The sequence below is a fragment of the Fringilla coelebs genome (assembly GCF_963513975.1).
Source record: "Fringilla coelebs genome assembly, chromosome: 5".
Classification (NCBI taxonomy): Eukaryota; Metazoa; Chordata; class Aves; order Passeriformes; family Fringillidae; genus Fringilla; species Fringilla coelebs.
The window spans coordinates 18,335,270-18,479,448 of record NC_140033.1 but is presented as its reverse complement, the minus strand read 5'-3'; the positions used below and the strand labels follow the sequence as shown (position 1 = coordinate 18,479,448).

General features: G+C 39.6%; 3 protein-coding genes and 1 long non-coding RNA gene across 7 annotated transcripts; 1 reads left to right on the top strand and 3 right to left on the bottom strand.

Moving 5' to 3' along the window:
* Nucleotides 1–77,805: 77,805 nt before the first annotated feature.
* Nucleotides 77,806–90,475, bottom strand: CRELD2 (cysteine rich with EGF like domains 2). Its single transcript, XM_084205648.1, has 10 exons — nt 90,237–90,475; nt 89,142–89,224; nt 88,153–88,263; nt 85,832–85,923; nt 84,637–84,813; nt 83,353–83,451; nt 81,697–81,774; nt 80,836–80,931; nt 79,870–80,010; nt 77,806–78,335 (listed from the first exon to the last, which is right to left on the bottom strand). Exons 1-10 carry the CDS (start codon nt 90,405–90,407, stop codon nt 78,277–78,279), a joined length of 1,107 nt encoding a protein of 368 aa, XP_084061774.1. The 5' UTR covers nt 90,408–90,475; the 3' UTR covers nt 77,806–78,276.
* Nucleotides 90,476–90,883: 408 nt separating this feature from the next.
* On the top strand, nt 90,884–106,241 carry ALG12 (ALG12 alpha-1,6-mannosyltransferase). Of its 4 annotated transcripts, none has more exons than XM_084206633.1 (10): nt 90,884–90,912; nt 94,680–94,869; nt 95,014–95,146; nt 95,657–95,830; nt 97,167–97,361; nt 98,708–98,811; nt 99,268–99,491; nt 100,210–100,379; nt 100,566–100,641; nt 104,693–106,241. In XM_084206633.1, the coding sequence occupies exons 2-10, from the start codon at nt 94,705–94,707 to the stop codon at nt 104,922–104,924; spliced, it is 1,473 nt and encodes a 490-aa protein (XP_084062759.1). In that variant the 5' UTR covers nt 90,884–90,912; nt 94,680–94,704; the 3' UTR covers nt 104,925–106,241. The 4 variants fall into 4 exon arrangements, with proteins under 4 accessions (XP_084062759.1, XP_084062758.1, XP_084062761.1 ...); XM_084206634.1 differs by lacking the exon at nt 90,884–90,912 and adding an exon at nt 94,222–94,261; XM_084206632.1 differs by lacking the exon at nt 90,884–90,912 and having other exon boundaries at nt 93,841–94,869.
* Nucleotides 106,242–112,366: 6,125 nt separating this feature from the next.
* Nucleotides 112,367–115,885, bottom strand: ZBED4 (zinc finger BED-type containing 4; the record flags this gene model as incomplete). The annotated part of the gene is made up of 1 exon (XM_084205428.1): nt 112,367–115,885. One exon carries the CDS (start codon nt 115,883–115,885, stop codon nt 112,367–112,369), a length of 3,519 nt encoding a protein of 1,172 aa, XP_084061554.1.
* Nucleotides 115,886–116,197: 312 nt separating this feature from the next.
* On the bottom strand, nt 116,198–136,795 carry LOC311154348. Its single transcript, XR_014616200.1, has 3 exons — nt 136,662–136,795; nt 130,021–130,097; nt 116,198–116,288 (listed from the first exon to the last, which is right to left on the bottom strand). It is a non-coding gene; the product is annotated as an uncharacterized lncRNA (long non-coding RNA).
* Between the last annotated feature and the right edge of the window lie 7,384 nt (nt 136,796–144,179).

Below are 144,179 nucleotides of genomic sequence, written 5' to 3'. Positions count from 1 at the left end.
TTCAATTGCTTCATCACCTTCCAACAAAGTTATTTTCTAGCAGGGAAGACAAGGCACTGACAGTATTGAACTGTTGCTCCCCAAATTTGTACTGCATACACGAAGTGACCTTGAATTAGCGTCTAAAGCAGCGCTGCTGCTTCCTCAGAAGTACAGAACTGGGGAAGTTGGGCTGCCATGAGGATAAAGAGGATTCTACAGGGCAAGTCTGGTGCAGGAATAACACTATTTATTATTTTAGTATCAAGATGTCTGTCTCTTGATTTCCCATTTCTCTCACGAGGTTGATTTGGTATTTGCTGATGATTCATTATTATTTTTGTCTTGCTCAAAGCAAGGAAAGCTGTCTCACTCCATGACAAAACAGAATTCAAGCAAAACACTTCTCCAGCACTTCTGAGTCTCAGTTGCTCTTTTTGCTGCAGTGCATCTCTGGCACTATGCTCACAGTCATGCCTCTGCTCTATTACTAATTTTAGCCTTTGGATACTTCAGCTGTGAGCCATAGCCTCTTTTTAACCACAAATTACTTTCTGGGTTCCTATGGGCCTGTTCATGTTCATGTTTTTCTCTTCTGACTCTCCTTTCTCCCAAAGGGGAGTGAACCTCCACTATCCTTTCATGCAATGGCCTTTCTTACTTGGTAATTGTTTTCTTCTTTTCCCACCTCCATTTCAGCCTATTTTCTCTCCTCAGTAATGTAAGTACTGACTTTTTTCCTTAAGAACATTTTTTCTAAAAATACCCTCCAGTGGATAGAATTGACTAGAGCTTTGACTGAAAATTTTCCCTATTAAAATTGAATTGGTAAACTGAGTAAAAAATTAGAGAGACAGAGAGAGAAAAGAGAGAGGACATAGAAAGCAAAATATGAGACATGTTATTTAACATTTTCAGGGGAAAATTTCTATGCTTACCTTAGAAATGTCTTTTGGAAAAGATTTATGCATGATATGAATTCAAAGAGTGAAGAGTTATTTCACATACTGTAATGATCAGCTCTAATATTGATATTAAATGCCAATATTGATGATCAACTGGCCATCTCATACAGAAGCCTAACCCATAAGCCCTTTTTTACCATTTCTATTTTCTTTTTTCTATTTTATATTGCTTGGTTTTTTTCATTAAAATATCTGGCGCATCTCTGATTAGTGCTATAATAATACCTGTTATTGTGATTATATGAAAACAAGGTTTATAAATAAATTATTCTAAAGCCCTAACTCCAGCAATTGTAGATATCATGTTTTGAAAAATGGAAGCAAGTCAAATATTTGACAAGAAGTTAATCAGCTGGAATCTCTATGGGAAGATTTACTGTTCTATTACATGGAAGTACAGCCCCACAAGCACCCATACATACATGTGTGAGTAGGTGTCTATACACCATCTGAATATCTAGAATATTTAAATTCCAAACAAAACACAGAAACCTCTTGATCTGTTGTCTCAGTAAGCTCAGAGTGAGCTCATTCACTTTAATGAGTGAAGCATGAGATGCAATGCAGAAAGTAATTACTCAGAAGAGGAAATCAAGTATCATTTTCCTTCCTGATGTAACCAAAGATAAACTGGCAAATGTCACAAAACTTTACTAATGTATAAGGATAATTTGCTACTCTTGAAGCATCATTATACCAGTGAGTCAAGGGGCACTATAACAATAAAATACATAATTTAATGTAAAAGCTAAACTTTGCAGAGACTTAGCTTCCAACCAATTCTGGCAGTGTTAGCTTTGTGGTTGGACTCGGTGGTCTTAAGGGTGTTTTCCAATCAAAATGATTTAGTGATTCTACTAGAGCTAAATAACTAAAATGGCATATCTGACATATTTGGAGAAGACTTGAGTGGTGAGCTGGCTGGCAATTTTTGATTAAGGTTATTTTCATTAAAACAGAAAATATCTGTTCCATGAAATTGAGATTTTCTAGTGGCTGTCTTCATTTTTCTTTTCTGTTACTGATGAGAGCTACAGCTACCCATGCCATAGCCCCCTGCATTTCATTTTGGGGAAAGCTGTAAAGCTAACAGAACTCCCTGAATGGGCATCACTAGAGAGGAGCAGAAGGGCAAAGTGTTTCACATTTAGCTGCTGGAACCCCAGCTGAAGACTAATATTTTCACTTACGGAAAGGAAGAGGAAAGTGAGCAGTACTTTCTTGGAGGCAGACAGCTACCAGGCCAAAACTCTCTGCAAACACTTTAAATTTTTTAAATTAAAAAAAATCTCTTTCTGTGGAAGTAAATTTAAAAAAAAAATCATTTGTGATGTTGGAAGCTGGAGGAGGGAGGGAGTGAGGGAGGTCTGTTCATCATAGTTTTTACTCCAGTTCTGGAGGCCAATATATTCCAAACTTTTTTATTAAGGCAAATGGATTTCTATTTTCCAAATATCTAGTTTTTTCCCACCACATGCCAAATATACCTCATGTATTTACATGGGGTTTCACTGGAGAAAGATTTGCATGGTTCACAAAAGCCATCCCCTTCCTGCTCCCACCAGGCCTCCCAGAAATCACGTCTCATGCAGTCAGGGCGCTGCTCTCCTTCCTCCCTGCTCAGCCCACTCTGCTCATTCCTGCCTCCAGAAGGACCTGACCCTTCTCTTCTCACTCTCCCCATGCTCATGTAGCCCAGACCCCACATTCCTTCGTCCTGCTGATCTTTCATAAGCATTTACTTGTGTTTCTCAGACATCACTAACTGATAGGGAAAGGGTTACTCACTTTTTCTCTTTTGATTTTTAAGGGAATATCAGTGGTCAGATGGAAGCCAGAAATGAGTATGTGGTTTATATGACTTTTATAACTGACTTTTCTTTATATATCAGTACCATTTCAGTAGAATTTTTTATTCTACTGAAAATTGTGATGCATTTTTTAAATATTCATTTTATTTTATCTTATCAATATGTATATGAACTTAATTTTTTGTCAGATCATTACCTGTCAGAATTTTTGTTTGATAACTATACTTTATTTTTTGAATCACATTTTTTAAAAGAATTAATGAGGGGAACACTGAGGGGCACTTATACAGCTGTTTGGGCAAAATAAATAAGGGGGCTTGCTATGATTTTCCACAAATAGCATTTTGTGTAGTACCCACTGGAACATGAGCTGAAAAGATGCCTTCCCTCAAAGATGCCTGCTGCGCTTTCTTCTCGGTGAAGGAAGAAAAGATCACCAGCTGCCAGAGTCAAGCTACTACACAGTAGCAAGTAAATGTTTCAGCACAAAGATGCTATTTATTTAGTTTATCACCAGGCATGTAGAAGAAAAGATTGTCAGGAGTAGTTGCATGGATTCACCAAGGAGGAGGAAGCATGCTTGGCCAGTCTGAGAGGTTCCATGATGACTTGGCAGGATGGGTCAGTGAGGGGAGAGCAGTGGATGTCGTCTGCCTTGACTTCAGCAAGGCTTTTGATGCTGTCTCACACAACATCTTTGCAGGCAAGCTTAGGAAGAGTGGGTTAGATGAACAGACAGTGAAGTAGATCAAGAATTGCCTGAAGGACGCAGCTCAGAGGATTGAGATCAGTGGAATGGAATCCAGATGGAGACCTGCAGTCTGTGCATTCCCTGGGGATCAATGCTGGGTCTACTTTTACTCACCCTGTTTGGCAATGACCTGGATGAAGGGATAGAAAGCACCCTCAGCAGGTTGGAGGATGATGTGAGACTGGGGAGAGTGTCTGACACACCTGAATGCTGTGCTGCCATCCAGTGGGACCTTGGTAGGCTGGAGAATTGGGCAGAGACAAAAAGGGTTCAACAAGGGCAAGAGCAGGGTCCTGCCCCTGGGGAGGGATAGCCCCAAGTACCAGCTGGGGGCTGACCTGCTGGAGAGCAGCTCTGCTGAGAAGGACCTGGCAGTCTGGGTGGATGACCAACTCTTTGTGAGGCAGCAGTGTGCCACTGCCACAGAGGGCCAGTGATGTCCTGGGGTGCCTTGGGAAGAGTGCAGCCAGCAGGAGAAGATCCTACCCCAGTACTCAGCCCTGGTGAGGCCACACCTGGAGTGCTGTGTCCCATTCTGGGCTCCTGAGTACAAGACAAGGAGCTACTAGACACATCCAGCAAAGGCCACAAAGATCAAGGAGTCTGGAGTATCTCTCTTATGGGGAGAGGTTGAAGGAGCTGGGCTTGCTCAGTCTATAGAAAACTGAGAGGGAATCACTTTAATGCATCTAATATCTCAAAGGCAGGCCCCAAGACTATGGTTACAGACTCTTGTCAGTGCTGCCCAGTCGCAGGACAAGGAGCAATGGTAATAAACTAAAAAATAAGAAGGTTTGCATCAACACAAGGAAGAACTTCTTTACATTGAGGGTGGCAGAGCACTGGAAAAGGCTGACCAGGGATGTCATGAAGTCTCCCTCCCTGGAGACATTCCAAACCCACCTGGATGTGTTCCTGTGAAACCTGCTCCAGGTGACCCTGCCTTGGCAGGGGGTTGGTCTGGGTGATCTGCAGAGATCCTCTCTAATCCTAACAATTTTGTGATTCTCTATAGTTATTAGCACAGACTTACTGTGATGACCGAGAAAGAACTATTAGAATTTCAGAGTGAAGTAGTATTTCTGCAATTGGTGGACAAGATATCAGTCAAAGAGCATGCCATTAAATGATTTTCCCCAAAGCTGAAACAAACACAAGGTCAGTTATGTTGATTCAATAGATGGGTGACAACATAGTAGTTTACCACAACTCAACTGTGTTTGGCTGTGAACCCTGGTCTTCCACTTATAGACACTGTGTTTCCACCTGTACTACTCATTGTAGTACTATGCTATTTATGCTATTAACAATTGTTATTAATATATGCTATTAATATTTTCACTATGTAAACCTGCCACCCAGGTAGTATTCACTATACTGGGACAAACTATTGCAGTGTACTGGTGGAGAACATCAGTAGCTGTCACATTTTATAAGCTTCAATTTCATTATAAAGTGGGGGATTATTAGTTTATTCTATATGTATAAAATCACTAATTCAGAAAAACTAGTTATGTGAATTAGTAATGCACATAATGTACATTAGAAAATCCAGTAACGTGCATTACTGTGTATTTACCACCATGGGCCCCAACACGTACAGATAGCTGCATCAATGTGCAAAAATAAACATTATGTCTTGAATTTTTTATGGAAATACAAAATTTTTATTCCATGTGTTTTATGTCATAATACCATCCTCAGAGAATCTGTTTCTTACAGATTCTAGTCATTCATTTGAAGCTTAGAAAGCCTCATCAAAGGCTGTAAACTAATGAGTACACTCTTAAATAAGGCAAAACCAAACAAACATTGGCTTTTGCAGGGGGTGTGAATATATTCAGAAAATAATTATTCTTGACACTATCAGAGTTTGACCTCCTGAAGCCCCCAAAGCAATCATGTACATGACAGAACAAGGGAATTCTGACATAATCTCATGAATATAACAGTTTAATAAATTATAACTTGTACTGTGAGCCATAGCACATGGGATTTAGCTGCCCTTGGTTATATATTTAGAGCAACTCAGGTTAAAAAATGCAGCTCAGCTATGAAAGGACTCTTTATGTCTTATTCCTGTGAATCCAAAAAAAAAGTCCAATTTTCTCAGAACTAAAGGAAGAGCGCACTAACAGGTATGTTCACCTATCCTGCGCAAAGTACTTCCTAATCCATCTCATTTGATACTACTCTTATCTTATTAACTGCCACAGTCACACTCCAAGAAAAAGACAACTTCAAGCATGGATCTGTATTTAAAGCATCTTGTCCATTAGCCCAGCAAGTAAAAAAGAGATGACAAAACAACTTTTGCAAAGTTTTTATATCCTGTATTTGCAATGTCAAGGCAGTCGATAATTAGAGCACACAGGGACCAGTGACTAATGCACATGAAGCTACTGTGAATTAGCTGAAGTGTTGTCATTATTTTTGCTCATAGATGTGAATGCCAGGCATTTTGGTGCTGTTCCTCAGAGTGCAAATATTGGCACACCCTGCTCAAATACAACCACAGAAAGAAAACACAAAAGAAAGGAAAAAACTCCGAGTGCAGATGACGTATCTTCTCTTAAAGTATTTACAATGAATATGTTCACACCCAGCATGACCATAGTTGCAACACACACAAAAATTCCATGCCTCCTCTGCAGCAACACATTTATGTGTACGACCACTAACAAAAAGGCACCCATTTTTTACTTGCTTTTATGTTGACTTTACTGCCCTCTCCCTTGACTTTCACACTTTCCCCATCTACAAGATCTTTTTGGTATTTTGGAGCAATGGCTGAACATGGTAGGAAACATTGGATAGTTATTATTATTATTCACTACGACCTGAAAGAATGTCTTTAACTCTTGTTTTCCTCTTCAAACCAAAGAGTACCTGCAATACTAAACACTCAGTCACTGGACTGCCAGTTTCTTCTTGGTATACAAAAAGCTGGAGGAAATATTATGTATTTGCAAAGAATATGGATGTTTTAACTGATTAAGTGGAAGGACAGGACAGCTGGCTTGAAAATATAGTCCAAAATATGTGACCACAAGACAAAAGAAATACACATCGCCTAACAAAATCAAGATAGCTCCTGTGGGTTGCTAAGTATGTCTGTATCTGAACACACTCTATTATTTTTTGCACAGATATATAAAATCTATCAGTTCTCATACGCTTTAGAGTTTGGTGAAATCCAGCTCAGTGCCAGGAGCCAGTTATAGGATCAATGCACCTTTGAAGTAGTGCCTAGGTTTGTGTTGACCTTTGATAAGAGGATAAATTTCACCCTGTGTCATTAGCGCTGCCCACAAACATAAAAGGGGTATGTTTGCCTTGCCTTAACATCTTTGATATTTACCCACTGCTTTGCTTGAGATATCAGGTATAAAGATGACCCTATCTTTCCTGACTATGCTGAAAAGGAGAGATATTTGTATTTAAAATAAGGTTCAAACCTAGGCCGGAAAGATAGTGCCGGCTCTTGCTGAACTTTTCCCTAGCATAGCGCAAGAAGCCAGCAGAGGTGAGCTGATGCAACTTTGCTGTAACAAAAGACTTCAAAACCAGACATGATTTGTCAACCCAGAGGCCAAAACGTAGCCCAAGAGAGAAGGTGATGATACCACAGAGATCAGACATTACCCAGTGACCGTGACACCCCACCAAGAGGAGAGGAAAGGCTCAGAGCCAGCAGTTTTCCAAACATTTGAGGGCATGAGGCACAGTGGGTGAAGGCTAGCCCTGTCCATGGGTGCAAACCTCGCTGTCCTGCCCTGGCCAGCCCACTGAAGCAGGTGGCTGAATTTGGCTGTGACCACTTTGGGCTAGCACTGCTTCCCCTGACACTCACAGCAAGTCCCTGACACGGGGAGCAGGGGGGCTGAGCTTAGGGGGTGGGCTACAAAAACAAACACACTTTAGTTACAAGCTCTTCTCCTATCCAAAGCACACCTGGAAGTACCACCAGGCAGCTGCCCTGCTGTCCAAAACAGGTAGGTCCCATCCCTGGATCCCAGCCCTGCCACTTCTCCTCCCTGCTCCTGCTCACGAGCCGAAGGACCTGGGAAGGCTGCCCGGCTGGAGGATGCGCTGCCAGCAGAAAAGGAGCGCCTGAGGCCAGCTCTGCTTGTCAATAAAACAGACCTTGACCCATCCTCTCAGCCTGGTGTGCCTGGGGCTTTCACATGTGACTGAGGGACACACAGACAGAGGGAGGGAACAATCAGGCTGATTTGGGCAAGCTGGTTCAAATTACGTTTGTGATCATTAAGAAGGTGGGCAGAGGCTAAGGTTCAAATTCCCAGTGTCCCACACACAAACACAGACCGTGACCTTCTTAAATGTGGAGTCTTTTTTGACAGAAAATTAAATTCAGGAATATGAAAGTGCAACGATACATATTTCATAATGTGGTTCCTTAAAAATAGTTGCTGGTAAAACAAAATTTCTGCTACAAACAAAGTGTCATATTTGTAGACAGTTCTCTTTTAATTTATCAGTCCTCAATTAAAAAAAAAGGGGCTATGTAGGGCCTATGTCCCCAGGAGTTCCTCTGGCAAAGGGGTCCCTCACAATCTGGAAGACTGCCCAATTACAATTTAAAGAAATTTACAGCAAGGATGACTGACTACAGACAGAAGTCTCTAACAGCACCAGGAAAATAGAAAGGAAGGCTGTAAGAGGGTGATTGTGTGTGTCAGAGCACTATGTTTTCTCATATGAGTGAAGTGAGGACAATTTTTCTTGTTAAGTTTTGCAGTGAGTGGAACCAAGGTCCTATTTGCTTTTTTTTTTTGTTTCTTCTTTTCTTCTCTCTCACTTTTACTGTGTGCAGGCTCTCTACTAACATGAAAAACTTACATTGTTTATTATGGACTCTTTTTAGACCTACATGTGGTGACAAAAAGGGGCCCTTAACTTAAAATTCTGCTTTGAGCAGAATGAGGAGAAAATACAACATTGCTTTTAGCTCTGGGCTTGGACAGGGAACTGTAGATGTCTTCTTCCCCTGGGAACTAAAAGGAGCTGCCAGAGAGCTGTTGCACTGGAAATTCCACCCAGAGCAGAATTATCAGACAAACTGAGTCCCAGCCATTGACCCAGCACCAAGTCCACCACTAAACACTGTCCCTAAGTGCCACATCTACATGTCTTTTAAATATCCCCAGGGATGCGATTCCAACACTTCCCTGTTCCAACATCGGATCGCTATTTCAGTAGAGAAATTCTTGCTAATATTTGATCTAAACCTCCACTGCTGCAACTTGAGGTCAATTTCTCTCATCCCATCATGGATTACATGCGAGCAGAATTCAGCCTCCACCTGGCTACAGCCTCCTTTCAGGTAGTTGTTGAGATACAGGTAGGTGCTGCAATAAGGTCACCCCTGAGCCTCCTTCCCTCCAGGCTGAACACCCCCAGCTCCCTCAGCTGCTCCTCATCAGACGTGTGCTCCAGACCCTGCCCCAGCTCCACTGCCCTTCTCTGGACACACTCCAGCACCCCAGGGCCTTTCTTGTAGAGAGGAGACAGAACTGAACACAGGGTTTGAGGTGTGCCCTCACCAGTGCTGGTACAAAGGGACAATAATTGCCCTGGCCCTGCTGGCCACACCATTTTTCACCAAAGAAACCGTGAGCCTCTCCAAGTCGTGATCAGTGAGTTTCTCCAGGAGAATGTTTTGGGAGACAGCTTCAGAGGCTCTAATAAAGTGCAGGAAGATCCTCTTCCAAGGGTCAATTTGTCATAGAACTACCTCCTTCCATACCTAAAGGGGCTTACTAGGAAATTGGGGAGGGACTTGTGGGGTCTAGGAGGGTCATGTAGTGATAGGAAAAGGAGAAATGGCCTTAAACTGAAGGAAGGTAGGTTTAGATTCAATACTAGGAAGAAATTCTTTACTATAAGAGTGGTGAGACACTGGACTGGTTTGTCCTGAGAGGCTGTGGACTCCACATCCCCGGAGGTGTTCGGGGCTAGGCTGGATAGGGCTCTGAGCACCTGGTCTAAAGGAAAGTGTTATTGCTCATGGAAGGGGAGTTGGAACTAGATGATTTTTAACCAAGCCACTCAGTGATTTTATAATATCAGAGATCAGGATCAGAAGATCAGACCAAGAGTTAAAAGCATTTTCAGGAGCCAAGGACTTTTCTTAGCTCTCTTTCTAGTTTCTGGGAGTTGTCCATAGCAAGAGGTTGTACCATTGTGCCTGGAACAAGGATTGTTTGCTCATGCAGTCCCATCCCACAGATATCATAAATATTCCAATCCAGTATTGAGCTGGTGCAGGAAAGTGGACAAATGATTCACTAACAACTAAGATAGATTAAAATCAAGCCCATTTACTCTTTTTTATTGCAGATATCTCCTGCCTGACTCACCTTCAAGTGTGGTTGAACCTTGCTGTTTTACCCTTACAGCTTCCAACCTGACCTCGTGCCTCAGCAGCGTGGCTGTGAGTCAGTGCACTGCCCAGACATGCACTGGGAGCTTCTGGTTAGCAGGCTGAGAGAAAACAGGCAGTCCAGGCTGTGGTGTACAGCCAGGAGCCCTTACCACCCTAAACTGCCTGGCCTCACCCGTGGAGGGAATGGTCTTTGGCCTGTGCTATCCTATGAAAGGCTTCTGGGCATTATCCTAGGCAGTGTAAGTATGCCAAAACTCTGACATGGGGCTTATTTCAGTGGTTACGGAAAAAGTTCATTTTCACCTAGATGGATCCCATAAATCCTCACAAAAGCACATGAAAAATCGCTTAGTGAAAAATTCATTTGATTTAGGACAGCTCCCATGAATTCTCAAACAGTAAGGGAGAAATTATGTAGAGCAGTTAATAAGCTGACCAAGTAGATAAATAGATATGCTCACACATTTCTCGAGTAATAATAATGTTACAAAGCACAATACTCATTAGAAATATCTGAGCTATCTACAGGTCAAAGAAAAACAGGTCTTCTCTTCAGATTTAGTAATAACATTATTAGAACTTATCAACATCTTAAATATTAATCATAGAAATATGACACTGACATTATTTCTGGAAAAGGATGCTACATTTTATGTAAAGAGTTCTGTAACATTATCTCTTTTCTCTTGCATTTTCAATTAATTGCTCCCTAATTCTATGCTGCACCAAGTTCAAGAACCCGACAGGATTCTACATGTGATTAAAGCAATGATAACTTGAATTGCTCTGCGTATCTTCATTAGAATCAGATCAAAATAATTTCAGATCAGTGTCAATTCCCAGGCAAAATCGTCATGATGATCTCACTGCCTTGCAGGAGAATCTGAAGTGGTTGCAGCCAGGTCCAGCCCTCAGTGGAATGGTGTCATTTGTTTCCTCTGGCTTACCTGCCCACCTTTCACCCTGAATTACCCAGGCTTCTTCCTCTCTTTTAGGACAATAAGCCCCCTGAGTCATGTATGACAGAAATAGGCCATGGGTTATTCTTATGTTGGGAAATGGGTTATTCTTATAAAAGTGAATCCAAATATTTCTGACACACTTTGGATACATATTAGCTAAGGCACCAAACATACTGTTTTTATGATATTGGCAAAATACATAGTTACAATTGTGCATGTCCATGTTTAATTGACTGATACTAATTTCCTTTATGAAAACAACATTAAGAAAATTATTTTGTGGAGGAATTGGATGAAGCGTGTCATAATATTTAATGATCTTACTTGTTCCAGTGCCTGAATTAATGACATGTCACCTTCCTGAAAGATGGATTTTTGAGTGATTTAGCTTCAGCTCAGTTCCTCTGTTTGTCATCTTTTACCACAATGGGAAATATACCATTCAAACAATTCCAAAATAAGAAAAATAAATAAAATTGATGATGACAGTTTCCCAATATAATTGTCCTGAATGTTTAATATTTTGACATCTGCATTATTAAACCAAATTGCTTCATTTTCATTCAGTGACTGTGAGTGGAGTTGCAAATCTTGCAAATGTCAGTGAACGGCAGGCACATGAAACCCCCACTTCTTTGTGATGTACAGGCACCTCCTTGGGCAGATTAACTGTACCATGGACATTGGCTGATTCAGCACCATGAAAACAGCTGTGTTGCTTCCTCAGCTGTCCTGGGTCTGCTATTAGTGTTGTGGTTTTTACATCTGTCTGAACTAATAATCTGTCCAGAACTTTACTTGGCTTCATGAAGGATGGGCAGATTTCATGTCCCTTCCCAGAATAAGGAGTCCATAAGAAAACAAGGTGCAGTGAACCAATGACCTCCAGGCTTAGCTACTACAGGTGAGCTTTGGTTTATTAATTTATTAACAGGAGTTGAACTTTTGATCCTTGTGGGTCCCTTCAGGATTCTATGACTCCATGGTTGTGCTTTGTATTAGACTTCAAGGAGTTAGAGTGAGAGATGCTGCTGGAAGCAAAGGAAGGTGACAGTGTTGGTGCCATGTCCTTCAGGGTGCATTCACTCAGGTGGAGAGCAAGTCTAGTGCAGAGCCTGACCTGGGAACTGATGCTGCACTTACCTCTGGAATTGGAAGCGCCGGGAAACACGGGCATGTGGAATGCCACAGACAAGGCTCTGTATAGTTATAGCTTTACAATGAGCAGGAACACAAAATCAACAAACAAACAATTCAGTTTAGAAGGAACACTTTTTGATCCCAAGATCTCAAAGCAGGACCTGTTTTGAAGACAGTTCAGGTTGCTGAAAGGCAGACATTGCATGGCACCAGCAAACACTGGTGGGGTCCAGGATTTTCCAATTTCTAGATGTCCAAGATTCTTTATATTAAATAAACCAGGAAAACCACAGAAAAATTTCACTCTGTCATTCAGTATTATCACTGACAGACTATTTCATGCTAAAATATAATCAACTCAGCTCTAACTTTCCTTATTCCTACAGAAGTTGATAACAGATTTAATAAGCCGATAGTATTTCTATAATGTGGAATAGGTATAAGTAAAAAGAAAATCAAAGCCAGATATTTTTTACAGCAGCGATTTTATGGGAAAAAGACTTCTGATCCATGGCTTTTCCTCAGTCTTCTTCCCTAAGGCAGAATCCAGTTTCCACTCCATAGATCTCCAAGCCAAGACTGGTGGAAAGGAGTCCACAGCAGTGTGTATTGATCCTTCCTGAATGAAGAAACTTTACGATAACTTCATTCCTCTTGCTTCATTTTACTTCATCTGTCACCTTGTCAGACCTGGGGAACACTTCATGAACATCCTGGCTTTCAATGTATTCAGGGAGAAAGTGGGCTGGTTCTTTTAGAATGCAGCTTTCTGTATTATAGAGGTCTCAAAACTCATAAGTGTGTTCTGTCATATAGAATAAACTACCTTTGCATAAACACCTACACAAAGGCATAACTGAATTCTAGGTTTGTGCAAAGTAGATCCAAGGGAAAGATTAAATCTCTAGTTTAAAAAAACAACTTAGCTTGGTACAGTTAATTAGAGAAGAAATAAAACATTTACTAAATGATAGTTACGTGTAAGTATATGTAGGTATAGCACACTTAGATAACTCTTAGTAAAAGAGCTGGGAGCTGGAGGTGGTCTTACCACAGCAGCATGGGGTACCACATAATGGAGCTTACTCCTTGCAGCAGCACAGCAAACCTGGCTGTCCCTGTCCTCCTTACAAAACAGAATGCAGACAAAACATCCATTTGTATTCTTAAGTTTTTAAATCAAGAGAGATTCATGAGGTGTGTAAATTCCTTGCAAAGTGAAAGGTATCATGACAACGCAATCCAGCCCTCATAAAATGAAAGCTGTACATAAAAGTAGTCCAGAACCTCCTCATAGTTAATTAAGGAGAGAGCTTTAAAAAAAAAAAAAAAAAAAAAAAAAAAGAGTGGGAAAATACCAAGACCTTCAGTGGTGCAGACAATGTAACTCCAGTTTGAAGAACTACTAGTAACTCTATCGCAGGCAGCAAAATTGAGATGAGGAAATCTGTTACATCTGAGTCTGAATGCATTTATTATTATATTTCCAAAGGAGTTTTGAGATCCTTCAGAGTCTGGTTTTGGCTCTCTTTTTTGTTGCCTCACAGGTTGCAGCAACCAGGAAAAACTCTGGCTTTCTTCTGGACAAGGGGTTTTCCAGATATTTGTTGAGGTTAAGAATCAGTTTTGCATGGATTTGGCCTAGAGAAAAGTGTTCAAGAGAACCGAATTTAAATACGCTAGAATCCCCAAAGCAAAGATAATCAGAAGCTAAGAAAGTGCTGCAGTTTAAATACAGAGTTTGAAAAATCTAGTGAGAGATGTCAGGCACATCACAAAGTCTCTCTGTCTCCATTCTCCAGCTGTAAAATAGAGATAATATTTCTCCTCTAATTCTCCAGGAGGTTATAGCATAAATTCATTAACATTTTCAAGGCATTCAGATGTTGTGCGAATATCTGAGAGCAAAAGAGGAAACTGTTGTTAATGAATGAAAGCCTTATAACTTATTATCTATATAAGTCTTGATCCCTTTTATATTTCCCATGGAAATTTGAACTTGATTCTGGAAAAGAATGCAAGGATAGAAAATGGGCTCTTTGAGGACTAAAGCCAGGGATCATTAATATCTCTAAGGGCAAAAAGGACTAATAACCTCTTAATATTTCCAGTCTCAGCTCCTATCCCTGTTCACATTCATATTACTTCTGCCTTTTCTGTTGTTCTTCTATTCAAATTATTTATTATGAGTGGTAAAAGAACCCTTCTATGTAATATGATATCAGGTTATTTTAATGAGACTGTCTGAAATTTACTCTTGTTATTAATAAGGAAAGATAAGCAATGAAATATTGGCCTCATTGAGACCAATAGGGTTTTTTTGATGATCTCAGTAGAACCAGAACTTCATACAGGAATCGGTACTGACACCTTAGACACCCTGACAGCTTTGACATATCTTTGAGTGAAACTGCATTGACTTGGTTGCAGATCCTAACAGGAAAGCATGATTTCAATATAATCTTTTGAGGGTTTATTTTCTACCCAAGAAAAATAATCAGTACCCAGGATAAGAGTTCATTCAGCAGGAGAGTGGTCTCATACACACTTGTGTTCTGATTCCCTCAGTACTTGAGTCATAGATGAAGGCAAATTTGAGGTGACCTTTTGGTCTCTTTCCTTCTGTGGTTGAATGACTGTTAATAGGCAAATAGTAGAACATATTAAGAACAAGGAGTATTGTCTGACTGGAGGAAAACATCTCAATGTAGCTATGGAGGGTCTGATTCTTTAAAAAGCTCAGGGATTTCTGTATTTTGTCTGAAGTGCTGGCTTATAAAAGCATGTGACAGTCCATAAGATATAAATAGAATCTACCATGAAGAATAAGTATTTATATCAGATATTTACAAGGTCGACAACCAAAGGAGAAGAGGTATAACATCAAGACAGTGAAACTGGAAAACAGTGAATAAAAGGTATTAACAGCTTTCCTTTCATATTCTTCTTTCTTTTTTGCTTCTGTATCCAATAATATACTTCAAGCAATGACTTATAAACAAGTAAATCATTGTTTACTGTGATGGCCTTCTTTCAAATACAAGGAGCTAAATGGATGGTCCACATCACAAAGGGCGAGCAGATTATTATAGACATCCTTTAAACTTGTCAGAATTAAAATGTCTCCAATCTTCAGGAACCTGTTGGATCAATTTGATGATAAGAACTTTCAGAGTTGTGACTGACATAAATCAAAAATGAAAAGTATTCATTTTGTGAATATGCATTATTTACAAGATAAGAATCATATCAGGAGTTTTCATAACTACCAATTACATTCACAGAAAAGAGATAGTGCTATAGTACACTTAATGCTCAATTTGATGTTTTCAGCACTGTAGATACCTATGGCCCAAGGTATTTGCTGTCATTCCTTAGAAATGTTTCCAGTTGAAGGACACACTTGTCACCTTAGTGAACTCTTCTCTGTGTCTTGCAGGTTTTCTTCCTGATTTCAATGTAAAACTGTTTCCCTAATACAATTACATAACAACCTGGGTCCTTTTTATTACATCTAACTTTGTAAGCATGTGAAAGAGTATGATCAGCTTTGTACAAATAAATATGTCACTTTTATCTTTATTTGTTGACCACCAGAGATCTAGTAAAAATATTGTATATTTTTTTTAATGGTAAGATGTTCCTTTGGTTTCTTATTACTCAGATTAATTCAGTAGAATAGAATTTCCCACCTTTTTTCCTTTTAACATAAGTGCATCTTTAAGTTCCTAGTGGTTTTGGGGAACAGATTTGCCAGCATTGATGATTATGAAATGAATTAAATCCTGCCAATAGAAACACAAGAGGAAAATATAAGGGATACCAAAGAAGATTTTTCATTTACTAATTAGAAAGGGATTGGTGTAAGATTTGTCCCTGCTGGTGAAAGCCTGAGATCCCAATTCTATTTAACAGATTTCCAGTGACTAAGTTCTGTAAGGCTTACTCACAAGTACCAGATGACCCCAGAAAAACCTAAAATCAGTTATGACATTCAAATCAGAACACAAAGTTCCCATGGATCTGTGCCCAGAAGCTGCTCCCATGGATGCCCAGGAGTGTTTTGGTCTGGGGACCAAACAGTTGCCCAAGCTCTGTAATAACACAATAATGCCTTGTTACACTGTAAAACACAGTCACTGTGTTTTTATGTACCAAAAATCTTGTTGCTACCTCACTCACCATTTTGTAGTTTTGCCATAAATAATTTAGTGTTTCTTAATCACTCTGCTCTGCTAACTGCTGCCCCTATCCCACTCTTCTGTCCTTCACCTTTCATTTATTTAATTTGCCTTCCTAAGAAAAGCACTGATGATGACTGGGATGAAAATATAACAATTCATAAAGAAGCAAAAAGAACACATGCACTAAAAGATGTACGTAGAGTGTTCAATATTTTGTGAATTGATGAGCAATTCACAAAAGATGCATGTAAAGTGTTCAATATTTTGTGAATTGATGAGCAATTCTAGAATGGTGGCCTACTCTAAGAAAGACTGGAAGAACAGCCTGGGCACCACAAGACTCAGTCCCAGCTTGCAAAGTGAGGTACCAACCAAAACCTCACAGCAGATGTAGATCATATCCTAAGCTGAGTTCTAAAAGTCAAATGAGCATTTTTAATTAGCATCTCAGCTGCTGAGAAGTCAGCTTCTCTCCCAGCTGATGGATCTTGCTTCTGCCTCCCTGTGCTCCCCACAGCACTCCCTGCCCCATCCCTTTAGCCTGTGTACCTTTCATGACTCACTAAGGGTGACACCTCTCAGCAGTGGGCTTGTAGTGCCAGCAAGTACACTTGAGAGACCAAAACTGCTCCATGTCCTTCTCGCTAAAGCGTGGTTACCTGTCCTCTGAGAGAGACTGGGCAGGAAAATACATTCTCTATGCTTCATGAGAACTCCTCCAGCACCATTTTATAGGTGAAAGTCACTGGGAAAAATACATTGGCAGGAGTTAAAGCAGGAATGAGCTTCTGTCTGTCCCTTTATTCCTCCTACCCCTACACAGGGTTGACTTTTCTTTGATGGGCACACAAGCCAACAAGGAGCTCTGGTATGCTCCAGCCAGGGCTATGATCTAGGTGAGACAGAGAATAAACCTGGAGGGTATAAGAAAGGTTGGTACAGCCCTAACTCCCATAAACCATCTGTAGAAACTCTTCACATCTACAGCATGTGCTGGGCAGGAGGGGAGAGCAGAGAGAAGCATAGAAAGGCATTGGCAGCAGCCTTATCATTTTTATTTTTGTTGGAGAACAGTTTGGCCAATCCCAAACAGTAGGAACAACAGAAGGAAGGGATTAGCAAGTCTATAAAGTCTGTCAACACAAAATAAAATTATACCTGGCAAGGAAGAGTGAATTTCCACATCCATACTTAAATTCAGCGTCATTTCAGCTTGCTCTGGTGGACATTGTCTGGGAAAAAAATAGGACACCTTAACATCCTTTGCAGCAGATAGCTTAAAGCCAGTGAAGGATTCATTTGCTTCAACTGGTATTTGCAAAGAACTATGAACAGGCAAGTGAGATACTTATCAGGGAGGCAGCACTTGGAGTGATGGTGAGGTGGGGGTAGTCCCTTGTGATTTTTAAGAACCATTTAAACAGCTAAGAGCATCAGGTGTTCAGTGCTAGTGAACAGACATGTTAGATTGCACTACAAGAAAGTAAAACACACATCTGTGAGGCAAGGTCAAAGCAGACTGACAGCACACAGATGCCCAGAGCTGGTCCCAGCTCTTCCATCAGCTAAGCCAGGATTCATCCCTAGAGAATTCAGCAATTGTATCTTGTGACATTGGGGCACTACACTTGACCTATTTAACATTACAAAATAGATGTAAATTGTATCTTTAGGAAATCCTCCCATTTGCTATTGACAAAGATCAAAACATGACTTCTGGGTCACATGTAAAAACCTCTAAACAGAACCTTAGACCAGTTAACACCAACATGAGCCAGCTGCTATTGCACTGTTTGCAACAAGTAAACAAAAGCCACTTCTTGTTAGTTTTTCATAAGGGTTTAAATAAGCAACCATTTGAAACACAATATTTTACACTGAAAAAGCAAGACAGCCATGTTTCATTTAGAGCATTACTTTTTGTAGTCAGAAACAGCACCAAATAGATCAAAGATATGGCTCTTTATTGATTAGTCCTCAGTGTGTGTTTAATCAGTGGCTGGCCTCTTCCAGGTAGGCTGACAGTAAATTAACAGAGACGCTCATCTGTTCTTGGAAATACCACTTTGGTGGACATCACAAGGTTCTCTAACTAAGGCCAGTGTTTTTAGTGAATTCACGTGACCACAGTCTAAATTATCAGCACACAGAGGATTAAAGATGTGTTAGTTAACCACCAATGAACAAGCAAACAAAAGCTATTTGCATTATATTATGATACTCTTAGCTTTGATAGTCACATCAGTCTTTTTTTGGTTTCATCAGCTATTTTCCATAGCTGATGAAACCAAAGCATACCTTCAATTGAATTTATTAGGCTCTGCATTTTATTTTGTTTCAGCTATTTTTGGTGCATAGGAAGACCAAGAAGGGATTGTAAATGCTCAATCAGAAAAAAAAAAAATAAAAAGAGCCAGTCTGAGTCCCTTTTAAAAAGCTTTGCTCCTAACAAGGTGTTCTCCAACTCCACAAGTTTTGAAGGTAGGTCCAGCCTCTATTTTCAAAGGCAATGCAGCTGATCCACAGAAAATGCTAACCCAAGTTTCATCAACCTGTGTTACTATTCTGATACCAGAAATAAACTTTGACTACACTGGCCATCAGCAACCAGACTACAGATAAACACTTTTCACAAAGAGCAGAAAAGCCCTCTCTCCACGTGACAGTGTACCCAGGACTGGTGTTCCAGGAATCAGGCTTTCATTGCTGCGTGGCACCAGCACAAAGGCAGCTGGGCAGTGCAGCCAAGGCTGGAGGGACACAGCAGCCTGACCTGTGTACCCCCAGCTCTGGGGGTGCCTGGCTCTCCCTTCACTGTTGGCTCAGCTTGTGCTCATCATCCCACCTGAGATAAGTCTGGACTTGATGAGGTTCATGCTTACCATTAGTCAAGCTGCCACAGGTGCTCTTAGAGTGGTGAGGGAGATTATGGATGGCACAGTCTCTTGTTCTCTCATAGATGTAGAAAATACAATTTTCCATGAGCTGAAGGACAGGCCACAAGCCCATTTTACCTGCTCTTAGCCATCCTGCACGCTCTCAGCTGATGCAGCCTCACAAACTAACTGGAATTATATCATGGGTTTGCCATCAGCTGTGTTCTGCTTGTATTTCAACTGCGTATATTTGCAACTGAGGTATTTTTTCCCCAAACTTTACAGAGTTCTTTTGTAAACTTTCTTCCCACTTTTTAAATGGGAAGTGCCTCAAACTAGAAGGAAGTTTAAAGGCTCCATCCAGTAAGGCCTTAGACTTTCACATTCCAGTGAATACGGCAGGGTCTTTGTCCTTGAGGGTGAGAAACAGGAGGGAGGGGAGGCTGCACATAAATGAGGCAAAAATACAATCTTTTTCTGAAAATTTATTTGGTACTTTTGAGACGAGAGTATTTTTTAATGTCCCTAGGGGTTCCAATCTTCAGGACACATTGCTGCTACTGCTACAGCAGTCTGCTCACCAGCTAGCCCCTGGAGGATACGGCAACTGCTGAAACAACAAACACAACCCAAGCTATCCAACACCTCCTGGATTTGCACACAGCTTAATCAAGACAGAGTGCGCTAATTTTTCTGCCTGTGATAGGGAAATCTACACAAGCTCCCAGCAGAGGAGCTGATATCACTCCTGCCATTGCCACAGTTGCACAAGGGAAGGGTGTTTGAGCATTTCCTAGCCTGGCAAGGGTCTGCCAAGGAGGGGGGGATTACTCCCTGCTTTGCAGCTCAAGACCTAGGACAGAGACCTTGTGGAATGACCAGCATTGCAGAAAATCTGAATCTGAGCAGGGATTCAACCTTTCATACCAGACTTGCCTTGTGTTGTGGAGGGGTTTTTTTTGCATGGTTGGATAGTAATATGGAATACCATACTTCAGACTTCCAAAAAAACAGGAAGAGGTAATTAAAACACATCCCAGAATGGGATCATTATATTTTAATTGACAAAATCCTTTTTTGGGGAAAGAGTACTACCTGGCTGTTAGAGAAGAAAATCAAAGGCACAGTCATACTGACCCCACCACAGGAGCAGTTTTCAGGAAATACTAAATGTAATATAATCATTTCTAGGGCACTGTTTTGGTTCAGGGCATAGGAAGATGAGAAAATCTGAAATTGAAAACCCTTCAAATGACATAAAACAGCCAGTTGAATTTGCATCAGTCAAGGTGACAGTGCAATTAATAATATAGGCAGCACTTCATTTGAAAATCAAAGGAACCGTGGATGTATGATTAGCAAAATACCTGTAAATCCTGTTTGAATAGAGGAGGGAGCTATGTTTTGTCTTATAAATCAGGATTTTAGTTGCTGTGGTAATGTTCCCTGTATAACTTGCATACATAAATGAAACTCAAGCCCTGTTGTCTCAAGCCACAGAGGATTATAGAATAATGAAAAACAAAACTAAACCGAAGGAACCTAGTCACTTGAAGACTTACAGCTAAAATTTTAGGTAAAAGTCAAACAAAAAGTTACACCAACAGATTGACTCTTTTTGATGTTTTCATTTCACTAAGGAAAACAAACTTTGGAAACACTTTACAACTGAAAAACACAGCACTGATGGTAAAACAATCCTGTGCAGCTGTGTCTGTCTCCTGCACCTGCCTCTGGCACCTTGGGTAGATGTCTTTCAGAAAAAACATAGAGGTGCTGACTAACAGCTGGGGGAGAAGACAGCTGGGGATGCTCATGAACAAAGGCTGATGTGGAGTATCATGAGATAATTGGGCAGATTTGAGGCCAGATAACAGAACAATCTAACAGTAATCAATGAACACATAGTAATTTTATTTCTTATAAAACTTCAAGGCAGTTGAAATTCATTTATGCTCAGTATTCTGGGAAGAGCAAAACAGACTTCCATAGTTTACTAAACAGAGCTACGCCGTGGCCAATGTTTTACTGGTTTTATCACTACACACAAAGTGTTGTCCAAACAGATTGAGCCAGTGCATAATAAAGCAACAAGTTTGGACTGAGCATAACTGCACCCTACAGTAAACAACCCTGGTCTCATCATCAAATATTATGAAGCCCTGGGAACAGCTTTGGAAGACACAACATTGCACTTTTTCCAAGTGGCTGAAGCTGTTGGCTGTGGCAGGGCACTAGTTCAGGGTCCTCAGGGAAATCCATTTGCTTCCCAGTGCTCACGTCTTTCTAGCTAAAGAGGGGCCAAAAAAAGCAGCAGCAAGTGGACAAATGTCAGGATTGCATAAACTACCATGATATTTTTTCCCTCTTCAGGAAGAAACTAGAGAAATTAACATAATGTATGAAGCCATGAGATGATGTCTTATTTCTCTTGGTAGAGGGCATGGATTTAACTGTCTCTTACTGCAGTAGGATTTCACAGGCAGTGTCTAACCACAGAGCTATTCTGACATGTAACTGAATCTTTAAAAAAAAAAGGAAAATGCCTCCACTGCACCCCTTTGTAAAATGCAAAATTTCCTGTCCTCATAGTGCTTACCCAGAATGCTTGGGGTACACTGATCTGATTTTGCTATTAATCATTGAGTTATCTCTCCACCTAATTACCTACCTCTGTGACTAATTGCCTCTGGGAGGCCAGTAACTGCAAGACAGAGAAGTTTGTCTCTTTATCTCATATTTGCACCTGACAAGCAGTTTAAACATGGGCTCCTCCCACGGCTGACCTAACACAGCATAATATGCCTTGCCACAAGAATGGCATCAAGAAGGTGGTTCCCTTCAGACTGGGTTATCAACGCTGTACAGGCTTTTTCCTCCTTTGAATTCAAAATTCTCTAGGTGTCCCTTGATGCTGGGATCACCTGGTGGCTCTGTCCAATGGTTCATGCAGATTTCCCAAGAGGAGCTGTACGCACAGGCAATGCTTGAACCCATATTTGAGCAGTTTTCAGCTATTTCCAGGTGGAGTTCAGACTGTTGATTTTTGGTCTGCAACTTAGAGGCAACTTCAGCTGCCACACAGAGAGCAGAGAAGTGGAGGCAGAAAAGCACAGGCAATCCTCCTCTCCTCCCCCATCATTTAAATTGGATACATGGTATGGAAGGGACCCCTGGAGCTGAGTATAACCCAAATTCTGACTGAATGGAAGAAATTAGTGTGCTGCAATATCTCACTGAAAGCTGGAGATACTGGCAGTGGAGCCAAAAAGAACAAGAACATCTAGTAGAATTGCCCCCATCTTTGGAGACAATAAAACCTTTACTATACACCCAGGTCCAACAGAGACTGGTCTGGCTGCTTGTGGAGGGGGAGGTGGGTGGCATTTCAGAGCTTGCTGTATGGAGACTTTTTTCATCTATTTTTGAGGCTGCTGAGGGAAGTATGAGCTCAAGGCAAAAGACTGTGGGGGAAAATATTTGTAGAAAATATTTTGTAGGAGCTTACAGGATTTTTAAAAAATTTATGTGGCAAGCAAGCAGAGACTTATATAAGTACCAAAGCTGCATTATCAAAATGCTAGTAGGTAAAACATACTAATAAAAATGCTGTGAAATGAAGAATCATCTGAATTTCTTTTAACACATAAGAGATGTTAATAATGGTCCCTCAACCCCCTGCCAATATGCTTCAGGGCTCAAAGCTGCACATAACTCTGAGCTCCATAACTCATCCCATTTGTCCTTGCTTCCAGACTGCCAGAGTGCAGGTCGGTTCATGGTCAACAGTACTGGAGGCAGCTGACACATCCAAAAGAATCAGAAATGACACCTGATCTTCATCCATCATTGGCAAAGGATTATCAGCCAACACAAATATGTGCTGTGACTTCTCTTATCAAGTGGTTTGTAAACAGCCATGTATTACAGACAGGATTTCAAAAGAGATCAGTGAGTGTTGCCCTGTCCAGAAAGAAAAACAGAACAAAAGTGTGCTGACATGAACTGATGCAAATTCAGCGCTCATAACGTACTGAGAGTAGGATTATCTGACCATCTACTGAAGGATCTGGGATCTGACTGAAGGATTTGGGATCAGTTTCCTACAGAGAAGAAATATTTAAGGAAATAACGAAGATCAGATTGAAGCACATCATTGTGTGGAAGAGTGTCTGGTTTAAAACTGGGATTTATTTGGAGCACTTTCTGTGTGAAACAAGTTTAGAAGCACTGTGTTTCAATCTCTGAAACTGGCTGTCATGTCGAGAATTTTCATATGGCACCATTATTGCACAGATCAGTCAGAATTAATGTCATTCTGACTTTAAAGGTAATCTCTGGATTATTCTGTCCAAAATAGGGCTATTTTAATTTATACAAACAGAGAAAAAGGGAAGGGCTGTTCCTTGGACAAGGAGGTAGCTCTCTCTGTGTGTGCCTCTTCTCTGACATCAGAGCCCAGAAAATAATATTCCCCCAGACTGGTAACCCTAACTTCTCCCTCACACCATACTGGTCCTCAGTCCCTTCTGTCCCAAGCCTTAAATTTCCCAGTCCTTCCTGCCTAAAAGCTCTTTCAAATGCCTTCTGTGTTGAGGCTCCCCTTCCACATTGTCCCTTTTCAAGGCCTCTACTGTTTAAAATCACCTTTCTCCCATACAAAAGCCACTCATGTTCCTCCCCATCTCTCCTTGCTTTGATTTACTTCATCTCTGACAATTATTTTCCCATAACTTTCGCTAACCCTGTTCCTCCAGAGGCAATCCTTGCAATCCTCAAACCTCTAAAACAGAGAAATAAGACCTTCCCAATGCTTTTTGAAACCCAACCTTTCTTTCCCATCTGTCACCTTTCTTCTCCAAACCCTCTATCGAACATTTCCTCAGACCTTTAGTTCCCCTTCAGTTCCCAATTCCCTTTACCTCTCCTGCAGCCCCTGTGCTCCACATCCTTAGTTCTCTAGGCTCGTGGGGAGGAGTGGTGCCAGTCATTTATAACCCATGTATTACCCCCAGTTGAGTGCCAAGGGACTGTACATCCTTCTCTTCCACCCTTGCCTCCAGCAGAGCCCTCCCCTTCCTCGTGTTGTCCTCAGAGGAACTCTTTGGAGAGGCTGGGCACACACTTGGAGCCAGCTGCATTGGTTCCATCAGACATGAAGGAAACTTCTAGCAGCTTCTCACAGAAGCCAGCCCTGTAGCCACCCAGCCACTAAAAACTTGCCATGCAAAGCCAAGATAAAAGTAATTATTCGAGTATGTGCTTCAAGTTTCATTTCCCTCCTCAGCCAGCCTCAGGGAATTAAAACTCGTTTTTCCTCCTGCTTTGTGCTCTCCTTTTCATTTTGTCAGTTTTCTTCTTCCTGTGACTATTCCAGCTTCAGCTCAAGAAGATGCAACAAAATATACAGAGCAACCTGTATCTGAAGAGGTCTGATGCTCAATCAAGAAATGAAAGACTTGACATTGAAATTTCTCAGTCTAGCCAAGAAGGGCCTAGAGACAAAAATTCACAATTTTTCCAAGTATTAGAAAAAGCTATTGTATCATATTATGAATGAATTTTAAAACCCCATTTCCCCTAAAAAATATTTGTAACTGTGTTTTTCAAGCAGCACGCTGTTCTGCATGTTTGCTATGAATGTTCTGAGAATATATCCCAACTTAAAGAGAGACTTAGGGGAAAATTCCTATTTCTGAAACCTGATCTAGTGTTGAACCAGCTGCTGAACTTCTCATACTAGGGCAATTAGAGATGGGCTGCAGAGAACTAAATTCTCACAATAGTAATGTTAAACATCAAACAGGGGGGCCCCTGGTGAGTTTAGGTATCTATACTGGGTTAGCTGCAGCTGAGCAGGGGATTTCAGCATAATGATTACACTCAGCTACACCCAAGTTTATCCAGAACTTTCTCAACCTTGAGTCTTTTTGCAGATATGACCTTGTTTTGACTTTTTTCCTTTTAGTGCTCCAAAATCTCTTCCAGATAATTCTCAGAAACACAGGAGTTTGAAGTGGTTTTCTGCTTTTTTCCTCCGTACTTGGACAGGGGACAATGGTTAAATGACCTCAGAAAGCTTTATGGAAGGGATCATGAGATGTTGTCATAGCAAATAACCAGCTCCCCATCAACATTGGTGTTGGCTCCTCACAAAAGCAAGAAACTCACGAGACAAGAAAAGCCTCTCCAGCTGAAGGGAGGAAGGAGACTCCCTGCCAGAAGACTTTTCCATAGAGCAGAGAGGATCACCAGTAGCTGGCCTGGCTGTCTCTTGTCCTCTGTTAGGGTAGCAGATGAGGACAGTGCAGCTTCCTCTCCAAGTGCCCAGGGGGCTGGGATCCCCTCCTGCCTCAGGCTGGGACCTATAGCCTCTCTCTACAGAGCTATTTCAGAAGGGATGTGGTTTTGACAGCTGGACTGACAACTGTCCTTTGGGAAGTGACTCAAATGAAGCATGTCAAAGTTGTCATGCAAAGGGTGACAACTATCAGATAACCATTGTCATTGATTTCTGTAGTTATGTCTTTTACAGTTTACACAATATTTTGACTGTGAAATATCATCTAATTGCATACTTCCTTGTGGGACAAATTGTTATTTTTTCTCATTTTTATTCCATGTGCTAGAATGTCTTTCCCATAGTCTTTTCTTACACCTCCAAGCCTTGCTGTAGTAACTTAATAATTGAGTAACTAGCACTGAAAACAGTAGAACAATTTATTCCACTGTCACATCCGCATTAGGGGGCTTACTCTGGGGCAGATTTGGCTCTCCCATTTAAAGTTTTAAACTCAGTTTTTCAGTTGCAGAATAGAGCTTTTAGAGCAGCCCCATACTGTCTAGCAAACTTCTGAAATAAACCTTCAAGCCTTTTAAAAATCTGTTTTGCCTAAATGACACTTTTTATTGAGGTAATTTTTTTTTTTGAGACTAAAAACAAATGTGAGTAAAGAAACATTACACCGGGCTGTATCACTGGAGTCCCTATTTCTCTAATCTGCTTAAAGCCTAAAGAAAACTATTAAATTGAACCTCTCTGAAATACAAACAAAATAATCTCAGCAACAATTATCACTCACTTCTGTATTACTTTCAAAAATAAATTAGGAAATATATACCAGAACCATGATGTGCTGTAAAGAAGTTTTTCATTTGTTACTTCTCCAAAAAAGATTCTGTTGCTTTTCTAGTAAAGTTAAATTAAATTTTCTATAAATCCCTGCAAATGGTTTGCTTTCATTTCAGTACAAGATATCTATAGCACTAGTCATGAGAGTAGGCCCTCTGTACAGTGACCACTTCAGAGAGCACTCAAATCTCTCACCTTTTGCTTCTGATTCAGGAAATGATGACATGAGCTCCTTACTGCCTATCTGATTCCCATGCATGTGATAGTCTGACTAAAGTGCTTGGTGCAAAGATGTGCCAAGGCTCATCAGTAGTTTCTACACAAATTGCAGTCCTATCCAGAAATACCTGTCCTAACCTCTGCCATTCATCCAGCAGAGCTTTGGGTTGGAGGAACTGGGCCATCCACAGAAACCGTTTAGCAGGTGAGTAAATTTGGTCATTTCAAACTAGCCTGTGTTTTGCCACACAGAAGATTCAAAGACTACCCACAGAACTGGAGAATTAAAGCTGGTTTATCAATCATCCCCCTATTTTGCTACATGGCAGCCAAAGGTGTGCCCTGATGTATTGATTATTTGCACTGATCAGTGCACTGTGAAACTTCTGTGGTGCCAATAGCTCTGCTGGTAATTAAAATTTTCCTCATATGGATCCTGGAGTCTCCTATTTTGAGTTGGAGGCAGCCAGACTGGGCCAGCAGTGTGATGAAAAGGGAGGCAGGAATAAGAAGGTTTATAGACAGAATATCATCATGAACTGAGCGTGTCGTTACGTGCAAAGCACAACTACACATGCAAAATGCTGATCCCATCCAAACCCATAAAGCCTGACTTTAAGCTGATTTAGCTCTGTCTTTTCTGCTCCTTGTCAAGTCATCACAGGGCTTTCTTGTCCAGGATTAGACCTAATCCTTGTGTGACATCACCCTTTACACCCACTAATGTATAAAGTGAGGGCTGGACCCTGGCCACAATAGCTCCCACAGATTTATAAGTCACAGCATACATGAGACAGCTTTTTCCTGCCTATGTTATAAAGTATCAGGTTTCTTTTTTCCTTTTCTAATTTCTGCACAACATCTTGATGTAATTTGTTCTTCTTCGGCATCTTTTACAAAGTGATAGATAGCAAAACCCAACATTTAAAAAATCACAATTTGTGTTTTCTACAAAATATTTGCATTTCAGCTATAACCTCGAAGTTAAAAATAAATGTTTTTTTCACATCTTACAATGGGGTTCATCTACCTTAATTCTAACATCTAGAAGTCTATCACTTCATGTAAAGGCCCTTCTTCCTCTCTTCATGCTTCCATTGCTCATTTTCTCATTTTACGTTGTTCTTTTTCTGTGACTGTTTCCATTTCTCCATAAATTCTCTTACTTTCAGATTATCTCATTCCTCTGTTCTGGCTCTACCATATCTTTCTTTCTTTCTTTCTTTCTTTCTTTCTTTCTTTCTTTCTTTCTTTCTTTCTTTCTTTCTTTCTTTCTTTCTTTCCCTTTGGTCTTCTTCCTCCTCCATTTCCCTCTTCTACTCTGTTGTACCAGCTCCCTTATTATCCCTCTTTGTCACATTCCTACTTCTTCCTAGCTTTCCTTCCTCCTTCTCTGCAAGATAATCCTTCCTCTTTTCCTCTTCCTCCATTACCACCTGCTCTTCTGTGTATCAGTTTTCCACTTCTCACTCTCACTGCTCTCCTTCCCTCATTTCAACCTGCCTCCTCTAAGTCCCTGTGTCTCTCACCATTTCTGCCTGCTCTTGCCAAACCATTTGAATTTGCTTGGGTTTTTTTGATGGCTTCTTTTCTTCTTCTTTCCCTCCCATTCTATAAGTGATTCTCCAGTGTTACTGGTTTTACCAGTTCTGTGTGAGCCCAAAGAATAAAAATACCTGTCCTCCAAATTTCAGCTACCCAAAACTCCTGAAAGGACATCCTGAATGGTGCCTCAGCCCTTTGGCTTCACTAGGGCAATACTTCACTAGGCCAAAATAGAATTTTGAGTTTAAGTGGAAGGATAGTCCTTCCTTGTTTCTGATCTTCAGATCAGGAAGGACCTTGTTGTGTAATCTCCCACCTATGCACTCAGGTTTTCTTTGGAAGGAGTGTTTATTGTGCTCCAGACTGTGCTTCAGCATGGAAAACAGACTAGGACTGCATCCATTCAGCAGAACACATGGACACAGCAGGATTTCCAGCTTCCCCAGGCTGGGGGATAGGAGGGTGCACCTGTAGACCTCAGGTAAGTTGTGCTCTGATTTTCTCTGAGAAGCACAGTAGATTATGCTTGTTTCCCACCATACTGTGCATGTACTAGGCAGTATACAGGACACAGGAGATATCACAGCTCTTGCTTGAAAGTATTCAGGTGTTTAAAAAGCCAGTTCTCTGAAGAACAGGAAAGGGAGAAGCAGAAGGTACTATAGGTTATGTGGGTCTGAAATTGAGCAATTTTCCTTTTTGAATGGGCCAAACAAGTTAAGAAGCAGTTCTCTAAATCCTGGAAAGACTGGAAGGCTGCAAAACCCGAAAGTCTAGAGCAATATTGGCTTTGCCTTTTACTGCTGTAAAAAACAAGGCAGTAATAGAGGGGTTTCAGCTCCTAGGGCCACTTTCCCCTCTCTTCCTACATCTGGAAGCTCTAACTGCTCTATCCATTTAACAGTCAGTCTTCTATCAGCAGGGAAAATACTCTTGGTTTTATTTGCTGCAACCTTATGTGAGAAAGAACAGTCTCACTTCCAGCAACCATTAGGAGCTGATGCCTGTCCTTGGTTTCAGTATTGTCAGCCAGCAAAGAGAACTGAGCTTCTCTGTCAAGGCCCATTCTTGCTAACTGCAAGGTTATTGCAATCTGCAGGAAGAATCTGATTTTTAAAAACAACCAAAAAGCAATTTGTCATCCCAGTAGAGTTTTAGGATAATTTTCTTAAGCCAGTTTTGCATATCCCCCAAAAGCAATGAGACATAGATAGATATAGATCCTCAAATATATTAAGATTCCTAAATCCCATTTATTTTGGTATAAATTTCACATGAACTGGAAAGGATGCAGTCTCCCCAATTTTTAACAATCCCAGATCCATTAAAGAGTAAATAGATGTACATAAGTAATTCCACTATAGCAATGGGAAAAGGAAGGGCTTAAAGGATAAGGCCAAGGTCTGAGACATGTAAATTTCTAGTCACTGGAACAGGATCAATTCAACTTATCTGGGGAAAAACCAATGAAAGAAGAATTGTTGTGCAAAGAAAGAATGAAAGAGGACTCTCGGGCTAGAAAGGAGAGTAATGTACATGGCACGGCAAAACTTACTATTTTCATACTGCATAAAAAGCCAAGGTAGCATTAGAAGGAGACAAACAGAAGAAAAGGCCAAACTACAGATCCTGCACTAGCAGTCAGTAAGAATTTTCTCTCAAGACAATCTTCTATCTTTCACCCAGTCAGCTCTTGGCGCAGGGATTCCAAAGTCTACAATGCTCAGGGCTGATGAGCTCCAGACTGGAGACAGCAGCCTGAGGAGTGATCTGTAGATTGCCTAAATGACCCTGGAGACTTCTTCACTGAAAGGTCTCAGCACCTCTTCAGCACAGTATGACCACTTTGAACCAAAAAAACTCTGAAAATCGATCAACTGACAGCTCTGAACATGCAGGCAGGTCTAAACGAGGCAGAGCAGTACACAACAGCAAAAAACACACCCAGAAAAAAGGCAGCCAGGAAAGTTTGGAACCAGAGTGCTGGGAATCCTGGATTACTCCTGAGTGTCTCGGGGGATGCATGTGCTGCACCTTTCAATCACAGGTCAGGTACTCCTCTGGGCAGGTGGAGTCAGTTCTTTGGACAAAAGAATGAGCACATTCCTTTTGCTGTTTGATTTTATTATTGAAATACTACTGGATTTGGTCTGAATTTCTCGTGTAAATGCATATAGCTGTGCTCAGCAAATTCCTTTTTGCAGTCCTTGCAAACGAGCCCTCGTTAACGCCCAGGCCTCCCAAGAATGGTGATAATGCAGCTGATCAAGTAATAGCAATACTGAAGCAAATTCTTTTGAAATTACATTACTTTAGAGTCTACTGCTACTCCTCAGCATGTCTCTCCTAAAGAGTTATTTGGACTTTCACTCAATTAACTCAGCATCCCCCAAAGTGAGTAAGCCTCCAGATGGTCTCTTCTTTTGAGGTGGCTAAGATATTTTTACTGGGAGGGGGATGCAATTTCTTTCAGACTGCATCTGTGAGACATTTAGGAATTTATATTGGTACTCACAAAATAACGATGCCTGTCCTGAAAAATCATCCTGCTCTTTTATGACAGTCTGTTTTAATTGGCTGCCTACCTAGTGTAGCTGTCTTCTTGGCCCACACTTCTGCCTGATCTGGGCTGAAATGTCAAAAATGGAAGAAGAAAATGAATTATTTAAACCTTCATGTAAAAAAGCACCCAATTCTTTTTGTCATTACACTGATTTTACATTCATTTGTAAAGTTTATATTAGTACATTTACACAAGAGTTTACATTATAAAGTTTATATTAGTACATTTTACGAAATCCCTTTTAATTGACAGCACTGTGAGATGTCAAATGGGCATTAGGAGGTTGCTCAAACTTAAAGATGGCTCATTATATTGATATTTGGATTTAGCACTAAACTTTTTTGAACCTTGATGTATTTGAATTTATGGCAAAGCTGATTCTGCATCATGGAATTCAGATCTGAATCAGAACCCTCAGTATCTGCTGAAACTGCAAACTCAGTAACTATTGAAAAGCATTGCTCATGCTTTTCTACAGCGCCTTCTGAACCAAGCTGTCAACATTTTTTTTCTGTAGTTGAAAACAGCCTCCAGTTTGGTTCCATCCTTTATTTCATTTTGGTTTTTTTTATTATTTTTTAAATTTTTGGGGGAGGGGCCATTAATTGAGATTGACAAAATTCCTAAAAAATCCTAAAATGCTCTACAGCAGCCTTTGGCATGTTTTAAAATACCACATAATAGTAGAACTTCCCACAAAACAGTTAAATTTCCACTGATATTTATGAATGTCAGATAATTCTTGAAAATGTGTGTGTAAAACTCAATTCATTCTGGCCTTCTGCCAAAAACTTGAAGTCATTTTTTGTTAGACTAACTCAAATGACAAAATTATTGTTTGAATAATTTAAAATAGGTTTTGGTTTGTATATTTTAAAATATGAACTGTTTCAGTTGAGATTGACAACAGGGAACCAAGAAGTGGAAATGCTTTTAAAAAGTTTCCAGTTAGATAATATTCTTTTAGTTAAATAATATTCTTTTTCAAAGTATCTTAGTTTACCAGTCCCTCTATTTCAGAGCAACATCACTTTAGCATCACCTTGGTACTAATGGAAAGAATTACAAAAGGTATCTTAAATACTCTGATTCATAATTTAGAATATTTGTCAAACTCAAGAATAGCCCCCACATTTTGCACTGAAACCTGCACTAAATTTACACCAAATAATCTTTCTACATCCTTATTTCTGTGTTCTTTAATTTTTCTTTTTTTTTTTCTCCTTTATTCATCTCTTTGCTCTTACTTGTGCTCAGGCTCCTTACCCTGGTTCACAGAGGCTTTAAGAGCTGTTTCCTGACTGTTCTGGTTATTGTGGCTGCCTTCTGGTATATCAAGGACATATAGACATATATTAGGACAGAGCATTTTGTTTGAAAGCAGAAGTTTCATCATCAATGTGAAGAGTAGCATGCTGACTTCCTCCACCTTTCTAATTGTAATGATGCCATGATTGCCAATTTAAGAATCACTGAGACTATTTTGAAAATATAACCCTCTGCTGAAAATATACCTGGCTTTTTTTTTGGCTAATTGCAACACAGAAACACAGGAATACATTGAGCATTTCAATCTCATTTTTTAGTTGCATAGCATTTTCTCCCACGCTGCAATTTTCCTAGGTAATAATATCACCCTCACTTCGAAAGGGAGAGAAATATTTATAAATGTGTCAGAGCCCTAAAAGACAATTCTTTATTGAAAGCTAAAATTTGCTCAAGTAAGAACTTCAGTCATCAAATTTTCTGTGCCTTCTGCTACAGCATGCTATTATTAAATTTTACCAGTGAGTATGAAAAACGTGACACAGTAACCAGTTACATAAAGCATACAGATGATTCTGGTGAAAGAGCTAATCACAAGCCCTGCTAAAGTATGCTGAAGTGAGGGAAGTAGGATCCCTATCACTAATATAAAACTCTTCTTGCCATGTGGCTTGTGGTTGTGACCTTTGCTGTAGTTTTCTGAGTGGATAGCTGGTAAATGATGGTCCATACATGATGGCAGCAGGACCCTGTCTTCACAGAGTCTGTGAGACAGGGAAGATCTGCTACACTCTAAGATCTCACTCTAAGATCTGCTCGCTCTAAGACACTCTGAATACCTACCATGTTGCTAAGATGGATATAGGTGGGATTTAATATCCACTCCCAAAGGAGAGAGGGATGTCAGAAACCTCCCAACATTAAGTTTTCTCACACCAAACGAATTATGGAAATGGAGCACTGGGTTGATCGAAGTGTTTCCTAATACTGCAGGCAGCAAGTAATTGAAAGGCTTTTCACTGGAGAAGAACTTCAAACCTTCACTGTAAAACTAAATCTTCAGCTCCCTCATCTTATGCTGTAATTAATGAAATCATACAAAAATTGTTATTGTGCTTCCGCTTCCATCCATGTGTAGAAAGAAAAGTGTTCATCTCCAGGCCAATTTATTTTTTATTTCTAGAAAAGCAGAATAAAAACCTAGATTAAGACATGCTCCATCCTCAGCATGCTCTGTTGGTTAGTGATGAGTAGCAGTGCACTTAATGTATCAGTGGTTTTGGAATCCTCTCCACAGCAGTTAAGTGCCTAACTGTGAGTTAAAGTATCTATTCAGGAGGCCAAGCACTCGTCTGTGAGCTCCTTTAGTTCCTTTTGCTTATCTGGCCTAATGAATTTCTTGGTGTTCTTTAGGGAGATAGAGAGGTAGGATGCTCCCAGGGATCATTGGGAACTCAGCATTCCTGCAAGGAGATCAGTTACCAGAGCAAACCTGTTTCCTCACTAATGCAGAGTTGCTATTCACTGTTTCAAATAAGCATACTCTCCTGCCCTCCCACACACTTTGCATTATTCCACCCAATTTTACAGTACTTCTCCAGGAGGCACAAATTCTGCTCTTCCAGGTATGGAACTGCAAGGTAGAGCTGTGTGTCTCCAGACACAGATGATAAAAGAATGGGCTGTTAGTTTCAGACTTCTTTGCTGTTGTTTGTCAGGAGCTCTGCAGTGACAGTGCATCTGTCTTTGGTTTGACGGTGCTTTCTGTAATCTAGCCTGAACCCCACAGCTCTGAACCCCAGCAATTTGTCACAAGTAAGTCCTTTGTATTTGTCTTCTCATGGAAATTTGCACCATTCTATACCAGTTCTCCCCTACAGATGATCTTTGGATGTGATATCAAGCATCATCACTGTGTACTGGAGAGAGAACGTGGCCCATTAGAACAAAATCTCAATAACCATCACCTCATGGACTGGAGTGACACTCCAAATTCTGAGGCTCTGTACTTGCAGACAGGAATTGGTAGAATTATCTTTGTGTCCATCTTTCCCTTTCACCCAAACAGTAAGGGATGCTGCTGTGTTTGCAAGGAAGGTGCTGTATTGCAAATGAAATAGCTGTGTGTTCTTGCAATAGAGCTTTTGAAGGACCACTCACTCAGGTGCAGGCTACACAAAACTCTGAGGAATGCACAGGAACAGTGCTCTGAGGTCAGCCTGAAAGGGCAAATGTGACAAGGAAGGGTGACCCACTCTGCCTGGGATAAACCCTACCTGGTGCAGGTCCCTGGAGGTGGGATCAGTGGGTGCACCAGCTGACATGCTCAGTGCACCCAGAGTCCACACCAGACCTAAATTTCCTTAGACATTGTGTTAAAGGATCTGTGCCTCGTTGGCCACTGGAAGCATTGCCACAGGACAGGCCAGAGGAAGATTTCTTGGTCAACAAGGTGAGAACACCAGCATTACTGTGTGAAGAGAATCTACACTGCACACACGTCCCATCTAGTGAGTGGGAAAGGAGGCTTCTTCTGCAAAATTTTCCTGTGCTGACTTCGCCAGCAAGGCTGCACTAAGCAGGAGAGTGATCACTTGGCAGAGAGTACACTATTTCTTCTACCCTTTTCAGGTCTCATAAAAATAAAAGTGAGCTTGTTGGTTCATGTTTTCATTGCTCAACCATCCCTAAAATTTGGGTAAACCTATCCATTGGGGAGATACCAAGAAACAACTCTTAAAAAACCCAACCTTAAAATAACTTGCACCTTTATCACAAGCAAATACTTAATAAAAGCAAAGATGCTTTTCTTGCTTTCTGTGTAAGTACCAAGCAAAATGCATGTCCATTACCTTGTCTTCCAAAAGTAATAAAAGAAATTCAGAATAAAAACATGTCCATTGTTTTAGATTAAAAACACTGTATCATTTACTATATCTTTGAAAAGGTCTGGTTTCCTGGAGATTCCTGGTAATTCCAAGGCTATAAAATTACATGTAATGACAGAATTTATAAAAAACATGAGAAGACATGAGGTATCTTTTTTTTCCAAAGGAACCATCAATTCCAGCTAGATTTCTTACTTTAAAAACTGAAAAAGAAACCAAACCACAGTCATTTAAGGTCATTAGGCTGAAAAATTACATTTTCTTGGAAGTACTTCCAGGTGTAGTAACACAAGATATGAAGCTCTTTCCTTGGCTGTTTCCAACAAGTACTCAAAGGAGCTATGCAGTAGCAAAGGAGAGGAAACTTCCTGCAGCTTGCTTGTTCAAGAGGTTGCTCTGTTTTGATTCCATGCCCATTGTGATCTGGATGCATCTCAGGGCTCCTTAACCCAAGCTGAATGGCCAGTGCACCTCATCACAGCTCCTTACAGAAACTGCCCAGAACTCACAGGCAAATCTTCTTCTGTCCACAAAAGGATGCAGCCAAATGGCAAAGGGTAGCCACAAAAAATCCCCAGCAGCTGCTCATGGCAGCCTCTGGCACCCTCTGCATTGCCAGCAGAGCTAGAGGGCTCCAAATGTGGCTGAAGTTGCCGCCTGCAGATTTTATAGCAATGGTTGGGGAAACAAAAACCCCAGAACTAACTTCATAGAAATAAAATCCTCTCTCTCATTCTCTCACTCTCTGTCATTTACTTTACAAATCTTCTGGAATGTGGTAGCATCCAATATTACCCAAGTATTGGTTGTGCATCACTATCAAGCTGAGAGCTTGAGTAAACATGAAAAAAAATCACAGATAAGCTCATTCTGACTTGTGAAAGCCAAAAGTGAGCTGGGATGTAACAAGGGCTAAATGTGGCATGTCCTGTGATAAGGAGGAGCCTAATCAGGAAAGGGCCCTTGTTTTCAATTTGCTAATTTCCTTTTTCTACAGCAGTGTCAATAACAAGGGCATAGAGGGCCTTTTAAATTGGAAAATGTCTCATGTCTTCACCAGGCACTTGCAGGGTGTGGGTGGCACTTTCACCGTTTGCAGCAGCCAACACTGTCCCAGGGTTTCAATGTTTTCTGTCCCTCGATATCCTGCATTGCAAGGTAAGGCAACCTCACCATGTCAACCCATATTGCCACCAGGGAATATAGAATAAAGTACTAAAAAGGAGATTAACTTGGAAGAGAGCTGGCTGAATCCCTAAGCATGGGGAATCACTAATGCCAGTGTATAAATCAGCTTCATTCTTAGTGGCCAGAATCTGGTCTGATTTATAGCTATGTGGATCCAGATAAACTCTGTGAAAGTGAAAGGAGGTCCTGTGGAGCTGCATCACCATAAGGCAGACACAGAATATACCCCTTTGCTTAAATCCATCATGGTTTCAGGACTACAAAGAACTCGGGAAGATCCTTTTTTTAGGCTTATGAACTAATGAAAAGGTAATCCAGAAAGAAAACAGTTTCTAAGGACTCTTACACAGTGACCAGAAACAAAAATAGGGTACTATTAGATTATTAATCTCAGAGTTACACTCCTGGGAGAAAAAATCCAAATAAAATAATTAAAAATAAAATAAAACTCTAAAAGAGCAAAAGAGAACATCAGAATAATAAAGTTTTCATTTGGTATAATGAAAACTTTGTATTTGTTTGTATTTGTTTCCACTTGGAAACAAGTTGTGCTTTATAACAGGTAAAAAACACATTAAACTCATTTATGTGAGAGACAGTGTTCCCCCACATTCTGCATGGCGAGAAGCATGATGAACTGAGAGCTCCCCACTGGAGCATCACCAAATTCATAAAGTATCACTTTTTTTTTTTTTCTGTATACAGCACAGTACCAGCTTTCACTGCTTGTTTCATCATACCTCTAGTGGGACAGAAGAAGAAAGGACAGAATGCCAGGGCTGGTATCATGTTTTTAGGATAGAAGGTCGGGGGGAACAAAGGTCATTGTTACTGGAAAAGAACAACCTACTTCACAGAAGCAAGATAGAACAGGGAGAGATGGAAACCAGCAGCTTTGTCTCTGGCTCCCATGCTGCACACATTGATGCTGCCTGTGAATTGTCAGTGGCTGGAAGTCCCCACTGATATCAGGATGTGAAGAGAGAGATGTCACCGTTTTTCCAGGGGCATAAAATGAGAAAGCTAAATCCAGACTAGTGGAGAGATTCTCTTCAGCAGGAGGAGGAAAGCCACCGCAGTGTTTCAGAGGGATCATATGTTTCTGTGAATTCAAACTGTGAGAGCACAGTGGAATGACCTGCTCTGTCACAAAATGGCCCCAAAATCCCTGGCTGTTAGACAGAGCTGACAGATCTCAGCTTTCCTGCAGAAACCAGCCAGATGCTGCAGTCTCTCATATGGCTAGCTATGTCAGGCAGAACAGGGTGTGTAATCCATGAGCCAGGAAAAATTTTGCAGTGTCTTCCTCTGCCCCACTTGTCTTGGTTTCCAAGGACTGAAATAGCTTCTTGTGAACAGAAACAAGTACAATCCTGAGACACAGGACACAACCACAAGAATTTGATGTTCACAGCTTAGTCTCAGTGCCAGTTCTCTTTCTGGTCCCAAAATTTAGACATAATCAGCTCTGGAGAAGTCACGTCAGCTGGAGAAGTCACTCAGCTTAGCTCTCTGCCCCTCCACAGCAGAGTGGTCCCATCCTTGATGTCCCAAAAGGAGAACAGTTCCAGGATAGCTCTATCCCTGGAAACAAGGCCAGTACTTGGTAGAGTCCTGGGTGGGCCAGTCAAACACACACCAGAGGCTGGGCTGTCACAGGAGAGACCCCAACCCTGATCCTTTTGCCAGTGTACTCATGGCCCTTCAGAAGGCCAACAGAGCAGGAGATGCAGGACTCAGCAGGAATGGCACTGACCTGATGTCACCCTCTGTTACCTGCCATGGGCAGCTTCTCCCCTGCCCAATCACTGCAGTGCAGACCAGACTGGCCCACAAAATTACTGGGCTCAGAGGAGATTTGGCTGCCAATGTGATTGACTTTCCATAAAACAGTCCCAGTCAAAATATTTAAGATGAATACAAAAGACAGACAACAAAAAGTTCCTGTTCCAGTGGATCCAGTGAGGGAGTAACCTTCCAAAGAAGATGGAGCAAATTTCCTAAAGACACCTTCCAAAACATCCTGTTCAAAAAACAGCAATGCTGTCACAACAAAAGCCTCTGCCCAATCCCATGGGAGAATGGCCAAAGGACCCTGTAAAATCTGCTTCTGGAGAAAGAACGTGCTCAGGTCTGATGCAGTACAGACTTTCACGGATTGCTAAACAGTTTTGAAAATTCCACTAAGTTTAAATTCAACTAAGAAAAAGACACATAACATATACTTCTTGAGCCCTTTTACCAATTTTCTTGCTTTATTCATTCAGGGCTCAGCAGGGATGCTAACGAATTTCCTTTGCATTGCCATCAGTTTCAGGATTTCAGCATCACTAGTAAATGCCAAGACTGTCATGGTATCTGTGATATTTGAAACAGAGCTTTGGTTATGAACATTTGTTTATAGAGTGCTTTCACTCCAAATTCCCAAAACACTGACCACCACAGAAATTCCTGCTCTGGTACTAACAGGAATCCCTTCACTGGTCCCTGGCTTATTAAAACCTCTGGCAAGGCAGCAGCAGCTCTTAGTACAGCAGCTTGTGCTGCAGTCTGAGGCAAGAAAGGAATAATAATTTAACTAAATTACATGCAAAAGTCAGCTAGACAAAATATAGTTACCCACATGGAATTTGGACAGAGCACTCGTGTTAACACCCTAGCTCCTGGCCAAAGTGCCAAAGCACTTTTGGAAGTTAAGAGTGGCCAAGAACTTGGTTTTACAGCTCACCCAAAAGCCCATAATGTTTGCATTAATTAATGGATTATACAATAATTACCATTTTAGTGACAAGTTGCACCTCTTCACATGATGATTTTTTATTTTGGTGGCGGTGGTGGCAGTGTTGGTGGCAATGATACCTGACTTAAAATGATCTGTTATTCACTGCTGTTGGTTTTTCCAATCCTGAGTGGGTTTAGTCCATTTAAAGTCCTGCAGGCACTCCTTCTTTTCTGTGTCTCTTGCTGATAAGCATTTCTACAGGAGTTGTTTATTCTGACAAAAAAAAATCAAAATATACAGGTCAGTAATTTTTCAGAGAGGAACCCTTAGATTTAGGAAAATGCAGATTTTGCACTCATCTGCAAAAGTTCACTGCAGGTCAAGGAGATTCTGTGTGACCTGCTCATAGCAGATTTTAGCAAGTCACTCTTTCTTTCTTTCTTTCTTTCTTTCTTTCTTTCTTTCTTTCTTTCTTTCTTTCTTTCTTTCTTTCTTTCTTTCTTTCTTTCTTTCTTTCTTTCTTTCTTTCTTTCTTTCTTTCTTTCTTTCTTTCTTTCTTTCTTTCTTTCTTTCTTTCTTTCTTTCTTTCTTTCTTTCTTTCTTTCTTTCTTTCTTTCTTTCTTTCTTTCTTTCTTTCTTTCTCTTTCTCTTTTCTTTCTTTTCCTTCCTTCCTTCCTTCCTTCCTTCCTTCCTTCCTTCCTTCCTTCCTTCCTTCCTTCCTTCCTTCCTTCCTTCCTTCCTTCCTTCCTTCCTTTGTTATTAGGCAAGTACAGGTGAAAAAAATATGTGAGCAGCAGAATTTATTAGAATCTATTAAGCACCAGGAGAAACTAATTATAAAGCTTCAATACAAGACTGACACCATCTGGCTACTACAAGAGTTTGCAGGGCTTACAACGTTTGAGGGAAATACTCCTTTTATATCTGGAAAACGACAGTATTTTGAGATCCAGTTCCAAGTGGCAATCCCCAGGGAACAGTCAGCACCACCTGTGTGCACCCCATGGAAGCTGGAAAAGCAGAGGGCTCCTCAGCAGCAGGCACCCTCCTGCTGCTCCTCCATCACTGCTCTCAGGGCAGGTGCAGGTATTTTATCACCACAGCTCTGCAATGTTGCCAACCAAAGCTGTCCTCTAGTGTAAGCAGTTTCTAGTAAAGAAATTGATTTAGCTTTTTTGTATCTGCAGGGTGAACCTCTAGCTTTTGTAGTATCTTCCCAGGAGCACACCAGAAAATGAGGTGAGAAGCCAGAGTGTTCTTTGAGAAACTGCAACGTTTCTCCCAGTAAATCACCAGAGGCTTAAGCCAATGCACTTGAACAATGTACCAAAGTCAATGAAATTGTTCATGCTCTTAAACTGAAATGACTGGATAAGCACCTCTGAGCAACTGCTTGAAAAACAAATTTAACTAAATGCAACCCATTATTTACCCAATTCCTGTACTGAGCTTGGATTCACAACCTATGAACTTGATTCCCTCTATCAGGAAAGAAAAATAAGATAATGATCAAAATTACACTGCAGTTGAATATGAGATGACAAGAAGTAATTTCTCACTTCTCTAACTGCTTTTCCCCAGATACTTGCAGCTGACTTATTTGCATTTATTTGGAGCAGAATTGCTTTTTCTTTGCACTTTCCCAGAAAGGAGTAACACTGACTGCTTTCTTGAGCTCAGTGAGTCAGAATGAGTCAGACCACAAGGCGAGAGAAGGGTCCCTGGCACAGAACTCTCTGCAGAGGGTTTGAGGAAGAAGGGAGTTTCAAACCATACATGGAGCTCCCTTGGTGGAGCTTTTGCCGGGATGCCACAAGTGTAGCACATTTCCCCAGTCAGATCAGAGCAAGGGGAAATGGAATTAAGTCCTTGCCGACTGATAAGGTGAACATTTGCGCTTTGGAGGAAGGCGTAGAGTTATGCAATAAACAATAAAGAATATGATCCAAAGGAATCATCGTTGCAATTATACAGAGAAACACTTCAAAGATATTACAAGCAGATGGAGAAATAGGATTTTCAACAGTACGATGTTTCCTTAATAAGAACTCCATCTGGGATTTAAAGTTTCCAGCTTTTTCTAGTTTCCATAGAAAACTATTTGCGTATCTTAACATAATATAGATTATTGCCGTGTGTCCGCCACATTTACTAAAGGAGTGTTCAAACTCTACCCAGAAAAGGAATTTTCATTCTTCACATTGCGTGTTAGGTTCAAATTTGTGTGTTCTAATCAAAAAGAGATTAATTTTTTTTCCTTCCTTGCAATCCTGAAAACTGCATACAAGGGTAAATAAGCAGGAAAGAATTGTGAAATCTCAAATATACTTCCCTTCCTAATAAATGGTCTGGCTTCCCAAATACGTCTTGGAAAACAGCCATCACCAGAACTGCAAGCCAAAGCTATGTGAATATCTGTTTGTATCGTTTGGTTGCCAAAAAATGATTAAATAATGAAATAAAAACTACTTTGACCTAAAACGAACTTTTCCTAATTCCTTGGAAAAGACAGACAAATCAGCGAAAATTATTTGAGGACAACAAACAAAAAACCTCTTTTTTTAAACTTTATCTTTTCTTCATATACTGAACCTACTACAAATGTTTGCATTTGTTAGTATAGGATTTTTTTTTTTCTGAAAATGAGTTAACTACTTTTTAATCAGGTTACCAGATTAAATACAAATGCTTCTCCTATGTTTGCTGTTCTGTGTCCTGTCCTTAAGAGACTTCAGTGCTTCTGACCATGCCCCATTATTAACATTTCAGCAGCCCTGAGATGGAGTTAAATGCTGCTGTGGGGAGCTGTTACTCTGCACTTTACTGGAGAGGACTGGCCTGGACTCTGCTAGGGAAGCACCTCTTTTCTGTCTGGCAGTTCCTTGCTGCATTTATGTGCTGTTTTCTACCTTGTACCAAAATGGGTAGTGACAATTTATTAAAAATTCACACAAGCATTTCCATGAGTTCACACTCTGTTCTTATCACAGATGGACCCAAATCACAAAATCTGGATCCTGAATTAAATATTCTTTTGCCTTGCTATGCCAGATGCAAGGTCTTGCCTTCATTAAGGTAAGGAAAAAGAAAAGGAAAAGGAAAAGGAAAAGAAAAAGAAAAAGAAAAAGAAAAAGAAAAAGAAAAAGAAAAAGAAAAAGAAAAAGAAAAAGAAAAAGAAAAAGAAAAAGAAAAAGAAAAAGAAAAAGAAAAAGAAAAAGAAAAAGAAAAAGAAAAAGAAAAAGAAAAAGAAAAAGAAAAAGAAAAATAGTGTCCTCATTTTGAATTAGTTAACTAAAGGTTAAATCCTAGCAAAGGCAAAGAAACTCAGATTTGATTTGGTTTCCCTACAGTCAACAGCTCAACGTGTAACTCATTTGAAGCCTAAAAACTGCCCTGTCTTCCATGGAATATTGCTGTGCATCAATTGCTCTGAGTTATGGGTACCTATTACCCATCTTCAGTGAGGAAAATACCCAAGTACCTGGGCAAGGCCTGGTTGCAACCTCAAAAACACCAGAAACACGAAAGCACTGGATGTTCAGATATTTATCTTTTGGTTGTGCTGCCAGCACACTGCACATGGTCAGAGTGCAGTGGTGAGGAAGGATCCCAGGATGAGAGACATCACTCAGATCTCCAGTTCCACGGGACAGAGAAGGAATTCTGCAGCAGATGTAAGCATTTCACTGCTTTGCATGGAGTGATAGGAAAGCATCCTGTTTTGCTCGTGCTGGTTTGTGACCAGGACCACCAGTAATAGCATTTTTCACACTGTTATTTTTGGCTGGTCTGTGTGTTGTAGCACAAGGAAGAGAAAATGAGGACCAGTCAAAATGTAGCATAAATTAGATGATTATGATGAAAACACTTAAATTTTGACATGCACTAAACAGTTCTTCTGCACCCAGCAATGCTTGAAATGAGATGAACATGTTTTGCAGTAATGCCAGATCCCATAATATCACCCAGGATCAATAATGAGAAGGGCTGCTCTCTCTGAAGATTACTGCAATCTCATCTTTCCACGGGAGGTTTAATGTTCAGCAGTCTGTTAGGAAGAAATGTGTTTTAAAACAGAGCTGGAAATAGAAAAGATGATTATGACACAATTATGCAGAAAGAGAATGGCACAGAAGACTTCATAGAGAGCAGTCTGGGAGAAGTCAAAACAAACAAACAAACAAAAAATGAAACCTTTTTTTTCTGTGTTACACCCAGCTTCTTAACAGATACCTCAGTGAGACTGCTACGGCTACTTCTCTGTGCTGGTGTATCTTCAGTCACTTTAAAAGATCCTTCTGTCCAATTCTGAACCTTTCAAAGGGTAAAATACATAATGCTGTGTACTGCTAAAATTCAGTGGTTCAAAAATACTGCAGCCAAGGCCAAAATCTTTGGATTGCAGTGTCAGCTTTATGATAGTACTTTGTAACACCAAAGTTATCTCTTTCCACTTCATAAGCATTTTTTTTATTTGTTATGCTTTTTTGTATGCCTTTTGAAGTCCAGAAAATCTTACAGCACAGCATGCTGTATCACCAGACAATTTTTCCTTTAGAATTTTCTTTAAATATTTCCTGGGAGATTGTCATAATGAAGTTTGTACTGTTCTATGATTTATGATTTTTCCCTGTGCCAAATAGATACATACTAATATATTGCAATATATGCCCTTAGTATCACCAAGCAGAAACACATAATCTATTAAATGTCTACTAAGTTTACCACATGAGATCATTTAAATTATGTTTAAGTGACTTCAATCCTCCAAATTCATTTAAAACCCAAAGAGCCGGCATAAGTCCAGAAGCAATGAAGGAAGCCAAGACCTACAGGAGATTGATATAAAATTTTAAATTTAGGGTCTCTGAATCCAAACTGCTGACAAAGAACTCAAGCTCAAAAAAAAAAAAAAAGTAAGCCAGTTAATGGCTTTTCTAAGCAAACATCCAACATATTTTTTATCATGCAATGAAGCTTTTTGATATATGTAATCTTTGCTCTTTTCCAGCTACTCTCTGTCAGTGGAAATGTAATCTTTTATATACAAACAGATTAATGTTCTCAAAAGAAAAAAAAAGGCAAAGGAATGCACTATGGCAATCACTTTTTAGAAACACAGTTAACTAAACATTGAACATTTGACAGAGGATACTGTGAGAATAGACTTTATGTCAGAACACCTTTTCCTTGTTTTTAGTTTTCATCAGTGACTAACTAGAGAAACAGCACTGCATCTCTGCTACCATAATTAATGTGGTGACAGCTTTTCCACTATAAATTTCTGTTTTCAGGGGTTTGTAACTCATCTGTGGAAGACTGTTCCAGGCAAAAAAAAAAATCTTTTTGAAGTGCAAAGATCAAAGATCACATTAAACTACATGTTTAAAAGAAAACGGTACCTTTTTTCTTCAGCACAGCAAGCCAAAAGTTCAAAACAGCAGCGAAAGGATAAATGGATCTGGTCTGATTTATTTTGGCTTCACACTGGAAGAAGGGATAGACTTTATATGTCTAATAGTAAACATCAATACTAGAAGAACATTACACTGATTTTGAGGCAGCATGGAGACTGGCATTCACTATCACAATTTAAATTAATTCAATCCATTGCAAGACAAGAATGTGTCCTGAGAGTTTCAGAAACAACTATTTTAATTTAAATTTGGGGTAACCCTTGATTTCATAAGACCAATGATTTGCCCCCAGCAGATTATACACAGCAAAAATTGAGTTTTATCAAGGGAATGTTTGGGTAATAGGGATAAATAAAGTGAAGGTTTATTTAAGTGTTGAGAAGAATGAAAACACTAAATCAAGCAGAAAATGAAAAAAAAAAAAAATTAAATTACCTGAAGTATATTACCTGGATCTTGTTGCAAAAAGCAAAACAACCCTTCTATGCACTTCTAAAGCACTCCTAAGTGTTGGTATTTCCATAGAAGTCTGTAATTTTGCAAGGTAAAACTGAAATACAAGGATAGCTTGAAAACAAAATCAGACAGGCATGAATACCAGAGAGACAAACTATCAAAAAGAGATCTCTGGCACTAAAACAGCACCATCAACCCATTACACTATGCTATTTAGTCACTAATATTTTTATAAGCTTTTTAAATATGTGCAGTAGTTTTGATGTTACATTATATATAAAATGATAGGTTATGAATCATTAAGCCTGATGATAGCTTTTCACTTAGCTTTCATGTTTTATTGGTGTGATGGATTTTTTTTGCAGTCTGTCTCTAATTATAGGAAGATTTTTTTTTCCTGTGGTGTATTTGACTTCATTCACGGCTTCTCAACATATGCCCTATTTAAGATGTGATATATCTAAAATTTTGTGTGAAATCATGCCAGTTCTTCCATTCTAGGGCCAACAAAGGAATGTATCCCCTATAAGCAAGTGTTTAAATCTCCTTTGGTTAAATGTCATAATTAAAATAAGTCCAAGAAGACCACCTCTGTGGAGGTAAAAGAGATGTTGCTTGTAGGATAGAGCTTAGGCAGGTTATAGGAGACAGCCCCAGTGATGGAATTCCTTCAGGCTGGGCTTCATCACTGGGCTTTGCTGAAGAAACTCAGGAATCTTGCACACCAATCTTCTGTGAGTCCAAATTGATTCTGTGTCTTTTCTTCTAGAGTGTGTCACTTTAGACATTATTTATTTATATATTATCTATTAATATGTTGACTTTAGATTTTATGTATTTGGCTCTTGTTGGTGTTAATTTCTAAGCTATGATCAGAAAAGCACAAATAAAACCATTTTAGTATTTTTAAAAAATTATGTTAGCTCTAGCAAATCCTTGGTTGGAAAATCCATATTTAGTTCTGGCTGTTTCTTTCTCCACTCTCTGGCTGATAAATTTATGAAATATATGAAAATTCTGCATCCCACCTGTATTTTATAAGCACAAAAGAAATCCACCTCCAGATGCACACGAGCCAAACCCTACCACATCACTTCCCTGCCAAAGACATATGCACTTCTTGGGAAGCAGAAGCAGACCCCAGAACAAAATTAAACCATTCACTTGAACGATAACGATGCCAATAATAAATATATACAGAGTTTGTAACTTCTCTTGTTCAATTGAAAAGGTCAGACTACCTAGTCTGTACTCTGACACATTACAGGTCATTACATTTTATCAACTTACCCATCTCAAATGTTTAAATATCTAAATTTAGTACTCTGAAAGAAATGCTCAAAGGCCCTGAGTTATCTCAGCTATTTATTACATAAAGTCTTCTACTCTCTCCTTATCCCAAAGTTTCCTGCTCCTGTAGCCAGGCAAAAGGGTAATTGTTACAGCCTGCATCCTGTTGCTCCACCTTTGAACAAGAAAGAGAAGGTGGGAATACACAGCTGAATGTACTGTCACCTCCAAAACCAGAAACTAGATCCAAATCTGAGCTCATATTTCCAGCACTTGGTTCAAAATGCTCAGAAGCTCATCAGTGATCCTGCTCATAACGGGATCAAAGTCTTACCAGTGTCCAAGGCCCTTTATATGATAAAATACTGAAATTATTTCTATTGCTAATCTTGATGTTATTCTCTGCGTCTCCTGTGTATACAATAGTGATTTCAGATACAGTTCAAATGTAAATAGCAGCCTCTTCTATCCCTGGAGTCAGGCTATTCTCCCAGAATACTGCAGAGGTCGGTAGGAGAATTTGCACCAAGAATAATTTTTGGTCTTTCCATTGTTTTTGAGACCTCAAACACATGCAATTTTTTTCATGTGGGGCATGTGAACCATCTTCAAGAGAAAATGGTCATAAAAGGCCACTGAAGAAAGTCCTCCACTGGCATGTGCCTTCCCATGACTGGAGTAGTGCTGTCTCTGCTGCCTGTCTTCCTTCAGCTGCCCGATTTTTGACAGGTGATATTTTGGGAGTTAGGATCTGAAAGGTGTCCAATGGGAGGAAACATACCTCGGCAGATCTGGTTTTTCTAATTTCACGTGGAAACTTTTCTTCAACAGGTACCCATTCAAGAATCCTGTTTTAGCTTACACTGCCATCAGGCATCCTGAAATCAGTGACGCACCAATCCCTGCAGCACAGCAGTCAGTTTGTGTAAAGCCATGAGGTACTGCACACCTGTCAGCCTGGGCAATCCCTGTCTAATACTGAGCTTCCATGCATGAATCAGGGACCCAGACCCCTTGCAGTTTGCTCATGTGAGATGGTCAGTGTCATCTTCTCTTTGCCTCCTCTTAGGTTCTTGAAGAAAGCTTTCTGTGAAAAGCCACCAGGAAGACTTATTCCTGTGAGAAGGCTGGGTGATGTAAACTCCTGATGTCATGGCAACAACTAGTGAAGTTTTATGTTATTTTTGCTTTATTTCAGGACACATGTTAATGCAAATGAGGATTTGCTCCCACTGATTAATGCCGTCTGATTTTTGTTGAGTCACCTCACAATAAAACTACTGATCTCTACTGGCTTAGTAGAAAAATAAAAGATGAAGCAAAGTTCCCATAAAAGTCATCTAGATTAGCCCTGTGATTCAGGGTGGTGCACAGAGATTACAGTAATTCAGCCAAAATGTTTTGAACCTACTTAGTTAAAATCGATGACATTTCCATATCCTTAGAGAAATATCCTTAGAGAAATTTATTTGACTGGATGTATATTCATTTTAGGCACTGGGACAGAATGATAAGTTTCTACAAAAGGGAGTGAGTCCCTGATTATCCAAATGAATTTACAAATTGAAAAACTCTATTTTCACACTGGGGCTGAAACTTATAAATGTTGTTTTCTCTTATATTAACTGAAATGATTACATGAAAGTTACTGAAATTAAAGCCATATATTCCTGATTACTGGAGAGAAAACAAATCTGACCTGATCTGATCTGCTTCTATATTCACAGTGCCAAAGAGCAGAAGTATGATGAGGCCATTTCCAAAAGATTTTTCATAAATTACCACACAGCTTTCTCACAAATCCAGAAATTATTTCTCTTATCAGCCCAGGATTATTTTGGCATTATGTCAGAGATTAACTCAAGCACATCAAAAATAAAAAGCTGGAAGAGGAGGGAAATGTCTGGAAAAGTAAATCTGGTTGACTCCTGCTAAGTTTCTGGAATGTCAGCTATTGTTACAGTTGTACTTTGTAATGTGTGTCTCATAGGTGCCACTGCTCTGCATTCTAAATGGAACATGTGATCCCTGACCCAACAAGTTTACATCTGCTTTTCAGTTTTGGAGCACAGAAAATACATAAGAAGAGGCCAAAATACAGAGCCTAAAAATCTACAGCAACCAGTCACACCTTAGTTTGATCATAACAAAGAACATCAAAGATTAGATTTGGAAAGGAAACTGTTGGAGTTTTTAACTCATCTGTTAGACCAGACAAATTAACAAGCTCAGATAAAGCCCTTGCTCTCCTGTATTCTATTTCAGAAGGATACATGAGCATTGCAAGAGCTTGCAATCTAAAAGACCACTTCTTTCTTTGGCCCTGAACCTGTCGTGTCCATTATTACCAACTTAATGGGTATTGTAATGGTAGGAAAGAAATGCAAACCTGGAAGGTCCATCCTTTCCAATTACTGATCTGCTTGTGTCCTTCCCTTTACACCAGTGCTGCATGGACTCCCATGTCAGTGACTGGTTTTGATGGTAGGAGATATTGCAGGTTGTGTTGAATTGCTTATTACTGTCAGTAGAGGAAAAAATGGGAGAGATGAGTTTCATAAGGTGAAACTGGGGTAGTTTCAACCCATCACTGTGATGGTGGTTTGTTTAAGCCAAAAGGTTATACTCAACTAGGACACCCTTGGGCAGTAACAGCTTCAAGTCTGTGCTTGATGCTTAGATCCCCATCTTCCATCTTTTTGCCTAGGTGTGAAGGCATTGAACTCTCATAATTACTTCAGGGTGTTAAGGATTTACCAGCTCTGAGGAGAGACCAGAAGAAATGTCTTACATACAGATGTAGTGTCTCACCAATCAGGCCATAGGATCAGTCACAGAGGCATGGGAATGTGCACATCTGGGTGTGTGAGCATGGGCACATTTGCAAGCGTTTAGGGAATCACATCTGCACACCATCAGGAGTCAGTGCCTCACTTTGAAACCACTTCAGAAATCCACAGAGCCTGTCTCACGAGGGTGGAGGACAAGCTGGGACCTCAGGGAATGTGATATGTGAGTACTTGTTCATCATTCTCCTCATAGACTGTCTGCATTTATTTATTTATTCTGCTGGCATTGCTCATGGAGGTCTTAAATCATCCTAAATGAAACATTTGAATAAAAATGCCTGAGAGCTGTCAGCATGCAGTTCCACTCTGTATTCTTTTCTAAGCTTTGCATCCAGCCTTCACAGTACAGATGCTTGCAGTCTGGCGTGTTATAACTTGCTTTTATTTTCAAATAGTGCATTTTTTCATCATTTCAGAGTCACACAACCTCCATCAGGACATAATGACAGCTGAACACAGGTTTTAAATAGCTGCCTGATATTTAGAAATACAGCTTTCTAGGTGTCCAAGATTAACTCTGTGATTCATTCAAAGTTGAAAGAAGGAAGGTAGTGCTCTTCTCTGATGCACCATGGTTATGAAGAGGACCTATTTTTAAAAATCTCTGACCAAACAAATTGTAAAGCAAGGGGGAATAGCTAGTGTGCTAAAGAATGACCACTACATAGGAAGGTGAGTATTGACATACAGACAAAGAGCCACGTAGGTGTCCTTCACCACTGCCCTCCATAAGCTAAGGCTGCATTGTCTATAAAACCTCCAAAGAGCATTGGCAAAACAAAGCCCAGCAAATCTCTCTTTCTTGTCCATTCTTTGTCCCACAACCCAGAGGCAAGTGGAGCTGTGCAGACTTGCAGCAGCCAGGTCTGAGGCCAGCAGAGCACCAGGGTGTGCTGGCAGTCTGAGGACACTCAGCACACAGCTGCTGTTAGGTGATGCTCACAGCCAAGAGAGCACCAGCACTGCTGGCTGTGCAGTCCTGGAAGAGCCCCAGGCAGGGTTAGCTCAGGCTCAGAGCAGTGTTCACAGCAATGCACTGCTCCTGTGGCCAAGTCAGCATCTGCATCCAGGGGAGCTGTAGACAAAGCCATCACTGAGAGATAGCTTAGGGCTCTCCTGACAGCCCACCAGTGCAGAATTTTGTCCTGCCTCAGTAGTGGCAGCTTAAAGCTCAAGAGTCAGGAATTAAATACTGACTTTGTTATGTCTGACTTACTGCTTCAGTGACTCACTGCTCACTACTGAATCTGCTGGAGTCTCCCTCACTGGAGATATTCAAGAACCATCTGGACACAGTTCTGTGCCATGTGCTCTGGGATGACCCTGCCTGAGTGGGGAGGCTGTTCCAGCTGACCCACTGTGTCCTTTCCAACCTTATCCATACTCTGATTCTGTATGATAACTCGAGTTAGTTCCACAATATTTTTTTACAGAAAGAATTTTTAAAGAGGGACCATAAAAGTAGACATTGAAATCAAATTTCCTAGAAAGCTTTTAGAACTGAGGGAACATTACTGAAGCAAATGTAGTGCTTTTTTGGTATAAAACTATTTGCAAATTGTGAAATGTAGCTATTTTTTTGTAATTGACTACTTAAGAAATGTAGTACAAAAAACCAGCCACCTGGGACAATAAATATCAATCAAATCTATTCCATGACTCAGCGATTCAAAATAGTTGGTCTGACATATTTTAGCTGAGGTATTGTAACTAATTTCAAGTGTGGTGGTAAGGAAAAATACTGCTTATGTAACTTTCCTAAACCAACTGCTCTGTTTATTCTTTATGTAAATGATATCTGAGGTCTAGAACTAATGCTTCATTACACTTCAGCTTCACTTTTTTTAAAATTTAGAATAGTTTGAATAACTGACAGGGTGACCTGTTATCATGTTGCTCATTCAGGCTTCAGTGGTCACTGAAAGGAAGGTTTTGGTGCCCATCAACCAGGAGAAAATTGGCTTAAATTTTGTTTAACCAATCACTGGCAGTTTAGAGATAGGAGTTTCTAGACATCATACACATCCCTGCCCTTAATCCCTAGGTTTAATAGTCCTACTCTCATTGGTACTGTATCTCTCACCCAAATTAAATATCTTTCTAATGTCCTCTGAAAGTGTCTAGAATGCCAGAAAAACTTGTCATGTTGCTATGATCATAGATAATAAATGACAGCTGACTGCAACTCAAGATACTGTCAAAATCCTTTATTAAAATCTCCTAATTTAGCAAGCAATATTATCCATAGAAAAGAAACACCAGCATATCCTGCACCATTCTCTGAACTAAGGGAAGACCATTCATTTATAAAATTTGCCAGGATGTTTTTGGATTGTTTTTCTACCAGAGAAGGACACTAGCCATTTGATTCACTGACTGATTTCACTGAGTCCATTTTTTTAACAGATCCCATGGAATACATGAGTAGTGCCATGAATATGATTTGTCAGGGACATAATTAATCTTGAACATCACTTGCCTTGATTGCTGAAACCTCTTGTCTTTCCAAGATTCTGTTTTGAAGGACTTCTATCTATGCTGAAATGTGGACAGGCCCAAGGAAAATCCTCCTATCTGGAGATGAGAATTCCTTTCAATTTCATGCAGCCCCATGGCATATCCAGCTCTACAGGCTGAAAACCCCTTGTGTAGTGCCCACCTGCCCCTGCTGCCTCCAGCACTGCATTGACACAGGGACAAAGCTTCTTGCATGATTTCAGAGTGGTTGTGGGGTGCAGGGACAAACAGAAGCTGGGGCAAAGGCCTTGGAAGGGAGATCCTGAAGGCCAAGAAACCACTGGAAGACTCCAGAGCTGGGATAGCATCATCATGGACAGATCCTTCCCTTTTCACATGACCCAACAAAGAGGGGAGAGAGCAGAAGCACTACCATTATACAAACCAGCCTGAGAGATATGCAGCTCCCAAATAAAATGCTATATATACTAAAAAAGAAAGATTAAAAAAAAGATTAGGTGTCTCCTCAGACATCTGTAAGGTCAGTGTTCTCATTAAAGAAAGAGTTCCCCACTGTGCTGTTGCTCATGTTGGAACAGCTCATTCTCTCTGCAAACACCTGGCTGACATAGCTCCATCCTGGCTCTAGCTCCCTATTTGTCCAGTGCCTCCTCCACCAGCATGAGTAGCTCCTTCCTCCAGCATTCTCAGCACCTGCCTTCATGTGCTAACCCATTGTTCTCACCCCATTCTTATGTCTTAACACTTGTCCATTCTTCCCATGTGGGAAGGACCTATTAGCAGTAATTTAACACCAATCTCCAATCTCACCGATCTCTGGCTGAGAGAAACAATTTAGGAGCCACGGTGACTATTGATTAACATCACACCTCTCTACACTTTGCCATGACTGCCTCATACAACAATAAGACCCCTGCCAAGTTGTGTTGAATTTACCTCATTATAGGTCATTGGATCAAGCACACAGACCAGTGTGGAAGCAGGAGGCAGAAACAAGGATTTCTCCTTGCTGAGGATGTACCTATAAATAGTAGGCTGTAGATTTAGACACTTTTCTGCTTTCTGTTCTCTCATCAGTTTCACATTCTGCCTGTAGAATAAATGACCATCACCACAGTCTCGTCTGTAGGCTGCCAAGGTGTGCAATATCCTGGGAAGGACAATCTGAATCTCACCAGGATGAGAGGAATATTAAACCAGATCTTCCCCTTTCTGATTAACATCTATAGTCTTGCAGTACTATCTGTTTTCTTTAGCTGTGATTTGGAAAATGCTGGTTTTTTTCTGTGCTGAACTCAATACTGCGTGATAGACAGGTCTAATTTCCTGCAAAATTTGCTTAGATTTAAGACAGCTGCCAGCAAGCTCCCACTAGCTATCACAGCCAGCCTCAAGGCACAAGCCACAGAGCCTTGACCACCCCTGCAAGCACAGGAAGGGTGGCAGTGAAGAGCATAGCACTGTCACCTGGAGAGTCCAGGGACACTGAGCAACCTGGCTGAGTTCTGCAGTCCCTGTGGTTTGTGTGGGCCAACTGGCATTGCTCAGAGTTAGCTGAGGCTGAAGCCTGTGTGAGCAGGGCTAGGCAGGTACACACCAGGCTGTGGGGCTGCTGATGGTGTCAGACAGGTGTAGTCCCTCCTGGATGCTTCCTTCTCCTGCAGCAGGGAGGGAAAGGGGCACAGCTCACAGGGTTGAGCCACAGCAGCTTGTGTGCTGGGACAAACTGAGAAACAAGCTCAGATGTTCAAGTGCAGTGCCATGGTCTTTGTTCAGCAGTGCTTTGAATGTCCTTCTGGTTCTCTGTTCTCATTCTCTCCTTAGAGGCATTCTCTCCTTAGCAGGGATGGTGTGAGAAAAAACACTGGATATCGTGAAGCTTGCAGATATTTGGATAATGGGGCTGTGCAGCATCCTAAGATGCATTGTTAGAAATTATATAGCACACTGGTGATTTCTTAGGAAATACTGGGGGTTTATTATTTTGTCTACATAGGTACATAAGCATACAGGGATTAACACCCCTGAGTCTTGCAACAGGCTAAATCTTTCTTTTCTATTTTCTGCCCCAAGGTGAAACTTTTTTTAAAGGCACTTCAGTAAATTGCTTCATCCATCCCAAAGTTCAGTCAGGGTAAAAATTATATTTTGTTTCTCTCTTTTACAGAATTAGAAGAGTAGTTCTACCATGACAATAACTCAGGAACATTTAGAAAGGAAGAGACAGACTGCCACCTACTAAACACACCACGCAAAATAAAAATACCTACCCTATACTTCATCACTAGAAGTTTAGTTAAAGGTTTAAATCCATATAAGTAATAATATCAGTTACTATAGACTAAATGGCCTAAATTAAAATGGCAATATCAGACTATGAAGTGTTCTCAAATAAGGTAAAAACCAGTGTGAAATACTCTTTTGTCTGTGTATATGGTTGAATGAACCAGTAATGAGATTTGTTAGAGTCTGGCTACCCCCAGGTGACTGGTCTGCTCTGGGTGATTGCTTTTGTATACAACTGGGGCCCATCCTAAGAAACCAGCTGCTGCACAAAAACTGCCATTAGTTACCTGACAGTATCCTGACAAAACCCAAGGCAAGAAAAGGATGAGGGGTAAAGGCATGAGACTCTTCTCATGTCAAAGGACTGGAGTTACCAATGGTCAGATGATGAAGTTGAAGCACAAGTGTCAAGATGGACACCATGAAGCATATTTCATGTGTGGTTCCACACAATGTCCAGGGCAGACACTGTGGCATTCCATGGTGATGCGGCAGTGAAAATTAGCACCATGTTTATGAACAAATTACATTTCTTAAACCACATTTAGCTCGAGGTGGGAATTGCCATAATCATCACAAAGCAGCGAGGTGACCTCCAGCAGCCAAGTTCATGTGCACATTTGGGGAACAGGACACCCCGAGGTGCCCCTCTCCTTTGGACTTCCTGATGGAACCCAAGCCTATGTCTGTGTCTGAGACCTGTGTCTGGGCAGTTCTGTGCCATATTAAATTTTTACAGCACAGTAGATTTTACAGATTTAAAAATCTTTTAGGGTAGTTGATCACCTGGCAGTACTATGAAAAAGGGTATTATGACTGTTTGGAGAGTGTTAGCATGTGCCACAGAAATCTGACTATCTTAATTAAGGTCAGATGGAATAAATACACAGTAACACAACAAGCAGTGCAGAAAAAACTAACTAAAAGATCTTCTGGACAAAGGTTGTCAAGATACCACTATTCTGGAAGAAGCACTACTTAAGAGTTTCAGAGCTGGTTAAAAGACAGAAAGCAAAAGATCGGGCTTAAGTTTCACTTATAGGATGGAGAAAATACTGGAGTGTCCCCAGGCAGAGATGCTGGAACTAGTTTTATTTTACATCTTCATGAATGACCTGGAAAAGCAACTATGCAGTGAAACCCCCAATTATCCAGACCTTACTACTACATGTAGTGAAATGCCAAAGCAATGGCGAGGAGACACAGAAGGGCTTCACTGACCTGAACAAAAGTGTCAAGTTCCCCTGGAAAGAAAAAATCCCCTTCAGAACAGAGTGTATATGCACTAGTGCTCTTTACTGACACAGCTGTGCAGGAGAGGACTTCTCATGTGGGCAAGGATTTACTCCTTCATTGGAGAGGCCATTATCCATGAGATTGTAGCAATAGATGTTCTTTTTTCCAGGGAAAAAATCTCAATCTTCATTTTGCTATCAATCATAAATTGCCATAGATCAGAAAGAAATTTAAGGCTCAAGGAGATCTTGTGGGTCTTTCATCCTTGCTGGATGAAATGCTCCATGAAAACAGGTTCCAGAGAGGACTCCAGTAACATCTCCAGCTTCTAGACTGAATTCAGTAACTGATGACATCTTATTAGGTGTGAGAATACTGCATTGTTCCGTTCATCATTATAAATAAAGCAATATTTTTTACCTTCCAAATTTGAAGAGTTGTGAGGTTCTTTTTTTTCCTTAGCCGTTCAAGGAAGCAAAAATCTAACTCCTTCATATTTTCAAAGAACAATGAGATCAGCTGTCCTGCATCTTAGTTCAAGCCTACTACAAGTTACTCCCGTCCAAAGTCTTCATCACTACTAACCCAGTATGATGCTGATAGCTATCAGTGCAGAGCTGAAGCTTTGAAGTCTGTTTTATTTGGATTAATTTTGGATTAAGACAATGAGGTCATGGTGTTGAAATTGTGTAAAGTATTCAAGGAACACTTGCAGGTTCTTGTGCTACTTTAGAGAGCTTAGGTACTTCAAGCCATTTGGCGGTAGCACGGGGCTTGCATATGACGCCAAATTTGCAAAATATTTGACGTTTCTTGGAACAGCAGGTGGTATGTCTCACAAGCATTTAAAATTGCACAGGATCTACACTTAGATAACTGAATCCAGATGCACATGAATCTACTGTAGAATGGAATAAAGTTGAATTTTGGCAGCTTACATTTATGCAGCTAACTTTTTGAGCAACTGGTGGCAGATGAATTTTGTTTCTATCATATTTGTTCACGTAATGAATATGGGTTTCCTCCACATTTTCTTATCACCTCACACTCATTACACTATGACTTTAACTATCAGTGATCTCCTGTTCCCAAGTGGCCAGGCAGAGCACGCGATCACAGCCCTCAGATTCACAAGCATTAAACATACACGCCCTGTATGTATCTCCAGCATGAATAGAAGTTGCATGACTGTGTCTCCAGATAGCTTTAGTCAGATCAGCCATTACACTGAAATAAATTCACAGCAATGTTATCTTGGCTCTGGGCTGGGCACATGCTTATGCCAGCTGCTACCCCAGCTCCCTCCCACTCAGCAACCATGCCACGAGTGGGCAAGGTCAGGCTGACCGGTGGCAGCTGGCATTGTACTCACAGAGCAGAAGGGAGGCTGCTGGTAGGGTTTAAAATACATGCTTTACAGCATGCCAGTGCAAGGCAGGAGCCAGCTTTATGACATTTGGCTGGTATGAAATGTCTATCCTCGATGCTTTAGGGAGCGAGAAAATAAACAGCGCCAAATATGCAAATTGAAATCATTCTATTCCATACACACATTTTACTAGCATGATAGCGGGCCTGGAAATTATGTCCTCAGCTAACCCTATAGCTAGGTAATTTCTCACTCCCTAGGCTGGACCTTTGTGATTATCAGTTATAAAATTTGTGTTTTGAACTCTGCCTTGAAAATTATTAAGTTGGGTGTTGCTTCTACCTGCCTGCAACTCAGTGCAAGCAATTTGGAGAAACATGGTAAGCAAGAGAAGCCCTGTCTGTCCACAGTGGTATGACTTGGCTACAATATTACTTGTAAATTGGCATTTATATTTAAATAATGAACTTTGTGTTGAATTTGAGCTTTCTTGAACTCTCGCACTATAAAATATGTACACAGGAGTATTTATGTGAAATTATTTTTTAAATACTTTCAAACTACTTTTAGCAGGTTGAAAACCTGCTAATAAAGCTGCTGTAAACAAGTTCTTGGACTCCTACATTTTTCAGTACTACATGACTTCTGCAATACTATTAAATGAAGTCTTTCATACTTTTATCTGAACTAAAGGCAATATTTACTGGAGCACACTTCTATGGAGTCTTTCAGCAAAAACCTCTTTTGCAAAGACTCTGAAATCCAATTCACACAGAGATGCTTCAGCAGCTTGGTACTTAACTATCGTATGTAAGAGGGATGTTGTGTGACATCTGAGGTCATGAAACCGCTTACAGGCAGCATTCAAAAGCATGTGTGAACAAATCCAAACTAACTGTATGAACACAAGCACCCTCCATTTACTTGTAAAGCCTGACCATGAAAGAGTTCATTGTATCTGTGTGTGTACGTGTGTGTGCACAAATACAATCACTGGCAACTGGCCCTTCACGGCAGACCAAATTCAAACAGCAAGTGAAAATGAGGTCATAAAAAACAACCTGCTCTGCAGTCACCTCAGTTCTTCCTTATATTCATTTTAATATTCTTTTTCAATGAAGGCGATCAAATATGCCAAACAAGCAAGAAACCAAACAAGCAATTAGTCACACTCCAACACAAATATGTAACCAAGCAGCAGAGAAATCACCCCAATTAAAAGGCACAAAGATAAATAAGTGAAAAAAGGGAAATGGTCCATGTTGCTTGGTGTGGATATGAGTAGGATGGGGTAGGATGCACATAGCACAGGCTATAAAGCACCTGCTCAAAGCCAGGGGGTGGAACTTTTCTACCATATCCTGGTTACTCAGAAGTTGTTTCGTAGCGTGGCTGGTGTAAGCTTAAAGCCACCATGACACCTGATGATGACTCTGAAGCACTGTCAGGAAAGAGAAAATGATGCTATCTGGGGCTCCCTGGAAGTGCAAGAAGTAGCCTATTTCCGGCTGGACTCAAGAAGCCAGGATGTGGTCTGCATGACTGTGGAGTTTTCATTCCCCTTCTACCTGGGGTGATTCACCTCAATCCCCATCAGTACTTAAAATGTCAGGTCACCCTAGGTGACCACAGAAAGCCACAAAAGCCCTGTTTCTCACTGTGGCTGAACCACAGTGTTTGCTTCCTGCCTTCTGCAATTTCCTTACATAAATTGGAGCTCAGGGGATTCCCTCTCCTGTTGTTTTTACAAGCGCTGTTCCTAGGCTGTCCTCACTTTCCCCTTCCTGGACACACTGCTGTCTATTATGACACTACACTTTTGACCTGCAATCCCCTTCTTTTCTTTTCCTTTTTCTTTTCTTTTCTTTTCTTTTCTTTTCTTTTCTTTTCTTTTCTTTTCTTTTCTTTTCTTTTCTTTTCTTTTCTTTTCTTTTCTTTTCTTTTCTTTTCTTTTCTTTTCTTTTCTTTTCTTTTCTTTTCTTTTCTTTTCTTTTCTTTTCTTTTCTTTTCTTTTCTTTTCTTTTTTCTTTTCCTTTCCTTTTTTCTTTTCTTTCTTTTCTTTTCTTCTTTTGTTAAGAAAAGGGATTTACATCTGATTTTCCTATAACATCTGGTTCCTGAGACGCACCTAAACAATCTTGCAGATTTCTCCAGTACCTTTGTTTCTCTGAATATAACTCAGATTAGAACTGCACAAACCAGAGAGAGTGGGAGTCCCTGTTTATTGGTCCCTCACCCTCAGGGGCTCCTACCTGTCAGCCAGCTCCTGACTGGGAGCCTCCAACCCAGTACCACTGCACACTGCGAGCTCCCATAGTTATGCCAGACCCTTTGAAAGCTTCTCAGTCAGACACCTCACCCATCACATAGGTCAAACTCAGCCAGAACTCAGATGAAGAAGCCTTCCAGTTGATTTTTACAAACAAACAAATCTCCAGTATGATCGGAGGGCAGGGAAGGTGCTCTTGGAGCCTGGCCCTTGGCTTTGCTGCTCAGCTGAGATTTTGAGAGTGCTGAGGCAGTTAAATACTTTAAAGCCATCAGCATGATTTTCCATCTCACGAATGCTTGAAAAACATAAGACAAAGATTACAAGTTTTAAAGCAGGATGGAAGGTTTACTCAGATTAATTTAAATCAGTGAAACATTCCTAACTGACTCACTGGTTTTTAAGCTGGACTATTCCCAAAAGTTTTCAAGGCACTTTTTGAGCTTTGGGGAGCTATAGGGAACTGTGTACCAAAAAAGTACACTAAAGCAAGCTGTGAGGAATTGGGAAGGTGACAAGACTTCTGGCATTTTTGGACCATGTGCCAAGGACTTGGCACTATACTCACCATAATAAAACATCCCACAAAAAAGGGGGAAGATGGTAGCATTTACCCTGAACAGAAATGGAAAAGGTATTATTGTTTTTACTACTCTATCTCTGTGCTCAGAGCCCTCCTCTTGGCCCCAAGGGAAGCAAAGGATTTCATCCACGTGGGTTTACTCTTTTAAGCTGTCACATCTCTCTAATGAACATATGGAACATGAAAACAACAGTGGACACAAACCAGGTGTCTCAGCTCTACCCAGAATCCAAGCTTACTTTATCCACTGTTTCTGAATAAATATCGTAATGGCATGAGGGCATGCTATACCCCAAATATATCCAGATAATGAATGCATATTTTAAGCTTTCTCCTTTCCATAAAAACTGAAATAGCAGTTTCTTTACCATTTAAAGAAGTATCATTGTAGGGCTCTTTGTGAAGCCAGGTGTGCATACGCTTGTCTTGGCAATATGGAAATGATGGGGATGCGCACGGGTTAAACTTTGCCTGACCAGATTTCATGTTCTTAGCAGGTTTCCCTGTGCACACCACTGGAGCACTTGGAGGTGTCTAGAACCAAATGTCGAGGGGACAGGGGGGGTTTTGGGGCCCCCTTGCTCTCCTGCTGTGCAGTCAGGAGCTCCCCACAGAATCCCCGTCCCTGCCCTCCGCTGTCCAACTGGGCGAAAGGGAAAGCTCCAAGCACAACCTGCTCTTGCCTCTGCAGACTTACCACAGACACAGGCCAGACCTGGCAACAAAACATTAAACAAACACGTGTATTAGCAACAAAGAGCCCGTGCTGGGGAGCCCCTAAATCCCGCGGCACGGAGCCGCGCTTCCCTCCAGCGGCTGAGCCGCTCCCTGGAGACCTCAGCAGCAGCTCAGGAACATCACAGGTCGGGTCCCCCCGCAGGAGGGGGTGACACAGCTATACAGACAGATACACTCATGTGCGTGCTGTACAGGAGGAGGTACAGATAAGCACGTGCAAGAAATCTTCAGTTAGGGATGTAAATGGTTTTGGCCTGAAGGATGATTATTTTAGGATCCATCACTCACAGAGTTTAATACATTTATACACATGCGTGTACTTACGTCTACATACAGACTTGGTAGTGCTGTTCCATCTGTGTTGGTTAGATAGCTTTTCCTTTTTATTTAGGCACTTGCCGTTCATAGACAGACAGGAGCCAGAAAGAGATCAGAACAGATAAACATTGCATTCCCAGACTTCTTTCACTTTGCAAAGGGAAGTCCAAAAGCTCCCCAATAACAGGATGTAGGTTTCTCTGATGGAAAATACCCAGGGAACTCCCCGAGCCTTTCAGTAAGCCCAGCAGTTCTCCAGCCAAAAGCTAAAAATGACCTGATGAGCAAGTGACACCTTCAGCAAGGGAAATGGCAGCAGGGGTGCCTCGACGTGGCCCACACAGCGTATTTTAAGCATGGATTTGTGCACGATGTGAAAGCCATGCCAGGGAAACTCATCAGCCTAGATTTCTACCACCCCCTGGATACCACAGGTCCCAGATATGCAGATGCTGAAACACTCAAGGATGACGTGTCGTACCTTCCTGGCAGTGCTCAGGAAGTGCTTTTCAGGTAAGAGCACATAAAGGAAATAACATGTAAACACTGGCTTTTCCTCTAGTTGAAGAGAAGGAACAGAAAGAAATTTAACTGGGAAACCGAATTAAAAATAGATTTGTGCCTATGTAGTGACTTTGTGTCAAAATAAGCAATTTAGAAAGTGGATTGTGCCCATCAATTAAAAATGAGCACTGCTTTCTGTTTCTGTTTGCTTACAACACAAACAGGTTTTGTGCCTTGCTGTCTTGGAAGGCTGCTGCATTTCACATTTTTTGTGAGTTACATACTTTTAATAGCACCTAATGAGACATCTTGTGCAGAATCCTCTGTTCATAAACACGATCCATTCCTTGCATGTGTAGTATCACATACCAAAAATAGCTCACAGCTCCTACCCATATTCTGAATATATCACACAATAGAAGCAGCACACAGAAATAGAAATCATGGGCAAAGTAAAAAGGATTCTTGTAATTCAGGCTCCTGTAAGTGCATTGGCATTGTCTTTCCTTACACGGTGTCATCCTATTTTTAGTAAGATTCATATCTTATTTAGTACTTGCAGTTTGAATGAGATAGAGACAGGTGACAAAAAATGTTTTTCCAAAATGGCTGTAAGCTTCCAAAGGAAAAAATATCTCTTGCAATTGAAATTAACAAGAGATATTTACTAAGACTTTTACTAAGACTTATGTGTGGTGGGGGGGGGGGCTTAATATAAAACTTAGTCCCTTAAATTTATAGAAGAGAGTGAGAGATTTTCATGAGCTCTGAAAGAAACAGGACCAGTTCATACCACAAAAAGTGGTAAGTGAGGATGCATGGTGAAGGTCAGAAGAGTAGTCATATGGTGAGGAATGTTTTTAGTAGTCACCACTTCTTGTCCATTTTTGCTAGGGCTTCCAGTTTGTCTGGGCTAGCCTCAGTCTTGTCTTTTCCACATCCCTGCCTCTGAAGTTTGTTCCTAATTTCCCCTGGGCTGGTCTTGTTCTCCCTCCTAGGAGGCTGGGCAGTCAGGGGTTAAGTTGCCCCTGCCTTGGCCCATTGAGGAAGCCTGGCTCCACTCTGACTCACCTCCCACCACTCATGTCCACCCACAGGTCTGGATCCCAGGAGCACAGATTTCTGAATTCTCCTCCAAACTCCTCAGCCAGTTGCAACACCCTGGCCCTGGGCACCTCAGTCCCTTCCCCTCGTGCCCTTGCCTGGCCCATCTTAGAGTTCCACCTGCTGCCTTGGTTCTGCTGCCTCTGTTCTCCCTCTGTCCAACCTTATATTGCCCTTTCATGGCCTTGCACTTATCTTACTGTTCGTTTGCTTCCTTCGGAATTCATCAGCTTCTCTACTATACATTATCTCCTTTCTTACTTTACAGTCCCAGATTCCTTATGCAACAAATTCCAGGTAAAGTAGTAAATTAATCCAGCCATCATAGCAAACTTTATCCAAGTTTTTAAGTCCTGAGGAAAGCCAGGGAAAGAATGTCAGAGAAAAAGCTCCTGGAGATCCAGTGGAGACGTTGTTTAGCCTCTTCAGTTTCATTAGGAGAGAGTTTTATATGTCTCAGGGGAGTCTGCCAAAGAACCCCTATGAAGAGGAATCACTTCTCTCTGCTGTCCTGGAGCAGAGTTGTGGAAGAATGAGTCATTTTTCAGATCAAAAGGTCTGGGAATTGTTCATGTTTACAAGAGACATGGATTCCAGATCTAAGCTGAAAACACACTGATTAGACAGGAGATCAAAGTAAGAACATCAAATACATCTGACCCAGATGTAGCATGGCTACAAGGGCCTGTATGTTTTGTCATGTTATGCCAAGCCATATTTCCATTTAAAAACAAACAGTACCTTATCTGAGTAGAATGGGACATCACAGACAAATGCAAGTTTCACCATTTTGCTTAATATATGTAGTTTCATTTCTTTATCCAGGTGCTTGAATGCATAACATCTGTTGCTTTCATCCCTAATTCCCAAATGATCCACTGCCAAACCACTAAGGATGGAAGTTTTACTGGTGCCATGTGCTCCTAGTTCAAGTATATGTCATTTCACTGTTGTTGCTGGACTGCTTTGTCCCCCCAGGGAAACCTGACCAGAACTGCACAGAGACACCAAACAAACACACCCTGCAAAGCTGTGCTGGCCACGCTCACTGGGGACCCACCTGGGCCTTACAGGAGGACTGAAGGGAAACCATCTCTGGGGAATCAAATCACAAGCTCATTCCACCATCCAGAACAACAGGCTCCAGTGCCACAGTCATGAAGCAAGAGGGATAGCTGTGGTTTTAAAGCAGATATGAAAAGCAGATTTTGTAACATTAAAGCTTATGTAACTATGCATGCTTCAGAGTGACAACATGAATGTCAATCAAGGGATGTCAAAAGGAAAGACCAAGAAGTGTGAATGTGTAACATTTTCGATGACTTCTAAATTGCTAATCATAATTTTTGAATGATCAATTAGCAGCTATTGTACAGCAAACAATTACATACATTATGTATGTAGCATAAACTCTTCTCAGAGGTAATTTCTCCAGCATCTAAAGGCCTCATCCTTTAAACTGATGCAACTTTGCTGCAGTTTTTCCAGTTAATGTTCTGCCTAATTGCAATGAAAAGGGGTTTCATGTTTTTCTTTTACTTACTCCATTCCATTAGGCTAATTAAAAAAACAAAGTATAAACAGTCTAAGTTATGAGGTCTCAATATTTGGACACACAGTGGTTTCAAATATTAGGTATACAATATCATACATACATACATACATTCAATACAACAATGATGTATTCTAAAAACATAAGTTTTTCTTTCTGTTCTTTTTTTTTAATGAATACTCAGCAAGTGCTGGATGACAAGAACACAGTATTTTTCCAGTGTAGTTTAATTACTCTGAATTCTGAGGGAACTAGGAATCTCCTTTTCTCCTGTAATTTCAGCAATTTCTTGTCTCACTGAGCAGACACACCTACCACAGCTTTGCCAAGTTGTAAGCGCAGGAGAGGAGCATATCCTAAGAAGAAAGTAATTTCCTGCTCTGATTCAGTATAAGCAATGAGTCAATAACACTTCACAGGTGGTTTCTATTGGTTAAACTATTCCTAAAGCTACCCTGAAAACATCTCTAACACAGAGGTCTATTTCTGACTGAAGATGCCTGTGTGGGTAGTGGCCATTTATGGGGTTTGGCTGACTCATCAAGGGTCTCGTGAGGAAACGTTTGACTTGCTAGGAGTAAGGAGTGGGCACACTTTCTGTGGAGAACAGTGATGTGCTTCTCCCACCACCTTTAGCTCAGACAGAGCTCAAAGTGGCTCCAGCCAGGGTTTTATAACAGCACATAGGTTACTTCCAACTTAGCAGGGCAAGACCTGCTAAGTAAGTAAGGGTTATGTTTCTAATTAAGGAACAAACTTCTCCTGCTGCTCTGCTGTATTAATCCAATTTTGGTGGTTTCTGTGCAAAGGGAATCACTGTCTGCCCTGCTGGGTAAATCAACACCCACTTGTCCTGAGCTAAGTGCAACTCGGACAACAGAACTGCCTAGAGCCTCTGAACCCAAAGGTTTTGGTTTTGAATGAGGCCACAAACACCCAGGTGAAGATTTCTCAAACTCAGCTGCTGTGCACAGATAAAGCTGGCTTGAGGTCCCCATGCTGCTGCTCTGAAGGGAACCCAGATGGGTCAGTGCCAAACACAAGTGCTGATCCAGAGTCAACACACCTACACTGAGGAGTCCCTGGGCACCTCCTGACCCTTTCAAACAGCCCTGGCAGTATGGCTGTGGGCTATGGCAGTGGGCAGCTCATCACACAGTGCACCCAACTTATTGTAAAGTAGATAGGACAACAACACTTCAAGCCTTTTTGGAGAGACTTGATAGAGGAGCAGGTAATTCCTAAGTAGCCCTAAAAGCCATCACTACTGGACACCACAAATTTTGTATACAAAACTGAACAGAATTTTGTATACAAAACTGAACACAAAGCTGAACAGAGAAAATTCATACTTTTTTTAGAAGACTTGGAGGATATTAAGTAGGTGTCATCAAAAATACCAAATAATTTAATTGCAACATATAGGACTGATCCCAAAAGATACTTAAGGCATTTAACATCTTGTCATAAACTATCCTATTGTAATTACATTTTTTGTTGGTTTTGGACAACTACAAATCTGGTCCAGAAAGCAGACTCTTAGAGACAATTGTTACCATTGATAATTGAATAGAAAATTATTTCATTAATAATGATGGGAAATTATTAATACAGTTTACTGAATTGGGAGACATACTCAACCAGTATAACAATAGAATCTTATATTGAAAATACGCTTCTTGCATGAGAAGCTTCACCCTTGAGAAATGGCACGTTATTTATTAATAACATAGCACAACACTAAAACTACTACGCAGCTGATGTGATTTGGGATTAATTATCATTGCTATGAACCATAAAACTTCAGCAAGCATAAATTTTTATCAGTGTGATAGAATAGGTGTTATAAAATACGTCTGTCAGTTGCCTGAGGGGCATTCAGTGTCAGAAAAACATTTTCCAATTAAAAAAGGACACATTTTTCTGATTTTTTCCTTGGTGAAACTGCAATGCAGATCTCCCTTGAAAAATGTACGCTGATCCAAGCCTCATTTGTATCTTTAGTCTGCGATAACCTGCATTCAAAATGGTGCAGTACTTCAGAGCCAGACTTGATTTCCATCATGGCATACCCATTACAATGACATTTCTGCTAATTCAAGCCAAATTAAGCCTCCCTGTAGGAAAAAAGACTATTAATTGATAAACCAGGAGGGACTGACTTTGTTTGCTGAGTGATATTGTTTTCTCAGCTTCACTGGGGATATAATAGTCTGACTTAGCATTAAGTCTCCTGACACATTCAGAACAAGAATCATCATCACGATAGCAGCATTTTCTTCACAAGGGGTTCTAGCTTTTGTATTCAGAAATATTATCTGTGTTTTACTTGGGCAGCTGTTTCATAAATATTTCTACTTGCAGTTTTACTCAGCAGACAACCAGGCTTTGGTAAAGGTATATAAACACATTGCCAGCCCCACTCAGTAGTGCTTACCTCTTGAAGAGAAATCTGCAGTCATAATAAACAACTTACTTGTGATATCTATGTGAAGCACCTACTGTGGACTGGCACTGTACCAAGAGATTTTCAGCCACTCCAGCCCAGTGCAGTGCTCTGGAAGGAGCTTTTTAAGAGGCATTTGGCACCAGCAGGCCCAGAGATGCAGCTACCAGTGTCACCCAAATTACTGCTACGCTCACACTCAGTCCTTATTTGCAAGAACTTCCCATGTGAAGGACCAGCTTATAAAGGTATTCTTTTTTTTCTTACATGTGAGCAAGCAAAGCCATCTGCTATTCAATTTATCCCTCTGCTTAACCTCTACTCTTATGTATCTTTGGAGTTGAGATTTCTCTTTGTGAGAGAGCCAGAGTAAATAAAGTTTTATCTGTTATGCTATTGTCTAATTCTCTAATTCAAGCATTCAGATGGAATGCATTTATCTGTCTTCTCTTTTGAACTTTTGTTCCTTTCTGAAAGCTCATTCACTCCAATACAAGGAGGTGGTACCCACCCAGTGACTAGGGTATTCTCCTTGCAAGAGACCTTTTCAAAACATTGGCAGGAAGGTTTCTGTTTTCACCCATCCATTTTCAGCGCTCTAAGGTCTCAGTCATGGTCCAGTTAAACTGGGGGTAAGTCTCCCGCTGACTGGCAGCAATGGTAACAACTGACTTGCAGAGGTACCCCCAAGTGACAAGGTTGGCTGACTAGTTCCATCCCTTCAGGAGTGTTGAATTGCTGTGGATCACCCCAATTTCTACTGGCAAGGGGAAGCATCCCATCCCTCTTTTTAGACATCAACAGAAGTGAGGTAAAACAACACCAAGTGTAGGAAAAAAGTAAGCAGCAAGCAAAGCAGCCGTAGTCTGAGGAAAGAGACTGGCAGCAGATAAAACCAAGAAGAGAGAGGGGAGAAATGCAGTGGGTGGGGAAGGGAGGGGCACAGAACAAAGGAGTTAGCCAGAAAAAAATGGTCCTCAGCATCACTTAAGCAGTATGACCTGCCATCTCCAAAATCTGTTCAGTGTTGGAAGGCATTCTTGAATTTCTCCCTGCCTGCATGCACAACTTTACTAATTAGCTAAATGTTTGTCACTAACTTTGAAGCTGGATAAGGCCATCTAATATAATAACTTAAGCTGTGTTTTCAGCTGGAAAAGAATAATAATTTAATTTGTCTGGTTTCATTGATTTCCACTACAATATCAATTCTGAAAGTCAGTTTCTACTTTAAACACTAGTCACTGTATCTAAGAGTTTTTATATGGGAAAATATGTTGTGACAACTGCTAGTTGTGACAACTGTAGTAGTAGTAGTAGAAACAAGTATTCTAGAAAATTGTTCATGACTTGTTACCACGAGATACATCACTAGCTATGGAAGAATGAGAGTTTAAAGAAGTTTTATGAAGTTTAGCATTTCTTAACAGGTCCTCATAAGAAAAGTTGGATCTGCGAAGAAGAAAGAATATTTTGTCCTGCTGTTATTGCAATCCCCTAAAAAGTTTGGGTTTTTCTCAGAATTGGTACTTTTTAGGTAAAATAAAGGGAAAAAATTTAAAATTTCATTTGGAAAAAAGAAGAGATTGAGACAATATGCATTTGTCATGTTGCATTTTATAATTTTCTTTGTCGATTTATTCTGTTCTTGCTGTGGGCACAGGGCAGCACTAATTCCCTGAATAAGAGTCTGTCTAAATCCCAGTTATGACCATACAACCAAACCTCATATAATCAAAACCAACTTTTTCTCCCTGCCTGTTATTTTCTTTGCATTCTGGCCAAAATTACAGCTGCTTGTCCTCACAAAGTTTACATTAATTTTCAGATTTGTTTGAACTGATGTGTGTTATGCTCCACAGTCCAAAGCCTGGAGTTGTTTCATCATTTTGGACACTTTACACTGGAGTTTTTGAGTGGTTCTCCCACTTCTGTGGTGATACAAATTTCACAGAAGCACTAGAAAGCACAAAATCACTATGATCCCTGTGTTCACTAGAGAGGTTTGGTTTGCACCAGGTTTGTACCACTGGGTTCATCCAAAGCCCAGGCTGCCACAGGCCTGCCAGGTTCTCCAGATGCCTTGAATAACAACGACTATGTGAGGCACTTAGCCCACTAAATTTCCTAACTAGGATCAATGCTTTTAATTCCTGAGTCTGGCCATCAAATTCAATGACAGGCACCTGAGACATTCCACATTTGGAGATGTGCTCTCCTCCCTCACACTGGGATAACGCTGCCCAGGCCAGTTTATTAAGTACAAGCCTGCCCAAAGGATAAAGCTCAATGAAGAAAACGATCCAACAATCACACAAATAATTTACAGGAAGGCTACATCGAGAACTCAGGAATCTCATCCCTGTCTGCACTCCACTATGGATTTGTTTATGGATATGTTATCTGAACACCCTACACTTTAAAAAAGGTACTTCAAAGGTGGACCTGGAGAAACTCAGAGCAATCTTTGTTGAAATCTCACAGGATGCAACTGACTGACGCCTTGGTGTGCTGCCATTACACACATTGGTCATCTGTCCTTGCTGGCAGGTGTAAGTCAAACAACTTTGGAGGCATGTTCCACAGCTCTTCCTGTGGAAGCACTAAAGTAAAATGTCAGTGTGCTACTGGAATGACCTTGGTGGCAAGGGCCTGCTCATTCCATTTCACTGGTGCCGCCTTTACCATATATTCTGTCTGGACTATCCTTATTTTCAGAAGGTTCTGTGTTTTGTTTTACATGTCATCACATCTATTTTTTCCTATAGTCCTATTGAGTTAAAAAAAAAAAAGTATTGTTGAAGCTCATCTAGTTTGGATGCTTTGGTAAAAATCTTCTGCTTGCTGCTTATTCGTAGAGGACAGCGTGATTAGAAGAAGTGATATTAGCAATGACAAAACACACCAGTGACTGTTTCCCATGACTTATTTTAACAAATTCCCATCATCTCCTCCTTCAACCTGCTGCTAGGAATTGTAAGGGGTTTAAAGCTTTTTGTAAGGGGTTTAAGGCTTTCCTGTATTTCCTTAAATATAGGCTTTCCTATATTTCTTTAAATACAGCTGTCATGCTTAGTTTGCAGAATTATGACTTTTCTCCTCCTTCTTTATATTTGTAAATACAAGGACTCAAGAAGTGTTGCCTGCCCATTCTTTTACTGGTAAACTCAGAAATCCACCATCCTGTGATAAAATCCCTGCCTATTCCAAAGACCAGTGAAACCTTCTGTCACAGCATGAGTATTTCCTGGAACCATTTTTAAGTTCAGAAATAAACAAATTTCCCATGAAAGTTTATTCAACTGCTATTCAAAGAACATTAACTCATGTAGCTGCTTCTTTCCAGTACTATGCTTCTAACTCATATAAACACTGTGTTCTTACTTCATATTGAGGGAAGTCCAAATATTATTACAATACAGAATGCAAGCCAATATGGAGCATGTACCTCCACTGGTGGTGCTTTCCCTGGTAAATATCAGACTATTTTCAGAGTAATAGCAGATAACTCTTCAGAAGTACTACATATTCTTGTTTATAGAATTCTATGAAAGCTGGCAGGTTTTGAAATTGCTATTAATGGACACATAAGTTTACAGGATTTGAAACACATGCTCTGATACAGCTAAATTCAACAACCATGGATGTTTCCCGTGGAAGTGTGAGATGTAGAACAGGGGTCAGCATCTTTTCAAGTGCACTGTGCCAGACTACTTTTTTTCTCCATCTAGAGGCTAAGTGCACTTGAAGAAGCTCAGTGGCAGCTAGAAAATACTGCATCTGAAGGGATGACCTCTCCCCGAGTTCTGTCACTTTATGTGGTTGACCCTTACCTTAGATGGAAACATTTCAGCCATATGCAGGCCTCTCTCTCTGCAGGGAGCCCCTTCAGGCTGATGCTAAACCCTTTCCTATTAAATTTAAATCCATCAGTTACAGACTGAGATTATTCATAACCTTAAAATGAAACAAGTAACAGAAGACTAACTTCACCTTTCTTCAGGAAGCAAGAGTGGTAACTGTCTGGTCTTTACATATTCCAGCACCTAATTTGCTCTTTTCTAATCTCTTACTTTTTCCAACCACAAAATCATAAAAAATGAAATGAAAGAAGTACACTAGACTGTGACGTTCACAAAACCATACATTTTTACTGACCCTGTACATTTCCACAAGGTTTTGGGAAGAAATGGGTAGAATTTAATTGACTGTAGTGTAAAATGAAGGGTCTTGTACAGAACACTGCTATACTGCCTGTAATGAGTCCCCAGCTTTCATCCACTCATCTGGCTCATGTGGTGCCAGGTTGCAGACTGGTCATAAAAGTGGTTCCATTAGTTTCAGTGCTCTGACAATCCTGGGAGCTCCAGATGCACCAGCAAGAACTCTGAAAAGATCCCAGGTGTTTCTTGCCCCCTCATTGCTAAGCTTGTGATCTGCAGAAAACATACAGCTGTAGACAGCAGGAGTAACTGGTGATATAGTTGACTGGCAGAGAAGACTGAGGAACAGTGAGGGAGCAAGAGTTGCGCTTTAATAATCTCTGTTTCTACACATGAGTAATAACATAAATATATTTTATTTTTAGAGAAAGATTATGAGCCTTTAAAAATATAAAAGTAATACTTATAAGTAAGGTTTTCATCACTCTGTCAAGTTAAATGTGCATTTGTGCCTTGTACCTTGACTATCATATCACACGAGAGATATGTAAGTTATGTATGAAAGACTATTTTTCTTCTTGACATATTATTTTTCAAAGAAAAGATAAAACTCTCTTCCTCTGTCATTTTCTGAATAGACTAGAAATCCATGATCTAATTTTGTGCTTTAACTTGTAGTAACATTGTGTACAAATCTGTAATCCACAAGCCTACAAACTTTTAAGCTTCCTACGTGATTCTAGTAAATTCATTCCATTAAAGGCAGCAGAACTGTTGATTTGAATGAAAATAGAGTGTAAATATAAGAATTCATAGAAAAATGGAATCTAGATGAGATGGAGGAATGGACTGACAGTGCCTTAAGAAACTCAAAAATGACAAGCCCAAATTGCTGCCCTTTGGGAGGAAGATCCTCTTGGAGTGACACCATCTGGGACTGAGAGCTGGAGAGCAGCTCCATGTTAAAAAGCCCTGGGGGTGCAGTGGGCAGTGAGATGAATGTGAGCCAGCAGTGCCCTGGCAGCAGAGACGGCCAGCAGCCTTCTGGGATGCATTAGGAGGAGCAGAGCCACTAGATCAAGGACTCACAGCAGTGCATGGCAAGAGGGCAAGAAACAGCAGGTGTAAGTTGGAACACAGCAGGTTCAACCTGAACACACAGATGAACATTTTGCCTGCGAGAGCAGCTGCCAAAAGAGGACGTGCAGTCTGTATCCTTATGGGTTTTCAAAAGTGGGTGAGGCAACTACTCAGCTCTCACAGCAACCCTGCCTCAGCACTTGTTTGGATGAGAAACAACCTGGAGTACCTTCAAGCCTGAATTTCCCCGTTTTTAAGATTGTATTATACTGACAAGATCTTGGTTTGCTGTGCTTTTGGAAAAACAGCAGTGCAGGTTTATATAACAAAGTATGTGGCCTATTGAACACTTTTAGTTAAGTACAATGAGGCCCATATAATTAAGGGCTCGCATTTTCAGCCCCTCCCCTCAGTACAGTAACTCCGAGGCAGTAAACTCCCGAGGCATCCCATGTAACCTATTCTTGGAAGCTTAAGAGTACCCTCTGCTGGCTTAATACTGAAGTTGTGAAAATCTGCAGCACAATTTACTGGAACAGCATGGCAGAGAGAAACTCCTTTTTCTGAGTAGCACAGCTGTGCATCTCTGCATGGGACAAACAGCTGTGCTGTAGCATTTATCACCTACAAAGGGAATGCCTGAAGCAACATTGCACCACAGGCCACAGAGCTCTCCCAAACAACTGGAATTCCAGAGCTGTCCCATTAGAATGACTGTCTTGTCAAATAGCCTGGAAAGTGCCATCTGTGTGAAGAGCTTTAGCCTAAACCAAAACTTATTCTAGGGACACTCTGTTTGTTTTGAACATGAACAGTGTGCAATTAATTGATAGCAGAATTATGTCCTAAAAGACACAACAGCTTGTGTCTTAATGACTCATCTTTTCTCCCTTGCAAGCTCATGGGAAGAGTTTATCCAGTTTCTACAGGCCACGCTGCAATAAAATTTCTTGTGGCAAAAGTTGACATCAGGTAGGAAGAATTTATTTTAATCATTGCATATCTTATGATGCATAATGAAAAAAAAATAAAATTAAAAGTTATGAAGTTGTTCAATTGGCAGTTGTTTATCTATGGCCCACAGGTCTATATATACCTGCCTATGAAAATGTTTCTTTGTGAACATAAGCATTTCAATGTATAGATGCGTAAATGAAAAAAGGGAGTAGGGACAATTCTTCATTTCCTAACCTAAATACTAAGAAGCTGCTAGCTCCAAGAGATTGCAACTGAGGGTGGATATCTCACCATCCCTTTCTGGCGGTAGTTTCTGATATTTGCTTTAGTTCTTGAAAATGTGACACTGCTTGTTCCAGAAACAAACAAAAAAACCCCTGAAAGCCAACTAAAAGGCTGCATATTTTTTATGCTAAAGGTCAAAGCTGAGTCTCAGTTCCCTGAACAGGTTCCTTTTCCACCTTTTGCAAAGGACTATCCTTTGTGTCTGTGCATTACCTCAAACAACTGAGCATAATCACAGCTGCATGTGGCAAAGTTCTTGTTTATTGTGCTAGTCATTAAAAATAATTACTATCAAATTAATATATTCTGATAGATAAAATAATGTGGAATGATGGAAAATACATTACCTCAGCAATTTTTAAACTAGATACTGCATTTCCAAATGGCACAGAGAGAATGAGTCCACATTGGCAAGGGAAGAATAAGATGACCCAGAAGGTCTTGCTTGTTAGAATACTGACTAATTTATTCCCTAATATATCCCTTTTTTGGGCAGCCATTTTTATCTCTAAAGGAAAAAAAGAAACAAAAAACCCAAAACAAAACAAAACAAAAAAAACCTCAAAAAACAAAAAATCCAACAAAACAAACAAAAAAAACCCCCAAATAAGTAGGATACTTTATTTCTTAGTTTAAAATATGTATTCCTTCTTCCTCCATCTCATTTAAAAAAAAAATTAAACTAAGAAATACTAAAGAAAATCAATGTTTGGTTTTTAGTTACAGAGAATTTCTTACAGGTACACAGAATGGGCAAGAATAACAGGATCTGGACCAAATTCCCAGAAGCCACTGAAAAAAAATCAGGGTGAACCAGAACTGATTTTATTTAAGGAGCTTTTTCTTATTTCCTCAAGGAAGATAAATTTGCCCAGTCCAAGTATATGTATCAAAACTCCCCCAGAGATACAGAAAGATTTATGAAGTTACCAAATACACATTTATCAAAGTGATACACTATGTGGATATCACAATTTGCAAAACATGAAGCACCACCACCAAAGTATCCATAATTTCTAAATATGTTTAAAAATACTGACATAGCAGCTCCGATAAGTATTTAAAGATCCAAGTGTTTTCTTTTTTTCTTCCCTCTTGGATTTACTGTGCACTGCGAATACAAAACTCAGCAATAGAAACACATTTTTCTAGCTGCACAACTTTCCAGCTACTGCTCATGCGGTTTCTGCACTGGTGGATGCAGTGCTAGATGTGAATCCTACACATCAAATGCTGTGATGCAAACTGGGGGACAGGTGAAGATAGGGCATATCTCTAACATAAAAAAGATGACCCTTAGTCCTAGAAAGCCTAAGATTGAATAAGAAAGGCTGGATTCAACAAGAAAGAACCATTAAGTAGAGAAACACTATTTTTACCTCAGCAGTAGATCAAGAAATGTAACCAAGAACAATTTTGCCTTCAAAGCAGTAGCAGGGCCATTTATACCCTTATATAATTTATAACCCTTTATATCAGAATGGTAGACCTGGGCAGTTCAGGCATCAGTATGAGAGGAAAGCTAAGGCAGACAGCCCTAGACAGAAGGGTCAAAGGCAGTTGGCTGATTTTCAGTGATCACTTTCTCCAATCCTGATCTGTGGGAAATCAAGCAAGGTGGCAGGAAGCTGACAAGCTGACAAGAATGAACAACGAACTCCTGACTAAAGCCATAAAAAGGAACACACAAGGTGGAAACAAGTAGCAAGTGACCCAGAAGGAATACAGAGCCACTGTCTTAGTATGAAGGAATGGAATCCAGAAAGCCAAAGCCTGCTTGGAGAAGAACCAGCAAAGGATTTGAAGAGTATTAAGGGCTGCTATAGGTATGTCTGCAGCAAATGAAACCATGAAATTAGACAAGGTGTGAAGTTGCTGAAAGGGATGAGAAAAATTCCATTTTGATGCAAGGAAGGGAAAAAAAAAAGCACAGGCAATTGCTTTGAATAACCTCAGATTCTTTTCAGAACAGATAAAATACAATCTTAGGCAACAATCCATAGCAGTCTGATGGACAGGGTGGGGAGGGGTATCAGGAGGTCAGCTAGGACCATTATGGACAACTGTTCTTTATATTATTGCTACATATGATCCAAGACTTGGATTTTTTAAAGCTTTTATTTTGTTGCTGGGGGTTTTGTTGTTTATTTTTCTCTTGACACATTCTTTTCAGTTAGTCACTTGTTAAGGCAAATTGAATTATTTGTGTGCCTAACTTTGTGCAGTATAAAGAATGGTCTGAAAGTAACCTGAAGGGCAAGGTGCACCCTGTTCATCAGGGAGAATTGTCTCCATTTATCCACATAGTGCCATATACACCAAGAATTTTATGCTAGAATTATGATTTGGTGATTTTCACATTCTTGGTGTTTTTGCAAGTTGCAAATATTGTTTGACTCTTCAACTGACAACTGCCTGACTGAGTAGTACCTCTCCCATACACGTTAGGATGATGTATGATCAGCTCTTATCATCCATAAAAAGTCCTGTGTTCATACAGTATATCCCATATATTTTACAGTCACCTATGTCCTGATCTTGTATATGACTTACAGACTTTGGCACCTTTCCTGAGAAAGAAGATTATGATTTCAACCCTTTCAGGTGATCGCTGACTTCCTGAACTACCTAAGCCACCAAGGTGTTCTGCAAAAGAGAATTCATTTGCCCTATTTAGGGATGGATAGTATTACACTTTGAAGAGAAACTGTGTCTATTACAGACATGTTGGGAATTCACATCAAAGAAAATATTCAGCTGAAAACATTTCAGCACATACCTCGACTTCCAAGTTTAGGCATTGCAGGATTGTTCTATGGATGCTGCATACTTGAGACTGCTTTTCTGGTTTTATTTAGAGCCTGAATTGAAACATGAAGTCTCTAAGTTTGCTTGCTCCTGGAACGTGTTTCTGGACCTTCTGTGGAGTCCAGTTATCACATACAAGACAATCTTGTCCTTTCAGGTGCCTAGATACACTACTGAGTACTATTTCCCATGGCAAAAAACCACTTAGTTTTAGGTCAAGAAACTCCATAGTAGTAGCAAAACAATTTAGGAAAAGGGATGCTGCTTCCAGTTTGATACCACAGTATGAAGTTCACAAAATAAATCATAGGTGTGGGTCTAGAAGTTCACTTTGGTACTCATGACAGAAGTACCTAACCAACACTTCACTGAGGCACAAATCTTGTTGTTGGATTATTGTAGATCACTTCTGAAGTATTTACCAACATACTTGTATAGTTAGACATGAGAACTCTACTTCCAAACAACCCTAAGTACAAAGTCTTGTACCACATAACCAGATGTCCTTACAATGCAATGAAAAATTTAATGGGAACAGCTTTCTTTTAGCACCAAAATATTAACATACACAGTAGAAAGCAATGATAGTCTGGACTGACTTGGTTAACAAAATGCATTTTACCTTCATGGCCAGTTTCTGCTAATCAGTTCAAATCCTACTCCTGCACCCCCTCCATTCTGATTATAAAGGGCAAAGCCTTTTTATGTCCCCTTACCTCAGTTTGTAATTTCTTCATAGTCAAGCCTAAACTGCCTCATCTTAGCTGTACTCTACAACTCCTTGTATCTAGCATCACAATGTATTCTAAATTAAATTGAATACACCCCACTGTATTCAAGGCAGAGAGAGGAAAAATTATTAAGTTCAGTCAAAAAAAAATTTGTTTCAGCTTCTAAAATGGAGCAGTAATTACAGTCTGAAGAAGTAAAACGAGAATACAGAACAAAACAAGGGAACTAACTCTTTCAAAACTCAGGATCAAGAGGGCAGAAGACAGCAGCATAGTGCTAAATATTTATCACATACATACCTTGGCCTATATTTCCTCAGTGAAAGCTCTAAATATTTGAATTCACCTTTCTGGACCCCACAATAATTTAATGCAGAGCAATATGTGCCTATATTTGGTGGCAGGAGAATGGGAGAATTGAAGAAAATAGAATATTAGTGACTCCTAATATCCAGGTACTACATCTGTATATTTTGTAGGAAACAACACTCTGATTGATGGTTCTACTCTGGTAATAGAAAGCTGAAAGCATTTTTCTCCAGAACTGAAAAACAGTTGTATCAGACTACTCATTACTTTTACAGATCAGGCAAGGAAGACTTTCTCCTCTTTAGCACCACAGAAAAACAAAATCTTGAAATTTTTGGTTTTTATCAGTTCATCTCAGAGTTGGACTTAAGTAAGAGTTTAGTTAAGGCTTTCTGTCCAAAGCTTTGGCAGGTGGGAAGCAAATGCTTCCACAATGTAGTTAAGAACCTCATCACCTATTCCCCCAGAGTCCCAAGTAAGTTGAAAGGTACTTAAGAGTAGCAAGTTCTTTTTCATAGGGAAGCATTATCTCAGGCTTGGAACACTAATAGAAGAGTTTGTATTGGACAGACAATTCCCTCGAGTGTAAGCTGATGGTAGTTTCTAAACCAACATTTCCTGTTAGGTTTAACGACCATTCATAGCACAACCTGCAACACCTGGGAGTTAAATGTGAGTGAGTAACATAGAGAAGCTACACTACTGCAGGATCCTTAGGGGCTAACACTACTGTAACTGGCTACACCTGTACTAAAAAACCCTAAAGATCCTTGAGTTGTATTGCATGTGCTTCCAAAACTGCCTACTTTTCCTCTCTTTAATTTAGTACTCATTAAATACAATGCCTACCCTTCAACTTGCAAGATTTTGTGGCAAATAAGCCAAACTTTGACAATTACAGCTGAGAAAGCATTGAAGATTTCATACTCTGGCAAGTTAAGGAACATCTAGATATAACAGTTAAAGAAAAGTTACAGATACCTTACTACCACTAGGTATTAAAACTACCATGCACAAGATCAGCTTAGACAGCTTTTAACCTAAGAATCAAACAGAATCAGATTTTGTACAATATCCACCTAGGTATCTATCACACATACAAATCCTCCATGCACTATTCACAAACTGAACTGAGACTTAGCTTGAAGAAAAGTCTTCAGAAGTACATAAAAGATGTCTGATCATTACTGCTCCACAGAATAGGTCAATCCTATTCATAGCCTTTTTATGTCCCCTTACCTCAGTTTGTAATTTCTTCATAGTCAAGCCTAAACTGCCTCATCTTAGCTGTACTCTACAACTCCTTGTATCTACCATCACAATGTATTCTAAACTTTACTGACTTCCACCAGACACTGTATGTGGATGGTCCTTATTTTATTTACAGCTGTGACAGTCCTACAGGATATATCCATTTTAGTTCTTATACTTGCCTTTAAGCTTAGAGACAACACATAGAAAGTTGTATCTATGCTACACTTAAAAGCTTTCCCTCTGAAATGGCCCAAGAGACAAGATGAAAAATTGATTGTAGCATGCTTGCTCTGCAGTAGACAGGAAGCTATTACACACAGCAGTAGGTTGTAGTCAAAGTCCTGTATTCATCAATCCTAGACAGCATTCACGTAATAACTATCAGAAAGACCTGTTTACCTGCCTTTGAAAAGTTAACTTGACAAAATTCTTCCTTTAGAGGAAAGTGTTTGAGAGAGAGGCTGTTGTTGGGCTGGGGTTTTTATTTCATGTATATTCCAATACAACTGAGTGTTTGAATTCAGTGCTGAACTGAAATGCAGTTTACAAGGTCCCAGCATTTTGTTTTTTTGGGGGCTGTTTGAGTTGCTTTTGTGGTTTTGGGATTTTTTCACTGACTTAAAAGAAAAATAGGCATGACAACACATCAAGGTATTAACATCTTAAAAATTTTAAGGCACATTCCAACAAAATACACTTTTATTGAATGCAATATTAGGCATTCTATTTTGTTTAAGGGAACAGTGCTTCCCTCCCCCCCCGAGAGATTCCCTTTGACAGTTTCCAAAAGCTGTATTTCAATTACAGAAATATTTCTCATGATTAGAAACATCAAACTTCAGTCTAAATTTTCCTTGAATTATGAAGTGCAACTAAATTCTTCCAGAAGATAACAGTTTTCAGTAGGCACTAGAATGAGAAGCCTGCAAGTTGTTTACAGTTGCTGGGTACAGTGTTATGTTCATTCAAATTTTATATAACCCATCTAGAGTGTTGTTTTTGAAGAATTTTATAAAAAGTGGGATTTAAGAATAAAGAAATGCAGCTTAAAGAGCAGGTTGTCACCATTTAAAAAAAAAAGTCTTAATGGCAACCTGCATATTTCATACCACTTCCACAGTATGTCAGCTAGCAGAGGCTTAGTCCAATAATTTAAAACTTTAGATAGGAATGTCTTTTGGTTCTGAACGCAGATCATAAGTCAACATGTTCAGTATGTGAAGGCTCAGCTGTTTCGCTCTCTACTTCCTCTCCTGTGAAGTTAAATAGTACAGTTAGAATACAAACCTACTATCAATTATACATATATAATTAATTATAAATATATAACACTGATTTTGGAAATTAGGATTTTTTTAAAGAGAAACCCAAATTAACATATTTATCAAGACCAGAGAAGCAATTAAGCCATATACAACACCTACTTGCACCATTCTTCTAACCTAAGCTTGTATTTATTTTTTTTACTATATGAAAATAAAATTTTTCAAATAAATTGGTATTATACTATTAGTGGAAGGAAAAAAAAAAGCAGCACAGGCACTTCTATTCTAGGCTTTTGTTTTCAACTATTCACAGTGAATTTCCTCCTTTCCACACAACCTGTCAGTAGCAGTATTTGAAAAAGTAGGGCAAGTTTTATTCAGAATTGTTTTTATAGTACAAACTGCTCAGTTTAGACATTAAAACAAGTTTTAAAAAAGCAGAGCAATTTTATTATACTGGGAAAAGCATTATCTAAACAAAAAAAAACCTAAGTCAATTTGTCTACCTTTTATTTTACTTTTAGTCTCAAAATGTCAGATCACATTAACAAAGGCAGTAACTGATACCCTGCATATCTGTATTAGAGAAGATTCTAAAGGACTAATAATGGCGAGCACTGAGAGTAAAAGGAATGAACTGAGTGGCTTTGAGCAGCAACACAACATCCATCATTACAACTTTTTAGTACAAGATGAAAAATCAGCCTTGGGGATGGAAATGGGAGGATAAAAAAACTACCTAAACAAGCTCAGAAGTAGAAAGGAAAGGTATGAAATTAGGTGTTTCTCATCTTTTCTCCTACCACTATTACTGCAAAATAATCCCATCTTTCTCTTTGGAATTGTAAAAGAGGCCTAGATGGAGTAATAGAACATTTAACGAATGTAGTTCTGTCCATATGGGTCAACACATCCTAGAAAAAATGAGAGTTGAAGTTTTTGACTGAAGTTATAATTTAAGTGAAGCGGAACAGTTCTCTATGACTGATAGATGGATGCCTTCCCCGTTTTCATCTTAACACCAGCTTTGGCACTTACATTATCACAAAGTAAACAAATTCAGCATTTTTATCCATCAAAAAGAATTTGTAATTCTTTTTTCAATTTGTAATTTTCAGAGATTTCAATGAATTGAAGATTGCATGCAATCAGATAAAGCCTTAAGTCACTATAATTAATGATAAATGAAAGAAGTGGGGAGGACATGCTCATTTTTATAACAGCAGAAATTTGCTACCTCATTTTATGTAAAAAAGCCAAACCCTTATGTGACTTAAAAGCACAACCTTGACTTAAGCAAAAATGTAGCAACACAAGAACAGAATGTTTAAAAACAAAAACTATCTTTAGGCAAAAAAACACACAACTGAGTGTGGCCTGAATTATAAACTACTGATACAGACCACAGCTGTGTGAAGATGAGAAATAATATAGAGGGATTTACAAGTAACTAGACTTACATAAAACTCCAAGTTGTTGATACAGCATATTTTTTTTAAATTGTCCCTAAAAAGCTACTTACCTGGTTTTACAGTTTGAACACATGTTCCATCCTTATCTTCAAACCCTTCTGAACATACACACTTGTAACTACCTGACATATTAACACAGTCTTGATTCTCTTCTGTGCAGACCTTTTCAGGAAGGTTACATTCATCTATATCTAGAGACAGCACAGGGAAAGAAAGAGTCCACTACTGTTATTTTGTTATAAATCTTATTTGTGCTCAGTCATACAAACAAAACTCTATTCAAATATGAAAAACACTGAGGAGCAGAATGCTGCTGCAACAAACGTAACATCTGTTAAAATAATCTGATTCTTCATGATTTGGACTGTTTCAAAATTATTCAGATAATACCCAGTACTGCTGTTTTTTAATGTTTTGCAAGTCCCTGTACAGAGAAACGTATTAAGTAGTTATGTTTGTCACAATTAGGCAATTCACTTAACCTACTGAATATTTCCCCCACAGTAATTTTCTATTTATGCCATCAAAGTATAGCTGAAGGGAACAGAGCTTGTAAGTACTACATCATCACAGTTAATAGCTACTTCAGATTATGCATATGTCTTGTTCTTTTCCACAGAGGAAGTCTAATTTCATGTTATAATTCACTAAGAATGAATATCATTTGAACTTGGACATTGATGGATTATCACAATGCCTGCCTTTCTGCTACAAAATGAACAGAAACACAGATCTGATGAAGTGGTAAGTAACTGACAAAAGACTCATGTAGCTGATTCCTGAAGCTACTATAAAATACCTAGTTCCTTCATACCAGTCATTTACTTTTAAGTCTTGTCAAGCATACCATCTCAGTAATATAAAGTAATTTATTGAGAATGTCTTTGCAGCTAAGATCAGAACAACTGGGTTCACTTTGACAGGCATGAAAGCTGAAGCACACAAATGTGAATGCACCTATGAGCCCCTCAGCATGGCTAACCAGCGTTCTACCAGGTACTACTAAATCCACTAACCTGTACACTTCTCATCTTCCTTCACATATCCAGATGCGCAGGTCTTGCATTTTTCAGAACCTTCTCCTGTGCAACCTACACAGCTGGCATCACATGCTAAAGATAAAATATTTTATGCATAAAAAAATTGTGTATCTGGGGTTTAAAATACCACCCTTAAAGTCAGACAGCTTACCCACACAGGAATCATAGAATGGCTTGGGTTGGAAGTTGACCTGAAAGATTATCTAGTTCCACACCCCCACCCCCACCATAGGTTGGATGCCTTTCAGTAGACCAGGTAGCTCAGAGTTCCATCCAACCAGTCTTTGAACACATCCAGGGACAGGGCACTGACAACTTCTCAGGTCCAGTGCCTTGACACCCTCATAAGTAAAGATTTTCTTCCTAATATCTAATCTAATCTATTTCAGCTTGAATCCATTCCCCCTTGTCTTGTCCACTACATGCCCTTGTAGAAAGTCCTTCTCCACCTTTGTTGTACATCGATTTAGGAACTGAAAGGCTTTGGAGCCTTCTCTTGTTCAGAATGGACCATGCCAGCTCTCTCGGCCTGTCCTCATAGGGGAGGTGACCCTCTTGATCAAGATTTTCACAGCTGTCCTGTGGACCCACTCAGAAAAGTCCATGCTTGCCTTATGACGGAGGCCCCAGAGCTGGAGGGTCTCACAAAAGCCAAGTAGAAATAACCAGAAATCTCTTGTTTTGCGCATACAATAGTTCTAAAGACTCAACCTCCCTGTGCCCAGTGAAGATCACACCACACTGTACCAAATACCTATCAGGCATTCTCTAAGCATTACCTCAAGCATTAGTTTAGGATTCTAGACAGTACAACACAATAGAAGATTGAAAAGAAACCTTTGCATGAGAAAGATCCATCTGTGTTCAAACAATACTGGTGATCTTTGCAAGGAGAAGCAGCACATTCATCTACATCTGAAAGATAAAAAGTGACAAGTTTCCTAAAATAGTAGTTATGATTAAATAGATTAATACTTGTTTGGCTGCATTGAGAATAGTTGTTGCAATGAGTTTGGGGTCAGGTATGCAACATGGTAGACACAGAACTAGCATGGCTACATACACTCTTTTGTTCAGCTTAAACCTGTATTAGAAAATCAAAATTGATCCTCATATACTTTGTGATGACAATAAGAGATGGATCAAAAATTCAAGAGGTCAAATTAAATAAACTTCCAGGATACTTGCAATCCCTGCCATTTTCAAGTCATGCATTTTGCAGATATCATAACAAGCAAGCAGACACGCTATTGCTCTGGAACACTATTTTCTCCTCAACTCCTACATTACCAAGTTACAGAGCTTTTTACATGCCTAAAAAACTATACTACTGCACATAAATGCACCTCTTAGTATTCTACAAAAGCAAACTGGAACAAAACAAGTTATGATTAGGACCAGTCAAGCTGAAAACCAATTCTACTGCAGAGTTAAAACACACAAGCCTTATGATTTTGAGGAAAGGGTGCAACAGTATTTCATTAAAAAATTCAAACAAAGAAAGGCTATTTCAGTCCCTCCCTTCCTGTCACTGCTGTCACTCTCCTCCTGTTGCTGCACCCATCATTCCTACTGATTACTCAATTGATTTATAGTTCATTAGGGGCAATAATTATCTGGAAAAAACTCAGCTGTACAGAAGACAGTATCAAAGCATCTTAAAAATGCCCTGGGAGTGCTCAGTAGTTGCCTAAGCAGGTATTGCAAGGGCTGTAATTTAAAACCAGCTCTCACTGGCACTTTGAAAAGGAAGCAGTGTTCACATAATTTCTAAGACAGTGTTTCCAGGCATTATGTTAGAGGTCTTTAAAGGGTCAAATTCAACCACATTAAACAGAATGTGTTACTCTCCCCTAGTGCATTTCTACCTTGGGAGTATTTTAGTGTTCACATTTTTCCTGAAGTATTTCAAACTTATCTCCTTGTAATCCAACTTAAATGCTAAGACAGAAACAGGTAAGAAATTAATGGAAGCACTGATCTTGATGTCTCCCGGTATTTCTGTCCAACAACAGGAGAAGTCAGCATGCATGGCTTTTAGTGAAGTGTTTGAACTCTACCAGGGTTGAGCATTTATGACAAAGTTATGTGAAAGTAAATGTGCAATTAGTACAAAATATGTAGTTAAGTTTATATGAATCTTCTACTAATTGACAAAATAGCTTAAGTCAAAAGCAGGATATTGTTTAGCATATAAGTAAACACCAAGAAAACTCATGTCTATAAAAAACACCCCACTTGCTTCTCTATGAATCCCATTAAACTAAAAAGACATACAGAACAGTATGATAAAGGTAACTATCATCACCAGGCAATCAGTGGTGAGAAAATACTGCTTTCCTGCAACAGGAAGAGAGAGACTAATAAAACTGTAGAAATCTAAACTGACAGATCATTTCCATAAAATACAATAAAACTTACAAGTGATGCCGTCTAATCTTACTAGCCAGTGTTACTACAAAACCTCTTTGAAGTCTGCCAAGCATTACTCACCCACACAAGCTCCATCTTCATTTTTAATCCAGCCTTCTTTACAATCTTGGCAGTCCTTGTTACTTGAACCAGTACAAGTCTTACAGGCAGCATGGCAGGCTGAGAGGAGAAAACGTCAACCTGAGTTTTTTTGAGAGATCCCAACACAAGTTTGGGCACGCAAACTCTCAGAGAAAACTTTATTTAGGATTCAGTGGAAGCTATTATTTTTTAGGAGCTTGAAACTCCCATTTACAAGAAAGCACCTCTATATAAGATCAAGATTTAATTTAGAAACATGCAGCTATCTGACAAAAACAACTGCACCATCCCAAAATATCACTGGAAACCAAACCTAGCAATTACAGTTATTTGCACCACTGAAAACACTGCCATGAAATTCTAGTGACCAGATGTGGCAGGTCCAATTTCTAAAATATTTGGAAAGAGGAGATCAGGAAGGCAAACTTAGCTCAGCCCCTCAAGGCTGAGACATGAGTTTAAACACTGAACTCTTAACTTCTCCACCTAATGAATCCTCACACAACTTATATTTGCAACTAGCTAGGAGAGCAATGTGTGAAGTGATTAAACTCTGAAGAATTCAAAAGGAACTACACCAGAAATCCAGCTGTATATGCATATTGTATACATATATATAACACACCCTCTGTAACATCTGTATGCTATATATTGTCATCTAAAACAAATCATAGAGAAGAATTACTACACAACCAGAATAAAAACAAAACAAAAAAACCACAACAATATAGACTATTTAAAACCAATCTTATTAGACCCCAGGGTTAGGATATAGCTGTTGCAGAATCTCATCAAGAGTCTAAGAAGAATAGAAAATCTGACCAAAGCAAAATTTTATTCCTATGATCTGACTTTGTTTCAAAATTAAACTTAGGCATATCTAACTGGAATCTAAGTAGTTTGCAGTACAGATCAATGTTTCCTTTTATTCCATTTAAGCTTATCTGAGACATGAGGAAAACCTAGCTTTTAAAGCAGTCCAGTATGTAGTAATTTCAGCTCAAAATTTCAGCAGTACTTTGGAAGCAGAGAAGCAAAGATTTTTATGAATTCTTCTTAAAGCAGAAAAAACCAATTGAAAAATCAAGGGCAGTGTGGAAAGATGACATAGCAAAATCTTAGAATTCCACTAAAGTGACTGACATGTCTTTTATGCTTAAAGCTGGCCAAATTGTGTTTTGTTTCAACATTTGTTAGTTTCAAATGTTTCTTGTTTTGCTTGCAAAAATTGAAAGATATGAGCATGTGTTAAGATTTTGTTACCTGTACAAACGGAATGTGTCTCGTTTCTCAAGGAACTGAAGTAACCACTAGAACAGTCCAAACAAAATTGTCCTGTGTACTCCTTCTTACAGCTACATGAGCCATCTCCACCTCGGGTACCATCACCATCACAGTGGCCATTTCCATGGCAAGGTCTTTCTGATCCACCATGACAAGCTAAAAAAGGAACAAAAGTATTTTTAAATCAGGTGTTTAAGGAAATAACTTTCTCCTCTGAGACACAAGCACCCAAAGTCCCTCCCTCTTCACAGAAAATAAAAATTAATTTTAAATTTTCTCACTGAAGTAGGATATAATTTCCAAGAGTCATTTTCACCCTTGAGAGTAACTAAAAGTTTTGCAATACGGCAATGCTTAATAATATGTTCAAGTATAAGGAAAACTCAAAGCAATCTCCAGGAAAGTTCAGTTATCAATTTGATTTTGCGTAAAGACCATGGCTCAAAATTCCATTTATTTTCCTAGCTTCCTGGATAAAATTGGTATTTTTATTTTTTTCTGTATCTCTGAGAATGCTCATATTAAATTTGTAAAAATCTACCAGCTATCATTCAGATCAATATAGGGAATAGAGACTTTATTTTTAACAATATATTAAGTGGCCAAAATTGATCTCTTAATAAGGTGTGAAGTTTCAGAGATGTATAAATTTTACCAGCTTCAAAGGCCAAGATATCTCTCATCACTTTTGCAAAGACCTTACTTTCATCTCCCACCTATTTTTACCCAATTTTTCTCATTGGCTTTTTAACTGATCCTCAGTTGCAAGGTTCTTCATTTAAACCCCAGCAGCATTTGGGTTGTTTTACTCCTGAAACTGGTCAAGGATTCTTGTCTACACAGATTCTGCAAGGGCACCTAAACAACAGACTTCATGTTGCAGAGAGCCTTTAAGGATGGGTTAGGTGTGGATATTAGCAGCAGATTGATTGTTTCTGCACATCTTGGTACCCTTGACAGCTTAGTACATTACTACATGCCCCAAAAACTTTTATTCGGGCAGGATATTCCCAAGGTAGCTACTCAACTATGAGGCAGCAAGCAGGTACATACTACACAGCAGCCCGTGTCTCATGCAAAACATCATACATCATGTATTTGTCTGTGATGTAAAGACTGAAACAAACAGGTAAAAACCTGTACTGGCTACTGAATTTTTCAGAAGAAAAATTACCAAGGCAATCGGGTCCATAAGTTCCAGCAGGGCAGCAAACTTCTATTGTTTCAATGCAAAACCACTTAAATAAATCTGGATACTTCTTCTTTCTGTACACAAAAGACATTCATTTACAAACAAAAAGAACAAAGATTATTTAAAAGCCAGCTCACACGACTGACCCAGCACAACACAGGGGAGAAACCTGTTGAACATGACAGATTAGGAACCTAATTCTTCTGAAGATTTCAGGAATCAATTTCTAGAAGAAGTCCTCCAATTTGAAAACATACCTTCTAAAATACAACACTATTAACAAACTCTACTAAAATTTTATAAATTATATTTAGGAAAAAAGTGAAATATGAGCAACAAATAAAATCAATTCTTCATACACGTGCACACACCTTTTTTTAAACACCTTACTTTTAGGGAAGGTTTAGATACAGTTTAGACAGTCTTAATTATGTCTTTCTCTTATAGATACTTGCTGTATCTTTAGCTCAAGTATACAGAAGATAGCTTGGAAGAGATGTTAACATTTGTTCAAATTATTGGCTCCTTGATGATTGGGTTTAAAATTTCTCATTTTTTTAGCATTGATCGAATATTATTTTAGAAGACATGTTTAAAATTAAGAAGTTAGTTATGTGCTACTTGAGCACAACATACAGTCCCAATCCAGGTCCCTGCTCCTCACAAGACTTCCTACACTAAACTATGTGAGCAAGAGTGTCCTTCAGATGATTCCTGAACTCTGACAGGCTTGGTGCTGTGGGGAACCTGTTCCAGTGATCAACCACTCTTTATGGAACAACTTGTAAAAATGCCTAAGGTATTCATGGGCAAAGAAACTCTCTGTGGAAACTACCACAGAAACTGAATGACGTTTGGATACTGGAGGTAAAAGAAAGGAAGGCAAACAATCAATTGCATGCACTTGAAAGGTCTATTAAATACAGACACTTTCCAAAACCTAATGTATTTTATAAATTGTTTTGATTATTTTACAAAGTTTACTATGCCAGATTTTCTAGTTAAGACCAGTTCTGCAAATTTTAGCCAAATTAAAGACTCTGGCTTGCATAGTTTACCTTTCTGGAAGGCATGTCCTATGAGAAGCACCTAAGGACTCTGTGCTTGTCTAGAAGGAGGGGTGGCCTCACTGCCCTCTGCAGCTTCCTGAGGAGGGAAAGGGGAGAAGGAGGTGCCAATCTCTGCTGTATTTGATGACAGGACAAAGGGGAAGGGTTCACAGCTGCACCAGCAGAGGTTTGGACTGGACATCAGGAAACATTTCTTTACCAAGAGGGCGATCAAACACTGAGACAGGTTTCCCAGAAAGGTGGTGGAGGCCCCAAGCCTATCAGTGTTTTAGAAGTGTTTGGACAATGACCTTAACAACATGCTTTAACTTTTCATCAGCCCTGAAGCAGTCAGACAGTGGGACTAAGTGATCATTTTAGGTTCCTTCCAACTGAAATATTCTATTTTCTGCTCTGCTATTCTACTCTATTCCCTTCACTACATGTTAACATATATACAATCCTGTATAATTAGGTAAAAGGATAAAGCAGTCATTTAGAAGAAAGCAGAGTGTCAAAAAGTCTTATGCAGTTATGAAACATTATAATGGCAGTCCACCCTATTGAATTCTAGCTAATTAGGAGTGCTAACCCTAAATTAGTGAAAAATACTTAGAAGAAATGTGATTTAGAACTAAAAAACCCAAACATTAAGGAATCTAAATGTTACACTGCTATTCATGCACTAATTATATTTATGACTGGTATACAAAAAGCTTAGCTATAACACAAATCCCGATCTAGCTTAAATTGCAGGTAGAAAAGTCAGCTGCTGCTCTACCACCTGCAAGAGATTCAACTTCTACCCTGATTAGCACCAACTAGTCTTTTGATTGTCAGGAGAACAAAATGTAGTTTCATGGAAAAAAAGCAAGCAAACAAAAAACCCACAAGAACCAAAGAGCCCTTTGCAGTTTTGTGTCAAAGGAAAACATAAGGGACTAAACTTCAAAATTTTCCAATGTCAGTTTGCCTTGACATCCTACTCTCTACTACTAAGTGGACAGTGTATAAGAAACAAGTATAGATGCTTTGGTGCAACACTGCTGGAATTGAAAATCAAAAAGAATATAGTACAGCAGCACATGATACTAAAGGTTAGCCTGAAACCAGCTTTCAATGGCAACTTGTGAAAGACAAGGAATAATTACCCATACTGCTTGCTATTGTTCAGGCACAAGATTTAACATTATTAGGTCATACTCTTAGATCATTTATTTACAAAAAGATCTCCACCAAGAAAATGATACTTACAATTTGAACCACCATTTCTCTATTTGTTCTTCATGTTCTTCTACCATGTTGTTACATTCGAAGTTACTACTGTCACACAGATTCTCTATGATCTCTACAAGACGAATTTCACTACAAGCAGAGAGGGAAAACTGTAAATTTAATTTAAACTTTCAATACAACTCAAGACCTGACAGAGCAGCCAGACTTCAGTGAGAATATTTCATCAGTTTATGGGGTGGCCTGAATTTAGTTTCAAAACATCAGAGTAAAGAACTAATAAACATTACTTCAGTCAAGAAAGAAACCCAAACCCAGAATAATGACCACAAGAATGTTGTGACTTGCTTGCATTTACTACACTCCTAGATTGTAGGTTTGATAGATTTTTAGCTTCCCAGAAAATTGGAGTGCAGTACTTTAATTTTCAACAATAAATTTAATGTATTTTTATTTGACACAAGCATTTGAATCTCACAGCAACGTCTCAGTGCTCCAACTAAGATAAAAAATGAATTTGAAAGGCAGGAGAAAGGTATCAGGTTACTTTTCTCCATGGTAAACCAGGTATGTGTACAGTCATCTGCCTTCTCTTTGGCACTGAAACAGTGACAACTCTAGGGAGAAGATACTGCTTCAATTCTAAATAAAGTATTTCACTACTCTGTACCTTTTATGACTAGCAATAAAATATTGACCATTATTAGATCATTATTTTAAGACTTTACTAGGTAAATAGAAAAAAAACCTACTATAACTAGTAACATAATTAATTTTGTTGTTTTCAGAAACAAGATGAATAGAGGCAATAATAAAATTCGAGTCTTTACTATAATCTTTAGATTATAAAAAGAATGTTACGCAACATTATAATCATTAAGAATTTAAGGTTTGGACAAGAGAAACCTTAGTTGCCAAGTTCAATATTGAAGTTCCAAACAAACACTAGTGTAGTGAATTTACACACAGTGAACACAAAACTCAGCTGAATAAGTACTGAGACAGCTCACCTGGACTCATACTTTGACAGTGTCTTCTCTTCCCAAGCAGTGTTTCCACCACCAAAGTTTTTTTTAGCTGTATCTGCTAAACCCTACAAATAAAAGGTACCAGGAATTACACAGGGTTTGTTTCTAACAAAAATTAAGGGCAATAACACATGCTCATATAGAAAGTATGAAAAGTGCCATGCATAAGCTACAGTAGAGCTCTCAAGCTGCTGATCAGATTCCCGAGTGAAACCAACAGCTAATGACAACACGGAAAGTGAGAAAGTGTATGTTACAGCATAACATGATTAAATTTTCGTAATGCATAAGCAAAGCCATGTTACAGTCTTGACTTACAAAAAAAGCCCCATGCATGTGAAACTTTACACCCTTCTCCCTCAAGTTCTCAGGAAATTTATTATTTACTATCATTTGAACAGAACCGCTACTTCATTCAGTTTTGATAACAGCCCGGTCTGCACCAAGTTGAAAGTTAAGCACACAACTGTACAACAGGGAGATCAGCACAGCTGATGCCACCAGACGACACCTGGCAGAAAACCCCGCAGCTGAAGTGACCTGGCGAGCCTGCAGCAGCCGACAGGCGTATGGAGAGCACCAAGCACCGCTCACCAGGCGCAGCAGCCCTCGCTGCCGGCGCAGAATTTACTGTGCCACATGTAAGGCTGCTGCAAGCGGCAACAGACAGTGAGTGTTTGGGGAAGCCTTCCACCAGCACTTCCCACGGAGCTGGACACACTGCAACGGAGCCAGTCTTTTTACACAAAAACACCTTTGGCGGCAGACACGGAGGAGCTCTGCCACCCACCCGCCTCAGTGCTGCGACCGCTGCCGGAGCGGGACCCTCCGCTGCCCCATCACAGGGCCGGGCGCCGCCCCGGACGCGGCTCCGGCGAGGCGCTCCCGTAGCGCGGCCTCAGGGCACGGAGCCGGCCGGACCCGCGCCGCGCCCGCCGGCGCTGCCCGGCCATGGGGCCGGCGCTGCCCCTCGGCGCCGCAGGAGCGGAACCACCTCCGCCGCTGCTCCACCCCGCCGGGAGCCCCCGCGAACCCCTGACCCACCGCGGGGCCGTCCGCCCGCACCCCGCGGCCCACCTGGTTGAACCTGTCCACGATGCCCCGGCAGGTGGAGCACGCCAAGCGCCGCCGCTCACCGGCGCCGCTCACAGGCGGCGACAGCAACAGGGCGGCACAGAGCAGCACGGCCAAGACCACGCGAGACGGTCGTGGCGCGGGGCCCGGTCGCGGAGCGGGGCCGGGCCCCATGGCGAGGGCGCGGGACCCCTGGACGCGGAGCGGGGCCGCCCCAGCCGAGCCCCCTCAGCAGCGGCGGCCGCGCTGGCCCCGCCCCGGACCCGCCGGCCCGCGAGCTCCATTCAGATTTCCGCGTCAGCCCCACGCGCGCACCGGCCGCGGGCGCTCGTTGGTCGAGGCTGCGGAGCGAAGGGACGTGGTTCAATCAGCGCCCGCCACGCTCCGGACCAATGGGAGCCCCCCGCGTGCCCAGAGAGCTGGGCGGGGGCGGGGCAGGGCAGTGGGAGCGAGCGCCGCCGCCATCATGAGAAAGGGCAAGCACGGGCTCCGTAGGGGCTTCACAGGCGCCCGCCATTTGTATTTGGCCGCCGCCTCGGAGACCTTCTGCTGCCGGGGGCGTGCCCTGCCCTCACCCAAGATGGCCGGCGGGGGAGGCGGTCACGTGGTGGCGGGGCTGGCGCTGCCGCTCCCGCGGTGCCGGCGCCCTCTGCGGGGCGGCCACGTGGGCGCGCGCGCGGTGAGTGCGGCACCGACGGCGGGCGCTGCCCGGGCCGGCGGGGCGGGCGGGCGGCAGGGAGCGAGCGAGGGAGGGATGGATGGGGCAGCCGGGAGAGCCGCCAGCTGCCCGTGCCTTTGCTGCAGCCGGGCTAGAGGGCGTTCCCGAGAGCCCCGCCGGGCGCTGCTAGGCGGCCGCCCCAGCTCTCCGCCTCCCGGGCGTGGGAGCTGTGGCGTGGCGGGAGGGAGCGCGGCCGGGCAGGGCAGGGGCAGGGCAGCCGCCTGCTGAGGGTGTGCCGGGCGCGGTGCCTGCCCCGGCCGCGGGGGCCTGGCGGCCTCGGGGCGGCGCCGGCGGCTGCAGGAGCGGCGGGTGGCGTTTGGTCTCGGCCCGGAGCCCTCATGGAGCCCCTCACAGGAGCGACCTGCCACGGGCAGCGCTTCAAACCCGCCCTGGCGGGGCCGGGCTGGGCCGGGCGGAGGGGGGGGGGGGTCCGGGTGCCCCTGCTGGGACCGGGGCGTCCGGGAACGGTGGGGGCGCGGGGTGGGTTTGGGTGGGTTTCAGTCGAGAGCATTCTTCGTGTTTCTTCTCCCGCCCCAAGAGAGCCATTTATTTATTGCTCCGTCGTATCTTTGTGTCTGGTAGCTGCCCACACTGTATTTCCTGTGACAACCTTCTCTTCTTTTTTTTCCCCTCCTCTTAGATTTTTTTTTGGTTTTTTTTGTTTGTTTGTTTGTTTTTAGCCAGTCTCGAAACTCATGAGGAAGTGTATATAAGCATAGTAGCTGCAGTTTTTTCCTAACACAGGAAAAAAAAAGCAATCCCAGCAACTAAAAGGTTTAAACGTGACCTCATTGAGGTATTAACTCTAGATCAAACTTGGGAGAGCGATTAAAACATAGGAAAAAATACCATGGAAATTTAGGATAATACAAAATGGGTTTTGCCAAAGCTAGATCAAGCCCAAGAAGGAAGACCTTATGCTGGGGTGTGCTTGGTGGTTCTGCTTAGATTCCTCCGTGTGAGGAAGTGAAATGACTCTGTAGACAGATTTACTATGCAGTTTGCCTGCCAGACTCTATCACAGCTCTTATGAAGCGTATCTGAAAAATGTAAGTGAGCTAAATATGGAAGATTTTTCACGGGAAGAGTAAAAAATCTATGTGAACTCATGATATTTCCATTGAAAAAGTGTAAAACAGCAACAAACCACTTTTGATGCAAGTACCTCAGCTTTTTTTTTTTTTTTTATGAAAATCCAATTTTTTTTTTCCACCCAGTTTAATCCCGCAAAGAGATGAATCCTTTGTGTTAAGAACCCCTGCTCTTCTCTGATTCAGTCTTGATGTAGATTCCGGGGGGAGAGTCAGTGTGGCTGTGTTGTAGAGGCCTGAGGAAGATTCTTCTGAAGTTGCCAGAATGGAATAAATGGACAAACCTATGTGTATTGCTTATGATTATCCCTCTAAGCTTCATTATTAAATTATTTTTATTAAGCTAAAAGCTGTTTCTGTGGTTTTGGCATTTAAAAAATGAAAAACTAGTTGGGAGTATTTGCTTTTATATAGCAAATTTATTTTAATCATCAAATTCAGTGTCTACCTGTCTTGATAAATTTCACTTGAATTTTGATGCTTGTCAGCATCAATTTCCAACAGAGCAAGTTATCTTGAGTCTTGACAAGACCACTGAATTTATTAGGCTTTATCTCAGAAACCTGGGTGTTGTCTTCATGCTTTGGTTTTTTATCTTCTACCATGTTTCCCTTCAGGGAATTTCAGTATTTATAATGCATATAATTATCTCCAAGATGTACAAGTATGCTGTCGTGCTTCCTTTTTTTAGGCATACAAAAGGATTGGAGTCAACAAGATTAAAAAAGAAAAAAAAAAGCTTGTGATAAACTGTGTGTGGGCTATGTAGCTTCACTTCCATTCTGATTTAGGAAGTTGGGGACTGATTACTCATGTGGTTATCAGCTAAAGATACCAGGAGCAGGCTTTGTTGTAGATCGGTTGGAGGATAATGAGTGCAGTATTTATAGGTGATGGTAACAGCTCATTGTAATGTAGATGATGTAGTTAAAAATGAGTAAAAATAGAGCTGCTTGGCACTTGGGTTGTTTTATAAGCATTTATTGGGTCCTAAAATCCCTGCAGCATTAAGAGGCTGAGAATTTGGAGTCAGGAATACCTACCTTGCAGGTGACTGTGCTGTTTCACCTGATGCATGAGCTGCTCAAGTGTTGCTGTGTGCAGCAGTGGATTGACCCTTCAGGGTCCATTTTTCTCTTCAGTTAAGTTTGACCAGAATCACGGGATTCTTCTGCATTTATTGGAAGAATTCAGCAAGACATTGTGCAACATAAATTGCCCTGTGCAGGGACTTAATTCCTGCCAGACACTTTTTGAGGTGTCAGTCCCATGCCTCTATTCCTACTCCTGTGGGATAAGGATTCTGTTGTAGCATAAACCACAGTTATCCGTTATTGTAAAGAAGTAAGACTAGGCAGAGGTTAAAAAGGCTATTCCTACTTCCTGAGGTGAAGGGTTTGTTTAGGCTCCTGACAAGGCTCTGTCTTTGAGCTCAGGCTTAGAGCTTCAGTTACAGTCTGCAGCAGAAGCAATCATCAGAAAAAGCGATGCAGTTAGTGAGGTATTTAAAATAATATGCAGATACATGCAATTTACAGGAAGTAACCAAATTTCAGGATTTATTGGTGCTCATTGTGAATACAAGGAATATGAGCTCGCTTATTTTTACTAATGAGCAGCACAAACATCAGTTCAGGAAAAGGTAGCTCTAGGAGGCTGTTGCTAAGTGATCCCAGGAAATCTGCCAACTATCTTACATCTGTTTGATGGACATATTTAGACCAAAACACAGGAGAAAGCATCTCTAACCAAAACCCCAGTTGTACCTTAAAACTGCTGGTTTAGAAATTTTTCTCTGTGAGAACAGAGCAAGAATAACCAAAATCTCTTGTCTTTTATTAAATTGTAAACTTAAAAAAAAAATGGGAAGTTTAAATTGAAAGAACACAGAATAGATTTGCTCTGGCATCACCTGAACACAGTTTATTGTAATGATAAAATGCCACATAAGTACTTCCATAAGAATGGCTCAGCAGTGTTGTGAAATGAAGCACTAGGGAGAGGGTGCCTTCATTTCTGGGTGGAAGAGTGAGGTATGGGATACAGAATGTCTCTTGCCATAGTGACGCGTGTGGGTGCCAGAGGGGATTTGTCCTTCTCTGGCCAAGTCCAGCCTGAGCTGCTGGCAAACTCAGGAGATCAAAGTACTCTGTTCTCAAGAATTTCTCATCCTCGTGGATCCTCTCCCACTATTTTTGGAGCCCTGAACAAATAAGAGAGTATGTTCTAAAGACCATCTGTAAATCCAGCATGCAGTTAAAGTGAGGGTAGATTACCAGGCTATCTGTGCCATTAATCAGAAACATAACTGAGGTGACACTCAGCAGTGGGGCAGTATGGAATGCAAAGTGATATACTTTCTTAGGTAGGGCTCATGTTGTCTTGAAGTTTTTTAGGTGAAAATTATAATAATTATATTTACAGATGGTGGCATAAATTCTGAAATGCTTCTGAATATATTTTTCACTACCTTAATTAATTGCATATAGTAAAAAATTTCCTGGATTTTTTGACTTACTAGTCTTTGTTTGAATTTTTTGACTGCTGTAGTAGATTTTCCTTGCATCATCAGTCTTTTTTTGTATGCTTCATGCCATGTTATTTATGTAATTTTTTTTTTCTTTTTAATAATAATAGTATATATCTGAATTTCAAACCCAAGATGGCTCAGAAGAGGAGCTCAAGTGGGCGGTCGTTCCCATTGCTGCTGCTGCTGATTGCAGTGGCCTTTGTTCATTTAACTGTCTGTCCTTTTACAAAAGTGGAGGAAAGCTTTAACCTGCAAGCTATCCACGATGTGGTGTACCACCAGCTGGACTTGGATAAGGTAAATTGAAAATAATATCTTCATTTTTGGACAGTTTAAAGATGGCAATTCCTTGCAGTATCTGTAGGATAAATGCAGTGTGCATATGATTTATTTTCCCTTGTTTCTAATTTGCTTATTTTAAGTAGATTCTCCTTTTTGCAGTATGACCATCATGAATTTCCTGGAGTTGTCCCAAGAACGTTCCTTGGACCAATTTTTATTGCTGCTCTTTCCAGCCCGGCTATCTACATACTTTCTGTGCTAAGAATGTCCAAGTTTTATTCCCAGCTGATAGGTATGAGAACTTCGAATCCTCAGAGATGTCACCCATTAGAGCACCAGTTAAAACATTGTTGCTACTCTTGGACCAATGGTTAAATTGTGATTTTTTTTCTGCAAGGAAGGAAAACCCATACTATGGTACTTGGGACCGGTGTGGCCATTCAGCTCCCTCTTTGGGAGTAACTAACAGCACACAGAAAATGTGTGCTAGCAAATGTCAGGCAGTATGGAAAAAGCAAGTCTCTCAAGTCTCTTCAGAGAGTTCTGTACAGTTCAGAAAGGATTGTTAATTTGGCATGGAATCGTTGACCTTTGTGCAGAACTACCAGACAAGTTAAAAGTGGATAGAACAGATAAATTAAACGGAATTTTGTTTGGCTTTTTGTTTCTTTTAAGATAGTTATATTGTGGTCCCTTAAATTTTAATCTTCAGAATATCTTCCCGTTACATTATATAACATGGCTGTTCATCAGTGATCCATCTGATACTGCTCTTTGATTCCTATTTTTATTCTCCTGATAGTCCGAGGAAGTTTGGGGCTCAGTGTGATTTACACCTTATGGAAGCTGCAGAAAGAAGTTAGAAAACAGTTTGGAGCAACTACAGCATCAATCTTCTGTCTCATCACTGTTACTCAGTTTCATTTGATGTTTTACTGTACAAGAACCCTCCCTAATGTGTTTGCACTTCCATTTGGTAGGTATTTCATAGGAAAAAAATGTAAAATTTAAAACTTCTTTTCAAACGTATCAGTAGCTAAAGCACAGGAAAAATTTGGTCAGACCAAGCTGACATATCAACTTGATTAAATTGTGTGATAACAAGACTAGAAAGCTTGAGTTTGCATTCTCTTTTTACCATCTATGTTTACAGTGACTGTTTAATCAAGTTTTATTGAATCTGAGTACATGGAGGTTTAGTCAGATGGCTTTGATTAGCTAGAGGTTTGAGTACACATATCTAATGCATAAAGTATAGAGCTATGAAAAGTGATGAGGTATACCTCCAGTTCAAAAAACCATGTGAACTTGCTCTGCAAGGGAAAGGACTTTCAGATGGGATTGTAGAAGAAATTCCTGCTGCACCATTTTCATCTTCCTCTTCTGAAACTCTCTACAAATGAAGCAGTTTCTATACTTTGAGTAAAAAAAAAAAATCAATGTCAAGCCCTTCTCTACATATACAGTTTTCCCTCAGAGCTGGTGAAGAGGAAAATTAATCACATGTGACAGATATTTACTGAGTCACTAAATGCTTCAGTGCAAGTTGTTCAGCTAATAACATTGTGAAGTTGATGTAAGAACCTGTATAGATGAGAAATGATAAACAAGAGGAGATGGATTGTCAGATAAACTGTCTAGTAATGTCTCAGATAATTTCTGCGTCTTAAAAAATACAAGTTGTTTCATGATTTTGTACCTTAGTATTTCATGTTTTCCTTAGGATCCTGAGCAGTTTTGCTGTGTTGAGATTTAAGCTAGAGACAACTTCATCTGTGTCGAGATATGGTGTGTCCCACCTTATCGTGGAAATGAATTTATAGATCTTTCTCCCTCAGCAGTAGTCTGTAGTCTCATTGATACGTTCAAAATGGCTTTGTGTTATCATGAGTACAGAATATACTTAGCCAAGAGAATAACTGCCCAGCTGATATTGAGCAATAATAATTATGAATTGTAGTTTGAGAAGCTTTTAGTACTCCCTTGAGATTTGTCTTTCTTTTTTCCCCCCTCAATAGCTATTAAATATACTGCCTAGAAAGAGTTTCCATGTGTTCCTTCTGTGGTTATACTTTTCCTAATTACTTAAGCATCACAGTATAAAGCTGTGCATTATTCCAAATTACATTTCTCTAACAAAGGAAGAATTCCTGGACTAGAAATGGTTGGAAGACCAAGGGAGGATTGGTGGGAAGTTATAGGAACAAGAAGGTGGTAGCATTGAGTGTTACCCTTTAGAAAATAAATAGTTCAGTATATGAGATGATGTGTTTTGGGGTTTTTTTGTTTGTTTTGTTGGTTTTTTTTTGCAGTGCTCCTGGCATTGACATTTTGGATACAGCAAAAGCAAAGGCCATTCATTTGGTTCTCAGCTTTGGCGATTATAGTCTTCAGATCAGAGCTCTGCATATTCTTAGGCCTCATGCTCCTGGTGACATTATTAACTAAAAGAATCTCCATTTTCAAGGTGCTTTCCCATGCTGTTCCTGCTGGAATGTTTTGGTTGGGTAAGTGTTTGCTTGGAAGAAAGCAAATGACATTAAGTTCAAGAGAAGTCTGGAGTTTTGACTGATTTATCTGTTGAGTGGCCCTTAAGGATTTTTTTTGAGGGGTGGCAGTGGAGAGAGGGTAAGTGGGGTGTTGTGAGTTGTTATTGTTTTAATTCGATTCTATTTGCTAATAATATGACAAGATTTTTTATTTCTTTGAAAATTTCTATGTGAAGAAATAGATGTGTGCAGAGCAGAGAAAGCTACTGTGGCCTCTGTCTTTAGGTGCTTACAGTATAATGTCCTGATCTTAAAGAGGCTGAGATTTGCAAGCTGACTGCACAGTCAGTGAAGTCAGCTTCAGTACAATTAATACCTGGCTGTAGCTACTAGTGCATATTATCAGTTGTAGTATCTATTGCCATGGTGATAAGCTGAGTCCCAGGATAAAATACAACTGTGTGACAGACAGATACCAAGCAGGAGGGTTGTGGGGAGAGTTGCAGTTCAACTCTATTCCATTGTTAAATTAAATTTAGCAGCTTAAGTGATCTCCATGCTGGAGAGGTTGAAAAATTCCCTTGTCTCTACCCATCTGTGGGAGACCCAAGTGTATATGCACATACTCTTAAGCTGTTCCACCAGCCTACCTAATTAAAAATGCTGTTGTTAAATATGGGATGATGACCCTTGGCAGCATGCTGTCCCTTGCACAGAGTGCACAATAGAAACACTAAACAATTATGCCAGGAGGCACCTCATGATGTAAGAGTTTGGAGGTCTAATGGGAATTAACCACTGGCACTCCCCTTTCCTATTTGAGCAAAATCCTTAAATACTAGGGCAGTTTGCACAGAGCTGAGTGGAGGAGATAGGGCTGACAATTTTGCTGCTTGCTTTTTCCCTTTCATCCCTTATTCCCATTCTCCCTCCACCTAATGAAAAGTAGCAAACTTTGTGATTGTTTTTTTTAACTTAACAAAAAACAATTGTAGCTTTACAATAAAAATTATTTAGTACTATCTGAAGTTAACATGAGCTTCTTATCGTTCATTACATTTAATGCTCTTAATACTCTCCTAAAACAAATCTCAATTAAGCCCTTTTTTCAAACCTGGGGTTGGAGTGGGATGAATCCCAATTGGATTCACGTCTAACATGCTTCTTTAAAGGCTTCTGTTCAGAAGTGCCTCCCTTCCCTGCAAGACAGACATATTCAGCCTTCTCTGTGGTTTTGGGTGAGGCTTACAATGCATGTTTCAGTTTATGTTCTCAATATGCTGTATATGTGCTATTCAGATGTGCTAGTTTGCTTTTCCCTGGTTTTTAGTTCATGCAGGTTTGTATCTCTTTAATTCTTTTAGGGCTAACAGTTGCTGTGGATTCTCTATTTTGGAGGCAGCTTGTGTGGCCTGAGGGGAAAGTGCTCTGGTATAACACAGTTTTAAACAAAAGTTCCAACTGGGGAGTATCCTTTGAAACATCCAGAGAAAAAGAACACTACCAGCCAAAGCAAAGACTTGATGTGACTTACTCCTGAGACTCAGGGTGTTAGATTCTACTTTTCATTATTTAAAACTTACGAGACTATGTCTGTCCCTTAGGTGTTTCTGCAAATTGTAAGTCTCCTCTGCTAACTTTTTTCTTGCCTCTTTGTGTCCTACCAATATAAAGCCAGGTTTCTTCTGCTTGGTGTTTCATGTTGCCCATCATTAGTGCCATTTGATGTGTCTCTGTTGGGTAATGCGACTGTAATTAAGCGACTGCTTTTAGTTCTCCAAAGATGAGACAGGAAATGAAAGGCTGGAAGAATGAGTAGACAAAAAGTATACTGCATATTTTCAAAATTTCTGGATACTAATGTAAAGAATAGTTACTTTACTTGTTAGCAGTGAAAGCATCCTTAACTCTTTTCACCTTGAAGACTTCTCCCTTCTTGTGGTATTTCTATTCAGCCCTGCCTCGTGCTTTGGGATGCAGCATAATATTTGTACCTTTAGGGGTAACAGAAAAGAGAACTCGGATTTTACTTTTGCCAGCACTGGGCTTTATTTTTTTGTACTCGTTTCTCCCGCACAAAGAGCTGCGTTTCATCATCTATACTTTCCCTGTTTTCAACATAGTGGCTGCTAAAATGTGCTCACGAATGTAAGTTCAAAATCCTGTTTGTTGGGTTTTTCCCCTCTGAAAATGCAAAAGGAAAACTATTAGTACTATTTTTATACACCTTTTTCATCTTGAACTCTGGGTCATATTGAAATACTCATATGCTGTAGAGAGGAGTTTGAGGTCTTTGTACCCATTTACTTCAGAGAGAAGTGGAAACACAGAAAAGTCAAATGCTTTGACAGGTCTATTTGGGAAGTCTGGAGGAGAATTGAGAATAGAGCCCTAATTTTACTGTTATTTTGTTACAATGCAGTTTATTTACCAGAAAAGAAGACATATTCCAGTACTCCTGAGCTGTTAACACAGTTTGCCTCAGGAGGTAGTTTAATACACAGGCTTGTGAAACATGGAGCTAAATAGTTCTGTTTGGGTATATTGAATAAGGAACTTGAAGTTCAGAGTTCAACTTCTTTAAAAGAGAATATATTCATAGCTGAAGTTTTTAAATACAGAAGTACTTAGCTTTATTGATCAGTTTGTCTTAGTTTTATTAATGAGAATATTCTAATTTAAGTGTCACTAGAAGTTAATCTTCTAGAAATTGGTAATAAATAAATGCCATACAGAGTTAATAAAATTTCTATTAATCTTTATTATCTAGAAGTGGAGTTTCTGTATGAGTTATGTCACAGTAGTCAGTGACTAGTATGAAAGAAAAGAACAGTTTATCCTTCCTTATTTTTCTCTTCCTCAACAGTCTGAATAACTACCGGAGATCCTGGCTGTACAAACTTGGATCGTTCTTTATTATAATCCATCTTCTACTCAATGCTGTTTATTCAGGAACATCTTTATATGTTTCACATTTCAATTATCCTGGAGGAGTGGCAATTCAGAAACTGCATGAGTTGGTACCTTCAACAGCAGGTATGTAAAGCTGGCTTGAGGTATGTCCACCTAATCTTAATTTCAGTATATCTTTTCATATATTGAATACTGCTTCTTCAAACTAGGTACACACATCTTCTTTGTTACTATTTTGTTAATTTATTATTAATCAGAGTGTACTTGGAAGAATTTTGAAACTGTATTCTATTTTCTTTATTTATGTAGATGTCTCTGTTCATATTGATGTGGCTGCAGCGCAAACAGGAGTTTCTCGGTTTCTAGAAATCAATTCCGACTGGAGGTATGTTCTGAATGAGGTATTTTCATCTGAGGACAGTAGCCTGCTTTTTCTTTTTTTTTGCATATGCACAGAGACAAGCATTGCAAGCACAATTCCTGGTACAGCATATTTATTAAACCAGCTTAAGAACAATATGAATCTTCTGAGAATTTTTGATCTCTGCCATGCTGCCATCTTAGAAATAAAGCACTGCAGTTTGTTTTTCATTGTTTTGGTTGATTCTGATTTGCCTGTACAGCATAGAATATTTTCAAGGACAAGGGGAAATGGCCTCAAGTTGTCCAGGGGAGCTTTAGGTGTGATACTAGGAAAAATTCCTTCATGGCAAGGGTTGTCAAGCATTGGAACATGCTACCCAGGGAAGTGGTGGAGTCACCATCCCTGGAAGTGTTAAAAGTTTGGATATGGCTCTTGGGGCTATGGTTTATTGGTGAATGTGGTGGTGGTGCTAAGGTGACAATTTGGCTTGATGGTCTTAGACATATTTTCCAACCTTAATAATTCTGGGATTCTAAGGACATCATAAACAGCATAAGAATTGTTAGCTTACCAAACTTTATACCAATATGTTTAATGCAGCTAGGTCTGATACCCCACTAGACCTTGTGAAACAGCTTTCTTGGCAGAACAGTGTATATAATTATTTGTCTGAATAATGTGTGGCAGTGAGAGGCTCATGTACATTTTAATATCGAAAGTCTGTTTTTATGTGGAACATCCCTCATATAGATGGCGTAGAAGCTGCTGCTGTGAACACATTCATTAGCTCTGAGGGAACAGAGGTCTTTGTACCCATTTCACTTCAGAGAGAAGTGGAAACACAGAAAAGTCAAATGCTATTGAGTGCTTTGTCACTATGACCCACAGTGATACACAGACACTTTTTAAAGAGTTGGAATATTGGAATGAATACTAGGAGACGTTGTGAGGTGGCATCATTTGCTTTTCAGGATGAAAACCAAAAAGTAGGCACCTTTCTGTTTTTTAAGCCTACCTCTTCATCTGAAGCATAAGTTTTAAATTTAAATGAAAACTATCTTAATGAAAATTATTCATTAGAAGGTGACACAAAGCCTCCCTTCATACTGCACAAAACAAAAGCAACACAACAGATTTTAAGAACTATTCTGAGCACAGAGTTCTTTTTCCCCAGTCACAGGATCAGATACATAATTTAATTACTGGTATGTTTAGAGATAAAAGTACTTTGGAAGTAAAGCAGAAGAAGGGGAAAGAAAGCTTCCAGGGGAATTACAAAAATCATTGATCTTGCTATGCCTTTTTATTTCCAAGCACTCTCATGATGGTGATACAGTCTGTTTAAAGCCTTCACAATTACCTATTTACTCTTTATTTCAAATTGGTTTTTTGTATGCTGAATCTAGAGACAGTCTTAAACCGTTAATTGGGAGGAGACCTTAAGCTGCTAGAGGACAAGGGATAGAAGGTGCATGGTAGCTAAAATGTTTCAATATTTGGGGTTTTAAAATATACTTAAATATACACACTGCTCTGAATACAACTCTCCTCTTTCAGTAGCCCTTCATTCCAATGAGCTTTTTGAGTTGGTGAGTGTTGGGTTGCTTTGGGTTTGTAAGGCCTAGTGGGATTGGAAGGTGAATGAATAATATCCCTGTCACTGATAAATGTTTCATGGTGTTACAGCTACAGAGCAGTTTCTCTCTCACTTTTAACTGTACTCAGCAAAACAAAGGCTAAAGGAAGGGCTGATTCAGCATAAAGTTTCACATTAAAAAATCAGGCAAAATCCACAACTGAGCATCATACACAGGACTGCCACTTGGTCTGACAGCACAGTAGTGCAAAGTTTATTGGCACCAATTGTCCATTTTCTTGTTGTGCAAGAAAGTGACTTCCTTTCAGATGGGTGAAAGCTAATTTAACCTCTTCATAGACAGTATATGTCAGGTGGAAACAGGTTAGGAATGGGGTGGCTGTGAAGGCTGATAATTCATCAGATAACTGGAGTCCATAAATAAAAGTGTCTTAAAATTATCAGCTTTCAGTAGTGTGCTCAGATTAGATCTATTTGCCTCAAGAAAAATGCAAGCAATCTATTCTTTTTCTTCAAAGGGTGATTGAAAGGAGCTTGATGCAGGTTCTTACACGGAACAGGTGTTACAATCTCATCTTCAATTAGTGCAGTCTCTTTGAACCCTGAAGAAATATGCTGTGTAAGCTTAAAGTATTTAAAAATAATAAAATTCACAAATGCATGCAGCCAGATGAAAGGCCTTTTACTTGCTGATGAAGAAAATGTGAAATTAGTAGTTGGTAAGGTTGTTACAAAGTAATGCTGTTCCTTCTGCCAGTTTGGATGTACCTACCAACCTAAGGGGTATTGTGATATTTTTAGAAATAGCAGGTGAAATTAGCATGCAATTGTTTTAAAAGTAGAAAACACCTGTTCAGTGTGCAGTCTAATTCTGCATTATATGGTGTATTTAGTGACACTTATGAATTCTGTCAACCTGGGGTTCTTCCTGAGTTTCCAAAATTTTAGTTAACAATTCTGGTTTTCTGTAAAGTACTTCCTTCAAATATATTAAATGTTAATGACTTCTCTGTCAGGCAGCATTAGAAAAATATCAGAGATTTTTTTCAGGGAATTCAGGCAGATGAGAGGCCAGGCCTGCAAAGATGCAGGCTGGATTTAATCCTAGGTGCATTTAAGGGTGTGTAGGGCTGGGACAGCACTGCTTTCCTGCCTGTATCCACATCTGCCAGGAAAGTCACAGCTTGAGTAGGATGCCTGTGAAATGTGTGGAAGGATTCAGGTGCCTAAGAATGGAAGCTCCACGTGCTGGTAGAAAACAGAAAAGGTGCAGAATGGGGCACTGCTCTTCACTCAGGTTACAGAGCCTAACCAGAGGTGGTTTATGGAGTGTTTTGGAGTGAACTTACCTCTTTCTTCTCCTTTGAAGTTGCTGGATTGAAGATTCGATCAGGCTGCCATATCCAGAATGAATATCCTAAGCTTTAAGCTGTAAATTGTACCTGACTCTCCTTTGTGAATGAATAAATAACTATTGCAAAGTAGAACCATGTCCTCATGAGACAATGAGGGAGATCTGTCTCAATTCCTAGAAGATTAAAGGGGCTCATACAGCTCATAAGAGATAATGAACTTCAGTTTTGGGCTTAGATCAGATGAAAACTGGCTGAAACTAGATCTTTCACATCACTGCCAAATGGCTAAGTCACTTGTTTTCTCATCCTGTAAATTCCCTCAATAGTCAGATTGAACATAAATCCTTTTAAGAAATAACTGTAAGTGTACATAATAAATAGTCCTAGAACTCAGTAGTTACTTTTTTTTATTCTATATATTTATATGTATTTATATATAATTTATATGTATTCTTGTACTTGAACAGTTTATAAAAGCTGACCCAAAGTGACCTGCCCAAACATGCAGTAGATGAAGGAACTGAACTTAGAATTAACAAGTGCCAAATTAGTACTGTAATTGCCAGGCTCCTTCTTTCCTCCAGCGTTTAAGGAGGTCTTCTCTTGCTATTCTCTGAGGCTCCTACTCTAATGTATGACTACCAGAAGAAAAGGGTTTCTGCTTAAGTACCACATAAGGTATTTTTTAGAATTACTAAAAAACCCCCCAAAAAACAACAACAACAAAAAAGGCAGCAAAAAACCCAAACAAAACAAAACCACCCCCACGTTTCTCCAAATGCAGTTCTTGTAGAGTAAAACCTAAAAATTGGTCCAGTTTCCTACACTCTTAGGCTTTGGAGTCCTTTCTCCACTAAATTGAAATAGGGAACTAGTAAGAAATTTTCTAGGAGTTGTGATTTACATCACAATAGCAGCAGAAAGACACGCATGGAATGACTGAGTCCCTACATTCTTCAAACATACTATTTCCTCCTCTAGTACTACTTAATCAGGAGATGTAACTGAGAATGTTAGTTCCTTTTTGTGTTTCATCTTGGATGCTTCATGCCTCTGCAGTAATAGCCATCTTTAATAGGTAAAGCTAAGAATAACAATAAATCTTCTTTATTCTTTACAGGTATGACAAAAGAGAAGATGTTAAACCAGGAGACCAGTTGATGTTTTCTTACACACATATACTGATGGAAACAAATCCTCTTCAAATATCACATTACAAGACAACACACAGGCCACTGGCAAATATACCTGGCATCAGTAAAATTGGGTTGAACCTTACTGCACTACCTCCTTTTACTTTAAACTTGAAACCAAAATTAGTACTGTTGGAAAAACTTCCTCTATCATCTTGACTGTGAATTTTAAGTAAGTCTTTTGATGTGCTTTTGCTGATGATTGAAGTATATAAGACAGCAGCAAGTTGTCATTCCAGCACTGCAACTCAGCTTCTGTGGAGAAGCATGGAAAATCTCTGTACCAATTGGTATTTAGCTCCGTCCTGTTTCTTAGGTAAATAATACAGTGCATTCCTAGTCAGTATATGCCCAGTATACTGAGTTGTATTGTTAAATATGTTTGAGAGAGGTTGCTTACAAGTTTAGTGGTACTAAGTAAAACCTGTCTACTTGGTTTGGTAGTCTGTTTCATCATGTTGCACAGGTATGTCCTAATTGTCCTGTATAAGATACAAAACCAACAGGTTTGTGCTAGGGCAATAATTTGATACGTAATCTATGTGTGCAAAGATATATTATTTCATGTATCTGCAGGATTGTAACCCCCTCAGCTGTCAGAGTGCCAGTGTGAAACCTAACGATGTTATAAACATAGGAAAGCCATATTCATCGTTGCTTCGTCATAACACCTAATTGTGCCCCGCAGGCTACCAAACGAATGAAACATTCACTTAAAAAGCAGTTGGACCTCTTGACAAGCACTGTTTCATAACAGATTTGAGTACTAAGGATGATTGTCTCCATTCCAACAGTTCATGTAAAAGCAGTAACTTGGATTTCCTGGGAAAAAGAATCTTTAAAATAATTTTTCCCCTCTTCTGCTGTAATGGTATCTTAATTTGCAGTGTAAAAATTTCCTATGAAAATGCCCACTTTAAGATACGTGCTGTTTTCCTTTTTTTTATTAAGTAGTCCCTTTGGAAAGGAGTACTCTAACGTGCCATGTGCTGCATTCTATAAACTAGGGTAAGATTGCATGCTCTGTAGTTTCTTTATTAGATGTTTTTGTTAAGGATGTCTGCATAGATTGCTGAATGGAACAAGGAAAAAAGGTTAGAATTCTGGTTAAGGCCAGTTGTAATATGACAAAAGCTCCATTAGTGTAAAATGTCAGAATCATTGAAATTATCCTCGGCAGAAAACTATTCCTTGCTGACTGAAAACTTGAGTAAAATATAATTATGGAATAAAGTGGTTTGGTTTTTTTGTTTTGTTTTGTTTGTTTTCTTTTTGTTCTTAAACTTGCTTGATTCAGGAACTACCTTTACCTGTGTATGTTTCAGTTTTTAGGACCATGTTTTCTTTTTATCGTCTAGATTATGTATCAGTGGAACTGATCTGGTGGGGTGGAGCCTGCTCCCTCGAGGGTGGCTGTTGTTGCCCAGGCTTCCTTGGCCTGAGCAGATCTGGCAAAAGCAACCTGCAGAACTTGTTGGTCCAGTCTCTGGCCGCTCTTGAAATTTAAATCATTCAAGTATTATCTATTTGACTTGTCTTTGGAAGAAAACCTAGCTTCCTTCAGAGCCAGTTTGAACATCAAACAATTCACAAGAGACAGAAGGAAATACATGTGCAAATAGCTGCAAATTTGGAACCACACAAAGGAAAACTTTTGTTTAAGGATGTAGGTAGGCCTTAACGTTAAGGCTAATCATTGACTTCATGTAACCTCCCCCACACTAGAATCCACAACTCAAGAACCCAAACTAAAGTTTATCCTACCCAGGTGTATACAAATGTCTGTGTGGTTGCTCCAGTTTTCCAAATCCCTGGTTGTCAGATTCCCTCTGTAGGAACTTGCTTCTATCACCTACAGAGAAAACCTAGGGCCACTGTGCTTGCAGAATAGGCATCTTAAGCTACTGTCTGAAGTGGCACTGAATATATACACGAGTCATTTGAAGAGTTTCATCTTGCTGAATTTCATACTCACATAATAGAGTCTTTCCACAGACTTACTCTGGTGTGGGGGTGCTACCTGTAGGACTTAAACCAGTGATGGTGTTCAGCTCTGGAGCTCAGGTCTACTACTGTTCACAGCCTCATCACCCATGGAAATAGAAGCAATCAGCTCAAACTGGCCTTTTCACTTGAAGGAGGTGAATAATCAGAGTCTTACAGCCTGAGATGTGGGACATTCTTGTTATAAAACTAAATGAAGTAAGTGCATGAAAAAAATCTTGTGGAACTTGCCAATAGAGGACATTTCTGGAAACTGAAAGTACAAGGTGCTTCAAAATAAAGGTAAACAGATGACTCTTGCATCAAGAACCAAAAGAAGTAAAGATCAAGAAACAACTTCCAGTTCACAAAGTCTCTAATATCAAGAGCTGGAAAAAATCAGACTATATTGGTCTTATACCTGCCCTAAGTACTTGCTGTGGGTCTTTTCTCCTGAGCTAAATTGGGGTGAGGAGACGTGGAGAATGATTGTATAGGATCTGACATCAAATACATTTATCTGCTACCACTGAGGAAAAAACAGAGCACATCTCCAGGTTCTAACCTTGTTTATCCATCAGAACACAACCTCAATGCAATCTATTTGTGCAATGCATTCTGAAATACTGAGCACACTCCTTTTTCTTGTTCCCTGGCCATTTCACACATCCTCTTAGTGAGACAGGTTACACATTCAGAACAAAGCTTGAGATTGTGCTGCTGCTCCTGCAGTTACAGTTGTTCCAGGATCATTCTTATTTTCCTTGATATTTCGAGAACATTAGTTCTTCTAATGTTAAGGAACTGAAAATGGATACAAGTTCTTGGCATTGGTTTACTGTCTCAATTTCAATGCAAGAGAGAGTGTTTCCCTTGCATCTGACAGCATATTTTCATAACTCACATAGAAATTCCAGAAATCATAGCCATAGTGTTGCTTCCCTTTACTATATGTGCTCAGACTTACATATTCCTATTCTAGCACCACCCCCAAAGAGCATTCCTTCGTAGTATTCAAAGGCTCCTTCTTGTACAAGTGATTGCACTTTCTGTTTGCAAGAAAAGGAAAAAAACTTTTCATCAAGCTGAACTTACCATTGATGTAAACAAGAGTGTTTAGCCACAACTCTCAGTGAGCTGGTTACATAATTAGTCTCAACTATGCCATAACTAATGTTAAGAGGCTGTTAAACAGTGAGACATGAAATGCATCACTACCTGCTTAACATGTGACACCAAAGATTAAAAGGTTATTTGCAAAAAGAAAAAAATTCCTTAAGCTAAATAACAAATACCTCTACAAAGGTTTTCTTCATTTCCTATTTATATATGTAGGATTTCAAAGTGTAACTGGTCCCTTTTGTACGCAGCTACTTATTTTAGATCAGCTCTTTAGATAACCATAACTACTTTTTGGTTGTTCATTTCAGACCTTTATGATAGAAAGGGCAGCCAGTGTTTCTTTTGAAATTCTACATCTCACTCTTATAGGGAGTCTTTCACCAATTCTGCTTTATTTCAGCTTCAGCTGCCCTTGGTTCTGTACCAAAGCTTCATCTGTCTGTTTGTGCCAAATGTAAGGTAAAAATGCTGCCTGAAATGGAGTCCACATTTTCCTTTAAAACTGCCAACTTAGGAAGCTGGCAGAAGGCATTGATTCATAGATTAAATAAAAGTGTCAGGGACAGCTTAAGCAAAGATCCAGTCTTTAGAACCCAAGTTGATACCTGAGTTGGGGACATAGCCGTGGTTACTATTTCTGGTTGGTATACTCATCTTATGAAATCACTTTTGGGTCTGCTTTGTAATCAAACCAAGAAGGTAAAGAATCACTCTTTCTTCTTGCTAAGAATAAAGCAAAAGATTATTATGTTTGTGAAAGAGTAAAATGCTTAGTTTATAAAATCTAAATAATCTAAAACTAGAAAGTGTTATTTGTTAACTGTGTATTATATATATGTTTGTGTGTGAGTGTATTTAGTTTTCCTGTGTTTGGAGGTAATGAAATGAAAGTTTAATATGGTCAGCCCTGAATAAAGGCAGGAAAAAAACGCTACTTTAAGGGAGAAATTTCAAAAACTGTAAACACCTACTCTGAGCTGTCATCAATTCAATCAATTACATCCTTATGCTGGTCTTGACACTGCTCTAGTTGAGATTTCAGTTCTTTATAAATTCAGAAGCTACTTTTGGGAATCAAGGGGAAACTATGAGTATTGGTAGTAAATGCTCACTGACTAAATTCTGCAAACACATTTTCTTCACTTGGATTTGGTGAGCAGGAAAGAGGCCACATATAAAAAGAAGCAAATGTAAGGGAAGCATTATCTCAGGTTTCTGAAGCATAATATACATCTCAATAAATACTTTCCATTATATATCCTTCACAAGACCCGAGTTCTTTGAAAAGGCTGTTGCAGATCTCAACTTCTTCCCCTTCCTACCTTTATTACTACAAACTATTGTTTGTGTATAGTTGCCACACCTGCCTGTTTTTAAAAGAAGCAAAAGCTTTGAGATTTTTATGATGACCAAGTATCATCTACACTTCACTTTCTATGCTAACACTGAAAAAAAGTCTGCTTACTAAATTTATTTCTGAAGTCGCTAATGTACTGAAAGTATGTGTTTAAGTATCACTGTTGCAGGGTCACCATATAATGCATTAGGGAACTGTCTGCTGCCACAGGGGTTGGTGCAGCACAAACTCAGGCTGATAACTCCCACTATTTACAGTTTTATTAGTCTGAGGGAAAGCACTGTAAAAACTAGGGGGGGGGTCAGGGGTCTTATCTATTACAAATATGAGAAGGGTTGTAAACTCATAAAATTTTAGCAATCACTGAGAATTTCCATTAAAAATAATAAGGCAAACCCAACACAAAACACAGTCACTCAATAACTTACCTCAAGCTTCAATGAAAGCTTTCAGCCCTTCTTTTGGAATCATTCTTTTCTGACAGGCAGCAGTGCCTGATCTGAAGGAGATGCTCCTGTAACTCCTATAGAAGGATCAAGGCTTACAACTGAAACCAGCAGCTTTATGTTCTCAGTTTCCCTTATTTTTATTTAAGAATTAAGTGCTTCAATTTTAAGGTCTTTTGGGCCTGCATATTAATCTTAAAAAAAATTCTAACATAAGCCTTTAATTCATTCTTAACCAAGATGACATTGAAACAGTGTGGTCTTTAAAAATCCAAACGAAACCAAATTGAAAAAGGGAAATCACAGGTATAAATAGACTAACTGGATGAAATTTTACTTTTAAAAATAGTGACTAGTTCTTGTCTTCTCAGGATGTTTTGACAAAAAGCATGACTATACAATTAATTATCTGTATAACTAAGAAGCAGATTTTGGAGTACAAAATGCCATCACTACAACTTTCCACACAGGGAGTTTGATAGGAGCTACAGCAAAGTCTCCCTTCAGAGGAGCCAAGATTCTTGAGTCCAGAGAACTGTGATTTTCAGGTGAGCTTGTTCACTGCCAGCATTCCTCCTTGTTTGATGTGACTCCACAGTCATAGCCTGTATTTACATTGAAGCCTTGAGTAAAAACTGTATCACTTGTTTATAAAGAAAAATAGTTTTTTCATCCTCTCTCCTCTCCACTGGTTTGGAGAGATTAAAAATCTCCTTTACAAGGGTCAAGGTTATATTCACAGTTAAAATGTATGAGAAAAAACTGAGATAATAATTAACCAGTAACCATTTAAACATGCTTCCCAATAAGCTGCTTCAAACTCACCTACTTCCAGCTACATATAAACTAGACCAAATTGTTTTATTACTGCAGGAAAAACGTGTGTTGTTCTCATTTAAGTCTAGGAGAACAAAGAGATGCTGATTGTCGATAGAAGTAAACATTATCTTTTAAAATAATGCAGGGGAAAAAAGCAGTATTAGTCTTTCCTACTGCACTGTGTAATTTACTTAAATTGTATAGGTATAAACATAACATGATGAAATAACACTTAAAATATCTGAAACTGTAAAATGTTTTAGAGAAACAACACATGGAAACCAGAGCCACTTGGGAAGTAATTCAACCAATCTTCCTGAAGTTAAAACAGCTTTTGGAAAATGAAAAGAAACAGAATTCAGGCTCAAGTCCAAAGAGCTAAATGGAATACCTGTCTTTTCAAATAGCTTGTTCTGGGGTATATTTATGATTACAATTGTTTGAATAAATTTTCAGTCAATGGTTGTCTTAAATCCATCTGAAAATAAAAGGCAGTGTTGACTACCACTGGAAAATTGCAAATAAAATGTTTAATTTCAGAAACTGAGTTCACCATTTATAAATACACTAAAACATAGTATATGCAAAATTAGATTAGGCATAGGTAGAGTATTTTAACAAAGCTACAACTTTTCTAAAAGGTCATAGGCAAATGATGACTTGTTTCCCAAAAATGTATTCAATGAAAACTGCAATTAAAAGATAAGTCTTTCTAGAGAAAAACTAAGGAGAATGTTCCTTTCAAATTAAAATGCTGGCTATTTTTTTCATCTTATTTGAAGCTTTAAAGGCTTTATATCCCATTTGCCTGATGGACACCAACAGTTAGGAATCAACCCTACTACTAAAGTTCTAAGCAGTGCACCATATCCATAAGGCTATTACTGAAAACCAGAAGATCAGTTATTTCTGTACTAGGAGCTTTAAGAAAGGCTGTTCTACACAATTGAAATTACATTAGGAGTAAGGGCTCAATTTTTACAATAGGGACCTTATAGTTTTGATGCACTAAAGATTAGAAAAGGCTTCAGAATGACATTAGAGTCTTGGTAAGTTTCTTGCCTTTTTTGTACACAGCATTAAATAACAAGCATTAATTCACAAACTCTGAGAGAACTTCCAAAGACCTTTTATAAATACCCAGAATATTTCTGTAATTCACTTAAAATGTAAAGCCTGAACAGGAGAACCCAGAATGGGAAGTTTTACTACCGATTGCTGTATAAGTGACATTCCATCTCATGTTAAATTTAAGATTTATTTTCAGATATTAAGTCAACAGTCTCCTGTAAACACATCTTCCTCAATAACTCTTCTTAATCCTTTAAGTACTTTAGGGCTTGCAGTTAAAAACACCATATGATAAAAAGACAGCTTGAACCCCATCTTTCACGTAGAGCTTTCTTTTGACAACTACAAAACCTGTTTTCTTGCAATTAAAGCAATGTTCAACTAAAATACAGTACCTGGTTTATGGTTTTTACATAATAATTGAATAAAAAACTACAGAATAGAACTGTATACATCTTTTTTTTTTTTTTTTTGCCATTCTATTAAAACAAATGACTGAGCTTTTTAAAGTTCATTTACAATTATGGATTAAAACCTACATAATTTTGTATAATTTGACGAGACAGGCTATCTCTAGTGTGAACTTTTAAAAAACATATATACAATATCTGGCCTGAAGTACTATGAATAAGGCACATGTAGACATATTGAAAGCTGAAAAAAATGAATCTAAAATTTGGAATTATAGTCACTGATTAGATGTCATACATGGCCCCTACTGGAGCAATTTAAAAATCTGAGTTACAGATAGTTAATATCCAGTGAGCAACAATAGATTTAGTCTAGCAGTTTGTTCATTAGTTTCAATACTGGAAGTATATTAAAGGAAGATTCACTTTCAAAAAGATAAGCTTTTCAAAGTGTTCAATCATTAACCTTGACTGACTAAAGTTGTTGCTTTCATTGGATGTATTGAACAATCTCTCTGAAGGAACAATGCTTGGTGGACAACCCAAGAACCTGACAGCCAATTTTGACAGTACTGGCCAAGATGACTTCTTAAAGTTCCAGTAAGTTAGAGGATCACAGTTATGCTCAAGCACTTCTTCCTCCAAGTAAGAAAGCACCATTTCCTCTGGTAACTTTGCTCTCTCTTTCAGGTCTTTTGTTTTCTTCATGTCACCCATGAGTGACCAGAGATTATCTTCCCCATAAGAATTTGTAGATGGTGAACCTATATCACATCCATTTGAAACAGGTTTATCATCATCTGAGGTAGAACTCATTATTTCCAGCTCCCTGATTAAGTCTTGTTTATATTGTTCAGCCTCCTCTTCTGTAAATAACGATGTTTTATACCGGGGATCCAGAAGTGTAGCAAAAATGTACCTTGGATCATGAAGGGTGGAGGACAATCTACTCACCATAGCTTCTTTCAAAGATTTCAGCATAGTATCTATGCCCATAGTTTCCTCAAAAAGCATTTCTATTTTCCTGTTAAGTATATGAATCATTGGAATCACTTGGCTTAGAGTAGACATGTGTGTACTCATCTCCCTACTTGCAGCTTCGAAAGGTTTGAGAGCATGACACACTGACTGCATGACTTCCCACTGATCACAACTTATTAGCTCCCGAAAGCTGCACTCTATTGACATTTCATCAATTGCTCTTTTCTGTTCAATAAGGCGTTCAAGCATATGAAATGATGTATTCCACTTGGATGGAACATCTTGAATTAGCTGATGCTGAGGCAACTCATACTCTTTTTGCAGCTCAGCTAACTTCTCTTTTGCTTTTGCTGACCGATGGACGCGTTCACAGATCTTCCTTGCAATACTAAGCAAATTCTGAACCATTCTCTGGCTTTTAATAGCCTCATTTACAATTACATTAACAGTGTGACTAAAACATTGTACACTTGAATGATCACCTTCATTTAAAGTTTTCTCTATACTCTGATTATCAGTAACAGTAATCCCAATCTGAAGTCCAATGGAAGTAATCCATGTTTCCCACCAGTATTCTAGCTGCTTTTGAATACTGATTCCATTGTAGTCGCAGTCGATCTGTGATACATTTAATAGTGCTGAACAATGGTAATCCTCACACTGTGGTCGAAATGAAGACTCAAATGTTACCCAGTGAGCGGTCAGGGTTAGATATTCTCGTGTTTGGTTGCTCATCCATATTCCAGATGTAAAATGGATCACTCCACTTTCAGCTTCTTTAAGATGTGAAATAATTATTTGTTTTACGTTATCATACATATCTGGAATTGCTGTCCTAGAAAAGTAAGATGGAGAAGGTAAAGAATACTGAGGTTGCAAATATTCAAGCAGCCTGTTAAAGCCAATATTGTCTACAAAAGAATATGGCTGAAGGTCAAGTGCAATCATTTCGGCTACAAGACTTGTGATTTTTTTGGCAACTGGATGAGAGTCACAAAACTTGTCATTGGTTTCGTCAAAATTTGAAGATCCTAGTAATTCTGTGCGGAGTGGCATGTGATTATCCGTCGAGGAGGATAATACTGTCTCTGGGACATCAGTTTTCAATACATTGTTATGAAACCGCTGCAAATGTCTTAGAAGGCAACTTGTGCCTAGGTTTGTTGGCTTTTTCCCCCTACTTATTATACGTCCACAGTGTGTACATATTACTTTTGTTGAATCTGCAGAACAAATTGAAAAGTGATTCCACAGTTTTGAGGTCTTCTTACTATTAACAGGAAATATAATTTGATTATCATGTGTAACCATTGTAGGCAAGTCAGTCAGCTTTGAGGATGAACATTCTGCAGAAGCCAAAGTGGCATAAGGTGAATTTGCCAAACTCACATCGAGAAAGCTCTTTTGGTTTCGAATTACATCAGGATGGCGTCTATACAGGTGTCTCATTAAGCAGCTTGTTCCCACATCTCCTTTCTTACCACGACTTATCATACAACTGCAGTATCTACATACTGCTTTTAGACTGTCTGCAGGTGAGAGTGAAAAGTGGTGCCAGACTTCTGACTTAAGCCTTTTCATAATCCTTTTATTTTGCTGAAACACAGCAGTAGGTTCAAATATTAGTGGACCTAATCCCTCACACTGTTTTTCAGGAGATGAAACAAAGGAGACTTCACCTATATCATCAGAAGATGACAGCATTGAGTCTTCCACTAGAGTATCTCCAGAAGTGAGATTAGTATGGATCTCCTCGGAGATTCTGTCTGGAGAAGAGGAAACAGAAGTTGGTTCTTTCATTAGTTTTCCAGGAGAGGATGACATAGAATTGAGATCACTGTCTGATGGTAGTAAAGAAGGCAAGAGAGTAGGAGGGGCGGTGTAGAGAGGTGGTATGCTGGTACCACCCCCATTCTCTTGCAGGACAATGGAACGATGGGCTCTCCACATGTGTCTTATTAAACAACTCGTTCCTAGGTCTTTTCCATTTTTTCCTCTACTGAATTCATTCATGCAGTGGATGCAAACAGCTTTAGAATTATCTAGAGGTGACAAATAGAAGTGTTTCCAGACAGCAGATCTCCTTCTAGAACCTGATGCACTCTTTGGAATTACAACTGTTTTTTCTGCTACATTCTCAACAGTGTCATCGTATTGGTTGTTGGCTTGCTGTGGAGATGAACCAACCATGACTTCTTCTTTGCTGCACTTTTCAGAGACTGTGAGGTCCGATATTTCTTCAGAAGAAACAACAGAAACAGATTCCTCGATTATTCGATCTGGAGATGGTATTTTAGAAGCCATTTTCTTGACCAGTTTTATGGGGGATAACATAGAACTCAGATCTCCAACATCTGCAGACTGAGGTGGCAGCAATAATGTAGATGAAGAAAAGGAAGATATACCTGGCATAGTTCCATTTTCTTGAATTAGTACAGTGGGATGTGCTCTCCTCACATGTCTCATGAGACAACTTGTACTCAGGTCCTTTTCATTTTTACCCCTGCTAAATTCTTTCATACAATACATACATATTGCTTTAGTGCTATCTCTAGGAGATATAAAAAAATGGTTCCAAGCAGGTGACTTTTTTCTGGAGCTTATGTTTCTGCTAGAAAGGAGGCTTTGTGTCACAGCTTCCATTGCTACATCATACAGCGTATTACTATACTGAGAAAAAAGAGATCCATAATCATCTTCATTTTCTGTAGACAAATATTTGCCAGAGTTGTTTGTAATAAAGCTCTTTTCTTTGTCTTCCTGTTCATCACTGCTGTCCGCATGTTTGAAATCATCTTGTTCTGTCTTTATATCTGTTCTTTCCACAGTACAGTTAATGCCGTTGTCGTCTTGCTCAACTTTCAAGTTATTGATTTTACCTAATACATAAGTATCATCCATTCCTGGGCAATCTGCTTTACTCATGTCCATGGATGATAAATTCTTGCCAAGACTTCATTTATTAATAAATATAGATAATTTAAAAGATTATTTAAAATTTGATTAAAATTATGTATCTTGCATACTGAATGAAAAACCAAATATGTGCATGTGTTAAAATAATCTCTGGTTTATGAATTCTGTATCCGTGCTGTGCATAAGCAAATATAATTAGTCATGAAAATGCATTAAAAATTATAGACTTAATTAATGGAATCCTGTTTTTTTCCCCAGGATCAGGACATTTCAGGTCATAGATGAATGTTCTCAAAGACAGCTACTGCTAAATGCTTCATGTTGTAGATATAATCCTAAAAAATGGATGTTCCATTTTCTTGTTGAAGAAAGCCATTCTGTTCATCTTGATTGGGCAATTGAGATTCTTTTACACCATCTACAAAAAAAAATTCAGAAGACAAAGTTGACTAATGCACATTAAAGAACTACAGTAAAAGTGAAATGAAAGCAGGCACTAGGTATTCTGTATGTTTTGGGGTTTTTCTCTTTTGAGACAAAAACAATTCAATGTACTATTGAAAAAAAAGCCCAACATTTACTCGATACATTTACTGTAGGCAAATATGTGACTACATACGCAGCTTTGGTTCAACTTTGACAAAAGGAGTCCAAGCATCACTTTCATATTTGCTTGCACATACCTATGCCTCATCCTACATCATCATTCAACCACTGCAAGCACACATGCACCAAAGTACACACACACACATCTAAACCCATATACTGCATACGTGTCTATATCTACAGATATATATATGAACACAAGTAGGCATTTAATTACATTAGCACAGAAATATGTACTTAAATTCAAATGTTGCATCACATGTGAGCCCACCATTACTGACAGCAGTCTTTAAAAAGAAAAGAAGTAACTTCTGTAAGGGTGTTCAGCATTGTCACACTAATCACTCTGCTTCTGACCATAGTCACACATTTGTGTTCATGCTATAACACTGCCAGAAAACAGCATGCTATAGAAAAAAGCTACTTTTATAGTTTCCCTATTAAAACCTGAAAAGTTTAATTTAGGACAACTGAGCTGTATAAATGCCATACAGACAGAGGTCTTCCGAAAGTGTAGCAGCATCACTCAGAAGCAAAGACACACAGAACTGCACATGCCAGTGCCTAGTGCACCACTGCCAGCTCAAGTCCCTCACATGTCCAAAGGTTACACTAGAAAACCCATTTACAACCAGACAGCTAATTTCAGTTGTGAGTAAAGATTATTCACTACCAATTTCAGTACAAAGAGTAGGTTTTTGAAGTTGCATACAAAAGGGCAACAGCAGCCTCAAAAACTGGAACTGAGTAGTCCCTCACAAATATGAAGCTGTCTGCATTTATCTGTCACTTTTTTTCCATTGAACTCTATTAGAATGTTAAATTTTGCCAAACCCTTTCTCATTTATTCTTCTGTGTCATCAATGCAGTTATTGATGCCTTCATTCAAGATAACAAACATTTTTGGCCATCACATTGGTGATGCTACACTATGCATTACAATTTTTGCAAACTAAATTTTATGGAACTCTCTCTCCCCAGGTGAAGCCAAAACACAAATTTAAATTATTTTAAACATTTTCCACAACTTTTATGTGTTGCTAAAACACAGACAGAATTGGGGTGATTCTTGGGGTGTCTTGTACAGGGCCAGCAGTTGGACTTGATAATCCTCATGGGTCCCTTCCAAATCAGGATATTCTATGATTTTAGCAATGGTAAAATTAGCCACAGCCACAAAACACATTAAAAAGGCTATTTTTCACACTGACATTTCCCCCCTGTATCAAGATCAATGTCATATTAGCTTTGTAACCTATTTTAACTAATTTTTCTCTGAGGTTTGTTTGCAAGAGAAATTAGAAACATTCGCTTTCTGTGGATTTCTCATGTATGGAAAGCCTATCATTGTGATAAATTCCTTTCTTTTCCAGTGCAAGGGAAGGGGCAGGGAAAAGGGTCTTACTGCAGCTATTTTAAGAAAAGGGAGATGAAGCAGTCAGAACTCACTAACAGGTAGGGACCAGTTCTGCTTTTCTTTCTGTGCAAGTTTTAGTATTTGTGCCTTTCTTTCTTATTCTTGGGGAAAAAAAAAAAATCTGTTTTCAGTTACCAAAAGATATGAGGGTTGAGCATGAAGAATAATGAAAGGAAAGACTTGAAGAAAAACCTTAGATTTCTACAAGAGATTTACATTACACAGGACTTTCCCTTGGCTTGTGAAATCACATCAGAGAACAATCCTGGCAGCCAGACTAAATTTACATGACTCAGTATAAAATTGAATGAAACAGAAAATAGTGATCACACACATACTGATGATATGGGATGTAAGTGGATCTGGGACAGGAGAGAGAGTGTAACACAGTCAACTTTTTAAAATAGCAATCAATTCAAGAGGATTTTTGTTTCATCTTTACTTTGATCTAATCTGTGAATTTGGAGTTTGTACTGCAAACAGGAAAAGCAAGAAAATACATTAAGATGTTGAGACTTAAGATCACAGAATAGAAAGGCTCACAAGCAAGTGGCTTGATGCAGAGCTTACAGAACATAAATTATGCATGGAGTGCCAAGTTACAATACGGACATTACAGATTCCTAGCTAGATTCACACAAAAAAAATGTATCTATCCATTGGCATTGGGTTCTAATGAAGCTGTGTGCAATTTCTTTGACTCAAAACAGGTAATCACATCTTTATTCTGTGATTCCTGTAATTTTTTCACTATGCAAAACAATTCCAGGCTTTAAACAGAAAAATCTGCAGAACCGATTCAAGTGTCCCTGTCCCGATAAGCAGTTACTGCTTAACACAGTGAAGCTTAAAGTAGCTGTGATGGGAAGATCTGAAAACCTGATAAATAACACCCATTGCAAACTTTATAACCCCACTTAACTAGATTGACATTCATTAACAACACATTGCCGGTGGTTAAGTTCGTAATCATTATCAGCCATTATCACTACATATTCAAACACTTAGCCCTAATCACCTTATCCTAAATTAGCTTTGAGTACACAATACCACTGAGCTGATGCCATGTAGTTAAATACTGATGGCTGTGGTCCTTGACAGTCTTAGTTACTGAAGCTGAGGTAAAGAGGTGAGGGAGCTGTTTGGACTCCGAAGCAGGAGCACGGTGGTAAACTTCTTTCTTCCTTATATCTCCTTGCTATCACTGTGTCTTTTTAATAGTCATACTCTCCTCCACCAAAAAATGCGGGAAGCAATCTCATCTGCTCCTGACCCTATTATCTTCATTTCTTTAGGACAAAAAATTGTTCTTGGTCCACCAAAAATCTTTCCTGATTATTTTGTATCCTTAGTTTTTGATTGCAGCTTTTAGTGCTTGAATTGTTGATTCACGTGGTTTTTGTCCTCCTTTTGTGCAACTAAACCTAGGTCTCCCTTTGCAGCTACATGTTATTTCTATATTTATGCTTAGCTGTGAAAATGCCTGCATGCTGTTAACAGAGTTATTATGCTATTAGCAGTTAAAAAGCACTTACAGATGGTGGTCAGTTACATTATTTTAGTGTACTTATGACAATGTAAGACAAGAAAAAATTATTTTATTCTTGTCCACTCTATGGCTGTTATAGGTCTCTGGCTACATAGTATGTATTTTTCTTGACCTTGTTGTTGCCTTCTAGAAATGAGCAGAAACAGCTGAGATTAGAGGAGACAATCACTTCCCGGGAAATCCCCAAAGCTGAATGCCCCTTAGAAGATTTTGAAGGTATTTTTTTTCGCTTTCTTTCAACCATCTAAGAAGTATTTTTGTTGCTTTGAGAACTGGCCAAATGACAGAGCTCAGAGGGCTGCAGTCAGCAGGGCAGTTTGGTTAGAGGAAACCTAACTAGAACAAACCTGAAACACAAAAGGGACCATCTGAATACAAGGAAAATCTTTTCTTTTGACAGTGACAGAGCATTGGAAGCGGCTGCTCAGAGAGGTTTTGGAGTCTCCTTTGGAGATATCCAAAACCAGACTGGACAAAGATCTTGTCCAATCTGCTCCACCTGAACTTGCTTTAGCAGGGAAGTTGAAGTAGATGGTCTCCAGAGGTCCCTTCTGACCCCCATCATTCTGTGATTCTGTTACGATGTTACGTCATGTAAAATTAAGTCAAGCCCCTTCCCTTCAAATACCCTTGCACGTTAAACTGGAAGTCTCTTTAGAATACAGTCCCCAGAATACTAAGGGTCAGAAACATAAAGATGTTTTTCATCTCCTCCTACTATGCCAAGTCTATGCAAGAGTCAGTCTGTTTTAGTATGAAACAAAAAAGGGTGTTTTAAAATTTTATAGCCACCTAGAATGAAGTATGACTTTGATTATAACTACGTTTACATAGCTTATTTACCCTCGGACCCAAGCTACTCAAAATTAAGGACTACTGCTAAACAAACAGGATATTCAAGAAGGAAAAAAAAAGCTATAGGCAGTTAGCTCAAAGTGATTTATGCTTTTCAAAACTCCACAATGAGATACAAAGACACCCTACAACAAAACAATCTTCAAAGAAAATAAACTGAACTAAAGAACAACTCTCTACTCAAATGCACTACTCTGGACTATTAGCTCCTGAGCAGTAGTTTGCTGTGGTAAGAAGCCTACAGAGCATTTTATAGGATTTTCCATTCAAAATGGGATTACTGAAAGCGTAGAGTGGTTGACAAGAAATGTCTGGAGAACATCACTGATCCTGAGTGTCACAGCAAACTGCCATGACTAGAAGAAATCACTGCTGAAGGAAGGAGGCAAAAGTGAAACACTGGTGTCTTTTTGAATTGCAGAGACATACATTAACACACGGAGAAGTACGAAAAATATGCAAGAACACCAAACCATAAGCTGATTAATTTTTGTAAAGCAGAGAGTGGCCTGTAAGCTTTAAACTATTTTAGATTGAACAGTCAGGTAATAATCATGAACTTGATTATATCACAGAATCTTGGTGGAAATAATGGTCTAGAAAAATTGTTTAAAACAAAAAAAATTTACATTATTATTGAAGAGCATGTAAGGTAAATACAAAGACACCTGCAAAATACAAGAACAGGTTTTTCAAGAAAGATGTGAAATGTGAAGACTGAAAAAAAATCAAAACTAGTGACAGATTTTAAGCATTAGATGTACATAAAAGCTCATTAACAGTAATTTGTACAAATGGATGTCAGTTTTATAATAGCATTAATCTTGTTTATTTTTGGAAATGTACAAGCATAATTAGAAATACCTCAGAGAAAGCAATACAAGCAATAAGAAATACATACTTTAAGAAATTATTTGCTTCAACTGCAATGGCAGGTATTTTGCTAATAAAGGAATATTTGCTAAAGCAAAACAATCAAACAAAACAGAAACACACATACAAAAAACCCCCTCAAAAATCCAGAGAATACACATCCAAAATCATAAACAAATCAGCAGAATGTATTCATAAAAATGTATAGCCCAGATGAACCTTACTACTTTTTAAGGTTTTAAGTCCCTTGAAGAAGGAAAACTAAAACCAGTGCATTTTATCTATAGAAATCTCCTATGATAAAATATCAGTACCAGCTCACCTGTATGAAATGACAGAGATTTGCAAGACACTGATCATTAAAAATGCAGAATTAGAAATGTAAAATTGGCATGTCACACTGAAACAAGGTGGGTCCTAGTCTCAAGTCTCACAGAAGCTCACAGGAATTGGAACAGATGTACAAGCATGAACTAGATGTATGCAACAGTTTAATCTTGAATAAAGCACAGAAAGTCAGACTTAATAGAAGACACAAGTCATTCTGGACTTCATGGGAAACATGATTTGTAGACAACTGCTGAAAGAGAAAAGCATTACTGTTAAGTCACCTGAAAGGAAGGTCTTATGAAAACCAGTAAGTGTGGTGGTTTTACAAAGGTTTTCTTGCTAACTTGTAAAGCAACCTCTCACATCCACAACCCCAAATGCTCCATCTGGACTCAAAGGAATGAAGAGTGGAAACAGCACCACCATAATTGAACACTGCTCTTTGTTGACATGAATAGTCTTCTGTGAGCTCCCCAGTGCACTCATGCTACTTCTCAGGACACGATACAGAGACCTCTGATTTGCTGAGGTATAAAGATCATTCATGTCCCTGCATGTTACTGGAAAACTCAGGGCTTGGTATAAGGTGGGGCCTAAATCAGTCATTGCAGGCAGAGAAAAAAACAAGGTGTATAACAGTGTAACAAGGTGCATAACAGTCACCATTACACTCTGAGTACTCAACTCTAATTACAAATGGAGGAATTTAGCTGAAGCAGAGACTAAAAAGATAAAAATGGACACTAAATTTAAATATTCTCCTCTTTTTTGCCTCTTGCCCCACAAAACATCAAATAATTTTACAGGGAACACAAATGATTTTAAGCAGTAAAACATCTGCTAGGGCCAAGTTATACTTTTCTGGTTTAGTGGACTCTTCTCTATGTTTTCTGTTTACCCCACCACCTCTAAATTAATAATACTTCAAGAAGGTAACAGCTCAGAACTGAAAATTTTAGTCATTTGACTATTGTTAAATGGACAGTGTTGAATTAAAATGAAACCAGCACACAGAAAACACTTAACACTGGATGAACTCAAACTCCTCAAATTTAGCTTCTTTCTCTTGAAAGACATTTTTATTTGTACAGCTGTTTTCTTCTCTTGTTGATGTAAACATGGAAAGTCAATGGGATGCTGTTTACTAATCATTTTAAAATAGTCCCTGAAACCTCAGAAAAGATTCAAAACTAAAAGCTCCAGCTTTGTACCAATATCTCCATCTCAAACCCTAAATCATCTGCAAAAGCATGCATGCCAGCTCTGCCTGCACAAAATTATACTGGCTCATACTCCAATGTGTAAAAGGTTGAAAATAATTCATGATAATGGTAAAACTGAAGACAAACAATATGATTTCCAAATCACCATCATTAAAAAAATACTTTGAAACAGACAAAAAGTGGAAATAAAGTTATATTTTTAAAGTAATATTTATTTTAAAAAAAAGGAAGATCCAGTTCTTAATTCAGTTCTTACACTTCCATATCCTCAATCATAAAACTTCTTAAAATAATAGAGATAATGCTTTTTAAATACGGTACATTACTATTATACAATATTATACATTTCATATTCATTGAAGAGTGATAGAAATAAGGACCTTGAAGTTAGCAGGTATATCATTTAGACTGGGCTGACATTTAGTTCTGGCACCCCTGTTTAGTGGTGTAGCAGGACACTCTGCCTAGAATGCTGTGAACCAACTTGAACAATGCCTTTGCAAACCTACAAGTGGTAAATGAAGAAGGGAGCACCATGCCGCTTTTGGTGTTGAATAATGCTGAAACCAGCCGACTCATCAGTCCCAAAGCTAAACATCCTGATAGTGAGATGGAGGTGTGGTAGATCTGTTCCTGGATAAACGAACAAACAAGTGATACTACTGATAACTTGTCCAAAGCTGCTGAGCTGACACAGCTGGAGACATCTGACCATCATCAGTCACTTTACATTATAAAGGCCCAGTCCCAATTTTTAATGGAGGGTTTTCTGACATAAGCCTTCTTGGAGTGTACGTATGGAGATTCTTCCCTTAAATGGGTAACATCCCTCAAGATTACTCCTCTTACTCCTTGAGGCTGAGCTAAAGAGATTTGCCCAAGGTCATTGTTATGGGTGAGTAACATCAATCTACTTAATGGTTTTGTCAGCTTTGATACAACTGTTTCAATACAACTGCTTCATAGTGCACTATATTATAATAGTTGTTACAGCTCCTGCACTGTGTAGTAAATTATTCTGTAAATTATTTCTATCTAATCATTATCATTATCATATATATTTATATAAATATATATGGTTTGCCATCCTTAATCCTGCAGGACAAAGTTGTACAAAGGCTCAATTATACCTCTGTGATCCTTTAGACAAAACTCGTTGAAGTCTGGGTTAAGACTGGATCCAGCCATACCCCAGCTCCTCTCAGAGCATGGAGGTCCTTTCTGCACTCTGTGACTCCACAGGAGGGCTTCTTTAACAAACTCCCATTCAGCTCAATGGGTTTTGTAAACACGCTCTGTACTCAAACATTTTATCAAGCTCAATGATACAAATGCACAGCATTTGTAAGAATAAAGCAGGTGTCTGATACAGGATACTGAGTCAAAGCTTAACCTTATTTCTGCAGAAATCAATCATCACCACTTACCTGTCATGTATTAAGCATATATCTATTTGAAGCATCATCCTCCACCACCTCGACTTAAGTAACACTCTTAAACATGTTAAAGCCCATAGCACAGAAATCCCCATTCCACATGGTTTTGAGCAGCATTTATCTTAAAAGTAAAATAAAAATGTAAAGCTACAACAACAAAACAATAACCCTGGTCAAAACAACATTACTCCCAACTTTTAGTAAGAAAACAAAGAAGCACGTTGCATTACCACCACACATAACATTATGTATCACCGGAATTAGTAGCACTATTCACACCTACAACCACCTGATAAGCCTTTAATTGTTGCTATTTTTTTTCCTTAGTGCACTAAAAATACCATTAGATCTCAAATGGGGCTATATCCCTTCACATGTCCTTTACTAACTTCCCATTGCAGCCCACTGTAATGAAAGACCAAAACACCCCCCAGGTCCTACACATGCTAATAATTTGTCCCAGCTTCTACTAAGAAATTACTCATAAAAACTAGATCTATCACACTAAGTAAATCATGCCAACATTTGTCTAGGATCCAAACTGTCTCATGTGTTGAAGTGTTGCTTCTCATTATCAGGCATGCAATACTTGCAGGATATGTTTCTGAGCTATTGTTCACACCTACCAAACATCAGATCTTTCATTTGTTAAAATGCCAATGTTTTAAGCAATAGTTTCATTAAAACTTTAAGCAGTACTTTCCCAAGCCTTACACATCAATGTTGCTACAGCAAATTATACATTTATTTTGATATTTTTATCCTCTACAATTCTGAAAAATATCATATGCTGATAGGATGGGGAAAATCTTAATGTTACAAGAAATCAGCTGGTTTTCTTAAGAAAAAAATTAGACTTTTTTTTACACAGCTGAAGCATGCATTGTTTGGTTTAGAGCATTTTTAGAGCAGGACATCAAAGCTGCTTTTATTATCACATGCTGTACAATTTGGGGCTGACAGGAGACAAATGAAGGTTGCAGTTACACTACACAAGGGTAAAATGGAGAAGATAAAAATAAGAACATAGTACAAAAGATGCATCAGTATTATCACAGAACAGGAAAAGCACATAACCAAAACAGCAGTAACAATAGGTAAGTCAGAAAAGAATGAACGGCAAAAGACTAAGGAGTTACTCTATATTGCTAGAGAACAGCTGCCTTTCAGAAAAGCATCAGAAAATTCAAAGCAAAGCTCCTCTAAGAACTCTTCTCTCCAAGTGATCAATTCTCTCAACAGCCCATTAGACTCTTCTCTTTCTCCTCCCATGCAGCCCACAGCTGACCAAGTAAAAGGGATAGGATTAGGACAAGTGATTTTTCTACTGACTACCTTCCTAGCTTGCAACACAAAAAAACCCATACACTTTTTTGGGTTTTATTTTTGTTAAATGTCTATCTTTAAAGCTAGTAAGAGTGAAACTTCAAGCACTTTAAGGATTATTTAAAAGAGTAAGAAATGAGGCACTTGTGAAAGAGAAAGCTGAATAGGCGGGATGATGAAAAACAAACAAACAAAAAAAAAACAGTTAGGAGAGACACACCATGTTTTGTGTAGTCAGTCTTCTAGGAGCTCTTGCTGAAAATATCCATGTAAGTAGGAAGTAGAAAAAGACCTCACAGAATGTAAACTGAGTCCTTTGCAGAATATCTTACATTAACCTGTTACAACTATAATTTTTCTGATATACAAAATGGAACTATTAGGAACTGTTAAACTGCTAGGACTACCATAGAGCAGAATTTAATTTTATGCTAACCAGATGAAGTCTGAAGATGTCTGTTTTAAAAACCTTTCATGGCGACCCATCAACCAAATTCTGTGCTCATATTGATGTCAGTTAATTATATGTCCTCACATAGCTTCCACAGTGCTATTGAGAGGTTTTCCATGATCTATATACATAATATTTGTATATGTGTAACATGACATAATACTATGCTTCTATTAAAACATTTGTATCCTGGAATGCTTGTGAACTCAAAGGAAGGTTAGAAAGAAAATGCAATTCATAGTACCCAAAAGCATAAAAACATACTTTCAAGAGTATGAACAGTAGTTTAAATACTTCATAGGGACTTTTTTAAACCTAACCTTAATCTTTCCTTTGTCACAAAACTTTATTTCAAGTCACAAGACACCCAGTATGGAAAAGAAAAACGTCTTTGGAGGATCATTTATAACTGAGGGTACCTTCTTTCTTCTTCATGTAATAAACTGAAGAAGCATGTCTAGATTTTTTCTGAAGTAAGGAAAAGATCATTTCTTTACTAAATCTACTAAATAAAACAGAAAACAACATTCACAATACTATCCAAAGTAATTAGAGTTCAGAAACACTCAGTTTCACCACCCTGCCAATGACTACAAGAACTGTAAAAAAAGCTGAGAGGTAACTTCTAAAACCAAGCTTCCATATCACATGCAGGCATAAGGCACAGGCCCACAATAGGGGTGAACGTCTTGTGCCTCTTTCAAGTATTTTTTGTCATTCTGTATTTTCTAAGTAAACTCTGCATTCACCAGTAGCATCTGACAATTTCACCTGAAATCACAGTTAAAAAAACCAATGATCAGATCTCCCTCCCTCTCAAAACAAACCTTCCTATTCATGAACAGGGGAGAGGGAGGGAGAAATGAGTGTGCATACCTCTGTATTCACTTGTCAACCAGCCTGTTCCTAGCCTCCATGACAAGAGGTATTCTTCTCTTAAGCTCTTTTAGGGATAAATTCTCTTTGTCTTCTTCAAGGTAAGGTGAGATTTTGCAAAGACTTAACTGACTCAGACAACCAAGCTAAGGGAAGTCAACAGTGTTTCCACCAGCAGCACACTGAGTGCTAGCAAGAAGTATACTCTCCCACCCCAAGGAGACAAATAGCTCCTTCTAATAGCTGCTTCTCCCAAAAGAAATGATTTATAGAAGAACTATCCTACTGCCATAGGCAGATCTTAATTTGACCAAATAAGGTTTTGCTCAAGGAGCAAAAAATACAAGATTTTAAAATTAAGAATAAAGCTTTTTGTAGTACTTATTCTAACCACTGCAGTTCATGAGCTTTAATTAATGTAATGCAACTTGTTTTTTAAGTAAGTTTTACATAATACAACTACATGAGTGTCCTATTCCGGGCAGGATCCACAACACTATTAATGCAAGAAAAGGTAAAGAAATGGATAACTCTTTCCATTCACTTTATTTCTATTATTATTAATAATTATTTTAATAAACCTAATCTTTTCTGAGGAATAGAAAAAGGAAATAAAAACATTTAGAGAAAAGGATGAGGAATCTTCCTGTTCTTTATGAGCACCATTGTATTTCCTGTCATAAATGGATTATGGTCTCCCCACAGTTCAGTAAGCCACTGAAGACAACTCAAAATCACTAAAAAAAGGAAATGAACAAAACCTCAATTTCTCCCATTTCCCAGTACCAAAGCAAGGTTGCTGCTGACAGCACAATCTGCATACTGACTCCCTGAAAGCTGACCCACTCTTCCCACTGTTTCAGCAGCTATTAATGCGAGTCACAGTAAGTGACAACCTCCCAGGAAATGAGTTTTACATTCTTGTCTTTCAGTTGTTTTTTTTCCTCCCATCTGTACATATGCTCCCATATCATGCTTATACATTTAATGAGGAAAAAATAAGGGGAACCAAAGAGTAAAAAACCCACAAAAATTATATTATTGCTATGAAATATGCCACATTCTAGCACTGGGATTTGCAGTCTCAAATCTTATATTAAGAAAAGTTGTCATGAGCTAGGAGTCAGTAGTTTGAGTGTGAGACAAACAGGCAGCAGTGTTCACACTGGTTTGTTCTCTCCCACCTGCTCAGGGCACATCTAGCACTACTAGACCCCTTTAATCAGGAACTAGATTTTCTTCAATGATCTAAACTGCACATAAAAATTACTGTATAGCATATGCACTGGAAGACGAATTCTTACAGTGGATGCTAGAGGACTTAGATAGGAACATTGCTGACCTACCAAAATTTAAAATTTTAACAGTAAAGGTAACATCTGGACAGCAGAATCTTTGTTCTCAGGAGACTGCAGCTCTAGATGAGTATCTGTTTTTAGGGTACCCACTGTCAAGAGAGTGCTGCTTTAATCACAGATTAAGAAAGGATCTATCAGAACCCTGAGCTTGCAGTCAACAGTTATCTCATATGGGACTATAAGTCAAAAAATAGTTCTTGAAGGTACAAAGACAGATACTCATTTCCATTAGACAGGTAGTACTAAAGTAGATTATTTTCACTGAAGGCATTTAACCTTGAGAGTCAAAATGGAAAGGCACTTTAAGTATAATACACTACAGTGCTTGACATCATGGAATGAAACCATACAAAGCATTCAGTGACCTTGAGATGAGTATATTAGAATACAGCATTAACTACATGGAGAGTGAACTTTTGTATATTCTGGAAAAATAAAAAAACATTGTCCCTTTTGTCAGATTTCTTTACAGTGGTCTAAAACTGCCCTGGGAGGCTGGTACAAACAACTACTCTCTCCTGCTCTTCAGCTCTCCTCTGTGTTTGGAAAGTACTAGCAGCCCATTTTTACTTGAATGAGGAAGAACAATCCACAGACAGATTTAGTATGTAACAAAATCTCCCACATCTTCTGTATGTGTCACCTAAGAAAAGTTTCCTTCAAGGAATGAATCTGAATCCTACTTTTAATTTTCTCTTCCTACAGAGACCACAGTCTTACAGGGAAAGGCTGTGAAAGTTAGGGTTGTTCAGAAGAGAAAGCTCCAGCAGGACTTTAGACTAGCTTTTTCAGAAGAGGAGTTTGTAAGAGGAATGGGGACAAACATTTTAGTAGGGTCTGTAATGATAGAAAAAGGGGTATGGTTTTAAATGAAAAGAGGGTAGAGTCAAACTAGATATAAGGAACAGATTTTTTACAATGAGGATGGTTAAATGCTGGAACAGGTTTTCCAGAGATGCAGTAGACGCCCCATCTCTGGCAACACTCAAGGCCAGATTGGATGGGGCTCTGTGTGATACGGTCTACTTGAAGATGTCCCTCCTCATGGCAACGGGTTTGACTAGGTGGTCTTTAGAGGTCCCCTATTCTGATTCTATGACCCCAACAAGACTTCCAAGCTCAACATTTTCTCCATCTTAAACATTTTGTCCATCGCTTGCTAGCATGCATATTAAGCAATAATACAGATGGCTTAAAAACGGAACTATTTTATTCAGGGCACAGAGAGGATGGGATAAGAAATGAATACAAAGCTCTGAAACACTATACAAGAACAACATTTATTGTTACTCCACATATAAATGCTTATCTTCATATGGACAATTTTTTCTCTATGGCATCTTACTCAGGAATTTCAGGCTTCCAAAAAATCTGTATTGAAAAGCTCAGACGGAATATATAATTTTTTAATATTTTCAGACGAAATCACTAGAAGAAAATATTAAAACTAACTTTCTCAGTAAAGACATAAAATCTGATTAAGACGCCTGTAATTTGAGTACAGTATAAATGCAGCTTCTAAGTAATCTCCCCTTTTTAAATGGTATAATTCAGGGTAAGGATGTATATATGCCAGCTGATACCACAGAGTAAGAGGTGCCCCATAAATCATAAAATAGTTACTATTTCTGTACCACTCTAAAGATATCCAGGCTTCCAAACTTAATTTTTAAGGCTCAGGCACTCTTACAAACCTCCTGCTAAATTATTAAGCTCCATACAAGTCATTGCACAGGCATACAATTATTCATTACCTTTTTCCATTGTCTTCCTTTAAATTAATAAAAATAATGATACAAGACCCAAAACAAACAAGCTTCTCACTAGTTTATTGAGAAAAACAAACTTACACATCTGTTCCACTGCAGGCAGGCAGCTTCATTTGAGGTTAAATACTTGCTACTCAAAGTTAATGAGATGATTGTATCTAAGGAAAAGAAGAAAGTAATTACTTTTATTATTTTTTAAACACATTAACTGTCACAGTGGCGACTCATGGGATATTTCAAATTTCTCTTTAGGTGATAGCTCCAGGAGCTGCACTTACATGACTCACCTTTTTTCAAATCTCTAGCCCTCACAGCTATCAAGAAAAATCAGACATTATCACTTCTAGAGCTCCAAAGCAAAATAAAAATTAAAAACATAATAAAAGCCCCTCAGATGATTGCTAAGACAAAATTCAAAAGCAAAATTTTTGTATTTTACTGCTCCCTTTTTTTTATGCTTATGCTGAATGAAACAGTCTACATTACAGGCAAGATTTCAAAGGAGCTTGCTGACACCTTTCCATGCACTACAGGATTCACCTTGTTGCACCTTCTCTTCCTAAGCTAAACATATTGCTTATACACTGCACCAACTACATGTATTAATCAACATGCAATCAACACAAGATTATCATTCCCCATGCATGAGAAAGAAGTGATTGCAAGTGGAGCATAGTAGATCACATATTTTGACTTAGTAACTAAACAGACCAAAGCAGTCTATTGCAGGACACCTTTTTGAGTTTTGCAACTTCAGTCCCACTGATCTCATCAATATACAGACATGAGTGCCATAGTGAAGAGGCCCCAGTACACTGAATAAAACCCAACTCAACAAACCAAGAAAACATTTTGCCACCTTAGAAAATCCATAAAATACAAGGCATTCTCTCTTATATTGCAGTGATTACTCTTCTTAATCAGACTGAGATGTTTAACACTATATATATATACACACACACACACATATGCATATATATACACCCACATTTAGGGTGATCTTCAGGAAGGAGATCACCTCTCAGGGGTCAAACAGTCCTGATGACTGGCTTAGTGTGTATGAAATGAACTATGTATCACCTCTTACTGACATTTTTTACTTAAAAACACTCCTATAGTGCCTTAAGCAATTGAAACACCTCCAGAGCTGTGCTGCTGGCTAATTTGACTGTTGAGATACTGTAGCTATCCCTATTACAGCAACATTTAAATAATGTATGCAGAGAGGAAGGTGTCAGCCAAGGAGACACAGACCCACCAGAGGCACCGTACTCAGTGGAGCAGTTAGGGAACTCTCTTCAGATGTGGATTAAGCTCCTCAGGCAAAGCAGGGAAGTGAACCTGGCTCTCCCACATTCCTTGCAAGTGCCAGAGCCATCAGACTACAGGCAAAATAAAGTACAAATATGCATCTTTATGCTCCCTGATGTCTTTAAAAAATACCAGAACCCCTCAACCCTTCCATTTCCATTTTCCCCCTCTCTGATTTGTTAAAGATGACTATAGTTTCAAGTCCAGCCAAACATTTTGTTCAATTCAAATTAATGTTTGGGTTTTCTTGATTGCTTATTTTAGTGAGATGAAAAAAGCAATTTTTTCTGGATCACAGATTATTTTGAGGCAGACACTGATTAAGCATATAGAATTACAGCAACAGGTAAGCAGAATAATAATTGAAAAGCCACTTCACCTTTTTGGAGTAAAATAGGCACAAATTCTTTGATCATTGTCACGTGAGAGAAATATAATATTAAATATATTTTAATAATATATATTTTGCAAATAATTGCAAACAAGTATTACTAAAATGTTAAACTGTTAAAAATCCTATTTTCAGCCTTGATTTTCAAGTTAACAAGCACACCCCAGAACTGGCTTTTATATTAAATATACAGAAATTCTAAACAGTCACTGCAAAAATTACTTTAACACATCACAGGAAAAAAAAAACCATATCTGGAGGACACCAGAGAATGCAAACTAGAAGAAAACAGTGTAAAGGAAAAAAAAAAAATCCAACAACCTTTCACACAGCTGTAACAAAAAACTAGTAACCTTCTAAACCTTCAGAGAGGGATTGTCCAACCCTGCATGTCTTTAAAAAACAAAGGGGGAAGGGAAAGAGCGGAGAGATGGAAAAGGACACAACTGCGCAGTAATTGCTAAAGAGAGCACACAGGTTGTGAGTTTACACAAAGATTATAGTAATATAATAATATTTCTTATGTCAACATCCACTGAAAACCAGCCTTAGACTATAGAAAATACTCATACCTCACCTTCCAATATGTTGTTCAATATTAAAAAAAAAAAAAAAAAATCAGTACGTATCCTGAATCCTAACACTTGAATGAAAAGAAGGGCCTTAAAAACCAAGCTATTTCCCCATTGTTGCTTTAACAGCCCACCATACTGAGTTCTATCCCATCACAAAAAAACAAAACAAAACAAAACAAAACCAAACCACAACCCCAAACCTAAACCAATACTACCCTGGTTAAACTATATATCGCACTAATTTCAGACAGAAGTTCCTTTGCTTCAGCAAACAAATAAAGAAAGAAACAAAAAAAAAAAAACCAAAACCAAACCAAACAAACACAAAAAAATTATGATAAAAGCTTTAGTTTTTCTTACTTCTTGACCTGAGAGCTTTAAATTCTAGATTTCATTTGAAAGCTACTGTTAGGCCACATATAAATTTTTCACTAACTGGCTGAAATGAAACAATTCCATAGTTGTAAATTGACCAGTACTGAGGCTGCCAATAACAAATAGAAAAAAAAAAAATAGTCAAAGATGGGCAGAAAACAAGGCACATCTGCCATATAAGAACTCTTTCTTTGCGAAGTCTGTTTAGAAAGTATACACTCCAACAGGTACCATTATGTAAATTATATTAACTTATGTTGATATTACTAAAATACGAAGATCATTCCTGCTTCAGAAAAAATATCAGTCATGATGAGTTAAACACTCTGCTCTATACAGTGCAAAATTCCCCACTAAACTATCTATAATATTCCTTTCTATATAAAATGAAGCCAATACACATGTATCATCATGTTATTTACATACGGCTGACTATTTCAAGTGTTCATTACAGGGGCAACCCCATAGCAAAACATGCTCACTTTGAAGACGAAACTCTTATAAAAAGCAAGCTGCAAAAAAACAGGATTTACAAATTCCCCCTGTAAATATTCTTCACTGTGAATGGCAATAAAAATGCAGCAAGCTGTTGGGAAATACAACATGTGCATTCTTTAACTCAAACTTCCTCAGAGGAAAAAAAAAATCTTTCAGAAGTTAATGTATTTAGGATTCTAAAAACTAAAAGAGAACAAATTCCAAGAAAAAAGGGAGAAGAAAACAGAAAGACCCAGAAGGTTCAAAGGCTACTTCCTTCTGTAATACCTAATTTTTGAAAGTATTTGATAGGATATTATACTTCAGTGGATGGACAATTTTAAATAAACGTACAGAATTCTGTTGCCCTCCTGTATTTTCCAAAGCCCTGTTATAAGTCTTAGTGATGTGTTAATATTTATTGAAGAACACCCCCTCTGCACTAACCACCTGTGACACTGGCTGTTTGGCAAACACAGATTCTTGTTCTGGACATTTACTCTCTCAGTATAAAATAAGCCAGAGTAAGGGGAAGCAGTAGATAGTGAGGCTGCAGCAGACAAAGTAACAGAAAGATAGCAAACATTACTCTAAGCTCATCACCTGTCTAGCCTTCTGCTGTTCTATACTTTGCCTCTCACATTATCAATGAGGATGCTGTACCTGTTACAATTTTGCCTTATATAGATGTCATGAATGAGTGGTTTGGCTGCTTAAAGAAACACTGTCAAAGGTACTGGCAAAAGCAGGGTTTAATATGGATATGTGAAAATACAACTTTACAGTGCTCAATGGCAAGGTTCACTTTACTACTTGCTACACAGACTAAAGCATGCAAAGGAAGATCAAATAAGAAGCAATTTGGAATGATTTACACAAAAGCTGTGAGTGCAAAAGCAGTAAGACTGCAAAGGATATGGGTGGAAAGATAAGGATTTAGCAGCACTTAATACTTGAGTACTTTAACAATTACAAAGTGGTTTGATAGTTTTCACAACAACTATAACAATGACTTAACTATGGATTTAAAATATTAACATTTGTACCACAATCAACTCACATACACACAAGTAAATGATGTATACACCTATTTCTACATATGTAAAAGCTAATACGAAAAATTCCCCTCGAATTCACTACAATATGTCAAATCCCTTTGCGTTTCAAAATAGGCAATAGCTGCATCTTGAGGAACATGGAGATGGAGGAAAGGGGCTGACAGTCCTTGAGTACCACAAACTTAAGGATTTGCAAGCTCTGGGAGGCACTGGCACACACTGCTGTGGGCAAGCCCGAACAGTATCACTTAGGATTGCTGTTTAGAGGGTCAGAAGATGACTGACTTGGGCCATCAGTATCCTTCCTTCCTGACCATAAATCAAGTCAGTAACTAGTAAGCTTTTCTCCCCAAAGTGCAGTAACAATGGTACTGTTCCACTCGGGCTACAACCAGGTAAATGGTTTACCAAGGCTACAAGAGGTAATTGCTTATCCTTTGTTTCCCACCTTTACCATGCCAGGGCTCCTGGTACGATCAGGAAGTGCCTTGCAGCCCAACTAGTACAGTCAAGGGACACTTCACCACCCAGCTGGTTTGGTCACAACTCACCAGGAGCTTCCAAGAAGGCAGAGTAGTCACAAGGATGGGGGTTGTTACACCACAAGAAGTAAAAGAGTTATTGTTACATAACGGTACAAATGTTTAGAAAACTTTTATCCGAGATGCTTAGTTTAGATACTTCATTTTACTTAATCAATTCTTACATTTGACTGCTCTGGAGAACTCCTATGGAATAAATTCCTCAACATCTGTTAAAGCTGCAAGATACTAGCAACATAAAGTATCAAAGCAGACATACATCCAACTGTACAAAAACTGTCAGCACCTTGCCTGTTGGTCTTATGCCTAGTGGACAGCACCCAAATTTCTTAAAGTACACAAAAGAATTATTTTGTTTTGAACAATTTTTTTCCTCTGCAAAACCAGTCTCCATAGTGAATAATAGAATGCCCCTGCCTAGCATTTGCACAAACACAGGCTTCCTAGTAGCAGCACAGTATTTTGGGGATAGTTGATAAAGTCTTCCAGACTTCACTCCCCCCACTCTGTAGGACACTAATGTCCTCCCAAGGGTGCACGCCTGCTCTTAAAGTGAAACACTGCATTAGTGGAGATAACCTTTAGAAGAAAAGTGCTGTGCTCATGTTCTTGAAAAGCAACACAGATACACATGTAGAGTGGGCCATAAAGACAACATGTAAGAAAAGTCTGGAAAGTACATTCATATTACGGGGGCTTGAAATGCTTTCTCTGCTTAGTATTATAGGTGTAGCATGACAGCTCATGCTAAATTACTGAAATTTCTCAAAGGACGCCCCCCCTCCCCCAGAAACACAACTGCTTCTAACACATAAGCATTACAGAGAAAGGTCTCTACCCTGCAAAGTCTAACTCTACTAAACTTAGCAATGATAAATATAATCACCATTAATGCAAAAGACTGTTTAACCTTTCAATACGATAATACATGTTTTTATACTTTTAGTAGGCTGTATATGCAGCAGACAACTTTAAAGTATATCGGATACCCTGAGAACCCCAGTAAGCATTCTAACACAAGCTCTCTAACATCAGCAGCTGTCTCAGTGTAGATCTAAACTCTACAAAAGACATTTTTAAGAAAAAATTACCACGCCTCAAGCAGAAAACGAGAGCACCACTACATGAAAGCTAAATTCTGTACTTTTCCGAGACACCATTCTTGAGCGACTCTGCCCAGGAGGGATAGCTGGAACTTCACCGCACACAAGCACAGACACGGTGTTCACACCGTGGCCGAAGCCGCTGGCGGGCGCCTGTCCACCTCGTGTCCTGTTTCTCGGGGCGGGGGGGGAACGCTTTTTAGGAATTCCCGGGCTTTCCAGTCCCGCCACCCGTCTCGGGAGCCCGTACCTAAGGCGGTCCCCGGTCCCGGGCTCGCACCCTGAGGAGGGCGATGGGCGCTCCACGCCGCGGCTGCCCGGGCCATCTTGGGTCGGGACGGCAGCGGCCACATGGTCACCGCTCCGTCCGCGGGCCCGGCTCCTGCGGCCCCGCCAGGTGGGCGCGGACGCTCAGCCCCGGCGGGTCCCGCCGGCCCGGCCCGCGCCGCGCACAACGCCGGGGGAGATCGAGGCGCACCCGCCGCCGCGGCGGGCACCCCTCCGCGGGCGGGGGGCGGTGGGGTCTGCCGGGCGGCCCGGGACAACACCGAACCCCTAGGCACCAGCGAACTCCGTTCACCGGGCCGTCCGGGCCCCCTGCGGGGCCCCGCAGACAATGGAGACGGCACCGCGGGCCTGGTTCCCGGCTTCCTGCACTACCCCGCTGCCACACGCCCCCTCCCCGGCCTAGCGGCGCTGTCCCGCGGGCGTTCCCGAGAGGGACGAGGCGCCGCCGGGCCTGGGACGCAGGTCTCGGGCCGCGCAAGGCACCGAGGCCGCTGAGGCCAAACGCGGCGGTGGCGGGCACGGGAGGGGGAGGAGGGGTGCGGGACCAGAGAGCCGTACCGCCCTGCCCGGCGCCCTCCCGGTGCCGGAACAGTGCCACTCACCTCCCCGGGCGGCCGCCGCGGGGGAAACCGGAGGTCGCCGCTGCCGCCGCCCGGCCGGGCCCGAAGGAGTTAAGAGGAAGGGCCGGGCGGGCCCGTCCCATTCATTACCCGGCGCTTTGTCTTCGCCGCCGTCGCGGCGCTGAGCAGCTGCCCCGGCTCGGCCGCCGCGGGCGCGGGGCGCAGGCGCGGGGGGCGGTGCCACGCACGGCGCGCGACATGTCAGCGCGCCGTGCCGCAAAATGGCGGTACCGGGGCGCTGTGTTCTGGGGATGCAGGGTCCTTTCGCATCCGCGTCCCGGCGGTGCCCCAGGCGGGCCGGGGCCCGACACGGTCTTCTCCGCAAGGGTGCGGCCGCTGGTCGCTGCACTCCGCTTCGTTCCTGGGGCGTCTGAGAGCCGCGGCTCTGAGGGCGTCGGGCCGAGGCCGGGGCCGGGGCTGGGGCCGGGGTGGTTCCTGCGGTGCTTCAGGCCTGGCGATGCCTCCAGGGACTCTGCTGCGCCTTCCCCGGGAGGCCGCGGGCGGGCGCTTCGTATTCCCCATGGGCCGGCCGCGGAGAGGCTTTCCTGGGCGTCGCTCCGCTGGAGCGGGCACGGACGCGCTGTTCCGAGCGCAGCCCTCGCCTTGTCAGGAATTTAGCCTCCATTGTTCGTATTAAACCCATCTTGATGGGTATACGTAGTCTAACGCAGAGCGGGTTTGGTTCTGAGCGCTGTTTTGATGTACCGAGTCTGCCTCGAGAGGGACCCTTGGCGTGGCGCTCGAGTCTCACCTGAGCAGGCATCCTAGGGAAGGATGTTCAGGGCTGGAGAGAGTGCACTGCGCCGGTTCAGGGAAACAGTGCCAGCTACATGCTTAGGGTCGTGTTCTGCGTAAAGCTCCTTCAGCTCCGGTATTCCGTTGTACGTCGGTGTTTTTCTTCTCTGATTGTAAAACATTAGTTGAGGTTATCAATGGGTCGAGTGATCCAGGCTTTTCAGGTGGGGTGAAGGTGAAGAAGGGTAGTCTGTTGGTCCTTTTGATGTATGAAATTTCTCCGGAGAGCTGAGTGAGATATAATCTTATCTGATTGTGACATAGGTTGTCAAATTCCCAGTGGCAGTTGTAGATTTCACTTTCTTTGCCTTAAGTGTTGGTAGTCATAACTCGCTGCTTACCTCTGGGAGTGAAAACAGGAGAAAAACCGTAAGAGTACTGTAAACAGTACTGGTTTGGAAACAGTATTAAATTTTAGATTAAGACAGTGTTTAGAAAGACAGTGCTTAACCAAGTTCTTAATTTTTGATCTGAGTTATTTTCATCAGTTAATTTTCTTTTTTCTTTCTTTGTAATTTGAACAGATTTAGTTAAGAGTGTTTTGATTGGAATATATGGCAGTATATGAAGAGATCAGTTGATACCTTTTTGATTTAAAATAGTGGAGCTCTTCAACATTCTGCCATATTAGGTGTATGTTTGTACTTAAGTACTCGTGTGATTTTCTAAATGGATTCTTCTAGTCAATGTACAGTAAATGGTCCGTTGTGGTTAATACTTCTTTGGAAATCTCATGTCAAGTTTAAGTGCAGTTATATGAATACAACTGCTTAAACATGAAGTTTGATCTTGGCTAGATCTGTCAGCTAGACACAGTAATAGAGAGCTTAGTTAAGAAGTCTCTATCGCCAGTCTGTTGTCAGGAAATTACAGCGGTGATGATAGCAACAGCTGTTATTATTAGTATTGAAATACGTCACCTCATAAAGCATCTTTTAGAGAACTATAAAATTGCGACAGTTGGAATGACATAGTTATGCTTATCACAATATAGAATGATTAAATATCAGAGTATGTGGCTTTGTTAACTGCCTTTTTTAACAGCTGTGATTTTGGAGAGTTTCACACTTCATGGTTGAAAATTAAAAAAGACTGGAAATTAATTTTGCAGTTTTACACTGCATGTTGCTTTTTCTGTAATCACCTCTGTATCTCTTCATTTTTTCAAACATCCTATTCTGAAAATTTCCTTAAGGGTTAGGGAAGTTGAGATTAATGAAAGTTAATTATTTCTTTAAATTATCTTTTAGGTGGCTTGAGAACCAATCAGTGATTCTGTATATAATCTACAAGTGTGTATCATGGATTGAGTGAAATAACTGGAATTTTTATGTTCTTGTTGTTTTACAAAAGTATGCTGGAAACTCAAGAAATTGAGTCTTAAAAATCTGAGCAAAGCTGGATCCAGAACGTCTTCTCACAGACAACCAAGTAATGTGATGAATAACAGAGGTGGTGATCTGGTAGCAGGCAAAAGAAAGAGTAAGTAACTGCAATTCCTAGAGAAGGCTCCAGACTGCCAGCTTGTGGTGAATGTAGCAGCACTGGTGTACTGGTAGTCTAAAGATACAGATTTTCCATAAAGGTTGCAGTCTGAGGTGTAAGTATGTGAAAGAACATAGTAATTTAGTAAGACAGATAATTAGGAAAATCTGCAAGGTATCTTCTCAGGAAGAACCCAAGACCTCCATTATTTAACTTCAGAAGAGTAATTTTTTTTTTCTTTGATTTTTCCTCCATTTATGCATTTACAGTCTTGTTATCTGTTTCAGATATTGTGAATAAACATCTTTATTTGCATGGTTAACTGAACCTGGCATGAATTAAAAGTGATATGATATTAAATGAATATAAAGAAGTAATTTCTCACTCCAGTCCCTGGAGCAAACTGCAAGTTTCTTGCTGTCCATTATGTTTTGTAGAATAGCAGAAAGCTAGGAGACCATGCTTCCGAGGAAATTGTTTGGGTTCTCTGGAAAAAAGCTATTACAGGTTCAGAGAAGAAAGAGAAACATCACTTATGTAGCTGTAAGTAACCATCTCTCTGTGATTCTCAGTACTGGGGTATACCTTGAACTTGGAAGGCTCTTGGGGAGGCTATAGTAAGAGCCTAAGACCAGTTGGAAACGAAATTAAATTCTTATATTCTATCTTACCGTGACAGAACTTAAAGCATGCCTTCAATACACCTATTTCAGTATTATGTTATTAGCCAAATGTGGATGTTTAGTGCTGCAGACAAGAGTTTTGTGTGTTGTGGTCCCAGGGTCTCTCCAGTCACTGGGCTGTTCATTTTAATCTAATTTTATTGCTTCCTTCCTTCCATTTCTTTCTTGGTAGTAAACATAATGTTGATACTCCAGTGATAAATTGATGTAGTTCTGTCTTTCTACATTTGTATTCATTTGGAAACACTAAATGTTGATAATAACAGTGTAGTTAGTAGTGTTGATGCCATTACCTTATTTTGGCAAAATTGATCACTTAATATTTATCTCCAAACCTGCTCTGGTACGCTTATTTTTACTCAAACCTTTGGTTTCGCCTCTAGTAACTTCTGCATCAGTAATACGTTTTCCATATGAAGTCACAAAGACCAAAACTACATTAAGAGAGAACAGTTCTTAAATAAAGCAGAAAGAATTGCAGATTTTCGTATGCACTGAGGTAATACATTTAATAAAATTATCTCCTTTCCTCCTTGCATAGACTCCAGCCTCTTCCAGGAACCTATGCAGGCAATGTCAGCTTAATGGTCAAAACCTTCAAATAGAGGTCAGAAGTACTAAATTTGGATGTCCAATTTAGTTTCTGTCACAGGGTTATGATTTCTAAGAACTTGTAACATAGGAAAGTACTCATATTTACCACACATTCCCATTTATTTCAGTGGGTACTTGGCTCTGCTCATCAGATCCAAGATGTCAAGGTGAGTGCTCAGAGAATAAGGAATGAGCAATCTCACAGTAGTTAGGAGCAAGCATTCACTGCCAAAACCATGGTGCCCTTGTGCATTTCTATTAATTACCTCATATGTTACAAACACAACTGTTTAATTTGTATCATCTTCACTCTGTAGCACAGCAGAGGTGTATGTCACTGACTTTTGACTTGGAGTTGAGCATACAATAGTATGTTGACAGGATTTACTCATACTTGCCCTTTATGTGGAGTGAGCATGGTGCTGGGGTATGTCTTTCAGGAGTGGTCAATTTGAAGTTCATATTCTAGCATTTCTATTGGGCCAATAGAGATTTTGTCTACCTGATGAAGCCATCAGTATCAGAGCTGATTTACATATACATGAGTTTGGAAGTTCTCTTTATTAGGCAGCATCAGGCGTTGCTGAGGCAGTAGCAAATCTGGGACAAAAAAAGTTGTGTCAGGCTCATTACTACTTGTTAAATGGTATACACAAGTTAGGTTTCTCTGTACAGAGGAAGCTACAGGCCATGTTGGTTGCTCTTGGTGGTTCAGGCTTTTTTGTGGATGTCATGTGTTGAGTCCTTCTTCTGACTTATTTTTCACTTTATTTTACCTTCCCAGATTTTGATGTAACCGTCTTGTAGTCCTTCCCCATATAAACGAGGAGGCAAATTTTAATTCTGAATGAGCCCATCTATTTTTGGATTCCTTCTGTGACAAATGACTAGGGATTCTAACAGTCGAACTTCCTCCCTTGCAAACCATCTTAATCACCTGCAGACCAGGTTTGTCCTCTAGAATGAATGAGGAAGAGATAGTAAAGTAATTAAGACTGGATTTGGGTCTCATTACTAATTGAATTTTAACTTAATTATACTAAGGGTGAAGTATTAACTCATTGTAAACATTGGAGATTGTTTCTTAGATACATGTTTGTGAGTGAGCTAACTAGGAAAAGAACTTCCCGCAGAGCTTATACCTCATCTCATATTACATTTGCAGGTTTTTAAACTGACACCAGAGGAATTTAGAATAGGGAAGTCACTCTAAGGGTTTCAACAAATTAAATAAACTTTATGCATAGTTAAAAATTGTGAAGGCAATGAGCAGCTTGTTTTTGCTTGGATGAGTGCTGTGTGGAGAATCCTTTCCAGTGAAGAGAAAAGGAAGTAGGGAAGAAAGACACTAACAATGTATTTACATAATATTGTTTACATAGGTTATGCTATCTTAATAAGTTACTTCATTTATCACAACCTCAGGTATCTTCTGAAATCCAAACCTGATTGGGAGAACAACCACAGAAACTAAAAGAAATTGTGTTTCTCAAAAATCATTGTGTATCAGGTACAAGTATGAAGCACACTTTGTTTTCCCTTTGCTGCATTTGACAAAATTGTTCAGTTCAAATAGGTCCTTTTTTTTTTCACTACCTTTCTATAAATTCTGTCTTATGTCTGCTACTCAGGTTTCCTCAGTGTGTCTTGTGAAAGAAGAGGTCAAAATCCAATGTAGATTAGCCATGCTGTTTTGTAATTCTTTGCTGTGCAAGTATGATATTTTTAGAACTTATTGCATAGCAATTACTGTTTTGTTTTTTGATTCCTACCCATTACCACTGACATTGTCTTTACCCCTAACTTGGCTCAGTTATGCTGTGTGAATTGACAGACACTCCAATTCTAAATATGCAGCTGTTTTTGTAAGCTAAACTAATGATGGTTAATAACGGGATGCTGAAGAGGTACTCCCAAATCCTGGAATTATTTTACTGCTGCTCTCTTGTGCTGGTAGTCATTTTCATGTGATCATGCAGGAAGGCACTCCTGGGAGCTAAAGAGAAGATTGGTGACTTGTTTATGAAGGGGTTGTTCTAATAGTAGTTATCCTGTGGCAGGAATAGCTTCCCACAAAGACCTTTGCAGGGGGAGTTACTATGCAGAACATAATAAAGGTGCCCAACTGTAAACACTAGGAATTGAATAATTGATACTGAAGACACAATGATGGAAGAGAAGGGGAATATTATTCTCTTGATTATGGCTCTGTCTACTCTTTGGAAACAGCAATATCATTATACATAAGAGGGCAAATAACTCTGTTCCAAGGGTTTATTCTTGATAAAATAGTCTCAAAAACAGTAGATGGTAGCTTTGCTGTTTGGCAGACCTACAGGTCAGTACATGGGCAAGCTCTGTGCTTATGTTGCAGCATGTTGTAATTTGGGTGCGGTTTTTTATTTTCTATTATTGAAGCGTAGCTTACATATTTTTTCATGCATGTCCTAATCATGAAGTTTGGTTTTGCATCTTTGCAGTGTCCAGAGGAATGAGCTCAATCCTCTCCTTCCACCATGCAACAGTTATGAACACATATTGTAGAGAGCATCTTAAAACCGCAAAATCCTGAAGGTACATGATGTTGAAGGATTCAAGATAGTGGATAAGTAAAGCAGGCAGTAGGTTTCCCTGTCAATTGAGTATCTCAGCAAAGTGCTTGGTGTATATCTCCGTCAGCAAGTGACAGGATACATTCCTCTTCTTGCAGTAGGTGACTCCAAGCAATAATTCCAACAAATGCTTAAGTGGAAATGGGGTAAGGGTCTTTGTATAGCAGCTTTACTACTTGAAGACCACTGTGTCAAATGATCTTCAAGCTTATCTATAGATAACATTCCATAAGACTGCTTATCAGATGCAGAGATATTTCTTAGCAAGCACCCTGATCAAGCGTGACTTCTGGTGGAGCTCTGAGGATAAAAGATCTCTGGACCTTCATCAGTACCATAAAAGGCATTGACACAGCTCCCAGTCTGTTTTTAAACTTGTGTTTTGGTGAAGACTGTTTGTTTGGATTGACATTAACTGTTCTGAAGGGTCAGACTAAAGGGTCTTTGCAATTCATAAACAAAGAACTGCTTTGGCTGTGAAAATGAGAAAGGTGGTATGTGCAGGAAGTAAGAGTTACTGAGGCTGTAAGAAACAAAAAAATCCTTGATTCCGTAGCAGTAAGTGAACATTATATACACCAATATTAAATTTTATTCCCCCTTTTGTCATGATACAGCTAAAATTTCTAGATCAGAGGAGTGAGAAGGAAAATCCGGGCAATTCTTCCTAACTAGAGAACAAGGAATATATTCAGTAAACAAGTAGGAGTAGAATGGACCAACACTTCTTTTATATATTTGAAGCCAAAAATTTGATCTTCATTCTGGGATGGTCATCCAAGACTTTGAACCATATATCCCACTCAGTCTGGTATGATATACCAGTCTTTCTTACAAGATATCAATCATAACTAGGAGATGGGTCAGTGATAATGTGCATTTTTCTGTAAATACAAAAATTTGCAAAGATCACCCAGAAGATACAAAGTGATCCTGCACCACCACCCCACAGACTGAAAATAAACAGCTGAAATTCTGTGAGCACACTGCTGTAATATGTCTATTGATAAGGTTACAGTCTTTTCCACAGTAAATGCTGTTCTGGCTTCTGTGAGGTTTGCAACGTTTCTTTTGTGAAGTCATGCCAATGAGTATTCTACCAGTGCCACATACCATGACTGATGAAGTAAGTGAGATCTAAAAGCATTCCCATGTAGGATGAGAGGACCATGGTAATGTATCTCATAGATGAGTGTGAAGGTGTAAATTGTGTTATGGAGAAGCCAAACTTGAAAATTTACTGGTGATAGATTGCATGAAGACATCATACAGAAGTATCACATGCAAGGTTAGGCAGATTTGTCATGACGATAGGAAGAAGACCCACAGGT

Bases quoted from the DNA above. Each gene is read 5' to 3' on its own strand.
- CRELD2 (XM_084205648.1), bottom strand. From the start codon at position 90,407: ATGGGGCCCGGCCCCGCTCCGCGACCGGGCCCCGCGCCACGACCGTCT. The intron at 89,225-90,236 runs GTGGGCCGCGGG...TTTTATTTGTAG, and splicing joins TCGTGGACAGGTTCAACCAG to GGTTTAGCAGATACAGCTAA. The intron at 84,814-85,831 runs GTAATTTTTCTT...TTCCTTTTTTAG, and splicing joins TTATGGACCCGATTGCCTTG to CTTGTCATGGTGGATCAGAA.
- ALG12 (XM_084206632.1), top strand. From the start codon at position 94,633: ATGCCATGTTATTTATGTAATTTTTTTTTTCTTTTTAATAATAATAGT. The intron at 95,831-97,166 runs GTAGGTATTTCA...TTTTTTTTGCAG, and splicing joins TGTGTTTGCACTTCCATTTG to TGCTCCTGGCATTGACATTT. The intron at 97,362-98,707 runs GTAAGTGTTTGC...TAATTCTTTTAG, and splicing joins TGCTGGAATGTTTTGGTTGG to GGCTAACAGTTGCTGTGGAT.